A 144,179-nucleotide genomic window follows, 5' to 3' on the forward strand; every position below is an offset into this window, starting at 1 on the left:
TGTTTTTTTGCACGTATATTTTTTGCAGGGTGCAGCTGGGCCCGAATTGTTCTGTACACTGTGGCCTCTGTTCGCACGGGATGCATTTTTAGCACTGGGCAGCCCGCCATATGGCGTCATTAATAGGCTGTAGCCAGACGCTTTGTATTCCTTGTGTGAACACGCCACATACAGAGTATTTTATCTTAGTGCATTGGTGTACCACACGGCCAAACCCTTATTGAAGGCTGGCTGTTTCATTAGGTATTGCACCTGTGCACTTGCTATTTTGTTTGGGTCCGCTGCACCCTGCTTGTGCATTTGTATTGAGGCCTATTTAGACAGGTAAGCATCTTTGCCTGTTTTTTGGTGTTTTTTCTTGAATGTGTCCTTTTTTGGTGTTTTTCATGTTAGAGTAGGACTGGCAATACGTAAGGACCCTTGGCGTGGGTTGCCAGCTTCCATATTATGGCCCTAATATCAACTAAGACCTTACATATATTTATATGTTTTTTTGCACGTATATTTTTTGCAGGGTGCAGCTGGGCCCGAATTGTTCTGTACACTGTGGCCTCTGTTCGCACGGGATGCATTTTTAGCACTGGGCAGCCCGCCATATGGCGTCATTAATAGGCTGTAGCCAGACGCTTTGTATTCCTTGTGTGAACACGCCACATACAGAGTATTTTATCTTAGTGCATTGGTGTACCACACGGCCAAACCCTTATTGAAGGCTGGCTGTTTCATTAGGTATTGCACCTGTGCACTTGCTATTTTGTTTGGGTCCGCTGCACCCTGCTTGTGCATTTGTATTGAGGCCTATTTAGACAGGTAAGCATCTTTGCCTGTTTTTTGGTGTTTTTTCTTGAATGTGTCCTTTTTTGGTGTTTTTCATGTTAGAGTAGGACTGGCAATACGTAAGGACCCTTGGCGTGGGTTGCCAGCTTCCATATTATGGCCCTAATATCAACTAAGACCTTACATATATTTATATGTTTTTTTGCACGTATATTTTTTGCAGGGTGCAGCTGGGCCCGAATTGTTCTGTACACTGTGGCCTCTGTTCGCACGGGATGCATTTTTAGCACTGGGCAGCCCGCCATATGGCGTCATTAATAGGCTGTAGCCAGACGCTTTGTATTCCTTGTGTGAACACGCCACATACAGAGTATTTTATCTTAGTGCATTGGTGTACCACACGGCCAAACCCTTATTGAAGGCTGGCTGTTTCATTAGGTATTGCACCTGTGCACTTGCTATTTTGTTTGGGTCCGCTGCACCCTGCTTGTGCATTTGTATTGAGGCCTATTTAGACAGGTAAGCATCTTTGCCTGTTTTTTGGTGTTTTTTCTTGAATGTGTCCTTTTTTGGTGTTTTTCATGTTAGAGGTGACTCTTGGTCTTCCTTTTCTGGGGCTGTCCTCATGTGAGCCAGTTTCTTTGTAGCGCTTGATGGTTTTTGCCACTGCACTTGGGGACACTTTCAAAGTTTTCCCAATTTTTTGGACTGACTGACCTTCATTTCTTAAAGTATTGATGGCCACTCGTTTTTCTTTACTTAGCCGCTTTTTTCTTGCCATAATACAAATTCTAACAGTCTATTCAGTAGGACTATCAGCTGTGTATTCACCAGACTTCTGCACAAAAAAACTGATGGTCCCAACCCCATTTTCAAGGCAAGAAATCCCACTTATTAAACCTGACAGGGCACACTTGTGAAGTGAAAACCATTCCCGGTGACTACCTCTTGAAGCTCATCAAGAGAATGCCAAGAGTGTGCAAAGCAGTCATCAAAGCAAAAGGTGGCTACTTTGAAGAACCTAGAATATAAGACATAATTCAGTTTTTTCACACTTTTTTGTTAAGTATATAATTCCACAAGTGTTAATTCATAGTTTTGATGTCTTCAGTGTGAATGTACAATTTTTATACTCATGAAAATACTGAAAAATCTTTAAATGAGGTGTGTCCAAACTTTTGGTCTGTACTGTACGTCGATCACACTTATCCTCAAAAGGCCCATCCTTGACACATCCTCTGATACATCGCCCCATATAATTTTTCCCCTATGCTTCCAAACTACTGGAACAACACGTCCATTTTGAACAGTCCTACCACCTCTCCTCTTGCTCCCTCTTTGACCGCTTACAATCTGACTTCAGAATGCATTATTTCATTGAAACTGCCCTGACTAAAGTCACCAATGACCTACTAACTGCCAAACGAAAACGACGTGAGTTTGTCCTCTTCCTTCTCCTGGACCTGGCATCTGTCTTTGACACAGTGGACCATTCCCTCTTACTACAGAATTTCTGATCTTTTGACATTACAGACCTGGTCTTTTGTTGGATCTCCTCGCACTTAACAGACAGGACATTCAGAGTCTCCCACTCACACACCACCTCCTCATATCGTCCCCTATATGTCGGTGTCCACCAAGGTTCAGTTGTAGGACCGGGAACTATGCTTACAGGGCACATGCATGTGCTCCCTCCCTCTTAAACGGGCTGCCCGCATCATCCTAAGGTATTTCCAACCTATAGCTGGGCGACACCTTCTATTTAAGGCTTCTCCTCCAATATGGAGGTGCCTGAGCTACGTTGCTAGTTTGCCTCGCATGTTTGCTAATTGTCAGATTCTCCAAGTCTGTCTGTTTGCTTGTTTACACAGTACCCATCTGCTCTTACCTGCCTGTGACCACCTGCTATTACCTGTCTGTGCTCTCCTGTCCATCAGCCAGTCCAGATCGCACCTGCCAGTTTCCATCTGTCTAACACCCAGCCCAGCCTGCACCTGCCAGGGCTTTGCTGTTCCTCAGCCGGTCCCATCTGCACCCATGGTTCCAGAGTACCTAGAGTTCCTGTCTGCATTTTTCATCCATTCTTCGTGCTGTAGCAGCTTACTCACTGTAGGGGTAAGCCATGGAGTAGCACCTGGTGCCACCTCTTTATACCTCCTTGGGTAACAGTTTTTGCCTGCTGCCACTTTTCCGAGTAGTGATTTGGTAGGCCACCTAGTTACACCCCTTCCAGACTTTCAGAAGAATACAGAGACAGTGATTCCACCACTTTTCCCCTTATAGTCTCCATCTGCTGGGTTGGCTGTAATGGAAGAGGTGTCGATCCCCACTATACTAATTCTACTTTATTGCAATTCATGCCACTTTGTTGGAGGCTGCCTCTAATTTTTTTAAATGTGTAGACTCCTGGTTGGATCTTCTTCATGCGTGTTGCCTGTAGCCGTAGGCCTCCAAGACCGTCAAGCCTCTACTTCCTATGAGTCAACTACCCGCCGTGTTACTATCCTTAGATTTTTATGACAATACTAGTCTAGGAAATTTATGATACTTGTGCCCCCTGTGGCTGAGTATGAAAGCAGGTTAAGCTGTTGCATGTGGTATCAGGGCTCCCAGCACAGGAGGCCTACACCGATTCTTCACCCACCTCGTCTTACTGTTACATTCATTTGAAAGCTGTAAATTCTGTTCCGATACCTCATTCATTACTGATTGCTGCAGTGCCATGCTACAATTAGTGCTGTAGGTGAATTGAGGCCACTTTCCTGGTGTCTGCCCCTCATTTGATGTGTTTTGGCAGCATATGGAGCCGTTATAAGGTGTTGTGCATGTGTTTGTTTTTGCCCCCCCCCCATTGATATGAATGGCAATCGGCTATGCTCGGTGAATATTCAATGAATTAATCAGGCAATATTGCAAATTTGTCGATCCGAACCGAACATTGAAATATTCACACATCTCTACTCAATAATGTACAAGTCCATTTCAAAAGCAGTAGATCTTTTCAAAAAGTTCAGATTCTCTCTAGTGAGTGAAGGGAGTTCACAGTCCAACTAGTATGTCCAGGAAAGATGTCCAAATTGGAATAGTTCAATGTTATCCATTATGATGGATAATGGCTTATTCACCGATGTAAATATCATCCTTGAAGGCTCTCTGGGGCTCTAGATAATTTGGTATAGCCACATCATAGATGAAAGAATTGGATTGACAACTGTGGATAACTTGTTTTCCGAAGTGGATATTGTCCCTTTTTCCCCTGATATGGATAAAGATACCAGACAATGGAATGATCATCTCACAGATGGAACATATCAGATTGATAAGGAAGGTATGGATTTAAACAGACAATAATACACCATAATATACAAAAAAGTTAAAATCGAAGTAAAATTGGACCCTCTCCCATTAAAAACTTCCACATCCTAACATACATGTCCAAAATAAAAAAAGGAATCACAAGAAAGCCCCAAAACCAAATCTTTCATTAAATCCCAGGGGTGATAAGGTGCCTAAATGATAAATCTACATATTTTTTATTGTTCCCTTGTTCCATTGGTGCCAAAGTTGCACGCATGCGCCGTTGTCATCATGCTGGACGGTCCTGCTCCTGGCACTCGATGGTAGAGGTGACTTCTGCCCGGCTTAGGCCGGGTGGAATGCATGCATTCCATCACAGCCAGAAGTGGGAGGTCTCTCCAATTGAGCACACCCCGTAAGAAGAAGCCGCAAAATGCTTGTTAAGGTGGGACACAGCAGCCCTGACTCACAACCCAGGTATATATTCATGCTATATGCAATTCATCCATGTGGTTTGAGCTGTAGTCCAGAACTGACTATGATTTCAGGTGATAATTGATTTTGTTTACATTTCTGCACTTTCTGCACAATAAGGGCCAATTCACCGCATAGGTCCTTACAATGGTATTTAGAATGACATGCCCAAACTTTCAATCTTTAGGCGTGCACCACCCCCTGGGATCAAGAGTGGTGCACCGCTGAATAAAAGAAGATGGGAACAACCCTTTAAGTCATGTGTGTTGGGCCTGTAGAAGGACAAAAGGAGTGCTTGAAGTAGTTGGCCACTTTATCTTCATTTTGTGACATCTACTAATATTCAAGTAATACAGATTGCATAATGCTCCTATCCACCAGACAGCTGCTGGTAGAGGAGCATGTGACCAGCTTTCTCATGTGAAGTATTTTCATTTGGAGGATGCCAATGAACTGGTTTGGTCACATACGCCTCCAACAACTGGAATTTGGAGAACAGGAGAGCAGTTCTGGCTATGAGGAAGCCTTCACTAACAAAAAGCAGGAGAACGATGCACTAGGTTACCAGGAATGTGCAGAGTCAGAGAGGAAAGGCAAAGCTAGCACACTGTCGCCCCTTTAGTCTCAGGATCAGTGTGGGTCCCAGAGACTGTACCGCTATCCCCTATCCATAGCTACTTACCAAGAGTGGGGCTCTAGATTCCATGAACTGGGATCTGTGGAGCTCCATCTTGAATTGAGCTAAGGTGCACATGTTCTAACTTTGCTTTATTCATTGCCTATATAACTCATGGAGAAAGCCAAGCACAGAGCTTGCTTATTTTAGGATCCAAACTCTTGTTCCCGGGATTGCTTGGGGTTCCATCAGTCTTACCCCTGACAATAAGTAAGTCATTACCAATCCTATGGATAACTTTTAATTTTAGGCATACCCTTTAAGAAATGGTATATCTAAATGATGATGTCATAGCTTACTGCAGAATGCCCCTCTACATTTCCATTTAAGGTCCTCACCTATCAAAGGTTTCTAAGAGTTCATATACTTTTAAACGTTTTAAGTTCATCCTGCATATAAAATGAAATATTTCTGCCCCATGTTTGCAAAAGTTTTAGCTAATTACCATACGAAACTGAGTGGGCTAACTTTTTCTATGAGACTAATGTCTTGCTCTTGGCATACTATCTATAGCACTATCCTAATTGTTGAGATGAGAAAGTGCTGTAAATATTTGTGACGTGATTCAATTCACCCACGCGTTTCGTTAAACTGATGTCCCTAGGGAGGTATGTGGTAGGTGGACATCCAGACAGTTGTGACTGGTTAGAGAAGTCACATCATTCTGTGTTCTATATAAGTCAACAGAGGAGACACTTCACCGGTCTGATACTTGGGAGGAGACAGAAGGTAGAAGGTTAACAATGACTTTACACATTGTATTCTTAGTACTGACATGTGGTAGGTTTCTACTTTTACTTTTCCGTGACTTTCATATAGCAAATGTCTTCTATATTATTATACTCATTTTCTCTTTGATCTAACTGAGGTTATGGATGTTCGTCTAGTTCTGTCAGCATGTTTGTCTGAAAAAGAATGCTAAGCTATATAACTTGGACTGATATCTTTGCATGACTAGGGTTCAACTTTTGATATATCCAGTGGCATCCATGGAAGGGTGGGTTTAACATTTGAAGAAAAGAGTGGCTGTCTAGGCACTTTGGATAATAATTTAAGATAACACAGGTTTATCTCTGGTTTTGGAATTTTCTAAAATAGGTGGCAAATATACAGTATATTTAGCAAATGACATGTGAATACTTTAATTATGGTTAATTATGGTTAATTATGGTTATGTGGTAGACCCTGCTTTTTCTGCATCTTATAAAAGTTGCAGAACTACTACTGACATGACTCAATGTGGACCAAACAGATTTATAGATTAAACAGAGTAACATGTAAGAGCATGTTTAGGAAATCCCCTTGTGACACAATATCACACACGATGTAGTAGAGGTGGTTCATATTAACTTTCCTCTGTTTATCGATAGTTCCCGCTTATATTTATAACTATTTTGCAGGATTTATAATTATTTAACCTCTTCCCGACCTGTGACACAGCGTATGCGTCATGAAAGTCGGTGCCAATCCGACCTGTGACGCATATGCTGTGTCACAGAAAGATCGCGTCCCTGCAGATCGGGTGAAAGGGTTAACTCCCATTTCACCCGATCTGCAGGGACAGGGGGAGTGGTAGTTTAGCCCAGGGGGGGTGGCTTCACCCCCCCGTGGCTACGATCGCTCTGATTGGCTGTTGAAAGTGAAACTGCCAATCAGAGCGATTTGTAATATTTCACCCATTATAACGGGTGAAATATTACAATCCAGCCATGGCCGATGCTGCAATATCATCGGCCATGGCTGGAAATACTAGTGTGCCCCCACCCCACCCCACCGATCGCCCCCCCAGCCCCCCGATCTGGCCGGTACACTGCTCCGGCTCCCCTCCATCCAGTGCTCCGCTCCCCCCCGTGCTCTTGTCCGCTCCCCCCGTGCTCCAATCACCCCCCCGTGCTCCAATCACCCCCCCTGCATTCAGATCCACCCCCCGTGCTCCGTTCCACCCCCCCATGCTCCGTTCCAGCCCCCCCGTGCTCCGTTCCACGCCCCCCATGCTCCGTTCCACGCCTGCCGCGCTCCGATTCCCCCCCCCGTGCTCCGATCCCCCCCCCGTGGTCCCCCCCACCCCATCATACTTACCTATCCAGCCGGGGTCCCGTCCGTCTTCTCCCTGGGCGCCGCCATCTTCCAAAATGGCGGGCGCATGCGCAGTGCGCCCGCCGAATCTGCCGGCCGGCAGATTCGTTCCAAAGTGCATTTTGATCACTGAGATAGATTATATCTCAGTGATCAAAATAAAAAAAATAATACATGACCCCCCCCTTTGTCACCCCCATAGGTAGGGACAATAAAAAAATAAAGAACATTTTTTTTTCCCACTAATGTTAGAATAGGGTTAGGGTTAGGGGTAGGGTTAGGGTTAGGGGTAGGGGTAGGGTTAGGGTTAGGGTTAGGGCTAGGGTTAGGGTTAGGGGTAGGGCTAGGGTTAGGGCTAGGGTTAGGGTTAGGGCTAGGGTTAGGGCTAGGGTTAGGGCTAGGGTTAGGGGTAGGGTTAGGGTTAGTTCTAGGGTTAGGACTAGGGTTAGGGCTAGGGGTAGGGTTAGGGGTAGGGCTAGGGTTAGGGCTAGGGTTAGGGTTAGGGCTAGGGTTAGGGCTAGGGTTAGGGCTAGGGTTAGGGGTAGGGCTAGGGTTAGGGGTAGGGTTAGGGCTAGGGTTAGGGTTTCGGTATGTGCACACGTATTCTGGTCCTCTGCGGATTTTTCCGCTGCGGATTTGATAAATCCGCAGTGCTAAACCGCTGCGGATTTATGGCGGATTTACCGCGTTTTTTTCTGCGCATTTCACTGCGGTTTTACAATTGCGATTTTCTATTTGAGCAGTTGTAAAACCGCTGCGGAATCCGCACAAAGAAGTGACATGCTGCGGAATGTAAACCGCTGCGTTTCCGTGCAGTTTTTCCGCAGCATGTGTACAGCGATTTTTGTTTCCCGTAGGTTTACATTGAACTGTAAACTCATGGGAAACTGCTGCGGATCTGCAGCGTTTTCCGCAGCGTGTGCACATACCTTTACAATTAGGCTATGTTCACACGGTGCGGATTTGGCTGCGGATTTGCCGCTGCGGATTCGCAGCAGTGTTCCATCAGGTTTACAGTACCATGTAAACATATGAAAAACCAAATCCGCTGTGCCCATGGTGCAGAAAATACCGCGCGGAAACGCTGCGTTGTATTTTCCGCAGCATGTCAATTCTTTGTGCGGATTCCGCCGCTTTTTACACCTGTTCCTCAATAGGAATCCGCAGGTGAAATCCGCACAAAAACCACTGGAAATCCGCGGAAAATCCGCAGGTAAAACGCAGTGCCTTTTACCCGCGGATTTTTCAAAAATGGTGCGGAAATATCTCACACGAATCCACAACGTGGGCACATAGCCTTAGGGTTAGGGTTGGAATTAGGGTTGTGGTTAGGGTTGTGATTAGGGTTATGGCTACAGTTGGGATTAGGGTTAGGGGTGTGGGGGGGTTAGTGTTGGAGGTAGAATTGAGGGGTTACCACTGTTTAGGCACATCAGGGGGTCTCCAAACGCAACATGGCGCCACCATTGATTCCAGCCAATCTCGTAATCAAAAAGTCAAATGGTGCTCCCTCACTTCCGAGCCCTGAAGTGTGCCCAAACAGTGGTTTACCCCCACATATGGGGTATCAGTATACTCAGGATAAACTGCGCAACAATTACTGGGGTCCAATTTCTCCTGTTACCCTTGTGAATCTAAAAAAATGCTTGCTAAAACATCATTTTTGAGGAAAGAAAACTGATTTTTTATTTTCACGGCTCTGCGTTGTAAACGTCTGTGAAGCACTTGGGGGTTCAAAGTGCTCACCACATATCTAGATAAGTTCCTTGGGGGGTCTAGTTTCTAAAATGGGGTCACTTGTGGGGGGTTTCTACTGTTTAGGCACACCAGGGGCTCTGCAAAGGCAATGTGACGCCCGCAGACCATTCCATCAAAGTCTGCATTTCAAAAGTCACTACTTCCCTTCTGAGCCCCGACGTGTGCCCAAACAGTGGTTTACCCCCACACATGGGGTATCAGCGTACTCAGGAGAAACTGGACAACAACTATTGGGGTCCAATTTCTCCTGTTACCCTTGGGAAAATAAAAAATTCTGGGCTAAATAATTATTTTTGAGGAAAGAAAACGTATTTATTATTTTCACGGCTCTGCATTATAAACTTCTATGAAGCACTTGGGGGTTCAAAGTGCTCACCACACATCTAGATAAGTTCCTTTGGGGGTCTAGTTTCCAAAATGGGGTCACTTGTGGGGGGTTTCTACTGTTAAGCCACATCAGGGGCTCTGCAAACGCAACGTGACGCCCACAGAGCATTCCATCAAAGTCTGCATTTCAAAACGTCACTACTTCACTTCCGAACCCCGGCATGTGCCCAAACAGTGATTTACCCCCACATATGGGGTATCAGCGTACTCAGGAGAAACTGGACAACAACTTTTGGGGTCAAATTTCTCCTGTTACCCTTGGGAAAATAAAAAATTGCAGGTTAAAAGATCATTTTTGAGAAAATAATTTTTTTTTTTATTTTCATGGCTCTGCGTTATAAACTTCTGTGAAGCACTTGGGGTTCAAAGTCCTCACCACACATCTAGATTAGTTCCTTTGGGGGTCTAGTTTCCAAAATTGGGTCATTTCTGGGGGATCTCCAATGTTTAGGCACACAGGGGCTCTCCAAACGTGACATGGTGTCCGCTAATGATTCGAGCTAATTTTCCATTTAAAAAGCCAAATGGCATGCCATCCCTTCCGAGCCCTGCCGTGCGCCCAAACAGTGGTTTACCCCCACATATGGGGTATCAGCGTACTCAGGACAAACTGGACAACAATACTTGGGGTCCAATTTCTCCTATTATCCTTGGCAAAATAGGAAATTCCAGGCTAAAAAATCATTTTTGAGGAAAGAAAAATTATTTTTTATTTTCATGGCTCTGCGTTATAAACTTCTGTGAAGCACCTGGGGGTTTAAAGTGCTCAATGTGCATCTAGATAAGTTCCTTGGGGGGTCTAGTTTCCAAAATGGGGTCACTTGTGGGGGAGCTCCAATGTTTAGGCACACAGGGGCTCTCCAAACGCGACATGGTGTCCGCTAACAATTGGAGCTAATTTTCCATTCAAAAAGTCAAATGGCGCGCCTTCCCTTCCGAGCCCTGCCGAGTGCCCAAACAGTGGTTTACCCCCACATATGAGGTATTGGCGTACTCGGGAGAAATTGCCCAACAAATTTTATGATCCATTTTATCCTACTGCCCATGTGAAAATGAAAAAATTGAGGCGAAAAATTTTTTTTGTGAAAAAAAAGTACTTTTTCATTTTTACAGATCAATTTGTGAAGCATCTGAGGGTTTAAAGTGCTCACTAGGCATCTAAATAAGTTCCTTGGGGAGTCTAGTTTCCAAAATGGGGTCACTTGTGGGGGAGTGCCAATGTTTAGGCACACAGGAGCTATCCAAACGCGACATGGTGTCCGCTAACGATGGAAATAATTTTTCATTCAAAAAGTCAAATGGCGCTCCTTCCCTTCCGAGCCTTACCATGTGCCCAAACAGTGGTTTACCCCCACATGTGAGGTATTGGTGTACTCAGGAGAAATTGCCCAACACATTTTAGGATCCATTTTATCCTGTTGCCCATGTGAAAATGAAAAAATTGAGGCTAAAAGAATTTTTTTGTGAAAAAAAAGTACTTTTTCATTTTTACGGATCAATTTGTGAAGCACCTGGGGGTTCAAAGTGCTCACTATGCATCTAGATAAGTTCCTTGGGGCGTCTAGTTTCCAAAATGGGGTCACTTGTGGGGGAGCTCCAATTTTTAGGCACACGGGTGCTCTCCAAACGTGACATGGTGTCCGCTAAAGAGTGGAGCCAATTTTTGATTCAAAATGTCAAATGGCGCTCCTTCCCTTCCAAGCCCTGCCGTGCGCCCAAACAGTGGTTTACCCCCACATATGAGGTATCAGCGTACTCAGGATAAATTGGACAACAACTTTCGTGGTTCAGTTTCTCCTTTTACCATTGGGAAAATAAAAAAATTGTTGCTAAAAGATAATTTTTGTGACTAAAAAGTTAAATGTTCATTTTTTCCTTCCTTGTTGCTTCTGCTGCTGTGAAGCACCTGAAGGGTTAATAAACTTCTTGAATGTGGTTTTGAGTACCTTGAGGGGTGCAGTTTTTAGAATGGTGTCACTTTTGGGTATTTTCAGCCATATAGACCCCTCAAACTGACTTCAAATGTGAGGTGGTCCCTAAAAAAAATGGTTTTGTAAATTTCGTTGTAAAAATGACAAATCGCTGATCAAATTTTAACCCTTATAACTTCCTAACAAAAAAAAATTTTGTTTCCAAAATTGTGCTGATGTAAAGTAAATATGTGGGAAATGTTATTTATTAACTATTTTGTTTCACATATCTCTCTGGTTTAACAGAATAACAATTCAAAATGTGAAAATTGCGAAATCTTCAAAATTTTCGCCAAATTTCCATTTTTATCACAAATAAACGCAGAATTTATTGACCTAAATTTACCACTAACATGAAGCCCAATATGTCACGAAAAAACATTCTCAGAACCGCTAGGATCCGTTGAAGCGTTCCTGAGTTATTACCTCATAAAGGGACACTGGTCAGAATTGCAAAAAACGGCAAGATCTTTAAGGTCAAAATAGGCTGGGTCATGAAGGGGTTAAAGGCATAATATTGTCAACATGTTTAGCCTATTTCAAATAACTACAGGTGCATCTCCCAAAATTAGAATTTCATCAAAAAGTTAATTTATTTCAGTTCTTCAATATAAAAAGTGAAACTAATATATTATATAGAGTCGTTACAAACTGAGTGATCTATTTCAAGTGTTTATTTCTGTTAATGTTGATGATTATGCCTTACAGCCAAAGAAAACCCAAAAGTAGGGTTGAGCGACTTTTGTTTTTATAGGATCGGGTCGGATTTCACGAAACCCGACTTTTTCAAAAGTTGGGTCAAGTGAAATCGGCCGATCCTATAGAAAAGTCGGGGTCGGGGTCGGCCGAAACACGAAACCCAATGCAGTGCATTGGGTTTCTAATGGTTCCCAGGGTCTGAAGGAGAGGAAACTCTCCTTCAGGCCCTGCGATCCATATTATTGTGTAAAATAAAGAATAAAAATAAAAAAATATTGCTATACTCAACCTCGGACGCGCCTTGGTTGTAACCGGGAGCCTTCCTTCCTAAGAATCAGCGCTTGAAGGACCTTTCTATGACGTCGCGGCTTGTGATTGGTCGCGTGAGCGGTCACATGGGCGTCACGCGACCAATCACAAGCCGCGACGTCATCGAAAGGTCCTTCAAGCGCTGATTCTTAGGAAGGAAGGCTGCCGGTTAGAACCAGGTCGTGTCCAAGGGTGAGTATATTCCTAATAGGTATATACTCACCCTCGGACGCGCCCTGGTTCTAACCCGCAGCCTTCCTTCCTAAGAATCAGCGCTTGAAGGACCTTTCGATGACGTCGCGGCTTGTGATTGGTCGCGTGACGCCCATGTGACCGCTCACGCGACCAATCACAAGCCGCGACGTCATAGAAAGGTCCTTCAAGCGCTGATTCTTAGGAAGGAAGGCTCCCGGTTACAACCAGGGCGCGTCCGAGGGTGAGTATAGCAATATTTTTTATTTTTATTCTTTATTTTACACTTAAATCTGAATTCCGATACCGATTCCCGATATCTTAAACATATCGGGAATCGGTATCAGAATTCCGATTCCAGATTCAGAAGATCGCCGACCTCATGGCCGACCCCACACAGGGGTCGGGTCGGGTTTCATGAAACCCGAATTGCCAAAAGTCGGCGACTTCTGAATCTGGCCGACCCGTTTCGCTCAACCCTACCCAAAAGTCAAAAAGTCATTATCTCAGTAAGTTAGAATACTTTATAACACCAGCTTGAATAAATTATTTTAAAATCCGAAATGTTGGTCTACTGAAATGTATGTTCAGTAAATGCACTCAGTACTTGGTCAGGGCTCCTTTTGCATCAATTACTGCATCAATGCGGCGTAGCATGGAGGCGATCAGCCTGTGGCACTGCTGGGGTGTTATGGAAGCTCAGGTTGCTTTGATAGCAGCCTTTAGCTCATCTGCATTGTTGTGTCTGGTGTTTCTCATCTTCCTCTTGACAATACCACATAGATTCTCCTAGGGGGTTAAGTTAGGTGAGTTTGCTGGCCAATCAAGCACAGTGATGCTGTTGTTTTTAAATCAGGTTCCAAGTCCTGCTGGAGAATGAAATTTCCATCTCCAAAAAGCTTGTCAGCAGAGGGATACAAGAAGTGCTTTAAAATTTCCTGATAGATGGCTGCGCTGACTTTGGTCTTGATAAAACACAGTGGACCTACATCAGCAGATGACATGGCTCCCCAAACCATCACTGATTGTGGAAACTTCACACTAGACCTTGGAAATCAAGGTCCCATACTCTGGAGGAAGAGTGGAGAGGCAGACAATCCAAGCTGCTTGAGGTCTAGTGTGAAGTTTCCACAATGCCAAGTATTGAGTGCATTTACTGTGAACATACATTTTGTTAGGAGTCGAGTTCCTGCCGCTGCACAGGGGGAATCTCGAACCATGTCTGCTGCGGTCTCCCATTCTGCATCGGCCGCAGTGGAGCCTGCTCAGTGGAGACGTCGGTCCCAGCGTCTCATTGAATCTGATACTGTGCAAATGGTTACTACTGCCTCTCCAGGCTCTGCTATTGTACTCTGTACTGGTCTGCGGCGAGCAGGCTTTTCTGGGACTAAGTCCTGCTTTGCACACACTGTGCATGCTGCAGCTATGAAAGGTTCTCATGACCGCACGGCCATGCGCTAGTATCAAATATGTACGAGCTCAGCGCCAGTGTGGTCATGTGTGTGGTCAGGGACCCGGCTGAAATAAGCCCCTAGAATGCTGGCACCTCTGGCGAGGAGTTTTTGTGTGTATGCAGTCAGGGACCCGGCTGAAATAAGCCCCTAGAATGCTGGCACCTCCGGCGAGGAGTTTCTTATGAGTGAATCCAGGGCTGGCTAATAGCCATTAGAATTCCGGCTCCACCAGAGAGGAGCAGCATGTTTGGTTTGGATTGCATGACCACTGTCGGCTCTACTCAGTAGCTGTGTCCCCTGTGAGCTAAACAGGGCACAGCGTTCTCTTTACTACGGGCTCTGTGAAGTAGCAGAGTTCGTTTATACTAATTTACTTCACCACCTTAGGCTACTTTCACACTAGTGTCGGTACGGGGCCGTCGCCATGCGTTGGCCCGACGTACCGACGCAAACTGCGAAAATAATGAACGGGGGCAGCAGATGCAGTTTTACAACGAATCCACTGCCCCATTGTAAGGTCCGGGGAGGAGGGGGCGGAGTTCCGGCCGCAGATGCACGGTTGGAAATGGTGGACTCGATGCACAAAAAAACGTTACATGTAAATTTTTTGTGCCGACGGTGTGCCAAAACACGACACATCCATCGCACGAAGGATGCGACGTGTGGCCATACGTCGCAATGCATCGCTAATGCAAGTCTATGGAGAAAAAACACATCCTGCAAGCACATTTGCAAGATGTGTTTTTTCTCCAAAACGACGCATTGCGACGTACAGCAAACAACGCTAGTGTGAAAGTAGCCTTACTTAGCAGCAGGTTCTTTCCTGCACGGTGGATCCCGGGTTGTGAATGCACCTATCTCACCTAATAAATATATTCGGTGCGTTCCGCCAACCCTAAGACATTTCAGGAGGCCAACATTTCAGATTTTAAAGTCTTCTTTTCAAGCTGGTGTTATAAAGTATTCTAATTTACTGAGATAATGATTTTGGGTTTTCATTGGCTGTAAACCATAATCATTAGCATTAACAGAAATAAACACTTGCAATAGATCACTCTGTTTGTAATGACTCTATATAATATATGAGTTTCAGTTTTTGTATTGAAGAACTGAAATAAATTAAGTTTTTCGTGATATTCTAATTTTGTGAGATGCACCTGTATATATTGGAATACATAAGAATAGGTTCTCATTTTTTCCCTTCAATTCCGTTATGTTATTTTACTTCTACAAGGTATTATTACCTGCTTGCTTCCTGAAGATAATCATCAGTGGAAATTCCCCTTGAAGCATTCTGAACTTAGGCTGGTTTCACATTTGCATTCAGGAGGGCTGCGGATGGCTGCGTACTTCCAAATTTTGCATTTCCGTGGGGTTGCCGCACATGTCAAATAGCCGCATGCAGATGCATCCGCATACAACGCATGTCCCTGCGTATCCAATGTGAAAGATAGGTACGCAGGGAAACACAGGACACATAAAGAAGTAGGCACAGCATAGGGGGAGCGTCGGGGAGTAAGAAGGTAGGAAGTACGCAGCCGTCCGCAGCCCTCCTGAACGCAAATGTGAACCTAGCCCATACCTCCCAACTTTTGAAGCTGGGAAAGAAGGACGAAGTTGCGCGCCGCGGCAAATTTTAGGTCACGCCTCTGACCACACCCATTCACTAGTCCCACCCATATCCACGTCTCAACCACACCCATTTAGCACTGCTGATCACACTGTTCATAAAGAATAATTATAAACAAAAAATTATGGCCACACAGTGCTCCATACTGTATAATGGTCACACAGTGCTCCATACTGTATAATGGCCCCACAATGCTCCATACTGTATAACGACCCCACATGATGCTCAATACTGTATAATGGCCACACATGATGCTCAATACTGTATAATGACCCCACATGATGCTCAATACTGTATAATGGCCCCACATGATGCTCAATCCTGTATAATGACCCCACATGATGCTCAATACTGTATAATGACCCCACATGATGCTCAATACTGTATAATGGCCCCACATGATGCTCAATACTGTATAATCACCGCATATGATGCTCCATACTGTATAATGGCTGCACATGATGCTCCATACTGTATAATGGCCCCACATGATGCTCAATACTGTATAATGACCCCACATGATGCTCAATACTGTATAATGACCTCACATGATGCTCAATACTGTATAATGGCCCCACATGATGCTCAATACTGTATAATGGCCACACATGATGCTCAATACTGTATAATGACCCCACATGATGCTCAATACTGTATAATGACCCCACATGATGCTCAATACTGTATAATGACCCCACATGATGCTCAATACTGTATAATGGCCTCACATGATGCTCCATACTGTATAATGGCCCCACATGATGCTCCATACTGTATAATGGCCCCACATGATGCTCAATACTGTATAATGGCCGCACATGATGCTCCATACTGTATAATGACCGCACATTATGCTCCATACTGTATATTGGCCGCACATGATACTTCATACCTTATAATGGCTACACACGTGGCTGCGCTCCGTACACTTTGCACACACGGCTCCGCTCCGTTCACACGGCTCCACTCCATACACCTCATACACACACGGCTCCGCTCCGTACACATGCAGCTTCGCTCCATACACCTCATACACGGCTCCGCTCCATACACCTCATACACACACGGCTCCGCTCCATACATCTCGTACACACGGCACTACTCCGTACACCTCATACACAAACCGCTGCGCTCCATACACATTGCACAAGCTGCTCCGCTCCGTATACCTTGCACACACACAGCTCCACTGCGTACACCTCATACACATACGGCTCCTCTCCATACATCTCGTACACACAAGGCACTACTCTGTACACATCGTACACACACGGCTCCACTCTATACACATTGCACACGCTGCTCCGCACACCTTGTACACACATGGCTCTGCTCCGCACACCTCGTACACACGTGGCTCTGCTCTGTACACCTCGTACACACGTAGCTCCACTCCATACACCTTTCACACTCTGCTCTCATCCGCACACCTCTTACACACGATTCCGCTCCATACACCTTTCACACGCTGCTCCGCTCCGTACACCTCGTACACACGCGGCTGTGCTCCGTACATCTCGTACACACGCGGCTGTGCTCCGTACACCTAGTACACACGCGGCTGTGCTCCGTACACCTCGTACACATGCGGCTGTGCTCCGTACACCTCGTACACACGGCTCCGCTCCGTACACCTCGTACACATGCGGCTGTGCTCCGTACACCTCGTACACACAGCTCCGTACACCTCTTACACACGACTCCGCTCCGTATACCTCGTACACACGACTACGCTCCGTATACCTCGTACACACGCGGCTGTGCTCCGTACACCTCGTACACACGCGGCTGTGCTCCGTACACCTCGTACACACGCGGCTGTGCTCCGTACACCTCACACGCGGCTGTGCTCCGTACACCTCGTACACACGGCTCCGCTCCGTACACCTCGTACACACGACTCCGCTCCGTACACCTCGTACACACACGGCTCCGCTCCATACACCTCGTACACACGGCTCCGTACACCTCTTACACACGACTACGCTCCGTACACCTCGTACACATGCGGCTGTGCTCCATACACCTCGTACACACGGCTCCGTACACCTCTTACACACGACTCCGCTCCCCGTACACCTTTCACATGCTGCTCCGCTCCGTACACCTCGTACACACGCGGCTGTGCTCCGTACACCTCGTACACACGACTCCACTCCGTACACCTTTCACACGCTGCTCCGCTCCGTACACCTCGTACACACGTGGCTGCGCTCCGTACACCTCGTACACACGCGGCTGTGCTCCGTACACCTCGTACACACGCGGCTGTGCTCCGTACACCTCGTACACACGCGGATGTGCTCCGCTCCGTACACCTCGTACACACGCTGCTCCGCTTCGTACACCTCGTACACCCGCGGCTGCGCTCCGTACACCTCATGCACACGGCTCCGTACACCTCTTACACACATGGCTCCGCTCCGTACACGTCTTACACACACGACTCCGCTCCATACACCTCGTACACACGCGGCTGCGCTCCGTACACCTCGTACACACGGCTCCGTACACATCTTACACACATGACTCCGCTCCATACACCTTTCACACGCTGCCCTGATCCATACACCTCGTACACACATGGCTCTGCTACATCCACACTGTAAACACCTCCTGACCTCACACATAAGCTTACCCTCCTCCGGCGCCATGGCAACCAGCAAAGTCCTGTACACGGATGTCCTCCTCCCGATCATGTGACCCCGTGACTCCTCCCATCCTGTGACCTCATCACAGGTCCTGTGCACAGAGCAGCCATTATGTGGTGTGCTGCTGTGCGGGCCGGGTGCAGGGACTCGGAGCTCTCAGCTGACTGGGTGATATACACACCTCCTAACCAGTGCGGGACAATTAATGTCCCGCCCGGGATCGCGGGGCTGACTGTCAAAATCAGGACAGTCCCGCTGGATCTAGGACGGTTGGGAGGTATGCTAGCCTTAAAGAGCTATCACTTTCTCAAAAACTATTGAGATAAATCATTATAAAAATCCATGAACTCACCTGATTCTGCCACTCTGCTACAGAGATATGCACATTTGTTTCTTCTGGAAAGCAGCATGTGATTTCTCCACATGCAGACCAACTGGGCATTTCTTAAAAGTTGTCTCTTTGGGAATGTGCTTTGGCCCCTCCCTCCTAGAAGCTGCCATTTACAGCTTGGAAGTTGATGTAGTGAAAGGGTGGGACGGGGCGGTAGTCATGGCAGAGGACTTCTGCTCCATCACACCCTGACTTCCCCTCACATACACTCCATGACTCCCAGTCAGCATACCTGCTTTTCCTTTAGTAAGTGTACCTGTGTCTCCAGGTCTAACTCCTTCAGAGTCTCCTCTTTTCTGCAGGGGACTCTCTTCAGTCAATTTCCCACAAACAGAGACACAGTCCGATTGAACGCCTGAACAATAAACTTTACTAAAGACAGGTACATAACGGTTCTCTTCAGCATTTACAGCAGGCTTTACATTAAACAGTTTCCTTGCTGTCCCTGTCTCCTCTCTGATCTTGTCAGCATTTATATCTGGCTTCGTTTTACACAGCTACTTATCTTTCTCTGCCTTTCCTTCATCTTTACTAAGCTCGCTTCCGGAACGGACCATGCCTATTGGTCCTCCAGCATCCTCTGTGCCCAGTCTTACTTTAGTAGGGATTCCTCTAAACTATTTCACCCTGGTCCCGAGTACATCCATCCACTTAGCAAGCCGCCACATTCTGAGTGACCTGTCCTACTGCTTAATTCTTTCCTCCCTGCCAGCCACAGTCCCCCTTATATTGCGCTGTCAGTGCCTCTTTCAATGCTTTCCTTCTTTCTCTGCTGGCATTCCTGGCCTGACTGGACTTTGGACATCTGCAGAGCTGACTGCCCTGACAGGGCGTTTCCGCCCAACTGATTCAAATTTTCAGCGTTTCTGAACCCTAACTGTCACTAGCTCCTCCCACATTAACCATCTATTTGCTGAAACTCTAACCCCACCTAGTGGATAAATTAGGGACACTTACAAAGACATTACAAGCAATTACAAGTAATATTTATGGACAGCTCCTTGTGTCCCTTACAGTAGTATGCTGAGCTGTGATTCAAAGCACCTGGGAGGTAGGAGAGAAAATGAATGTCACCAGAGAAGGCACTGAAGAAACGCCCAGTTGGTCTGCAAGCAGAGATTTCACACGATGCACTTCAGAAGAAAGACGTGAATATCTCTGCAATGGAGTGAAGCAGCACAAAATGGAAAAGAGTGGCAGAATCACTGGAGCTCTGGGATCTTTACAAGATATTTAACTCATTTTTTTTTTACCAAGTTATAGGTTCTCTTTAAGACAAGCAGTGCAATCACAAATTCTGTGCAGATAGCTCTGTTCTTCTCTATGCTTCTCCTGTCTACTATCTTCCTGTTGTCTTATTGTAGGCAGTAAAATTGATTTTTCATTCAGCCATCAAGCCTCTCCTTGCTTGTCATAGTGAGGTGATTGCATTCAATCTTGTACTGTAGGCTGCAAGATACGTAACCTCTTGATGTCAGAAACAGTGAGAACAGAGAGCGCTAAACTGACGCTGCATAGAGCAAGTCCATATTTGATAGGGTTTGGAGAAAAGTGACAGTTAGAAATAGGTTACCCAGGTTGGGAGAGAGGTAGAGTTGGTGGTGCTATGCTGATGATAGTAAGGAGGATTACTAGAAAAGCAGGGCAATCAGAATACCATTTAGTGTAGATGTTGCATGTTTATGCTCATTATTATTATTTATTATAGCGTAATTTATTCCATGGCGCTTTACATGTGAGGAGGGGTATACATAATAAAAATAAATACAATAATTTTGAACAATACAAGTCACAACTGGTACGGGAGAAGAGAGGACCCTGCCCGCGCTCATGAGTCTTGATTTGGAAATAGCATGCCACCGTATTAAAAATTTTGGTAGCTGATCCTGTAGGTGCAATTTATGGAGAGAGGGTCATGAATGGCACTCCTATTCAATTCACTGGTTTTAAAATAAACTAGAAAGCAGTACCATGAACAGAATCCCTGTGGTGTGAATGAAGGCTCAGTTATTAAGCTAGTGTGGGTAAAAGAACCATCCAACACCGGAAACTGGCAGTAAATATATTTTCTCTGAAAGTGGGGAATGTGTTAAAATTTATTTACCAAAACTTACCCATGAAATCCCCCACAGCTCTTGCTTTCAGGCAGTTGATGTTGTCCTTTCAAAATAAGTGACCGCTACCTTCATTTCGCCAAGGCAAGTATAGTAATTGTATAAAATAATCATGTGAATAATGAAAAATGAATGAATATTGGCTAGTTTAATATTTTAAGGCATTCCCTGCCCTTTGAAAAAATATTTCTGGAATAACCAGGTATGAACATTAATTTTCCCATATTACATAGTCAATCATATGTACGACATTCAAATCATGGATTATGTCAGATTTTATTGCTATATGAATACACATGACAAAAAAGAACACTACCAACACTCAAAAACATATACTGTACATCCTAAAGTAAATATATCTGTTTAGATAATGGTATCCCTTTAATATAACAACGTAATGTTCCTTTTCTTTCAAGCTGTAATGGCTGTATTTAGTGAGGATCCTGCAGGCACCTTATCCCCAACGGCCAAAAGAAGAAATTCAACACCAGGTATTTTATAAATATTTTTTTTTCAATTATAACTCTGAAATAACAGAGCTTGCAATAATGAGGAAATACAGTGGCTTGCAAAAGTATTCAACCCCCTGAATAAAAAAATAATAAATAAATAATCTTTATTTTTATATAGCGCTAACATATTCCGCAGCGCTTTACAGGTTGCACACATTATCATCGCTGTCCCCGTTGAGGCTCACAATCTAAATTCCCTATCAGTATGTCTTTGTAAGTTGGTTAAGTGAAGTGAGAAAAATATAGGCATAAATACAATTTATGGGATCAAATAACTTAAAATTGGCTTGTGCATATGTATTCACCCGCTTTGCTATGAAGTCTCTAAAAATTTCTGGTACAAGAAATTACCTTCATAAATCAAATGCTTAGTCAAAGGAAGTCCACCTGTATGCAATCTAAGAGTCACATGGTCATTCAGTATACACACACCTTTTCTGAAATTCCACAGAGGCTGCAGCACCATTACGCAAGAGGCATCATTAATAGTGATGAGTGAGTGTACTCGTTGTTCGGGTTTTCCCCGAGCACGCTTGGGTGGTCTCCGAGTATTTATGACTGCTCGGAGATTTAGTTTTCCTTGCAGCAGCTGAATGATTTGCAACTACTAGACAATTTGATTACATGTGGGAATTCCCTAGCAACCAGGCAACCCCCACATGTACTCAGCCTGGCTACTAGCTCTAAATCATTCAGCTGATATGATGAAAACTTAATGTCCGAACACTAACAAATACTCGGAGGTCACCCGAGCGTGCTCGGGAAAACCAGAGCAACGAGTACACTCGCTCATCACTAATCACTAACCAAACAACACCATCCAAAATCCATTACTTATCCTATAGTTGCATGGTAAATAAAGACACAGCCAGAATAAAGACCTTTATTAGAAATAAGACTAAACACAGTTTTCCATTTTATTTAAAAATAACAAACAAAGTTATACACATCTAACGCCTATTCCACCAAAGCCCTCGTTCTCCTGTAATAAAACTAAAATTAAAAAAAATATATACGATACCTGTCTGTCATTCTGTCCCACGCCGTAATCCATGTCTGGAGGATTAATAGTTTTCAACCTGGACAGTGCCAAGACCGTCCAGGCTGAGAACCACTGGGGAATTAACTACTGCGAGCGGAGCCTCAGTCACCGGTGGAGAGGTCATCCAGGTTACGTCCGATCACTGAGGCTGCGTTCCCAGCCTGGTAGAACTGCTGTGACCTCAGTGAGATCGCCGCTAGCACTATGGGAAAAAGTTGAGTTCACCACAGTTCAAGCACAGTGGATTCACAGCTGATCACTGTGAGAATTTCTGACCATGATCTGGGGTGAATTCACTTAGCTTGAACTTCAGTGACCTCATCACTAACTTTTTCCCACCGTGCTGAGGTCACGGCAGTTCAGCCCTGCTGGGATCACATCCTCAGTAACCGAAGGTAACCTCAATGATGTCACCGCTAGTCACTGAGGCTGTGCTTGCAGCAGCTCATTCACCAGTGGTTCTCAGCTTGGATGGTTGCATCTTGGTACCAACCAGGTTGAAAACTATTAATCCCTCAGACATGGATTACGGCATGAGACAGAACGACGGCCAGGTATAGTATATTGTTTTTTTTATTTTAATTTGATTACAGGAGAACAAGGGCTTCAGTGCAATTAGGTGAGGTCATAAGTATGGTTTAATTAAGATTTTTTAAGGAGTCTGTGTCTTTCTTTCAATGAAAGGACATTTTTCTGGGTGTCTGTGTTTTTATACAATGTGTCTATGTAGTTAGTAATGGGGGCATCTTATCGATGGCTCTCCATTGCTAACCTCTGGGCTTGAATTCACTTGACAAGTGACAACACAAAGGTGACATTAACCCCCCCAACTATCACCCCACTTGCCACCACTACAAGGCAAGTGGTAAGAGCGAGGCTAAGTGTCAGAATTGCGTCATTTTTTAGCGTCCCCCATTTTAATAGCCAGAAAAGGCTAAGTATACAGCTGCGAGCTGATATTAATAGCCTGGGAAGCTCCATGGGTATTACCCCCTTCCCAGGCCCCCAGCCATCGGCTTTCCCTCTGCTAGTTATGAAAATTATGCAGAAGCACACTCCATTTTTTTTCAGAAAAATAATCTTTTATTATATACATGTATAGTAATTTGCACACACTGTACTAATTGTATTTGTCACTGACATCTGTATATCTACCTATTCTATTTGTATTTACTGAATGTAATTCATCTCTTCTATCTTATTGGCACCTGTTGTGATTTTACACTACCACGGCTGCTGAATTGCTGGCTTTTCTTCTATCTATCTATCTATCTATCTATCTATCTATCTATCTATCTATCTATCTATCTATCTATCTATGTAATTGTAGGAAGTGTGATATTGATCCCTTAATATTTTTATTCAATGTAATACTGCTACATTATTTTGTGTATTATCACTACTGTATTTTTTTGGTACTGCTACACTAATAATGTGTATTATCATTAATGATCTGATTGCTAATATGTTTTATACATTTACTGTATGTTAGGGAAAGTTAGCACCCCGGGCCGGTCACTAGTTGAAGGTATAGTGCTAAGGGGAGTAGTACTTCAAACTGATCTCTAGATGGGGGCATTGCAGGGTTAGCCTTATAGCTTAGAAGTAGTTAGGATAGGAAAAAGTTACCGTAGGAGTGGCACAGTGGGATCAGTTAGAGAGCTCTTCCCGGTTTGAGTCAGTTGGGGCAATGGCACCCATGTAGCTGTCTTCAGATACTTACCTGTCCGGCCGGCGCACTCCAGACGGTGTCCCTTGCTGTTTTCCGCCCGGGTTTTCGGACTCGCGGCGCTTCAGCGGCTCACGCATGCGCAGATGCGCTTCTTCCGCCGCTAGAGTTTCTGGGAGGTTGTGACCCGGTGGCTCCGCCCCAACATGGCAGCATCCAGGTATTTCAGTCCGGCGCCTACTCAGGTAAGACGCCTGTCTATCTATTGCGGTCGTGCTAGCATTCTTGCTGGTGCTTTCCCTCGCACCTAGGCTCCCTGTCTCTGTTTTCTCTGCTTTGACTCAGCCGTGCCTATTCTGTTTCTCAGTCGTTCCTGTCCTGTGTCTCTCCCTTGTTTGTTCCTGTGTCGCAGCTGTGCCTGCCCAATGTCTAGTCTTGGCTGTCACCTCTGCCCATTCCTGCCAGTCGTTTCTATTTTTATTTTTCCTTTTTTGCAGCTTCTTGCTGCTGTCGTCTCTGGCCCTCCTGGTTCCACCTGTCTTCAATATTCCTCTGTTCCCGGTTGTTATCCGTTTTCCGGCAGTTGTGGTTTCATCCCCCTTGGGCCTGTTCCAAACACTGTTCCAAACACTCCCTGTATAGGGGGGTAGATCCATCTGGTCTGCTTGTCCTTGGGGGCTCTGAAGCTGTGACTCAGAGGGTCCACTTTTGGGTTTTTCCCCCTGAACTCTAACAGCATACACAGGCCATGGATCCCACTGGAGCCTCGGCTGCCCAGAAGGAACTTGTTTTCTTGCGGGAGAATCAGATCCGTATGATGTCCTTTATGAAATCCACGTCTGCTCCTGCCCCGGTCTTGGCCCCTAACCCTCCTTCCCATCTGGCCAAACCACCTCGGTTTAATGGAGATCCCAAATTGTGTCGGGGTTTTCTTAATCAATGCCGTCTTCATTTTGAACTCTTGCCTCTGCAATACCCTACTGATCGGGCCAAGGTGGCCTTCATAATTTCTCCTTCTTGGAAGGAGATGCTTTAGCATGGGTAAACCCTCTTTGGGAGCGTAATGACCCCATGGTCTCTCAACTGACTTCTTTTTTGGAGACTTTTCGTCGAGTTTTCGACGAACCGGGTCGCCTGGCCTCTACTACAGAGTCTTTGTTTAATCTACACCAAGGGTCTTTAACCGTTGGTCAGAATGCTATTCAGTTCTGGACCTTATCTTCTGATTTGGCTTGGAATAATGAAGCTTTGGTGGGGCGGGGGCTATCCAGACGTATAAAAGGATGAATTAGCCAGTCACGATACTCCAACCATTTTGGAAGATTTGATTGCTTTGGCCACTCATATTGACCTTCGCTTTCAGGAGCGAGCCTGTGAGAGAAGGTTTCCTCGTCCTCCTCCGTCTTCTCGCAGACCACCCAGTCCACATCTCAGGACGTCCACTTCTGTATCAGCACCAGAGCCGATGCAAGTTGATTGCCTTAACCCCTTAGTGACAGAGCCAATTTGGTACTTAATGACCAGGCCAATTTTTGCAATTCTGACCACTGTCACTTTATGAGGTTATAACTCTGGAACGCTTCAACGGATCCCGCTGATTCTGAGATTGTTTTTTCGTGACATATTGTACTTCATGTTAGTGGTAACATTTCTTCGATATTACTTGCGATTATTTATGAAAAAAACGGAAATATGGCGAAAATTTTTAAAATTTTGCAATTTTCAAACTTTGTATTTTTATGCCCTTAAATCAGAGAGATATGTCATAAAAAATAGTTAATAAATAACATTTCCCACATGTCTACTTTACATCAGCACAATTTTGGAAACAAAATTTTTTTTTGTTAGGGAGTTATAAGGGTTAAGAGTTGACCAGCAATTTCTCATTTTTACAACACCATTTTTTTTTAGGGACCACATCACATTTGAAGTCATTTTGAGGGGTCTATATGATAGAAAATAATGAAGTGTGACACCATTCTAAAAACTACACCCCTCAAGGTTCTCAAAACCACATTCAAGAAGTTTATTAACCCTTTACGTGCTTCACAGGAACTGAAACAATGTGGAAGGAAAAAATGAACACTTAACTTTTTTTTGCAAACATCTTAATTCAGAACCATTTTTTTTATTTTCACAAGTGTAAAAACAGAAATGTAACCATAAATTTTGTTATGCAATTTCTCCTGAATACGCCAATACCCTATATGTGGGGGTAAACCACTGTTAGGGCGCACCGCAGAACTTAGAAGTGAAGGAGCGCCGTTTGACTTTTTCAATGCAGAATTGGCTGGAATTGAGATCGGACACCATGTCACATTTAGAGAGCCCCTGATGTACCTAAACAGTGGAAACTCCCCACAAGTGACACCATTTTGGAAACTAGACCCCTTAAGGAACTTATCTAGATGTGTGGTGAGCACTTTGAACCCCCAAGTGCTTCACAGAAGTTTATAACGTAGAGCCGTGAAAATAAAAAATCGCTTTTGTTTACACAAAAATGATCTTTTTGCCCACAAATTCTTATTTTCACAAGGGTAACAGGAGAAATTAGACCACAAAAGTTGTTGTGCAATTTCTCCTGAGTACGCTGATACCCAATATGTGGGGGTAAACAACTGTTAGGGCGCACCGCAGAGCTTGGAAGAGAAGGAGTGCCGCTTTACTTTTTCAATGTAGAATTGGCTGGAATTGAGATCGGACGCCATGTCGCGTTTGGAGAGCCCCTGATGTGCCTAAACAGTAGAAATCCCCCACAAGTGACCCCATTTTGGAAACTAGACCCCCCATGGAACTTATCTAGATGTGTGGTGAGAACCTTGAATGCCCAAGTGCTTCACAGAAGTTTATAATGCAGAGTCGTGAAAATAAAAAATATTTTTTTTTCCACAAAAAAGATATTGTAGCCCCCAAGTTTTTATTTTCACAAGGGTAACAGGAGAAATTGGACTGCAATAGTTGTTGTCCAATTTATCCCGAGTACGCTGATGTGCCATATGTGGCGGTAAACCACTGTTTGGGCGCACGGCAGAGCTCGGAAGGGAAGGAGCGCCTTTTTGGAATGCAGACTTTGATAGAATGGTCTGTGGGCATTATGTTGCGATTGCAGAGCCCCTGATGTACCTAAACTGTAGTAACCCCCCACAAGTGACCCCATTTTGGAAACTAGACCCCCCAAGGAACTTATCTAGATGTGTGGTGAGAACTTTGAATGCCCAAGTGCTTCACAGAAGTTTAGAATGCAGAGTCGTGAAAATAAAAAATATTTTTTTTTTCACAAAAAAGATTTTGTAGCCCCCAAGTTTTTATTTTCACAAGGGTAACAAGAGAAATTTGACCCCAGAAGTTGTTGTCCAATTTATCCCGAGTACGCTGATGCCCCATATGTGGGGGTAACCCACTGTTTGGGCGCACGGCAGAGCTCAGAAGGGAGGGAGCACCATTTGACTTTTTGAGCGCAAAATTGGCTGTCGTGTTTGGAGACCCCCTGATGTACCTAAACAGTGGAAACCCCCCAATTCTAGCTCCAACCCTAACCCCAACACACCCCTAACCCTAATCCCAACCTCATCCATAATCCTAATCACTAACCCTAACCATAATCACAACTCTTACCCCAAAACAACCCTAATGTCAACCCTAACCATAACCCTAATCAAAACCCTAAATCCAACACACCCCTAATCCTAATCTCAACCCTAACCTCAAACCTAACCCTAATCCCAATACACCCCTAATCACAACCCTAACCTTAACCCTAATCCCAAACCTAACCCTAATCCCAAGCGTAACCCTAATGCCAACCCTAACCCTAATACGAACCCTAATCCAAACCCTAACCCTAATCCCAGCTCCAACCCTAACTTTAGCCGCAACCCTAGCCCTAACTTTAGCCCCAACCCTAACCCTAGCCCTAAGGCTACTTTCACACTTGCGTCGTTTGGCATTCCGTCGCAATCCGTCGTTTTGGACAAGAAACGGATCCTGCAAATGTGCCCGCAGGATGCGTTTTTTGCCCATAGACTTGTATTGCCGACGGATCGTGACGGATGGCCACACGTCGCGTCCGTCGTGCACTGGATCAGTTGTGTTTTGGCGGAGCGTCGGCACAAAAAAACGTTCAATGAAACGTTTTTTTGTACGTCGCATCCGCCATTTCTGACCGCGCATGCGTGGCCGTAACTCCGCCCCCTCCTCCCCAGGACATAGATTGGGCAGCGGATGTGTTGAAAAACTACAGCTGCTGCCCACGTTGTGCACAATTTTCACAACGTGCGTCGGTATGTCGGGCCGACGCATTGCGACGGCCCCGTACCGACGTAAGTGTGAAAGAAGCCTAACCCTAAGTTTAGCCCCAACCCTAACCCTAAATTTAGCCCCAACCCTAACCCTAAATTTAGCCCCAACCCTAGCCCTACCCCTAACCTAACCCTACCCCTAACCTAACCCTACCCCTAACTCTACCCCTAACCTAACCCTAACCTAACCCTAACCCTACCCCTAACCCTACCCCTACCCCTAACCCTAACCTAACCCTACCCCTAACCCTACCCCTAACCCTAACCCTAACCCTACCCCTAACCTAACCCTACCCCTAACCCTAACCTAACCCTAACCTAACCCTACCCCTACCCCTAACCCTAACCCTAACCCTAACCCTACCCCTAATTTTAGCCCCAACTGCTGTTCTCCTGCCGGCCGGCAGATGGAGACAGATGGCGGGCGCACTGGGCATGCGTCCGCCATGTTCTGCTGCCGGCGGCCAGGAGGAGCAGCAAGAGGATCCAGGGACCTAGGTGAGTATGCTAGGGTCCCCGAATCCCCCTATTTCTCTGTCCTCTGATGTGCGATCACATCAGAGGACAGAGAATTACACTTTACTTTTTTTTTTTTTTTTTTTGCGGTCGCCGGTAAACAGTTAATTACCGGCGATCGCAAAACAGGGGTCGGTAATACCGACCCCGATCGTGCTCTTTGGGGTCTCGGCTACCCCCGGCAGCCGAGACCCCAAAGATTCTCCCGGTGCCGGCCGGCGGGCGCACTGCGCATGCGCCCGCCATTTTGAAGATGGCGGCGCCCACCGGGAGACACGAGGAGCATCGGGGGAGCTAGGTGAGTATTGGGGGGCCACCTGGGACCCCTTTTCTCTGTCCTCCGATGTGCGATCACATCGGAGGACAGAGAAATTAAAAAGAGATCGCTTTTTTTTTTTTTTTTTTTTTTGCGATCGCCGGTAAACGGTTAATTACCGGCAATCGCAAATGCGGGGTGGGTTAAAAACCCCCCGAATCATGTTCTCCTCGGCCTCGGCAGCCGAGACCCCGGAGAAAATCGGCCTTTGGGGGGCGCTATGGACTTTTTCCACAGCGCTGTTAATTAACGGCGCTGTGGTTTAAGTACCCTTAGCGGCCGCCGTTAAAAGGCGTATCGGCGGTCGCTAAGGGGTTAAAATGAACAACGTCGCAAGGAGAGACGCACCCAAGGTCTTTGTTTCTACTGTGGGAGTGCTTTTTTGAGCCTGTCCAGATCGTCCGGAAAACTCCTCCGCCTAGGTCAGGTAAGATAGTCCTCCCTAGGTGCTTGTGATACCTCTCTACCCCTCACTCTGTCTATCTTGTTGCATGTACTGTAGATGGTAAATGTTTTTCTTTAGAGGCCTATGTAGACTCAGGCGCTGCAGGGAATTTTATTAGGTTAGAGGAGGTCATTACATTTTCCATCCCTGTTAGGACTTTAGAAAATCCCCTCTTTCTCGTTTCTGTGAACGGCAAGCCCCTGCAAGAGACCATAACCCAGGTTACGCAGCTGGTAGAGCTTCAGGTAGGGGCCCTGCATAAGGAGAAAATGGTGTTTTATGTTTTAGCCAGTATCTTTCATCCAATTCTTCTTGGTCTTCCGTGGTTGCGGACCCACGAGCCCACCTTAGATTAGCATAATGGTAATCTGCGTTGGGGAGATTCCTGTTGGGTTCGGTGTCTGCTGCCGGTGCGTCCTGTTGGTGTCCCTTGTTCCCTCTCTATCCCTTCCGGGTTGCCCTCAGATTATAGCTCCTATTCGGATGTCTTCAACAAGAAGGAGGCTGAGAATCCTCATCCACATCGACCCTGCGACTGCCCTATTGATCTCGTTCCTGGTACCACTCCTCCTAGAGGAAGAATCTATCCTCTCTCTCCTGCAGAGACTCAAGCCATGTCAGAGTATGTCCAGGAGAATCTCACCAAAGGCTTCATTCAAAAATCTTCTTCTCCTGCCGGGGCGGGCTTCTTTTTCGTGAAGAAAAAGGATGGCACTCTTCGCCCATGCATTGATTACAGAGGCCTAAACAACATTACAGTGAAGAACAAATACCCATTGCCACTTATTCCTGAACTCTTTGACCGCCTGAGGGGAGCACAAATATTTACCTTGATCTTCGAGGAGCCTATAACCTGGTCCGAATTCGCGCAGGGGATGAGTGGAAGACGGTCACTATGAGTATTTAGTTATGCCATTTGGCCTCTGCAATGCTCCTGCGGTATTCCAAGAATTTGTAAATTATGTCTTCTGAGATTGCCTCTATTCCAGTGTCATGGTCTATCTAGACGACATCATCGTCTTCTCTCCTGATTTACCTACTCACCGACGTGACGTTCGTCAAGTTTTACAAGACTAAGGGAGAATCATCTTTTCGCTAAGATTGGGAAGTGTGTTTTTGAGCAGTCTTCCATACCCTACCTTGGTTATATCGTCTCAAAGGATGGCCAGAAGGTGTCTTCCATTCTAAATTGGCCACGTCCTCTAGGAGTGAAGGCTATCCAGCGTTTTCTTCGCTTTGCCAATTATTATAGGCAATTTATCCCTCATTTCTCCTCATTAACTAGACCAATTTCTGCTCTAGTTCGCAAGGGTGTTGACCCTAATCACTGGCCCCCGGAGGCTGAGGTCACTTTCCAAACCCTGAAACAAGAATTTGTTACAGCCCCGGTGCTCCATCGACCGGATGCCAATAGACCATTTATCCTCGAGGTTGATGCAACTTCTATTGGAGCTGAAGCAGTTCTTTTACAAAGGTCTAACTCTGGTCGTTTAGTCTCCTTTGGTTTTTTCTCTAAAGCATTTTCTTCTTCAGAACACAATTATTCCATTGGGGACAAGGAACTGTTGGCCATTAAACTGGCTTTGGAGGAGTGGCGTTATCTTTTCGAAGGGGCCATTCATCCCTTCATCATTTTCACGGCTCACAAGAATTTGGCCTACGTTCAGTCCACCCAAAGACTAAACCCGCGGCAAGCCAGATGGTCATTGTTCTTTGGACGTTTTGACTTCAAGCTCCACTTTTGACCTGATAATAAGAACATCAAAGCCGATGCCCTATCAAGGTCTTTTCAACCACTGGATGAAGAGGAGAGACCGGCGCATATTGTTGATCCAGCTAGGATCATTTCAGCGGCTCCCTTGAACGTGATCACTCCTCCTCATGGAAAAACCTTTGTGTCAAATCGTGACAAGGTGAAATTCTTGCATTGGGGTCATTCCTCCAGGTTTGCCGGACACATTGGGGGCAAGAAGACTCTCTCCCTTATATGTCACCACCGTCACTTCACCAAGATATCTTTGATTTCATCGCTTCCTGTTCTTCTTGGGCAGCACAGTGGCGCAGTGGTTAGCACTGCAGCCTTGCAGCACTGGGGTCCTGGGTTCTAATCCCACCCAGGACAACATCTGCAAAGAGTTTGTATGTTCTCTCCATGTTTGTGTGGGTTTCCTCCGGGCACTCCGGTCTCCTCCAAAGACATACTGATAAAGAATGTAGATTGTGAGCCCCATCAGGGACAGTGATGATAATGTGTGCAAAACTGTAAAGCGCTGCGGAATATGTTAGCACTATATAAAAATAAAGATTATTATTATTATTATTCTTGCGCCAGAAACAAAGTTCCTCGGCAACTACCTTCGGGACTCCTGCATCCGCTCCCTGTGCCTTCTGTTCCTTGGAGCCATATTGCTATGGACTTTGTAACCGATTTACCTCGATTATCGAATTGCACCATTATCTTGGTAGTTGTGGATAGATTTTCCAAGATGGCCCACTTCATTTCCTTGCCTGGATTGCCTTCTGCCCCTGAGTTGGCGAAGATCTTTTTACACCAAGTCTTCCGACTTCACATATTTCCACAGCATATCGTGTCTGACCAAGAAGTCCAATTTACCTCCCGTTTCTGGAGGGCTCTTTGCGGATTAATGAAAGTGGCTCTGGATTTCTCCTCCGCCTATCATCTTTAGTCCAACAGTCAGGTAGAACGTGTAAATCAAGTTCTCATGTCTTACCTTTGGCATTTCTCCAATGCTCACCAGAATGACTGGGTTTCTCTCCTCCCATGGGCAGAGTTCACCTACAACAATCACCCTAGTGAATCCTCATCTAAGTCTCCTTTTTTGTGGTCTTTGGGCAACATCCCGGCATTCCACTTCCTATTTCTCTGACCGCAGATGTACCTGCGGCGGAATCTCTGTCCTTGGAGTTTTTTAAAATTTGGCAAGAGACTAAAGGGGCTCTTGAGAGGGCTAGTAGCAGAATGAAAAGGTACGCTGACAAATGGCATCTGGACACTTCTCCGTACCGCCCGGGTGATAAAGTCTGACTCTCCTCATGCTACATCAGACTTAAAATTCCCTCTCAGAAGCTAGGTCCACGCTACATTGGTCCCTTCGAGATTTCTAGTCTCATCAATGACGTAGCATACATGTTGAAGTTGCCTGCTTCATTGCGTATTCCCAATGCTTTTCATCTGTCGCTCCTCAAACTTTGCAGTCTTCAATCACTTTCATTCTTCTCCATCTCACTCTCCTTAACCACATACTTCTGATGGTATATTTGAGGTTAAGGATATTCTAGCCAGAAAGACGGTTAGGGGGAGGACTTTATTTTTGATTGACTGGAAAGGATTCCATCCTGAGGAAAGATCATGGGAACCCCTAGAGAACATCGATGCTCCTCATATCTTGAGGAGGTTCCTCTCCAGCATTAAAAGGGGATGGAGTAAGAGAGGGGGTACAGTCACATCTTCAGATACTTACCTGTCCGGCCGGTGCCCTGTCACGTCTTCAGATACTTACCTGTCCGGCTGGCGCGCTCCCGACGGTGTCCTTCGCTGTTTTCCGCCCAGATTTTCGGGCTTGTGGCTCGTGCATGTGCAGATGCGCTTCTTCCGCCACCAGGGTTTCTGGGAGGTTGTGACCAAGTGGCTCCACCCCAACATGGCGGCACCCATCGGGAATTTCAGACCGGCGTTTACTCAGGTAAGACTCCGGTGCATCTATTGCGGTCACGCTGGCATTCTTGCTGGCGCTTTCCCTCGTACCTAGGCTCCCTGTCTCTGTTTCTCTGCTTTGACTCAGTCATGCCTTTTCTGTTTCTCAGTCGTTCCTGTCCTGTGTATCTGCCTTTTTTGTCCCTGTGTCCCAGCTGTGCCTGCCCAGTGTCTAGTCTTGTCTGTCACCTCCGCCCATACCTGCCAGTCATTTCTATTTTTATTTTTCCTTTTTTGCAGCATCTTGTCGCTGTTGTCTCTAGCCCTCATAGTTCCACCTGTCTTCCATATTCCTCTGTTTCCGGTTATTCTCCGTTTTCCTATCCACCCCGTCCATACCCCGGTTTCTTCTCTTCTTTGTCCAGCCCTTGGTCACCCCTTTGGCTCTGGCAGTTATGGTTTCATCCCCCTTGGGCCTGTTCCAAACACTCCCTGTATAGGGGGTGGATCCCTCTGGTCCGCTCATCCTCAGGGGCTCTGAGGCCGCGACCCAGAGGGTCCACTTTTGGGGTTTTCCCCCTGAACTCTAACATCTTGCCCAGGGAGACACTGTGCCACGTAACGTTGCAGAAGAGTGGGCCCAGCATTTAGCATCCAGGGGGCTAGATTACAGAATAAAGTACAGCAGCAGCAGAGCTAGCCCACGCAGAGTGACCGGGGCTGTAGCACTGAGGAAGAAGGCAAAGCAGAACGGGAGCAAGTAATCCAACATGTGGCAGATTTTTGCATGGGCCACTATTCTTAGGACTGGGGCAAAACGGATCACCAATCCGAATGTACCCTATTCATGTCGAATTTATGTTTAGCGATTGTTTTCCAAACATATTCACTCATCACTATTGAGAACTACAAGTCAGGGTTGAGTTATAAAAACACAAAAAAAAATCTCTGATGATCCCTGGGAAAACCATCAAATTCATTATCATCAAATAGAAGAGAATGGAGTATCTTTGCATACAATAAACCATACATTTCATAGAGGTGGCCTCTATGGAAACGTTTAGACAAAAAAGCCTTTAGTTACACACAAAAATTGTAAGACTAATTTATAGTTTGTCAAAAGACATGTGGGAGACTCCCCAAATATGAAGAGGAATGTAAACAGGATGGCTGGTGCCAAAGCAACAAGGCTCATCACCCCAAGAACATTATCCCTACAGTGAAATATGGTGGTGGCAGCATCATGCTGCGGGGCTATTTTTCAGCAGCAGGGACAGGGAAAATGGGCCGAGTAGAAGGGAAGGTGGTTGGTGCAAAATACAGAGATATTCTTGAGCAAAAACTGTTTCAGTATGTCAGTGATTTGAGACTTGGACGGAGGTTCACCTTCCAACAATGACACAAAGCATACTGCTGGAGCAACACACTTGTGGTTAAAGGGGAAACCTGTAATTGTTATTGAGTGACCTAGTCAAAGCCCAGATCTTAACCCAATTGAGAATCTGTTTTCAGTCTTGAAGATTGCTGTGATAGGAAACCGTCTAACTTGAAGGAGCTGGAGCAGTTTTACCCTGAGGAATGGACAAAAATCCCAATGGCAAGTGGTGGAATGCTCATAGAGACTTACCTAAAGCTACTTGCAGTTGTAATTGCCGCAAAAGAGGGCTTTACAAAGTACTGACTTTGGGGGGTGAATAGTTATGCACACTGAAGTTTTCAGTTATGTTGTCCTATTAGTTGCTTGCTTCACAATAAAAAGAAAAACAAATGTTCACAGTTGTAGGCATGTCCTTTAGATAAACTGATGCAAACCTTAAAAAACAGTGAAATTCCAGGTTGTGAGGTAGCAAAATATGGAAAATGCCAAGGGGGAGGAGGGTTAATACTTTAGCAAACCACTGTATAGTTCTAATAATGTTGCTTGAATTTTAACAAAATGATCAATTGATCTGATTTTCACTCAACATGAAATCCCTCTATTCACATCACTGTATACCGCTACAAGTAGTATATGATGTCCACTGTTTTGCTGTCAAAGTAAACAGATTTGTTGAAATGCAAAAAGTGATTAATTTAGTGTTACTTTCTTTTACCTATGGTATCCTATCATGTAATGATTTAACCCCTTCCCAAAGTGGTCAATTTTCATTTTTGGGCTTTAGTTTTCTTCTTTGCCCTTTTCCAAGAGCCATAATATTTTTTTATTTCTTGTCAACATGGCCGTATGAAGACTTGTTTTTTCCTCGACAACTTATATTTTAGAATCACACCATTCATTTTACCATACAATGTTCAGGAAAAAACTGCAGTAAAATGGTGAAAAAAATAAATTCCGCCATTGCTTTTTTGTTTTGTTTTTGCAACATTCATTGTGCAGTAAAAATAAGGCATCATCTATGAGGCGTACAGGTATGACTAGTTTGAGCTGTCTACAACTTGTATGCCCATATTAATAGCTCAAATCGCTCAAATCAGGTGACAGATTCCCTTTAACTTGTCTGCTGCTGGACTTAAAACCTGGCTAAATGTCATTTGTGCTTACAGTATGTCGAAATAGGTTAGGTATGTTGGGATTTTGTGCTTTTAATGACCCTTTAGTCTATAAATCAAGTCACACCTGAACATACCTGAATGCACTGCTCCTTTTCTTTAACCTGTTGTTATCTTATTAGAATGGAAAGACAATGTGCTATATGATGCCGAGTGCCCTGAAGATCTTGCCAGCTTCTGTATTAATGGTCACTGTATTATTCTTGAATCTCTTGGAGAGCCATTATGCAGGTATTGTACATCATATACTACATAATGCCTTGTAATAGTAATAGAATTCTCAATGTGTCAGTAAACCATATAACAGTAATTTAATATTGGTATTTTTTTAAAAGAGAGTTGCACAGTTCTACAGCAGAATAATCCTAGCAACTGTGGTGGGGGTCAATGTATGAAAGGGGCCCAAGATCATCTTCTCTTTCACCTCTTAATTGGTGCCATCACATAGTTAACTAATAATGAGGAGGAAAGCTGAGGGACACCCTTCCTTTCTGCAAAGAATTGAGGCAACATTACACCTTCCTTTGTTGAGGTGGTAAAGAGGGTACGTCCCATTTATTTGTTTTTTTCTATTCTTGGGGCCTCTATCTGTAGGCCTTTGAAGAAATAGAATTTATTGAATAATGTACTGGGAGAATGCACCCAGATGGGTCATTTTGCCGTTTAACCCCTTTCTGACATCAAGACGTAATAATCCGTCCATGTGCCCTGGGCCTATCTGAACAGGGACGGATTATTACGTTCGCGAGATCGCCAGTGAACATGGGGGATGTGCGGGTGATCGACGCCAGGTGTCAGCTGATTCTGACAGATGACACAAGGGACTAAGTGCCAGGAGTGGTCACAGACCGCTCCCGACTGCCTTTGGATCGGAGACCCCGCAGTGTGACACAAAAAATAAGCTGCTATACAGCTCCATCAGCAGAAAAATATAAAAAGTTATAGCTCTCAGAATAAAGCGATGAAAAAATAATTTTTTCTGTAAAATAGATTTTATTGTACAAAAGCACCTAAACATAAAAAAACTATATTAATGAAGTATCGCTCTGATCGCACTGACCTGAAGAATAAAACTGCCTTATCATTTTTGTCACACATGGAACGGTATCACCCCCTCTCCCCCCCCAAAGAAATTCCTGAATTCCTGGTTTTGTTCATTTTGCCACCCAAAAAACAGAATAGAAAAAATAAAAAAAATGTCATGTGCCCAAGAATGGTACCAATAAAAACGTCAACTCATCCCGCAAAAAACAAGACCTCACTTGACTCTGTGGGCCAAAATATGGAAAAATTATAGCTCTCAAAATTTAGCGATGCAAAAACTATTTTTTTGCAATAAAAAGCGTCTTTTAATGTGTGACAGCAGTCAGACCTAAAAACTTGATATAAATATGGTATCACTGCAATCGCACTGACCCGAAGAGTAAAGTCGCCTAATCACTTATGCTGCACGAGGAACGGCGTAAAAAATAAATAAAACCAATTCTTCACATGCTGTTGATTTTTTCATTCTGCCTCCCAAAGATGGCAGTAACGGCTTGGTGCACAATTATCCTGCGCTCTGTGCTGAGCGCTTACGCAGAGGTAATAATAAACAATAAGAAAACAGCTGACTGCACGACCGATACTGCTGACTGTGAATGCTTCAGGCCAATTAACCACAGCTGGCCCGCAGATCTCGGGTGCTTCTGCCAGAAAAATAACTGTCGTAGACACGTGAGTAGAGAAAATGGCAGCACTCACCGATCTTCTATGCAGGTTCCTTTATTAAGACAATATCTTCACGGCACGGGGGTGTACATACATAGAAATGTGGCAGCTAAACGACGGCCGTTTCATGCCCACCTGGCGCTTCAACGGGTTCAATGAGTGAACCGACGTGACGCCTGAAGTAGTGAGTACACACGGTGCTCCTCCCTCCAGCCCCACTCCGCCCACCCACGGTACAAAACTTATTAAAACCAATTAAAAACAATACTGGTGAGTATAAACATAAGCGCTAATCTATACGGATATCAGATCCCCTAATGTTATGCGGCACAGCGGACAAGCCGAATCTGCTATCTTAATCTTGTTGTTCCAGACGAAACGGTGCCCACTAAAAGCAACTAAGCTACTGCAGCTCCCCATCTACATCACAGAGATTGAGTGGAATATAGCAATTATCCCCTCCAATTTCTTATTCTGGTTACTGGGTTCCCCCAAGCTCATCATAGCTAACCTCCCACAATGACTTTATACTGCTGCTAGCATGCATAATGTGAATGATGGACTAAGTGTCATAGAGAGTACTCATGTCCTGATCACAAAAATATAGACATGTTGATTTTGTCGTTGAGAACTGCGGGGCCCATGGCTCCTGTCTGCATGATCCATATTGCTTCTCGTCTTAACAATTCGTTGTGATGGTCGCCCCCTCTTTTTGGCAACTTAACCTGTTCTATGCCAGCAAACATCATTACCCCAGCATTCCCACCATGTATTTCTCGTATGTGACAGATGAGTCTGGGAACTCCCTTCCCTGTTGTTACGGATCTATAATGTTCCCTAAAGCGTATATACAAACACCTGATGGTTTTGCCTATGTAGTACTGCCCACACGGGCACCATACAACATAGACCACATGCTTGGTTAGACATGTTATGAATTGCATCACTTTATGTTCGACCGGTCCGATGTGTAGAATTCTGTCTGTGGTGTGATGTCTACAATATGCGCAATGTCCGCACCGGTAATTCCCCATAGGGGTATTACGTTCCAGCCAACTACTGGTCCTGTTATCTATAATGCGATTTTGTACCAGAGGTACAAACCAGAGGTTTCCATGTAAATCTCTGAAATACATGAATCAGATGGAACCTCTGGCGGAAGATTCCCTGTAATGAGGCAGATGGAGGCAATGTGGACTCCATAGGACCTGTGATCCGGTGGTGTCCGTCTTTTTAGGATTGCATAAAAGTGCTGTCAGCCACAGTTTTGTGCACTTCTGAAAAGAAGAACGCAGCTGAAAAGAGGCCAGACGAAGCCCAGAGTAGCTCTGCTGCCTCATTAGAGTGAATGGATCCCTCAAGGGTTTAATCTGAATCACGTCACTTGGAGATTTAGATCAAAATCACAAGGTACGTGCTCAGCATAGAGCGCTGGATAAAAGTGATCCCAAACGTTATGTGAAATGTTCCCAATAAAAGCTTCAACTCAATTCATTAAAAAAGCAGGCATTCACTCATGTCCGTCATCTGTTAACAGAAATATAAGGAGCTTCCACGTTACTAGTAGCACAAAGGCTCTGAAAAAGCAAAATGGCTCCTCACCCGCCAAAAGAAATTCGGCAAATTCTGCGCTCCCAAATGCAAATGCCCCCTCCCTTCTTATCCACGCAGTGTTCCTAATCCACATATTGCGTCAACATTTGGCATTTGTGAAACGATGAGAGCCCACCTAATTCCTAATAGGTATATACTCACCCTCGGACGCGCCCTGGTTCTAACCCGCAGCCTTCCTTCCTAAGAATCAGCGCTTGAAGGACCTTTCGATGACGTCGCGGCTTGTGATTGGTCGCGTGACGCCCATGTGACCGCTCACGCGACCAATCACAAGCCATGACGTCATTGAAAGGTCCTTCAGGCGCTCATTCTTAGGAAGGTTACAACCAGGGCGCGTCCGAGGGTGAGTATAGCAATATTTTTTATTTTTATTCTTTATTTTACACTTAAATCTGAATTCCGATACCGATTCCCGATATCTTAAACATATCGGGAATCGGTATCGGAATTCCGATTCCAGATTCAGAAGATCGCCGACCTCATGGCCGACCCCACACAGGGGTCGGGTGCCAAAAGTCGGCGACTTCTGAATCTGGCCGACCCGTTTCGCTCAACCCTAGTAAAAATGTAATGTATTCTTTCTTCACCACTCAGTGGAATAAAACTCTATGAGGCACATGTGGAGTCAATATGATCACTGCACCCCTAGATGAATTCATTGGGGAGTGTAGTTTGTAAAATGAGTTCACACATAGGGGGTTTCTGTTGTTCTGGCACCTCAGGGGCTCTGCCAATGTGACATGGCACCCTCAAACCATTCCAACAAAATCTGAACTCCAATAGACGGGCATGGCACCAGGAGATGGAACAGGATCCTTGATGCAAACAACTGGCTAAGACGATGGTGCAGACAACAAGGATTCGGATTCCTGGACCACGGTGTGAATTACTTGTACGATGGACTCCTCGCCAGAGACGGACTACACCTCAACAAACCTGGGAAACACACATTCACCATAAGACTCGCTACACTCATCAGGAGGGCGTTAAACTAGAAGAAGAGGGGACGGGAAGAAAAACATTAGACTTGAACAAAGAAGATCCAGGAAAACATACTCAGAAGGGAGGTAAGAACATTTCTAAAACAATCCACAGCGAGGAGATTGGAACAAAACAAAATCCTCTAAACTGCATGCTCGCAAACGCCAGAAGCCTGACAAACAAGATGGAAGAACTAGAAGCAGAAATATCTACAGGTAACTTTGACATAGTGGGAATAACCGAGACATGGTTAGATGAAAGCTATGACTGGGCAGTTAACTTACAGGGTTACAGTCTGTTTAGAAAGGATCGTAAAAATCGGAGAGGAGGAGGGGTTTGTCTCTATGTAAAGTCTTGTCTAAAGTCCACTTTAAGGGAGGATATTAGCGAAGGAAATGAGGATGTCGAGTCCATATGGGTCGAAATTCATGGAGGGAAAAATGGTAACAAAATTCTCATTGGGGTCTGTTACAAACCCCCAAATATAACAGAAACCATGGAAAGTCTACTTCTAAAGCAGATAGATGAAGCTGCAACCCATAATGATGTCCTGGTTATGGGGGACTTTAACTACCCGGATATTAACTGGGAAACAGAAACCTGTGAAACCCATAAAGGCAACAGGTTTCTGCTAATAACCAAGAAAAATTATCTTTCACAATTGGTGCAGAATCCAACCAGAGGAGCAGCACTTTTAGACCTAATACTATCTAATAGACCTGACAGAATAACAAATCTGCAGGTGGTTGGGCATCTAGGAAATAGCGACCACAATATTGTACAGTTTCACCTGTCTTTCACTAGGGGGGCTTGTCAGGGAGTCACAAAAACACTGAACTTTAGGAAGGCAAAGTTTGACCAGCTTAGAGATGCCCTTAATCTGGTAGACTGGGACAATATCCTCAGAAATAAGAATACAGATAATAAATGGGAAATGTTTAAGAACATCCTAAATAGGCAGTGTAAGCGGTTTATACCTTGTGGGAATAAAAGGACTAGAAATAGGAAAAACCCAATGTGGCTAAACAAAGAAGTAAGACAGGCAATTAACAGTAAAAAGAAAGCATTTGCACTACTAAAGCAGGATGGCACCATTGAAGCTCTAAAAAACTATAGGGAGAAAAATACTTTATCTAAAAAACTAATTAAAGCTGCCAAAAAGGAAACAGAGAAGCACATTGCTAAGGAGAGTAAAACTAATCCCAAACTGTTCTTCAACTATATCAATAGTAAAAGAATAAAAACTGAAAATGTAGGCCCCTTAAAAAATAGTGAGGAAAGAATGGTTGTAGATGACGAGGAAAAAGCTAACATATTAAACACCTTCTTCTCCACGGTATTCACGGTGGAAAATGAAATGCTAGGTGAAATCCCAAGAAACAATGAAAACCCTATATTAAGGGTCACCAATCTAACCCAAGAAGAGGTGCGAAACCGGCTAAATAAGATTAAAATAGATAAATCTCCGGGTCCGGATGGCATACACCCACGAGTACTAAGAGAACTAAGTAATGTAATAGATAAACCATTATTTCTTATTTTTAGGGACTCTATAGCGACAGGGTCTGTTCCGCAGGATTGGCGCATAGCAAATGTGGTGCCAATATTCAAAAAGGGCTCTAAAAGTGAACCTGGAAATTATAGGCCAGTAAGTCTAACCTCTATTGTTGGTAAAATATTTGAAGGGTTTCTGAGGGATGTTATTCTGGATTATCTCAATGAGAATAACTGTTTAACTCCATATCAGCATGGGTTTATGAGAAATCGCTCCTGTCAAACCAATCTAATCAGTTTTTATGAAGAGGTAAGCTATAGGCTGGACCACGGTGAGTCATTGGACGTGGTATATCTCGATTTTTCCAAAGCGTTTGATACCATGCCGCACAAGAGGTTGGTACACAAAATGAGAATGCTTGGTCTGGGGGAAATTGTGTGTAAATGGGTTAGTAACTGGCTTAGTGATAGAAAGCAGAGGGTGGTTATAAATGGTATAGTCTCTAACTGGGTCGCTGTGACCAGTGGGGTACCGCAGGGGTCAGTATTGGGACCTGTTCTCTTCAACATATTCATTAATGATCTGGTAGAAGGTTTACACAGTAAAATATCGATATTTGCAGATGATACAAAACTATGTAAAGCAGTTAATACAAGAGAAGATAGTATTCTGCTACAGATGGATCTGGATAAGTTGGAAACTTGGGCTGAAAAGGTGGCAGATGAGGTTTAACAATGATAAATGTAAGGTTATACACATGGGAAGAAGGAATCAATGTCACCATTACACACTGAATGGGAAACCACTGGGTAAATCTGACAGGGAGAAGGACTTGGGGATCCTAGTTAATGATAAACTTACCTGGAGCAGCCAGTGCCAGGCAGCAGCTGCCAAGGCAAATAGGATCATGGGGTGCATTAAAAGAGGTCTGGATACACATAATGAGAGCATTATACTGCCTCTGTACAAATCCCTAGTTAGACCGCACATGGAGTACTGTGTCCAGTTTTGGGCACCGGTGCTCAGGAAGGATATAATGGAACTAGAGAGAGTACAAAGGAGGGCTACAAAATTAATAAAGGGGATGGGAGAACTACAATACCCAGATAGATTAGCGAAATTAGGATTATTTAGTCTAGAAAAAAGACGACTGAGGGGCGATCTAATAACCATGTATAAGTATATAAGGGGACAATACAAATATCTCGCTGAGGATCTGTTTATACCAAGGAAGGTGACGGGCACAAGGGGGCATTCTTTGCGTCTGGAGGAGAGAAGGTTTTTCCACCAACATAGAAGAGGATTCTTTACTGTTAGGGCAGTGAGAATCTGGAATTGCTTGCCTGAGGAGGTGGTGATGGCGAACTCAGTCGAGGGGTTCAAGAGAGGCCTGGATGTCTTCCTGGAGCAGAACAATATTGTATCATACAATTAGGTTCTGTAGAAGGACGTAGATCTGGGGATTTATTATGATGGAATATAGGCTGAACTGGATGGACAAATGTCTTTTTTCGGCCTTACTAACTATGTTACTATGTTAATATGGCACCTCTTCCCTTCTAAGCTTTGCACTGTGTTAGGACTGGCGGAATGCACCAGATAATAATTACAGATGGTATAATGTATGTTTGCAGTGCGGGGTCCACCATGCAGCTAAGACACCTGCTGCTTGGTAATGACAGACTATATGGTGGTATAATGTGAGTACACACATGGATTAGCTTCACCCGGTATGAAGGAAGCGAACCCTGTTGCATCACAGGGCTGCGATGCCGCACAGAGAGCGCAAGCAAGGTGACAAAGAACTCTGCCCCAAGACTCAGGGTAAGAGTCCCTCTAGATCTCTTGCACTCGACACCACTACTGTGGTGCCAGGGAATCAATTAAACTAAACATTTACCGCACAGGAGTGCGTGCAGCGCCGCTCTGGCGGACGCCACTAACCACCCTAACCAGGGCCAGTAAAGCGCACTATCTGCACACGGCGCCGCTCTAGTGGTCGCTGCTAACTAGATTAGTATTTTATGCTAATGTGCAGGATAGCACTGTTGGACGCTAGGTAGCTCTATCATTCACGAGCAGGCAACAACACTAGGGATGGGAATGATTCGGAGCTTATTTCCATCGACAGGCATTCATCCACACACACAAGTTAACAAGTTTTACACTAGCACATGGCCGAACCTTTTATAGTCGTAGCGCTCCGGGACCTTCCTGATGGTAGCCGCCTGACCGCCAGGACCTGAGCATGTGACCCCCGAACTCCAATGGGAGATCGTCCCGTGGGCATGCTCAGTGAGGGAATAGCAGGACTTAGTCCCTGAAACATCTGCTTGCGGCTGATCAGTGCTGGCTACAAAGGCAGAGCCTAGAAAGGCAGCAGTACCCAAGCGCACAGTATCAGCTTGAGCCAGACGCTGGGATCGACATCTCTGCTGAGCAGGTTCCACTGCGGCTGGAGGAGAATGTGAGACCACAGTGGATATGGTTCGAGATTCCTCCTATGCAGCGGCGGGAACTCGACACGTAACACACCGTGCCTCAAAAGTAGTATTTCCCCACGTATGGAGCATCGGTGTACTCAGGAGAAAATGCTCAGCAAATTTTATGGTGCAACGTCTCCTGTTTCACTTATGCAAAATACTAAATTTGGGGCTAAAATTTTTTTTTTGTGAGGAAAATGTGATTTTATTATTTTCATGGCTTAACGGTATAAACTTCTGTGAAGCACCTGGGGGATCGAGATGCTCACCATGCATCTAAATACATTCCTTGAGGGGTCTAGTTTCCAAAATGGGGTCACTTGTGGGGGGGGGGGGTTACCACTGTTTTGGTACATCAGGGGATCTCCAAATGGGACATGACATCTGCTAATGATGCCAGGAAATTTTACATTCAAAAAGTCAAATGACCCTTTTCCCTTCAGAGCCCTGCCGTGCGCCCAAACAGTAGTTTTCTCCCTCATATTAGGTATCGGCATAAGCAGGGGAAATTGCACAACAAATTGTATGGTGCAATTTCTCCTTTTGCTCTTATGAAAATACAATATTTTGACCTAAAATATATTTATGGGCAAAATTAGATTTTTATTATTTTTATGGCTCAACGTTATAAACTTCTGTGAAGCACCTGAGGGTTCAGTGTGCACACCACACATCTAGATCTGTTCCCTGTGGGGTCTATTTTCCAAATGGTGCCACTTGCTGGGGATTTTCACTGTTTAGGCACATTAGAGGCTCTCCAAACGTGTCATGGTGTCCACTAATTGTTCCAGCAAAAAAGTGGTTTTCTCCCTCATATGGGGTATTGACAAGCTTAGGAGAAATTACACAACACATTTTGGTGTCCATTATTTCATGTTACCCTTGTCAAAATAAAAAAATTAGATCTGAAGTAAAAAATTTGTGAAAAAAGTTAAATGTTCATTTTTTTTTTCCAAATTCCACAAATTGCTCTGAAGCACCTGAAGGGTTAATAATCTTCTTGAATGTGGTTTTGAGCACCTTGAGTGGGGCAGTTTTTGGAATGGTGTCCCTTTTGGGCATTTTCTATCATATAGACCCCTCAAAGTGACTTCAAATGTGATGTCGTCCCTAAATAAAAATTGTGTTGTAAAAATGAGAAATCGCTGGTCAACTGTTAACCCTTATAACTTCCTAAAAAAAAATTTGGTTCCAAAATTGTGCAGACGTAAAGTAGACATGTGGGAGATGTTACAGTATTTCATAAATATTTTGTGTGAAATATATCTGTGATTTAAGGGCATGAAAATTCAAAGTTGGTAAATTGCGAAATTTTCAAAATTTCCGCGAAATTTCCATTTTTTTCACAAATAGAGGCAAGTCATATCAAATCAATTTTACCACTATCATGAAGTAAAATATGTAATGTCACACAAAAAAATCTTATAATCAACGTGTTCCATTGAAGCATTCCAGAGTTATTACCTCATAAAGGGACAGTGGTCAGAATTGTAAAAATTGGCCAGGTCATTAAGGTGCACACCATCCTTGGGGATAAAGGTGTTAAAGGGGGCATGTCATTTTGTACATGCAAGACTATCTGTGCTCAGCTCAGCATTATTTCAATGGAAGTGCAGTCAATCACTAAATAGGCTCATCCAGTGGACTCCTTAGCATAATAAGAAGACATTTTAATAAATAAAATAAAATTTATACTGAAAGTTTTCCCACAAAACAATCTATCAACTGCTCAGCTCCGATCAAAGACCACATTTAATGCAACAGGTGCCTTTTCAATATACCTAATTTGGACGTGTCCGTGTGTCTGGACGTGTCCGTGGGTCTGTGCAGCTGAACAGTAACTTAGATATCCATAGTTACTACCACTAGCAGCTCACTGCCTGGGTGTAACCATGGATACCTAAGGAGAGGAGCTCTCCCTGGTGTCGAGTTAAGGCATAAGCCTTTTTTGCAACACTCAGGCAACACTGATGTAACCGTGTGAGGCAACATTGCAAAGATGGATCAAATTGAGCGCGCTGCTGCACGTAGAGAAGCGAATCGCATACAGATGCATAACCTGCGTCTTAATGAAACAGAAGACGAACAAAATTGTCGAAGAACTGCTGATGCAGCCCGACAGAGGGCTGCCAGAGCAAGAGAAATGAATGAAGTAACTAAATCACGTAGAGCATCTAATGCTGCACGACAACGAGCAACACACAGTGCACAAAGTGATACACATATTTCACAAAAAAGAGAACAAGATAGAATACATGTCCAAAATGCAAGAGCCACTCGATGATGGCAAGTTACCATTGCCGCTAGAGGACTTCTCAATCAAATTGATGAGACACGTATTGAAGAGCACTATGCTGGCGAACTGACATTTCAATTTAAGTTCTGCCAATCTAAAAATTTCAAAGACAAAATGGCGCAAGACAAAACATTCCCTTCCTGCTGCGAGAGAGGGTGCATCCAATTACGTCCCATTCGTATGGATGATCAATTAGTCAAGTTGCTTAAAGGAGAGCATCACCACTCCAATAACTTTATGGCTAATATAAAGCAATAGAATAGCTCGCTTGCCTTGGCATCAATGGGAGCACAAGTAGCGCCACCTCCTGGGCATGGACCATACTGTTTTCGAATTCATGGACAAATTTACCACAGAACTGTCCCATTGCATCCCGCTGTGGGTAGTACTCCCAAGTTTGCCCAGATTTATATCTTGGACAGTGAAGAAGCATTAAGTACAAGAAGTCAAGCAAATAAAATTGCCTCCCAGCACTGCTATTATCTCTTGGAGAGAAAATTAAAGCAATTAACCCACTTTCAAGAGCCTTCACAATGATGAGGGAATTTGAAATAGAGGAAGAGAAGATTGCTGAATTAGAAAATCGCGATCCACTTGAAATAACAATGTCAATTATAAATGACTACAATGATGACCAGAGGTGCTACAATGCACCAAGGTGCAATGAAGTAGCTATAATTTATCAAAATGCAATGGTTGAACCCCCATTTAATAGGGACATCAGAGTTCACCTCAAAAGTGAAAACCAAACTGTTCAAATCAGCTTTCTTCACAGAAAGTGTGATGCAATGACATATCCACTTCTATTCCCATATGGGGACAGTGGATTCGCCACAGTGTGAAAACATGCGGTAGTCCACCTGTGAGAAGGAGAGAGCTGGAGGGAGAGTGCACACCCCAGAGCTGAGGGGTTAGATTGAGAAAGAAAGAAGGCGGTGTAGCTTGCTTCATGGGTGAGGTACTCTGCTGAGTAGCAGATATTGCTACTAGGCCCAAAAGGATTTCCTGGGCCAGATACTGTTAAAAAAAATAGTACTTAGGTAAACAGGTGGTGTAGCTTGCTTCATGGGTGAAGTACGCTGCTGAGTAGCACCAAATTCTACTAGGTCCAAAAGGATTTCCTGGGCTAGATGTCGTTACAAAATAGTAGTTAGGTAAACAAGCGTTGTAGCTTGCTTCATGGGTGGGGTACTTAGGTAAACAGGCAGTGGGTGGCTGGGCTACTCTGCTGACTAGCAGACACTGAAGCTTTGGAGCAGACCTCTGAATTCCAGGCCATAGTGTGAGTAAACAACTCTGCAGATGACCCATCCACCTGGAATTGACATGACATTGCCATGTAAAACTCAGCAATGGGACTAAATAAAGAGTCTCCATTTTTTCCAAAAATTCGGCCACAGATACCACTTAAGTGGCATCAATTTCGCCAGAGTTTTCTTTAAAACGGTTGGTGAGGTGATTTTCAAAAATCATCAAACTTTTAGTCTCCCCAAGATGACACAAGGGTAAAAAAGGCCTTGCGGATCCAGGATTTCTTCATCTTGATGAAAGTTAGTCTGTCTACATTGTCACTGGACAGCCGCGTGCGCTTATCTGTCAGCACACCACCAGCAGCACTGAACACACGTTTAGAGAGAACGCTGGCTGCGGGGCACGACAAGATCTCCAAGGCGTGAGTGGTGAGCTCAGGCCATTTTTCAAGATTGGAAGCCCAAAATGAGCAAGGGTCCAGTTCCACAGTCATGGCATCGATGTTAACTTGGAGATACTCTTGTACCATCCTCTCTAGGCGTTGGCTGTGCGTCAGACTTCTTGTCTCCTGTGGCCTTGCAAAGGATGGTCTAAAAATTTTTTGAAACGATTGGAAAAAATTGCTATTACCAACAGATACGATGTTACTGTTATGGTTTGAGTGATGACTCGATAGTCCCACGGTTGGCAAGTTAGAACTCAGAGATTCACTACGTGCACCACTGGTGTTTTGTGGAAAAGCAGATGTTAGATTCTGTAACAGTCTCTGCTGATACTCCTGCATGCGTGAATCCCTTTCTATGGCATAAATTATTTAGCCAAATTTACTTTTGTACCGGGGATCTAAGAGTGTGGCAACCCAGTAGTCGGCATTACTTCAGATTCTAACAATCCGAGGGTCATGTTGCAGGTAGTGCAGCAAGAAGGCACTCATGTGTCTTGCGCATCCAGGAGGACCAAGTCCTTGTTCTCTTGGTGGTGGTGAGGTGAGAATCATGCTTCCTTCATCTGCCCTCTCCCCCCAACCTCGCACAACAGAAATTTGATCAAGGTCTCCCTCATCTGATGAGTCTTCCATGCCCAGCGCCAGTTCGTCCTCCACTTCTTCCTCGCCTCCTGCACCTTCCTTAACAGTTTGGCTGCTACCATGCACCCTCAGTAATCCCTCTCCCCCAGCCTCCAATGCCAGCCGCCTTGGTGCTGCCAACCTTCTTGACCTTGGAGATATTATCCCTTCTGCATACGACTCCTCCTGTTCCTCCTCCTTCTCTTGTTCCACCACCTGACTCCGAACACTGTTTAAGGTGTGCTCCAGCATGTAAATCACCGGAATGGTCATGCTGATAATGGCATCGTCAGCACTAAACATCTTCGTTGCTATTTCGAAACTGTGCAGAAGGGTGCATAGGTCCCTGATCAGAGACCACTCCTGCAGCGTGATTTGCCCCACCTCTTGATCTCGTTGGCCCAGGCTATACGTCATAACGTATTGCACCAGGGCTTGTCGTTGCTGCCACAGTCGCTGCAACATGTGCAGAGTTGAATTCCACTGTGTGGGCACATCGCATTTCAGCCGGTGAACTGGGAGGCCCAATGACTTCTGTAGAGATGTAAGTCGTTGAGCTGCGGGAAGCGAATGGCGGAAGTGAGCACACAGCGACCGTGCTCTCTGCAGAAGCCCATGTAGCCCGGGATAGTGGGATAAAAATTGCTGGACATCCAGGTTCAAAACGTGAGCCATACAAGGCACGTGTGTGACATTGCCCCGGCGAAGGGTCGCACCCTGGTTTGCAGCATTGTCGCACACAGCCTTCCCTGGCTGCAGGTTGAGTGGAGACAACCATTGATGGAACTCGGTCTCCAGAGCTGACTACAACTCCTCAGCTGTGTGACTCACATTTCCAAGACATTTCAATGTAAACACTGCCTGATGCCGTTGAGCCCTGGTGACAGCGTAGTGAGGAGATGTGTAGGATTCCTTCTGCGCAGTTACAACGTGGGTGGCATTACCAGACAGGCTTTGGGTGCAGGTGGATGACCGAGAGGAGGTTGAGGAGGCAGAAGCAGTGGAGGAACTTCTAGATACAGAGGATCAACGAGCAACTCGTGGGGACGGCAAGACTTGGACAGCAGCACCTTCTCCTGATGTCGCAGTAGTTACCCAGTGCCCAGTCACCGACATGTAACGCCCCTGTCCATGTCTACTCGTCCAAGTGTCTGTGGTGAAATGCACCCTGTCACACACAGAGTTTCTCAAGGAAGTGGTGATTTTGTGTGAGACATGTTGGTGTAGCGCAGGCACAGCTTTCTTTGAGAACTAGTGGCGACTGGGCATCTGGTACTGGGGCACTGCGACGGACATAAGGTCTCGAAAATCCTCTGTGTCCACCAGGCGTAAAGGCAGCATTTCTGTAGCCAACAGCTTGCAGATTGAGAAATTCAACCTCTTAGCTTTGTCATGGCTAGGAGGAAATGGTCTTTTACTTGTCCACATCTGAGGGACTGAGGGCTGGCTGCCGTGCTTAGACGGAGTTGAGTAGGGTGTCCCTGGCAAACTGCAGGTCTGTGAGGAAGGTGCAGGCGGAGATGTTATGTTGCCTTGATCAAAATGTGGTTTTGATGTCGGAGAGCGCTCAACAACAGCAGGTGTTTCCACTTGCAAATGTCCTGACAACCTGCCAATCACACTGGCTGTTGCGGGTAAAAAGGTGTAAGGTCTGCGTCCAAAACCATGTGCGACTGCTGTCCCCACAGTCACAGAGGATGAAGAGGACATGGATTCACTTGATGGGGCAGACGGTGGTTGACCCGGCCCACTAGGTCGCATTGTAGCACAGTGAGCTTCCCACTGCAACTTATGCCTCATATCCATGTGACGGTTCATGCATGAAGTACTCAAGCTAGTCATTTTTTGTCCTCTACTGAGATTTTGTTGACAAATCTTACAGACAACATGAGTTGGGTCATCTTTTGCAATGTCAAAAAATGCCCAGGCTATGCAAGGCTTAGAGCCCATGTGACCTGAAGAGCCACCACGACTTCTGTGTGTTACCCCATGCTCAGATGGGCGGCTGGAGACTTGGGAGCTGTGAGGAAGCAAGTGCGATTGGGGTGACAACTCTGAGGACTGGAGTAGTTGTGATGTTGAAGTTGACATGGAGGAGAGCCCACTTGAATGAGCACTTGACATCCGTTCAAGCACCTGCTGTTTTTGTGCCTCATCTGGAATTTTTGGCAATGCTTGTAGCGATGGTCGTAAGAAAGGGATCATATCAGATTGTCCACGAAAAGAAGTAGACATTACTTTGTCTGGAAGATGGTCTTTCTTCTGCAGATGTTACTGTTGCTTTACCACCTACCCCAAGGACACAACCATTTTTCCCTTTCCAACACGCCTATTCCCCTTTCCACAGGAGCAGGCCTTTTGTCACTCATTTTAGTGCTTAACTAATTGGCAACTCTGTATCTGTAGTTGTTGGCACAAGAACCGATGGATGAAAACTGAGCAGAACTCAGTGGCCAAACTGTGGTACTAGGCCCAAAACTATTAACTGGGTTAGATGCAATAAAAATTTAGATACACAGGCGTTGTAGTTAGCTTCACAGGCGGGCTACTCTGCTGACGTGCAGACACTGCTCCTAGGCCCAAAACTATTAACGGGATTAGATGCAGTAAAAATAGAGATACACAGGCGGTATAGTTAGTTTCACAGGGGGGCTACTCTGCTGACGTGCAGACACTGCTCCTAGGCCCAAAACTATTAACTGGATTAGAGGCAGTAAAAATTTAGATACACAGGCGGTATAGTTAGTTTCACAGGCGGGCCACTCTGCTGACGTGCAGACACTGCTCCTAGGCCCAAAAATATTAACTGGATTAGATGCAGTAAAAATAGAGATACACAGGAAGTGTAGTTAGTTTCACAGGCGGGCTACTCTGCTGACGTGCAGACACTGCTCCTAGGCCCAAAACTATTAACTGGATTAGATGCAGTAAAAATAGAGATATACAGACGGTGTAGTTAGTTTCACAAGCGGGCTACTCTGCTGAGATGCAGACACTGCTCCTAGGCCCAAAACTATTAACTGGATTAGATGCAGTAAAAATAGAGATATACAGGCGGTGTAGTTAGTTTCACAGGCGGGCTACTCTGCTGACGTGCAGACACTGCTCCTAGGCCCAAAACTATTAACTGGATTAAATGCAGTAAAAACTTGAGATACACAGGAGGTATAGTTAGTTTCGCAGGCGGGCTACTCTGCTGACGTGCAGACACTGCTCCTAGGTCCAAAAATATTAATTGGATTAGATGCAGTAAAAATAGAGATACACAGGCGGTATAGTTAGTTTCACAGGCGGGCTACTCTGCTGAAGTGCAGACACTGCTCTGAGGCCCAAAACTATTAACTGAATTAGATGCGGTAAAAATTTAGATACACAGGCGGTATAGTTAGTTTCACAGGCGGGCTACTCTGCTGACGTGCAGACACTGCTCCTAGGCCCAAAAATATTAACTGGATTAGATGCAGTAAAAATTGAGATACACAGGCGGTGTAGCTGGCTTCAAAGGCGGGCTACTCAGATGACTATCAGACATTCCTACTAGCCCAAAAGGATTGGCTGAGCTAAATTACACCAAATGCTGTGCCAAACACTTGCACAGCACTGGCACAGACCTGCCTGGCAAACAGTGCTATGAACTGCTGTAACCTACCCTGAAAATGGCTGATATTACAACTAGTCCCGACTCCTCCCGACTCCCTAAACCTATCTCTCTGAAAATTTGCTCCAAAAAAACACTTTTAGATGGTATATCGCCCACAGCAGCAGTGGTGCCGTCTAACATTAAGCTGCAGCAGTGAGGAAATGGTGGCGACGGGGCAAATGGCTGGTTCTTATAGGGCAAGGACATGTGACATACACAGCCAATGACACATGCCCTTGCTTGTGTGCATCACATGCACATTGCTGTGTGTGTGTGCACTGCTGATAGGCTGAGAGACTGCACCGCCCCACTGCAAATGCAGGAAAGAAAAAAAAATGGAGAGCTGCATTATTTCAGCACAGATCTATCCCCCGCCCCCCCCCCCCTTCCACTATACACTGAAACAGTCTATTAACAATGATAAACAATTTTAATGTGCAAATCAAGTTAGGCTTTTGTTTTGAACGAACAGTTATCGAACAGAAACTCGAACAGCCAAATTTTAAGCAAATTGTTCAAGTTCGTTGAACGATTCGAACACCGCCCAAAACAGCTCGAATTTGAAATTGGCGAACAGTTCGACTCGAACACCGCTCACCTCTACTCAGGATGAAGTTGAGTACAATGGAGAGTTGTCAAATGTATATGGTCTACCAGAAGGCACAATTGAAATCCCAAATTCTTTTATTGAAGAGGGTGATTTAATTACAGCTATTTTTGGCGACTCAATTGAGATTACCGATGCAACGGTAGAAGCAATTGCCAATAAATCAATCCTTACGCCATTGAATGATGACATTCACGCCTTGAACGACAAAATTCTTAGCCAAGTTCAAGGTGAACAATCAACATATGGTTCCGTTGATACAATTGCGGAAGAGGAGGGTGTGATTCTCACAGATTACCCTGTAGAGTTTCTTAACTCTTTGAATCCCACTGGGATGCCTCCTCATGAACTAAAGCTGAAACCAGGAGCTGTAATTATGCTCCTGCATAATCTTAACAGAAAGCGTGGCCTTTGTAATGGCACAAGGCTTTATGTGAAAAGCTTAAAAGCAAACGTTATTCATGCCGTTGCTTTATATGGAAAAGCAAAGGGTCAGACAGTTCTTATTCCAAGAATTTACCTGATTTCCAAAGAAAAAAACTTGCCAGTCCAGATGCGATGGCGTCAGTTTCCTGTCATGTCGGCTTTTGCAATGACATCAATAAATCTCAGAGACAGTCCTTGGATATTGTAGGAATTTACTTGCCTCTCCCAGTATTTTCACATGGGCAGTTATATGTGGCTTTCTCCAGGGGAAGAAAAAGCCAACAAATAAGGGTTAACATATTTGAGACACAGAAGCAAGGTAAACTTATTTCTAACGTTGACAAATTGTTTACTGTCGACTGTGTGTACAAAGAAGTCTTTTATTAAGCTTTTTAACAATTGTAAGAGCCAAAAAATGTTGTACACAAAAGCGGGACTAACTCCTAGCCGCGGACTGCGGACCAAACATTGGACATGGGCAGAGCCTTGGGGGCAGATCCCAAGTGCGCTCAACCATGTGAAATAGCTAACACTCAGGAACATTGAGGAATAGCGCTATCGGATAGCTCTACCCGTTCATTTCCTTTAGGAATAGGGCTCTGGGCTAGCTCTACCCATTCACTTTCTTCATGGATAGCGCTATCGAATAGCTCTACCCGAACAGTATTAACTACAGAGCTTTCTCATACACAAGGTAGGAGTGGTAGGAGAGGTACATCAGGTATTTATGTTTGCTATTAGTCTGCACATATGCCAGTCTGGTGCGTGGGTACACCCCATTGTGAGATCAGTCTGCTGTGTGGTTACACCCCATTGTGTGATTCGTAATCACAGTGTGTGCCCGAAGGGCGCGCAATCACTCGTTGTATACTATATACAGTATATTAACCCCTTCATGACCAGGGTATTTTTGGTTTTGCCCTTTTGTTTTTCGCTCCTCTTCTTCCCAGAGCCATAACTTTTTAATTTCAATATGGCTATGTGAGGGCTTGTTTTTTGTGGAACGAGTTGTACTTTTGAAAGACACCATTTTAACATATTGTGTCGTATAAAACAGGAAAAAAATTCCAAGTGCTGTGAAATTGCAAAAAAAAAAGTGCAATCGTCCACGGTTGTTTTTTGTTTGTCTTTTTTATCATGTACAATAAATGCTAAACCTGACCTGCCATTATGATTCTCCAGATCATTACGAATTAATAGACACCAAACATCTCTAGATTCTTTTTTATCTAAGTGGTAAAAAAAAGTCCAAACTTTGTTAAAAAAAAATGTTGTGCCATTTCCGAAAAACATCGCGTCTCCATTTTTCGTGATCTTGGGTTGGGTGAGGGCTTATTTTTTGCACGCCAAGCTGTCATCTTTAATGATACTATTTTTGTGCAGATACAATCTTATGATTTCATTTTAATGCAATGTCACAGCGACCACAAAATCGTAATTCTGGCATTTTGACTTTTTTTCTCGCTGTGCTGTTTACCGATCAGGTTAATCCTTATTTTTTATTGATAGATCGGGCAATTCTGAGAGCGGTGATACCAAATATGTGTATGTTTGATTTTTTTATTGTTTTATTATGAATGGGGCAAAAGGGGGGTTTTTTGAACTTTTATATTTTTTAATTTTTTTATATTGTTAACAGCCGCGGGAGGATCGCGATTCCTGCTGCGGCTGTTAGCAACACATGTTAGCTATTCAAAGCTGTTTTATGCCGGTGCATAAAAATCAGACAGCACTCGCAGTGCTGTGCGATTTTTTTCTCACACCCATAGGCTTGCATTTGTGAGTCTTGGACGATATACGGGTACAATCGCACCATGCTGCGATTTTGCACGCACGTTGAATACACCAGAGAAAATAAAGGGTGATGTGAGCTGCTCCATAGATTAACACTGGTCCGAGTGCTATGCGATGTTTTCTTGTATAGCACTCGCCCGTATTCTACGGTAGTGTGACGCCGGCCTTACAGGGAAAATTGACCTCCTGTTTATATACAGAGCTTTGAAGGATTCAGCTAGTCAGTTTTTAATCATGTGATGTCATAGACATAATGGAAAACAGAAGATTTATCTGGGTAGAAGGGCAAAATGAGCAATTGTAAATACACAGTGCTACAGTTAGGGCCAGAAATATTTGGACAGTGACACAAGTTTTGTTATTTTAGCTGTTTACAAAAACATGTTCAGAAATACAATTATATATATAATATGGGCTGAAAGTGCACACTCCCAGCTGCAATATGATAGTTTCCACATCCAAATCGGAGAAAGGGTTTAGGAATCATAGCTCTGTAATGCATAGCGTCCTCTTTTTCAAGGGACCAAAAGTAATTGGACAATGGACTCTAAGGGCTGCAATCAACTCTGAAGGCGTCTCCCTCGTTAACCTGTAATCAATGAAGTAGTTAAAAGGTCAGGGGTGGATTCCAGGTGTGTGGTTTTGCATTTGGAAGCTGTTGCTGTGAGCAGACAACATGCGGTCAAAGGAACTCTCAATTGAGGTGAAGCAGAACATCCTGAGGCTGAAAAAAAAGAAAAAATCCATCAGAGAGATAGCAGACATGCTTGGAGTAGCAAAATCAACAGTTGGGTACATTCTGAGAAAAAAGGAATTGACTGGTGAGCTTGGGAACTCAAAAAGGCCTGGGCGTCCACGGATGACAACAGTGGTGGATGATCGCCGCATACTTAATTTGGTGAAGAAGAACCCGTTCACAACATCAACTGAAGTCCAGAACACTCTCAGTGAAGTAGGTGTATCTGTCTCTAAGTCAACAGTAAAGAGAAGACTCCATGACAGTAAATACAAAGGGTTCACATCTAGATGCAAACCATTCATCAATACCAAAAATAGACAGGCCAGAGTTAAATTTGCAGAAAAACACCTCAAGAAGCCAGCTCAGTTCTGGAAAAGTATTCTATGGACAGATGAGACAAAGATCAACCTGTACCAGAATGATGGGAAGAAAAAAGTTTGGAGAAGAAAGGGAACGGCACATGATCCAAGGCACACCACATCCTCTGTAAAACATGGTGGAGGCAACGTGATGGCATGGGCATGCATGGCTTTCAATGGCACTGGGTCACTTGTGTTTATTGATGACATAAGAGCAGACAAGGGTAGCCGGATGAATTCTGAAGTGTACCGGGATATACTTTCAGCCCAGATTCAGCCAAATGCTGCAAAGTTGATTGGACGGCGCTTCATAGTACAGATGGACAATGACCCCAAGCATACAGCCAAAGCTACCCAGGAGTTCATGAGTCCCAAAAAGTGGAACATTCTGCAATGGCCAGGTCAATCTCCAGATCTAAACCCAATTGAGCATGCATTTCACTTGCTCAAATCCAGACTTATGACAGAAAGACCCACAAACAAGCAAGACCTGAAGGCTGCGGCTGTAAAGGCCTGGCAAAGCATTAAGAAGGAGGAAACCCATCGTTTGGTGATGTCCATGGGTTCCAGACTTAAGGCAGTGATTGCCTCCAAAGGATTTGCAACAAAATATTGAAAATAAAAATATTTTGTTTGGGTTATGTTTATTTGTCCAATTACTTTTGACCTCCTAAAATGTGGAGTGTTTGTAAAGAAATGTGTACAATTCCTACATTTTCTATCAGATATTTTTGTTCAACCCTTCAAATTAAATGTTACAATCTGCACTTGAATTCTGTTGTAGAGGTTTCATTTCAAATCCAATGTGGTGGCATGCAGAGCCCAACTCGCGAAAATTGTGTCACTGTCCAAATATTTCTGGCCCTAACTGTATATTATATGATGACTGCCATATTATAATAGGATACAAATTTTGATGGGAAGAGTTCTTCTTTAACTAGGTTCGAAACACCGAACAGATGCGATCTCCTCTGTTATTCTGTTATTCTTTTTCTATGTTAGTTCAATCCCTTGTTTTGGTTGGTTTTGGTTTACAAGTAATGATGCACATTGACAAAAATACTTCCTATGAAATTTGTGTGTACAGGTCCTTCTCAAAAAATTAGCATATAGTGTTAAATTTCATTATTTACCATAATGTAATGATTACAATTAAACTTTCATATATTATAGATTCATTATCCACCAACTGAAATTTGTCAGGTCTTTTATTGTTTTAATACTGATGATTTTGGCATACAACTCCTGATAACCCAAAAAACCTGTCTCAATAAATTAGCATATCAAGAAAAGGTTCTCTAAACGACCTATTACCCTAATCTTCTGAATCAACTAATTAACTCTAAACACATGCAAAAGATACCTGAGGCTTTTATAAACTCCCTGCCTGGTTCATTACTCAAAACCCCCATCATGGGTAAGACTAGCGACCTGACAGATGTCAAGAAGGCCATCATTGACACCCTCAAGCAAGAGGGTAAGACCCAGAAAGAAATTTCTCAACAAATAGGCTGTTCCCAGAGTGCTGTATCAAGGCACCTCAATGGTAAGTCTGTTGGAAGGAAACAATGTGGCAGAAAACGCTGTACAACGAGAAGAGGAGACTGGACCCTGAGGAAGATTGTGGAGAAGGACCATTTCAGACCTTGGGGAACCTGAGGAAGCAGTGGACTGAGTCTGGTGTGGAAACATCCAGAGCCACCGTGCACAGGCGTGTGCAGGAAATGGGCTACAGGTGCCGCATTCCCCAGGTAAAGCCACTTTTGAACCATAAACAGCGGCAGAGGCGCCTGACCTGGGCTACAGAGAAGCAGCACTGGACTGTTGCTAAGTGGTCCCAAGTACTTTTTTCTGATGAAAGCAAATTTTGCATGTCATTCGGAAATCAAGGTGCCAGAGTCTGGAGGAAGACTGGGGAGAAGGAAATGCCAAAATGCCTGAAGTCCAGTGTCAAGTACCCACAGTCAGTGATGGTGTGGGGTGCCATGTCAGCTGCTGGTGTTGGTCCACTGTGTTTCATCAAGGGCAGGGTCAATGCAGCTAGCTATCAGGAGATTTTGGAGCACTTCATGCTTCCATCGGCTGAAATGCTTTATGGAGATGAAGATTTCATTTTTCAGCACGACCTGGCACCTGCTCACAGTGCCAAAACCACTGGTAAATGGTTTACTGACCATGGTATTACTGTGCTCAATTGGCCTGCCAACTCTCCTGACCTGAACCCCATAGAGAATCTGTGGGATGTTGTGAAGAGAAAGTTGAGAGACGCAAGACCCAACACTCTGGATGAGCTTAAGGCCGCTATGGAAGCATCCTGGGCCTCCATAACATCTCAGCAGTGTCACAGGCTGATTGCCTCCATGCCACGCCGCATTGAAGCAGTCATTTCTGCCAAAGGATTCCCGACCAAGTATTGAGTGCATAACTGAACATTATTATTTGTTGGTTTTTTTGTTTGTTATTAAAAAACACTTTTATTTGATTGGATGGGTGAAATATGCTAATTTATTGAGACAGGTTTTTTGGGTTATCAGGAGTTGTATGCCAAAATCATCAGTATTAAAACAATAAAAGACCTGACAAATTTCAGTTGGTGGATAATGAATCTATAATATATGAAGGTTTAATTGTAATCATTACATTATGGTAAATAATGAAATTTAACACTATATGCTAATTTTTTGAGAAGGACCTGTATTTGAGGTTTATTTTAAAAAAATGGATTAAAACCAATGAAGAACCAAGAAACAACTAAGTAAATCCAGCTGGAGCAAAACCAGTCTAAAGCATGTGCTTTGCTTAATGTCAATGTCACATGAGTATAGACATAGTTGAAATTCCATTTTCATTAATATGTGGGTGGATTGTAATGTAAAAGCTGTGACATACATACCATGTGACAAGAAAAACTAACAATGAATGTCACCATCCTTTGGAATATAGTTAATGTACAGTAGGTAGTAGAGCCAAATTTGCTAGAGTTAGTAGATCTTAATTTTATTGCTTGGCTCAACTTATCAGAACATTTTATAAAGCTACAGTAGTGCTAGAAAGTTATAGAATCCTTCACAATTTTTCATACTTTTTCATATTTCTGCACAAATTTGACCTAAAACTACATCATATTTTCACACAAGTTTTAAAAGAAGATAACCAAAACCAAGTCAAACAAATGGGTCAAAAATATTAGACCTTTTAATTTTTTTTGTCTGTGAGTTTACAAAGTATGTGAATCTTTAAGATTATTATCAAATATTTTGAAGGTGAAATTTGAGTCTGATGTTTTTAACCAACGTGATAACAATCAGGTATGAGTGGGAAAACTGCATTATTTAAAGCACAAAAATCTATCAAAGTCTATCAACACATTTGTGGATATGTACTATATCATGAAGAGGAAAACAAGGAGTCAGCTCATCCATTCTGAAATCCGGAGCTTGGAGACCGGCAGTGCCGCAGGATGATTAATCAAAACCAGGGATCAAGGATTTTCTTAAAAACATCAATTTTCTTTGATGGTTGATGGTTGATGGTTGATGGTTATAGCATAGAAGTCATGCAATGACTGAAGACCTTTCTGTCTGAAATGCACCTGTCCTAGTAAATTCTTCATTTGGGTTGTGACTTCTATGCTATAACCTGATTTTTATACTTGTCAAATAAAGGTGATGCTTTTAAAAAGATCCTTGATGATGAAATCCTTTTTTCAATGTACTGTATCATGGTGCAGGCAAAAGAGATGTCTAAGGACCACAAAGGCAAATCATGCTTTAAAAAGTTACAAAACCATCTCCAACTAGTTTGGACTCCGATAATCCACAATCAGATATATTTTGTACAAAAGGAAGAAATTCAAGACCATTATTACATTACCCCAGGAGTGGACGACCAACAAAGCTGAAAGGTGTATAATTGAACTCAAAGTCACAAAGGAACCAAAGGTAATGTCTAAGTAACTGAAGGCCTCTCTCTCATGTTACTTTTCATGACTGAGTCCATCATCATAAGGCCACTAATCAACAATGGTGTGCATGGCAGGATTGTAAGAAGAAGCCACTGCTCATCAAAAAGATTTCTATTGCCCATCTGTAGTTTGCTAAAGATAACTTGGACAAGTCAGAAGGCTATTGGAACAATTTTTTGTTGACAGATGAGACTAAAAACTTTTTGGTTCAAATACGAAGCATTATGCTTGAAGAAAGGAAAATACTGAATTATAGCATAAAACCTGATTCCATTTGTAGAACACAGTAGTGATAATGTTATGGTTTAGTTCTGTTTTGCCACATCTGGGCCAGGTCTGCTTGCCATAATTGTTGTAACAATGAATTCTGATTTATTTTGAAAATTATAAAGGAAAATGTCAGGACATCTGTCCATGAGCCGAATCTCAAGAGAGTGTGGGTCATGAAGTAATACAATGACCCAAAGCAAACAAGTCGTTTTACAAAAGAATGGCTAAAAAAGAATAGGGTTTAAGTTTTGAAATGGCCAAGTCATAGACCCGACCTTAATGGTATAGGAATGTTGTGGTATGACCTGAAGCAAGTGTAAGATGGACATATTGCCCACTTTTCCCCCTCGATCAAGTGTATTGTTATATCATGTAGTGTGAACTGTGTGATGCATTAATGGTGTTAGTGACGTGTGTTGTTTGATAGTATGGAAAGTAAGAGTTAATGGTTGGGACTAGCCCTGAGTGGGAGGGGCTAAGCTGAAGGGACAGAGACCGTTTCCTGTCAGGAAGTTAGAAAGGGCCCAGAGTGCGTAGAAAAAGGACCCAAGGTCTTATGTGAGAAGTTCCGCATGACATGAGTGTCCCTAATGAGTGGAGGAGATAGAGACAGAGGATAGTGAAAGCCTAGCTGAGAGAGAGAGAGAGAAGTGAAATAAAGAACAGAGTGTTCGATCGGAAATAGGTCCTGGGTCAGGATGCCAAGCAGTATGGCCCAGAGTTTATAACTCATAGAGGTCATGGGTCTAGATGGGACAGAGTACGTAAGATGAAGAGAGTGCCTCGAGTGGGAGTTTAGAGCATCAGAAACAGAGCAGATAAGTAGGAGCCACACTGGCAATATAGTTCCCTAGAGAGGAAAAAGATGCAAAACCGTGGTTTGAGAACAGGACTCATGCTAACTGCTCTGTAGAACGGAGCTGGATTATAGTGAAGTAGAAAGGAATGTTGAAGACAGAAAATGAAACTATGTGTGAAAAGTTCATCAAGTTATGAACCTTCTATCTCCTGTTTATAATGCCCCCCAAGTTATCATTGAATAAAAAGTTTATTTTTGAGTAGTGGTCTCCCTCATTGAACTGTCAAACACTTTGTCCTGGCCAAACAAAGTCATCGGTTGCATGCGGCCTGCAAAAGTGTAGCGCCCCCAAAAGCACAAGTCAACACAACCAGCTAGGACCACCAACTTCATGTAACGTGCCACACAATTACATGAACAGTTCATTGGAGAAAACTCACCAACACAACTGAGTTGAAGTTGTTTTGTAGTGAGGAATTGGCTAAAAGTCATCCAAGCCAATGTGCAGTATTAAGAAAAATATTACTGGAATTGTTTACATGCAGTTAATGCAGCACAAGAGAGTTACCCAGATACTGAAACCAAAAATTCACATGCTTTTGCTCCTCATAAATGTGATATTGGATTATTTTCCTCAATTAAAAAATGATAATATTTTTGACTCATTTACTTTATTTGGTTCTCTTTATCTACTTTTAGGATTTGAGTGAAAATCTAAAATTTATCGGGGCAAATTTTCAAGCATTACTATAGTTTTTCTTGCAAGGATTTATCACAAAGTACGAACACACTGAATAAAAAATGTCATTTATTGTGTGTCCAGATATAGAAATACACAAATAAAATTAGTGATGCTGTAACGTCCTGCTTCTATCTCACTACATACAGAATGCCCAAGGGCACACTCACACAGTTTGCTGCAGCTCTAATATGGTGTATATATAATATATATATATTATATATAATATAACATATATGGTGTGTCAGTCACATGTCTAAGATAAGGTTTTATCTTGTGGAAGTAAACAATAAAGGCTTTAATTTGCAGGTGTAATTCAGAATTCACAGGAGAAAGATGTGAACAAATTGTTTTGTCAGCAATAAAGATAAAAGAAATGGAAGCAGCACATATTGCCATTGGGATAGGAATAGGGTTGTTAATAAGCGGATTGATTGTCTTTATCTGGTTCTACAAGGAAAAAAGGTATGTTTCAAGCCTCTCTGTTCTATTGTTGCATTGTACATATTTTTATTTTTTTCTCCTTTTTAAGTAAGTTTATGGAATGAAATGAATTTAACTAAAAGATTTAAAAATCTATGCTATTTGTATTAATGATACTAAGGAAACAATCCGTGCATTAACCCTCACTATAGGAATATGACATCTTTAACCTTTTCCTGATGTGTGATGTAATAGAATGCCACTTGTGTGTGTTGTATGGGGCGAGGAAAATCAACCATCAGCACTCAGTTTGAAGGATGCACGCTCCAAAGTCCAAGGATCCAGTCGGACCGAGAAATCACCAAAGAAGAAAAGAGAGCAGCATCCATGCCAGGTGAAGAAATATCCAAAAGAAGCTTTATTCTGCCATAGAAAGTTACAACGTTTCGGCCAACTTTCTATGGCAGAATAAAGCTTCTTTTGGATATTTCTTCACCTGGCATGGATGCTGCTCTCTTTTCTTCTTTGTTGTATGGGGCGGGCTCAGGAGCGGAGTTGCCAGCTGTTTAAACAGCTTCACCAAAGAAGAAATATTTACCCCTTTCCCAAAATTCACCATGTAAGCACAGCGCTGCGGAGACTGCGTTCACACAAATCGCCGTACATGTGCAGCGCTGCAAGTTCAGGTCACTGAACTGAATCGCGCAGTGACTGAATTAAGATGGCTGCTGTCTCTGATAACAGCAATCTATCCCTGCACTTCGTCCTGGGAGACTGTACCGCTCTCCTCTTCGGCGATCGCTGTGATTTGCCGATCAATTCTGACCAGTCAATCATTCCGTTTTAACACTAAATTTTTTAATTAAAAAAAAAAATCTATGTGGCATGCTATGATTGGTTCTCTCTGAAACAGCAGTCAAAATGGATAGGGTGATCATGATGTTATCGCTGTTTGTTAACCCTTTTTCCGCCGATTGGCTGAACAATAGTTACTGACCAATTGACGCCAAAAGGGTTGATTTAAAATAATGATCAAAGCTCTGCACGTCATCTTTTCCTCAGGTCTGGCATGCAGAGTGTTTGTTTAGATAATCTGCATACCTGAGAAAAAGAAAAATCATTAGTGGCCAGTGTGATCCTGCTGCGATCTCCTTGCCTTCTGTGTCTCTTGTGATTCTTTGCTTTGTGCTATTATGACTGTGGCATGATCGGTCTGTGATCACAGCAGCATCAGTTCCCAAATCTCTGTTCCAACTCTTTTACACCAGCATCCTTCTCCGTCAGAGGTACACTTGCAAGCGGCATTGTGTGAAGAAATCAGAAAAGCCTCCCTAAGCCGCTAAGTGGGCAACTGCTGAAAAATGACGAGAACATAGCCCAATGTAGCAGCAACATCCTGGTGTTGACAGATCGTAAGGATATGAGGGATATCCTTATCTTGACCACAATACAACATGACCACAGCATTCCCTGTCACTGTCCGAGGTACCACAACAGAAGTTCCAAAGCCAAATTGCATTCTGGATTATAACAAGTTCATGAGGGGGAAATCTCTCAGATCAGGTCATCAAACAATACAGTGCCATGTGAAGAGCAAAACTATGGTACAAGAAATTGGCTGTGCACATTGTACAGATGGAACTGTACAATGCTTTGTGCGGTTTCGATGTGTAGGCAATATTGGGATCTCCCTTCAGTTTCTGGAAGTAGCCATCAAGGCCCTAATGTTTGATGGATAGCAAGGTGAGGATCCCAGTTCTTTTGCAACTGAAGGAGTATTGTACGAGGGCAACATTTTCCCAGTCAGGTTTCCCAAACTACGAGAAAGAAAAGAACACAAAAATGGTGCCGAGTATGCTCCAAGAGGGGAATATGAAAGGACACAATTTACCAATGTGAAACCTGCCTTGAGAAACTTGGTCTTTGCACTAAGGATTGCTTCAAAGCATACAACAATTTGGTTTTACCCTGTTAACACAACATGATTTTATAGTCTGATGTTTTCTACACAACTTACACATACCACATGTCACACTGTGACGGTCGTCAGTAAGGAAGAGGGGCCTCATACTGTCACTGGAGCTAGGACCCTAACTATCCTTATCCTGGGGGTACTCTTAAAAGTAGAAAGGTCAGAGTCTTCGACATTACTATGCTCTTGAAAAAAGCCCTAATACGTCTTCTCCCCCACCCCATGAGCATGGGACAGAAATAAAAGGTAAACCAGACATCAAGACAAAACATGGATAACAGAAAGCCTCAATCATACAAAAATACTAAGCAACAATAAGAAGGAGGATAGAGACTGGGAGGAATAAACTAAATGGGAAAAGGGAACCAGCAGATATACACGTTCAACACCAAACTACAGAACTTTTCAACTACAACTCCAAACTTCAACTACTTAGCCTTAGCAAACAGCACAGCATCAGCTAAGAGCAAGGAAGCAGAGCTTTTACCAGCAGGACAGAAAGGGTCTGGCCAGGTTTTATAGAAAGAGTTAACAACCAGGACAGAAGCAGCTGAAATGGAGCTGCATGTTTCTGACCAGCATAGGAGAGGTCGTTAACCTCTTCAGCACCAAAGGAAACCAAATTCATTTAATATGGGATCCAAATACACAGGCTAAATGGAAGACCTGTGATTCACAATACGCAGTGATCTTCTACCCCCATTTCTCCCAGGTTGGCGTGTCACACTTGTGACACCACCACGTTATAAATTCATGCACCAGTAAAACCTAAGCATTAGTATCATTACTACAACTATGTCTCTAGAAAAATTGCTTGAGAGGTGTTTTTTTTTTCAAAATGGGGTCACTTGTGGTGGCTTCCACTGTTTAGGCATATCAGGTTCTCTCTAATTGTGACATGGTGCCCGCAGACCATTCCATCACATTCTGTGTTCCAAAACATCACTCCTTCTTTCTGGAGCTTGGCAGTGTGTACAAAAACTAGTTTCCCACCACATACGGGGTATCGGAGAAATTGCACAACACATTTTGGTGTCCTTTTTTTTTAGTTACACTTGTGAAAATATAAAATGTGGGACTAAAGCAGCAAATTTGCGTGAAAAATATTAGAGTTAATCTATGAGAACCTGCCTTGATTTAAGGAGCTCTCTGGGTTCTGTGGTGCTTCTACTGTTTATGTGGAGTTTAGGTTCCTGGTGCTGTATCCTCTGCTGTTTAGAGCTTTGCAGCAGAGGCAGTTGATGAGTATTATTTCCCTTTTATTTGTCTGTCTCGTGTTTGTCACTTCCCCTGTGTTCTTTACTATTTGCAGTGCTAAGGCTAGCTTCCTTGCAGGCCAGTGCACTTGCCAGGGAACACTGAGTTGACAATTAGGGACTAGGCACATGACGGTGGCGGAGGGAAGGACCCGTTTAGGGTGTTAGGGGAGCTTAGGGATAGGCACAGGTTGGATTCAGGAGGCTCCCATCCCTCGCTCCCTGCTGTTAGGGCCTTCCTCTCCCTATTCCATTTTGTTGTTGGTCTATGTTGTGCCTTCTGTTGGACTTCCCCGTGTCCACGCATGACAGGTGTACTTTCCCAAATGGTGTCCTTTGTGGGGGATTTTCCACTGTTTAGGTACATCAATGGCGCTGCAAACATCACATGGTGACCTTAATTGGACCATATGGAGTATCGACAAAAAAAGGGATTTTTTTATTTTCTGGCCTCAATGTTATATAATTTGGTGAAGCACCTGGGGGTTGAAAGTGATCACCATACATCTAGATAAATTCCTTGAGGGGTGTTCTATCCAAAATGGGGTCACTCGTGGGGGGTTCCACTGCTTAGTCACATCAGGGGCTCTGCAAACACAACATGGTGACCGCTATTGGTTAAAGCCAATTTTGAGTTCCAAAAGTCAAATGGTGCTATTTCACTTCTGAGCCCTGCTGTGCACCAAACAATTGAACAATACATTTTGGGGTACATTTTCTCCTGTTACCTTTGTGAAAATAAAATATTGGTTGCTAAAGCAACATTTTTGTGGGAAGAATTTGATTATTTTCATGGCTCAATATTATAATTCGGTGAAGTACCTGAAGATTTTAAGTGCTCACCTCACATCTAGGGGATGTAGTTTGCAAAATGGGGTCACAAGTGGTTGTTTCCACTCTTTAGGCACATCAGGTGCTCTGTAAATACAACATAGCATCCACTTTCGGCTCCAGCCAATTTTGTATTCCAAAAGTCAAATGGTGCTCCTTCCTTTCCAAGCTCTGCCGTGCACCCAAACAGTACATATCCCCCACATATGGGGTATCTGGATAATCAGGAGAAATTGCACAACAAATTTATTGTCCATTTTCTCCACTTACCCTTGTGAATGTTATTTTGAGTGCATTAATGGCTGCAGTTTTTAAAATGGCATTACTATTTAGTATTTTCTGCCATATAGGCCCCTCAAAGTCATTTAAAATGTAATGTGGTTTTGAAAATTTTGTTGGAGAATTGAGAAATTGCTGATGAACCTTTAACCCTCCTTTTAACTTGCTAACAAAGAAAATTATGTTTTAAAAATGAAGCTGCTGTAAAGTCAACATGTGGGAAATGTTATTTATTAACTATTTTGTATTACATAAATGTCTGGTTTAAGGGCATAAAATGTAAAAGTTTAAAAATTGCAAAATCTTCAAAAAATTTTTCCAATATTTTCACAAATAAATGCAAAAAATATTGTTCTAAATTTACGACTAACATGAAGTACAATATGTCACGAAAAAACATTCTCAGAATCAGTGTGGGATCCATTGAAATGTTCCAGAGTTATTACCTCATTAAGTCACACTGGTCAGAATTGCAAAATTTGGCCCAGTCAGGAAAGTGAAAACAGGTTTCTGGGTGATTGAGTTAAAGGGACACTGTCACCTGAATTTTGAGGGAACAATCTTCAGCCATGGAGGCGGGGTTTTTGTGTTTTTGATTCACCCTTTCCTTACCCGCTGGCTGCATGCTGGCTGCAATATTGGATTGAAGTTCATTCTCTGTCCTCCGTAGTACATGCCTGCACAAGACAATCTTGCCTTGTGCAGGTGTGTACTATGGAGGACAGAGAATGAACTTCAATCCAATATTGCAGCCAGCATGCAGCCAGCGGGTAAGGAAAGGGTGAATCAAAAACCCCAAAACCCTGCCTCCATGGCTGAAGATTGTTCACTCCAAATTCAGGTGACAGTGTCCCTTTAAACAATGTATTGGTTAATTTTTGCAAAAAAACTTGCTGAAGGTGTGTACATACATTGTGGTCACTGTCCATTCTTTTGCAGCAAGATTTTCAGATTTATATATTTTAAAATAATTAGAAAGCCATATATCATTCCCTTTACACTTTACAAATACTTGTTACTTTGTGTTGCTATATTACATAAGCCTGTGAGTGTAACATGAAAAATTGTGGAAAAGTTCACTGGGTATGAATACTTTTTTAAGGCACAGTAAATGCATATAGATAAAGAAACAAAAGGGAAATATTCCATCTGAGAAGCCAAGTAAAAGAGGAAGAACAAGGGTGTCAGTTTGCATACATACAAGATACAAGGACCATTTATCAATGGTCAAACCAGATGACAACTTCCGCATTTTGTCTGATAACAGTCAGGTAACTTTTGCCCTTTATTTTTTAATACTTGTAACGACCACTATTCTAACTTGTAAAAAACGACCTTATACTCAAGTATGAAGAACTGCGTCAGGAGCCTAATAAACCTTTAATCTTGACCTTGAGTTAGTTCACTAGTCGGGCACTACATTAGTGTATTACACAAGAAATCCTTTTAATTCCAGCTGCAACGTTAGGCGAAAGGTCATAAACAAAACTGTAGTCTCATCGTCCATTTAATCTTCTACACTTTTCTCTGCGGCCATTAAAGTAACATACTAATTACAGAATGTCTCTGTCCATACAAAGGTTAAAGGGAGATTTACAATAGTACAATACACCATATATTAATCATAAAGCAAATTCTATCATTTCTAGAAAATGGGGGTTACTATCAGTAAGTTACATGACTTGCCCCTCTGTTCTTGGCATAGATTAGAGAGGAAGACTTCAAAATTACATTAGCTCTATGTAGTAATTCATACATGGTAGACATTAGTACCAGGAAAATGTTTTAATGCCTAAACTCAGCTGTGATGAGTTTAGATGTTTTACTTTGCTGAGTGATAATCTGAAATATTTTATACATTTTTTTTTTATTTTATTTTATTGTTTTTTGTTTTGTTTTTTTTGGGGGGGGGGTTATTTATTTTTATTTTTCAAAAATTGAGTTGTCAGAATAAAGCCATTGTGGTGATCAACCCAGATCTGGCATCTTTAAAACCCCTTCCTGCGCAAAGCTTTGTGGAGGAGAGTGATAAGTGTATATTGTACTCTGTAGTGGATGGACAACCAGTGCTATGACTGGTACAGAGTGGAGACATCGGTGTAGCAGTTGGACAGAAAAATGACCTTGGCTGTTGCATTCAGCGTAGATTGGAGAGGAGAAAATTCAGTAAGAGGGAGACTCATTAGTAAAGACTTGCAGTATTTCAGACAAGACTGAATCAGAGCTGTAGCTAGTTTTTGCAGATTCTAAGGTAAGAACAGGTCAGATTCTTGAGATGCTTTTGATGTTCAGGTGACGTGAGCGAGCGAGTGATAGGATATAGAGATTAGAGGAAAGAATGGAGTCAAATATAATGCCAAGACAGGCACATAATGCTTGGCTGTTATGGTAAAACCATCCACAGAATGGTAATATTGGGTTTAGGAAAGTAAGAAGATGGAGGAATCACAAGAAGTTTAGCTTTGGAAAGATTCATATCCAAATAGAAGGACATATTGTTAGAGACAGCAGAAAGACAATCCCTGGTATTTTGTAGTAATGTGTGGGTGATGTCAGGAGAAGATGTGTATAATTGATGGTCATCAGCATATCGATGGCACTTAAAACCAAATTGGTTGATGGTTTGTCCGATAGGAGCGGAGCATTGAGAAGAGAAGGCGTACAACTGAACCGTGAGGTACACCAACAGTAAAGGGAAAAGGAGAGGACGGAAAGCCTATAGAATATACAGTGGAGCAGTCAGAAAGATAGGAGAAGAACCAAGAAAGAGCGGTGTCCTTGATGCCATGCCGATATAGGGGAACATAGTAAGGAGGAGCTGGTGATCCAAGGTGTGAAATGCTGCAAAGAGATCAAGGAGAATCACCAGGAAATAATGATCTATAGATGTAGCTGTTAGTAGATTTTAGAGATTATAGTAACCACTGTTTATGTAGAATTTAAAGAGCAGAAACGAGTTTGTAAAGAGTCAGGAAGAATGTTTCCTGAGAAATAGCATACTGACACTAATATTTCTAAACAGAAAATATAGTGAAAACAATAGCGTCAGGTAAATACTTCCCCAAAAATAATGTGCCCAGATCGTAGCAGTTCACCATACAATATGTGCTTTTCTTGTGCCACAGAAAGTAATAGAAATCTTCTTAGTGCCCCCGTAAGAATGACTCACATACTAACATTGACCTCTTGAAGAAACATTGGTTACAACTGTGTCCCTTACAAAGTAATTTCTATTTATTGCCCTCAAAAAAGTAGTAATGCCCCAAAAGTAATGCCTCCTTTTGTGATCCTAGATAGTAATTGGTTTCCTTCTTATAAAGTAACTAGATGGTGGCCCGATTCTAACGCATCGGGTATTCTAGAATATGTATGTACAGTGGGGCAAAAAAGTATTTAGTCAGTCAGCAATAGTGCAAGTTCCACCACTTAAAAAGATGAGAGGCGTCTGTAATTTACATCATAGGTAGACCTCAACTATGGGAGACAAACTGAGAAAAAAAATTCCAGAAAATCACATTGTCTGTTTTTTTTAACATTTTATTTGCATATTATGGTGGAAAATAAGTATTTGGTCAGAAACAAACAATCAAGATTTCTGGCTCTCACAGACCTGTAACTTCTTCTTTAAGAGTGTCCTCTTTCCTCCACTCATTACCTGTAGTAATGGCACCTGTTTAAACTTGTTATCAGTATAAAAAGACACCTGTGCACACCCTCAAACAGTCTGACTCCAAACTCCACTATGGTGAAGACCAAAGAGCTGTCAAAGGACACCAGAAACAAAATTGTAGCCCTGCACCAGGCTGGGAAGACTGAATCTGCAATAGCCAACCAGCTTGGAGTGAAGAAATCAACAGTGGGAGCAATAATTAGAAAATGGAAGACATACAAGACCACTGATAATCTCCCTCGATCTGGGGCTCCACGCAAAATCCCACCCCGTGGGGTCAGAATGATCACAAGAACGGTGAGCAAAAATCCCAGAACCACGCGGGGGGACCTAGTGAATGAACTGCAGAGAGCTGGGACCAATGTAACAAGGCCTACCATAAGTAACACACTATGCCACCATGGACTCAGATCCTGCAGTGCCAGACGTGTCCCAATGCTTAAGCCAGTACATGTCCGGGCCCGTCTGAAGTTTTCTAGAGAGCATTTGGATGATCCAGAGGAGTTTTGGGAGAATGTCCTATGGTCTGATGAAACCAAACTGGAACTGTTTGGTAGAAACACAACTTGTCGTGTTTGGAGGAAAAATAATACTGAGTTGCATCCATCAAACACCATACCTACTGGAAAGCATGGTGGTGGAAACATCATGCTTTGGGGCTGTTTCTCTGCAAAGGGGCCAGGACGACTGATCCGGGTACATGAAAGAATGAATGGGGCCATGTATCGTGAGATTTTGAGTGCAAACCTCCTTCCATCAGCAAGGGCATTGAAGATGAAACGTGGCTGGGTCTTTCAACATGACAATGATCCAAAGCACACCACCAGGGCAACGAAGGAGTGGCTTCGTAAGAAGCATTTCAAGGTCCTGGAGTGGCCTAGCCAGTCTCCAGATCTCAGCCCTATAGAAAACCTTTGGAGGGAGTTGAAAGTCCGTGTTGCCAAGCGAAAAGCCAAAAACATCACTGCTCTAGAGGAGATCTGCAAGAAGGAATGGGCCAACATACCAACAACAGTGTGTGGCAACCTTGTGAAGACTTACAGAAAACGTTTGACCTCTGTCATTGCCAACAAAGGATATATTACAAAGTATTGAGATGAAATTTTGTTTCTGACCAAATACTTATTTTCCACCATAATATGCAAATAAAATGATAAAAAAACAGACAATGTGATTTTCTGGATTTTTTTTCTCAGTTTGTCTCCCATAGTTGAGGTCTACCTATGATGTAAATTACAGACACCTCTCATCTTTTTAAGTGGTGGAACTTGCACTATTGCTGACTGACTAAATACTTTTTTGCCCCACTGTATATAGCAGCCACAAAGTGTATAGCAGAGGCCACGTAGTATATAGCAAATAATACGTGGCCTGTGCTATATACTATATGGCTGCTATATACATACATACATATTGTAGAATACCCGATGCGTTAATACAGGCCACGCAGTATATAACAGTGGCCACGCAGTATATAACACAGCCCATCAGTATATAACAGAGCCCACATACTATATAACACAATCCACGCAGTATATAGCAGCCACGCAGTATATAACACAGGCGACGTAGTATTTAACACAGGTCACGCATTATATAACACAGGGCACATAGTATATCACACAGCTCACGGAGTATATAACACAGCCCACGTACTATATAACACAGCCCACGCAGTATATATCAGCCACGCAGTATATAACCCCTGGACCCTTTAAAAAAGTAATTATGGATCCTGGTAACCCCATGAAAGATAATAATGACTCAAATGCATTTTCTATAAAGTAATAATGCATCCTTAGTGCTCATTTAAAAAGTAATTATGTTAAAGTAACTAGATGGAGGCCCGATGCTATCGAATAGGGAGGGCGGTAATGTCATGTTGGGGGCAAGCTTTGCAACGTTGAGAATCTCTCCCCCCATGTGCTCACCCACCTATCCACTCTCTCTTTCACCTTGTGCTATTCCCCTGGACAGCTGTCTTTCTCCTTCCTGTGCTGTGTTCTGCCCTCATGTGCTCTCCCATTTGAGCTGTCTCCCCCTGTGCTCTGTCACTCTCACCCCTGTGCATTTTCTCTCTCCCCATCTGCTGTCTTCTCCTCTCATGGCATCTCTTCTTTGACCTGTGTACCCATGTGCTCTCGTTCACGGTCAGACACAGACAATTTTTAAAATGAACTTTCGATTGTGGGGAAAACCCCTTTAATGTGACCGGCTTCCTCTGCCTTTAGGCATGTCGCGCATCTGCCGCCAGGATCAGCTGAATGATTTACTAAATCAGACCGTTCGCCATCTTTGTGCAGATAGTGGCAGTCACATTAAAACTGCGCATGCGCTCCTCCTGTACAAAGATGGCGGTGGTCAGTGAATCATTTGGCTGATTCTGGAGGTGGCGTGTTCGCAACGGTGTTTCGCTGGTGGTACCGCACAAGAGGCTGCGAACGACGTATACAGTGTGTGTGTGTGGTGGGTACGGCGTATACAGTGTGTGTGTGTGTGTGTGTGTGTGTATGTGTGTGTGTGGTGCGACGATGTTCCACTGGTGTTACCGCGCAAGAGACTGGTACCACCCATCACTTGGGTGTCCCAATATGGCGGTCGGTGAACTTCCGCCACTTGGAATTCTGGGATCCGGACACATCTGGATGGAACAGGATGTGAAGACATTACAAGGTAAGTATATATTAAAGATTATGCTCCTGTATTGCTTCCTTTAAAAATAAATAATGTCTCCTTGATTCCCACTTCAGTGACCCATTTTAAAGGTATGTCCCTATAGTGCACTTCTAAAAAGTAATTATGCTCCCTCAGTGAACATTTAAAAAGTAGCAATGTCCCCTAAAGGCTCTCTTAAAAAAGTAATTATGTCCCTTCAATGCCCTGTTTTAAAAGTAATTAAGCCCTCCGAGTGTTGTGAATTCTGTTGTTGGGCTCCCTCCTGTGGTCATGAATGGTACTACGGCTGGTTCTGTCCATGGACTTCCTCTGGTGGGTGTTTCTGAGTTTCCTTCCTCAGGTGACGAGGTTAATTCGTTAGCTGGCTGCTCTATTTAACTCCACTTAGATCTTTGCTCCATGCCACCTGTCAATGTTCCAGTATTGGTCTAGTTCACTCCTGGATCGTTCTTGTGACCTGTCTTCCCAGCAAAAGCTAAGTTCCAGCTTGTATTTCTTGGGTTTGCTATTTTTCTGTCCAGCTCGCTATTCTTATTGTTGTCTTGCTTGCTGGAAGCTCTGGGACGCAGAGGGAGCACCTCCGCACCGTGAGTCAGTGCAGAGGGTCTTTTTTGCGCCCTCTGCGTGGTCTTTTTGTAGGTTTTTGTGCTGACCGCAAAGTAACCTTTCCTATCCTCGGTCTGTTCAGTAAGTCGGGCCTCACTTTGCTAAATCTATTTCATCTCTGTGTTTGTATTTTCATCTTTACTCACAGTCATTATATGTGGGGGGCTGCCTTTTCCTTTGGGGAATTTCTCTGAGGCAAGGTAGGCTTTATTTTTCTATCTTCAGGGCTAGCTAGTTCCTTAGGCTGTGCTGAGTTGCATAGGGAGCATTAGGCGCAATCCACGGCTATTTCTAGTGTGTTTGATAGGATTAGGGATTGCGGTCAGCAGAGTTCCCACGTCCCAGAGCTTGTCATTATTATCAGAAACTATCAGGTCATTCCGTGTGCTCTTAACCACCAGGTCCATTATTGTCCTGACCACCAGGTCATAACAGTACAGGTGGTCCAAAGTACTAATGCATCTCAATAGAGGGATAAGAGAAGTTCTGAGACCATTTTTTTTTCTTTGCAGTGTGTTTTGTCTCTCTCTTCCCCTTTACCTCTGGGTTGTTCAGGACACTGGTGTAAACATGGACATTCAAGGTCTGTCCTCTTGGATGGATAATCTCACTACAAGGGTACAAAACATTCAAGATTTTGTGGTTCAGAATCCGATGTCAGAGCCTAGGATTCCAATTCCTGATTTGTTTTTTGGTGATAGATCTAAGTTCTTGAATTTCAAAAATAATTGTAAATTGTTTCTTGCCTTGAAACCTCGCTCCTCAGGTGACCCTGTTCAACAAGTAAAGATCATTATTTCTTTGTTACGTGGTGACCCTCAAGACTGGGCATTTTCCCTTGCGCCAGGAGATCCGGCATTGCGTGATGTTGATGCATTTTTCCTGGCGCTTGGATTTCTTTATGACGAACCTAATTCAGTGGATCAGGCAGAGAAAATCTTGCTGGCTCTGTGTCAGGGTCAGGATGAAGCGGAGATATATTGTCAGAAGTTTAGAAAGTGGTCTGTGCTCACTCAGTGGAATGAATGTGCCCTGGCAGCAATCTTCAGAAAGGGTCTCTCTGAAGCCCTTAAGGATGTCATGGTGGGGTTTCCCATGCCTGCTGGTCTGAATGAGTCTATGTCCTTGGCCATTCAGATCGATCGACGCTTGCGTGAGGGTAAAGCTGTGCACCATTTGGCGGTACTATCTGAGCATGGGCCTGAGCCTATGCAATGTGATAGGACTTTGACCAGAGCTGAACGGCAAGAACACAGACGTCGGAATGGGCTATGTTTTTACTGTGGTGATTCCACTCATGCTATCTCCGATTGTCCTAAGCGCACTAAGCGGTTCGCTAGGTCTGCCACCATTGGTACGGTACAGTCTAAATTTCTATTGTCTGTTACTCTGATTTGCTCTTTGTCATCCTATTCTGTTATGGCATTTGTGGATTCAGGCGCTGCCCTGAATTTGATGGACTTGGAGTATGCTAGGCGCTGTGGTTTTTTCTTGGAGCCCTTGCAGTATCCTATTCCATTGAGAGGAATTGATGCTACGCCTTTGGCCAAGAATAAGCCTCAGTACTGGACCCAATTGACCATGTGCATGGCTCCTGCACATCAGGAGGATATCCGCTTTCTGGTGTTGCATAATCTGCATGATGTGGTCGTTTTGGGGTTGCCATGGCTACAGGTTCATAATCCAGTATTGGACTGGAAATCTATGTCTGTGTCCAGCTGGGGTTGCCAGGGGGTACATGGTGATGTTCCATTTTTGTCTATTTCGCCTTCTGAAGTTCCAGAGTTTTTGTCGGATTATCGGGATGTATTTGATGAGCCCAAAGCCACTGCCCTACCTCCTCATAGGGATTGCGATTGTGCAATTAATTCCTGGTAGTAAGTTTCCTAAGGGCCGATTGTTCAATTTATCTGTGCCAGAACACCCCGCTATGCGGAGTTATATAAAAGAATCCTTGGAGAAAGGCCATATTCGCCCGTCGTCATCACCGTTAGGAGCAGGGTTCTTTTTTGTGGCCAAGAAGGATGGTTCTTTGAGACCTTGTATTGATTACCGCCTTCTTAATAAAATTACAGTCAAATTTCAGTATCCTTTGCCGTTGCTGTCTGATTTGTTTGCTCGTATTAAAGGGGCTAGTTGGTTCACCAAGATAGATCTTCGAGGGGCGTATAATCTTGTGCGTATTAAACAAGGCGATGAATGGAAAACAGCATTTAATACGCCCAAGGGCCATTTTGAGAACCTGGTTATGCCATTCGGGCTTTCCAATGCTCCATCAGTATTTCAGTCCTTTATGCATGATATCTTCCGAGAGTACCTGGATAAATTCCTGATTGTGTATTTGGATGATATTTTGGTCTTTTCGGATGATTGGGAGTCTCATGTGAAGCAGGTCAGAATGGTGTTCCAGGTCCTTCGTGCGAATTCCTTGTTTGTGAAGGGGTCAAAGTGTCTCTTTGGAGTTCAGAAGGTTTCATTTTTGGGGTTCATTTTTCCCCTTCTACTATCGAGATGGACCCTGTTAAAGTCCAGGCCATTTACGATTGGACTCAGCCGACATCTGTGAAGAGCCTGCAAAAGTTCCTGGGCTTTGCTAATTTTTATCGGCGCTTCATCGCTAATTTTTCTACTGTTGCTAAACCGTTGACTGATTTGACCAAGAAGGGTGCTGATGTGGTCAATTGGTCTTCTGCAGCTGTAGAGGCTTTTCAGGAGTTGAAGCGTCGTTTTTCTTCTGCCCCTGTGTTGTGCCAGCCAGATGTTTCGCTTCCGTTTCAGGTTGAGGTTGATGCTTCTGAGATTGGAGCAGGGGCTGTTTTGTCGCAAAAAGTTCTGATGGCTCGGTGATGAAGCCATGTGCTTTCTTTTCTAGAAAGTTTTCGCCTGCTGAGCGTAACTATGATGTTGGTAATCGTGAGTTGTTGGCCATGAAGTGGGCATTCGAGGAGTGGCGTCATTGGCTGGAAGGAGCCAAGCATCGCGTGGTGGTCTTGACAGATCACAAGAATTTGACTTATCTTGAGTCTGCCAAACGGTTGAATCCGAGACAGGCTCGATGGTCGTTATTTTTCTCCCGTTTTGATTTTGTGGTTTCGTACCTTCCGGGCTCTAAGAATGTGAAGGCTGATGCCCTGTCAAGGTGTTCCTGAGCCAGCGGGTATTCTCAAAGAGGGGGTAATTTTGTCTGCCATCTCCCCTGATTTGCGGCGGGTGCTGCAAAAATTTCAGGCTGATAGACCTGACCGTTGCCCAGCGGAGAAACTGTTTGTCCCTGATAGATGGACTAGTAGAGTTATCTCTGAGATTCATTGTTCAGTGTTGGCTGGGCATCCTTGAATCTTTGGTACCAGAGATTTGGTGGCTAGATCCTTCTGGTGGCCATCTTTGTCACGGGATGTGCGTTCTTTTGTGCAGTCCTGTGGGACTTGTGCTCGGGCTAAGCCCTGCTGTTCTCGTGCCAGTGGGTTGCTTTTGCCCTTGCCGGTCCCGAAGAGGCCCCGGACGCATATTTCTATGGATTTTATTTCGGATTTCCCCGTCTCTCAAAAGATGTCGGTCATTTGGGTGGTTTGTGATCGCTTTTCTAAGATGGTCCATTTGGTACCTTTGTCTAAATTGCCTTCCTCCTCTGATTTGGTGCCATTATTTTTCCAGCATGTGGTTCGTTTACATGGTATCCCGGAGAACATCGTTTCTGACAGAGGTTCCCAGTTTGTTTCGAGGTTTTGGCGATCCTTTTGTGCTAGGATGGGCATTGATTTGTCTTTCTCCTCGGCTTTCCATCCTCAGAAAGGATGGCCAAACCGAACGAACTAATCAAACTTTGGAAACATATCTGAGATGCTTTGTTTCTGCTGATCAGGATGATTGGGTGTCCTTTTTGCCGTTGGCCGAGTTCGCCCTTAATAATCGGGCCAGCTCGGCTACTTTGGTTTCGCCGTTTTTCTGCAATTCTGGTTTCCATCCTCGTTTCTCCTCAGGGCAGGTTGAGTCTTCGGACTGTCCTGGTGTAGATAATGTGGTGGATAGGTTGCAGCAGATTTAGACTCATGTGGTGGACAATTTGACATTGTCCCAGGAGAAGGCTCAACGTTTCGCTAACCGCCGGCGCTGTGTGGGTCCCCGACTTCGTGTTGGGGATTTGGTTTGGTTGTCGTCTCGTTATGTTCCTATGAAGGTTTCCTCTCCTAAGTTTAAGCCTCATTTCATTGGTCCGTATAAGATTTCTGAGGTTATCAATCCTGTGTCATTTCGTTTGGACCTTCCTGCTTCTTTTGCCATCCATAATGTGTTCCATAGGTCGTTATTGCGGAGATACGTGGCACCTGTGGTTCCATCCGTTGATCCTCCTGCCCCGGTGTTGGTTGAGGGGGAGTTGGAGTATGTGGTGGAGAAGATTTTAGATTCTCGTGTTTCGAGACGGAAACTCCAGTACCTGGTCAAGTGGAAGGGTTATGGTCAGGAAGATAATTCCTGGGTTTTTGCCTCTGATGTTCATGCTGCCGATCTGGTTCGTGCCTTTCATTTGGCTCATCCTGGTCGGCCTGGGGGCTCTGGTGAGGGTTCGGTGACCCCTCCTCAAGGGGGGGGTACTGTTGTGAATTCTGTTGTCGCGCTCCCTCCTGTGGTCATGAATGGTACTTCGGCTGGTTCTGTCCATGGACTTCCTCTGGTGACGAGGTTAATTCGTTAGCTGGCTGCTCTATTTAACTCCACTTAGATCTTTGCTCCATGCCACCTGTCAATGTTCCAGTATTGGTCTAGTTCACTCCTGGATCGTTCTTGTGACCTGTCTTCCCAGCAAAAGCTAAGTTCCAGCTTGTATTTCTTGGGTTTGCTATTTTTCTGTCCAGCTCGCTATTATTATTGTTGTCTTGCTTGCTGGAAGCTCTGGGACGCAGAGGGTGCACCTCCGCACCGTGAGTCGGTGCGGAGGGTCTTTTTTGCGCCCTCTGCATGGTCTTTTTGTAGGTTTTTGTGCTGACCGCAAAGTAACCTTTCCTATCCTCGGTCTGTTCAGTAAGTCGGGCCTCACTTTGCTAAATCTATTTCATCTCTGTGTTTGTATTTTCATCTTTACTCACAGTCATTATATGTGGGGGGCTGCCTTTTCCTTTGGGGAATTTCTCTGAGGCAAGGTAGGCTTTATTTTTCTATCTTCATGGCTAGCTAGTTCCTTAGGCTGTGCCGAGTTGCATAGGGAGCGTTAGGCACAATCCACGGCTATTTCTAGTGTGTTTGATAGGATTAGGGATTGCGGTCAGCAGAGTTCCCACGTCTGTTATGATAGGCAATTCAGTATCACAATGGACATAGCGGTCAGAGCACATACAGTGATCTGACAATAACCCAAAATAATAGAACGAGCTCTGAGACGTGGGAACTCGTAATCCTCTCAAAACAACACTAGAGGCAGCCGTGGATTGCGCCTAACTCTGCCTATGCAACTCGGCACAGCCTGAGAAACTAACTAGCCTGAAGATAGAAAATAAGCCTACCTTGCCTCAGAGAAATACCCCAAAGGAAAAGGCAGCCCCCCACATATAATGACTGTGAGTTAAGATGAAAAGACAAACGTAGGGATGAAACAGATTCAGCAAAGTGAGGCCCGACTTTCTTAACAGAGCGAGGATAGGAAAGATAACTTTGTGGTCTACACAAAACCCTAAAGAAAACCACGCAAAGGGGGCAAAAAGACCCTCCGTACCGAACTAACGGCACGGAGGTACACCCTTTGCGTCCCAGAGCTTCCAGCAAAACAATTAGACAAGCTGGACAGAAAAAATAGCAAACAAATAGCAAAGAAGAACTTAGCTATGCAGAGCAGCAGGCCACAGGAATGATCCAGGGAAAAACAAGTCCAACACTGGAACATTGACAGGAAGCATGGATCAAAGCATTAGGTGGAGTTAAGTAGAGAAGCACCTAACGACCTCACCAGATCACCTGAGGGAGGAAACTCAGAAGCCGCAGTACCACTTTCCTCCACAACGGAAGCTCCCAGAGAGAATCAGCCGAAGTACCACTTGTGACCACAGGAGGGAGCTCTGCCACAGAATTCACAACACACATCCCAGAGCTCGTCCTTATTATCAGAAACTATCAAGTCATTCCGTGTGCTCTTAACCACCAGGTCCATTATTGTCCTGACCACCAGGTCATAACATCCGAGTGTGGAACTAACAAAGTAAAATTGCCACTTTTCTACCCCAGAATTTTTTAAAACTTATGTTAGCACTTAGCACAACAACGAAGCCCTCTTCTTTAGTTACCAGCAATATGAAAATGCCACAATACAGTGATCTCATTGGTCCATCTGTACGCGGATGCACTGAGCATGCCCCTAGCCAGGTTAGATGGAGAAAGGTACGGAAGGGAATATAAAGCTTCTTTCATTACCATCAGCTTCAATTGTAGAGGTGCACTGTGGATACTGATACAATAGAAGTGGCGCTCAATGGGGCATTGAGTGGGCCCATTCATGTAAGTGGCCTTAGATCTGCTGCCATCTATGCCCCCTGCTAACCTTACTACTGTCAGACACTTAAATTAAGGCAAGTATGTTAGTAAGTTCTAAATATTTCAATTTCAAACAGATCTAAACATACGGTAATTCTAATGGACAATCACATCAAAGTGAAAAAGACAGAGAAACAGTACAGAACGTGAGGAGCTGCCTGGTATAGAATGAAGGAGACCCATCCTCTTCACTTAGGTGATTGGCACAAGTTGAACTTGATGAACCTAGGTTTTTTTTCAACCTATGTAACTATGTAACTATGTAAGTGCAGTTATTATTGCCCTACAGTCTATAAAAAAGTGTTGGGGGATACTTTGAAAATGTGGGTCATCTGTTCAGTAGCTTCTTTGAAATCTAACTTTATCATTTTTCACTAATTGGAAGTTTTTGTTTCTTTTAGATGCAAAAAGTCAGCCCCCAAACATCATAGATGTAATGCAGAGGAAACACTACAACGTGTCAACATTTTGGACTGATTTGCTTTACAGCGGAAAGAACAAAAAAGAGCAAATAAAACAAGCAATGGAGAAACTGGCAATTCAGAGACATAATTTCACCAAGCAGAACTCAAACTGTTCATCAAACATGGCATACGCTTATTGCAGAAAATGTCAAAACGTTGCTTGTTTCAGTTTCTAAAAACTCTGAACCTAGATCGGACCGTTTTGAAATGAAAAATTGCTCTTAACTTTAACCCACCTCAGTGTTAGATGTCACGGCCTAATAAGGTTTAGGATGTGACTAGACAACACTAGTTTTCCATGAGACAGTCATGCAGGGCTTCAGCTATCTCATCCAGCTCTCTCCCTACCACAAGTATGGACTTAGCAGCGGACAGTGAGGAGGTGAGCCCAGGTGAGTCGCCCCTATACTTCCTTGGATGCCACTGACAAAAGCTGCTGTGGCCTCTAAGCAGTTTAACAGAGGGAGTTTATGATATGCTCATGCCACGGGGCGGCCTGTAGGGGGGTCTTCATATGGTGCTCTGATTAGGTATTCATAATGAAGACTGCTGACAGCTCACTGATCCCTCAGTGAATATAGAATATAATAAAATTGGCACTCAACTTAGGTATCTTTGATGCAAAATATTTTTTAATGCAATCCAGAAGCAGTACAATCCTCTGAGGGACACATCCCACTAAGTTGAGTGCCAAGTTTATTATATTCTATATTCACTGGTTTGGGACCCTACTTCAGCACATTAATCACATTAAGCAGGCAGGCGTCAGCGGTGGCACATGCATTGCAGTATGATCGCATCTATAATGTGCATTAAATAATTTTATTTGGAGATATACATTTATTGTGAAAAGAAAAATCTTTCTCAAAATGGCGCCGGCCGTGCCAGCGCAGTAGCATCTATTGGCGATCTGAGAAATACTACTGTGCAGGCGCCATTTTGCTGGAGGAAAGAAATTTGTCTCTACCAAGATGGTATCGGCGGCTCCTGCACAGTAGGAGCTATCAGATCGTCAATAGATGCTACTGCACAGACACGTCCGGTGCCATTTTGATAAAGTTTCCTAAATAAAATAATTTAATACACATTATAGATGTGATCATGCTGCAGCACAGACACCGCCGCCGGCTCCTGCCTGCTGAATATGATTTTTTTTCAATACATATTATACTCATTATATAAAATAGGGGGCAGGTCAGTGAGGGATCAGTGCCCTGTCAGAAGCCATACAGGTGAATATCTATGCAGAGCACCACATGAAGACCCTCCACAGGCCGTCCGTGGCACGAGCATATCATTAACTGAAAACTGAAAATAAAGATTAAACAACAGCCACAAGATGGATTTCATCAACCAAGGTATCATTGTAATCAGTATAACAGCGCCGACCTGACACTGTGTGTAGGTTACTGTGCACAATCCTGCTGACGGGCACTTTAATGTATAGAACTCATTGGAATGTCTTTTGTGGTTGTAAAGACCCAAACTGCTATCTTCTGTGCTTTGTATAATGTTTATTGTTTTCCATTAAAAAGATACTATGCAAAAAAATAAAAATCAAACAATATATTATATGTACACCAAGGTGTTGCAAAAAAAAACCTCATCAAGCGAAACAATGCAAGTCCTCACAGAGCTTTGTTGAAATGGAAATAAATTTACTAGCTTTGGAATGCATTTTTGGTTAAAAAGACCAAAGACAGGCTGATCCTTAAGAGGATGGCAATAAACAAAACAAGAGCACCCACCAGACAATTGCAAAACAATTAGATTATTCCTCAAACTGGATTCATTATAATAGAGACACTTACTATTAATAATCCAGTACAATATCCATAAAACCACAGAGAACTCCACACAAAAAAGTCAGATAGCAAGCAGCAACAAAAATCTAAATTGCGCTGGGCTCAATCCGTATGCTGTTAAATGCAGTTTCACCCTCAAGATGGGGTCATTAGTGATATAGCCATCTAAGCTATCACATAGGGTGGCTCCCTCTGTCACTCCATTGGCCCCAATGAGGTTGCCATGGCAGCCAGAAGCCTCTTAACGGCCCATTTGTGCTTTTATTCGTTCTTCTATTAACCCCTTCATGACCCCGGCTTTTTTCAGTTTTGCGTTTTCGTTTTTCGCTCCCCTCCTTCCCAGAGCCGTAACTTTTTTTATTTTTCCGTCAATATGGCCATGTGAGGGCTTATTATTTGTGGGACTAGTTGTACTTTTGAACGACATAATTGGTTTTAGCATGTCGTGTACTACAAAATGGTAAAAAAAATTCCTAGTGCGGTGAAATTGCAATTCCGACACTTGTTTTTTGTTTGGCTTTTTTACTAGGTTCACTAAATGCTAACACTGACCTGCTATTATGATTATCCAGGTCATTACGAGTTCATAAACACCAAACATGTCTAGGTTCATTTTTAGTAAAAAAATGTCCAAACTTTGCTAAAAAAATAATAAAAATTGCGCAATTTTCTGATACCCATAGCGTCCCCATTTTTTGTGATCTGGGGTTGGGTGAGAGCTTATTTTTTGTGTGCCGAGCTGACGTTTCTAATGATACCACTTTTGTGCAGATACGTTCTTTTGATCGCCCGTTATTGCATTTTAATGCAATGTCGCCCGGACCAAAAAAAGTAACTCTGGCGTTTTGAATTTTTTTCTCGCTACACCGTTTAGCGATCAGGTTAATCCTTTTTTTTATTGATAGTTCGGGTGATTCTGAACTCGGCGATACCAAATATGTGTAGGTTTGATTTTTTTTATTGTTTTATTTTGAATGGGGCGAAAGGGGGGTGATTTAAACTTATATATTTTTTATTTTTTTCATATTTTTTAAAACATTTTTTTTGTACTTTTGCCATGCTTCAATAGCCTTCATGGGAGACTAGAAGCTGGCACAACTTGATGAGCTCTGCTACATAGAGGCGTTGCTCAGATCGCCCTTATGTAGCTGAATTACAGACTTGCTATGAGCACCGACCACAGGGTGGCGCTCACAGGAAGTCGGCATCAACAACCATAGAGGTCTGCAATAGACCTCTGGTTGTCATGCCGACGCATCACTGACCCCTGATCACGTGACGTGGGTCAGCGATTCACTCATTTCCGGCCCGATGGCCGGAAGCGCTAGCTAAATGTCGCTGACAGTGTCCGAGGTCAGAAAGGGGTTAAGCCCTACCACAGGAAGAGCTTAAAGAGAATCTGTTAGCTGTTACGAACCTCTCTAGGTTCTGCTCCTTTCACCTCTTGCTTCATTCCGCTGCACCTGTACTTCAGGTCCTGAGTTTCTATTTCCTGCGTGCCTTTACTGCCTGCTGCACCAAAACCTGGGCCCCATGTGCCCACCCAGACCTGGGGCTTGGAGGATCCACCTCACCATGTAACCTGAAACATCAGCAAATTGTTGCTATGTAATCTGAGAGCAGCAGGATGTAGGGACTGAGAGCTTGATTACAATGATGTGTCAGTTACTAAACTGTGAGCTGCTGTTTCAATAACATCATTGTTTTATCAACAGGAGATTATCACTACAGGACTAGATGTCATGTGTCTCCTAGTCAACCTGATCTGTGTAACCTCGCCCTCATCACTGGTTAGGAGATTTCTGTAAATGTAAAGTGTTCACATAAAGCCACCAATCAGTGGTGTGGGCGGGGTTATACAATGCTCCGCATTCTGAGCACTCCTGGATCTGCAGCAGTGATTCTCTCAAAATGACAGCATGCAGCCCAGCAAGTGACACATTGCTCGAATCAGGGAGTCAGCCCCTAGGGTGCATCATGCTGCTCCCAGATTACATAGCAAATACCTGCTGACAGATTTCCATAACCCCTTAGTGACAGAGCCAAATTTTAAAAATCTGACCAGTGTCACTTTTTGTGGTAATAACTCTGGAACGATTCAACAAATTTCAGTGATTTTGAGATTGTTTTTTCATGGCACATTATACTTAACCCCTTTCTGACATTAGACGTACTATCCCGTCGAGGTGGGGTGGGCCCGTATGACCACCAACGGGATAGTACATCATAGCGATCGGCCGAACTCACTGGGGGAGCGCGGCCGATCGCGGCCGGGTGTCAGCTGCCTATCGCAGCTGACATCCGGCACAATGTGCCAGGAGCGGTCACGGACCGCCCCCGGCACATTAACCCCCGGCACACCGCGATCAAATATGATCGTGGTGTGCCGGCGGTATAGGGAAGCATCTTGCAGGGAGGGGGCTCCCTGTGGGCTTCCCTGAGACCCCCGCAGCAACGCGATGTGATCGCATTGCTGCGAGGGTCTCTTACCTTCTCCTTGCAGGCCCGGATCCAAGATGGCCACGGCATCCGGGTCCTGCAGGGAGGGAGGTGGCTTCACAGCGCCTGCTCAGAGCAGGCACTGTGAGGCCGGTTTCACACGTCAGTGGCTCCGGTACGTGAGGTGACACTGACTCACGTAGACACATTAAAATCAATGTGTCTCTGCACATGTCAGCGTGTTTTCACGGACCGTGTGTCCGTTTGAAAAACACGGAGAGATGTCAGTGTTTGTGGGAACGCACGGATCACACGGACCCATTAAAGTCAATGGGTCCGTGTAAAACACGTACCGCATACGGATGCCGTCCGTGTGCAGTCCGTGTGCCGTGCAGGAGACAGCGCTACTGTAAGCGCTGTCCCCCCCCGCGTGCGGTGCTGAAGCCGGAATTCATCCCTTCTTCCCAGCAGCGTTCGCTGGAGAAAAGGAATGAATAATCTTTTTTTTCTTTTCTTTTCCCTTAAAAATATAGTTTGTGCGTCCCCTCCCGCCTCCCATCCCCTGTGCGCCCCCCCGCTTGCCAGGAAATACTCACCAACACCCAGCTCCATCGATGTCTCCTCTCCACGGCTTCAGCCTGTGCTGTGTGAGCGGTCACGTGGTCCCGCTCATTACAGTGAGGAATATGCGCATATGCTGAGAGGAGACATCGCTGGAGCTGGGTGTCAGTGACTATTTCCTGGCAAGTGGGGGGGGGGGGCGCACAGGGGATGGGAGGCGGGAGGGGACGCACAAACTTTATTTTTAAGGAAAAAAAAAAAAGATTATTCATTCCTTCTCTCCAGCGAACGCAGCTGGGAAGAAGGGATGAATTCCGGCTTCAGCACCGCATGCAGGGGACAGCGCTTAACTGTAGCGCTGTCTCCTGCACGGTCTGTGTGGTCCTCAGTCGGCACACGGGCGGCACACGGCTGCCGCACGTGTGCCACACTGATGTGGTACGTAAGCACACGGACACACGGACACGGATAATTCCGGTACCAATTTTTCCGGTACCGGAATTATCTGGACGTGTGGGACAGGCCTGAAGCCTGCAGCTGTGCATGTCAGATCGCTGATCTGACACATTGCACAGCAAAGTGTCAGATCAGCGATCTTACACTATAACATGATGCCCCCCCGGGGCAATGTTATAGTGTAAAAAAAAATATATTCACATGTGTAAAAAAAATTAAAAACAATTCCCCCCAAAATTCCCCCCCCCAAAAAAAAATATTGTTCCTATAAATACAATTCTTTATCTAAATTAAAAAAACAATAAAAGTACACATATTTAGTATCGCCACGTCCGTAACGACCACACCTATAAAACTGTCCTGCTAGTTAACCCCTTCAGTGAACGCGGTAAAAAAAATTAAAAAAAACGAGGCCAAAAACAACGCTTTATTATCATACCGCCAAACAAAAAGTGGAATAACACGCGATAAAAAGACCGAAATAATTAACCATGGAACCGCTGAAAACGTCATCTTGTCCCGCAAGAAATGAGCCACCATACAGCATCATCAGCGAAAAAATAAAAAAGTTATAGTCCTCAGAATAAAGCGATGCAAAAATAAATTTTTTTTCTATAAAATAGTTTTTATCGTATAAAAGCGCCAAAATATAAAAATGATATAAATGAGGTATCGTTGTAATTGTACTGACCTGAAGAATAAAACTGCTTTATCCATTTTACCAAACACGGAATGAATAGCTGGTTTTTGGTCATTCTGCCTCACAAAAATCGGAATAAAAAGCGATAAAAAATTGTCACGTGCCCGAAAATGTTACCAATAAAAACGTCAACTCGTCCTGCAAAAAACAAGACCTCACATGACTCTGTGGACCCAAATATGGAAAAATTATAGCTCTCAAAATGTGGTAACGCAAAAAATATGTTTTGCAATAAAAGGCGTCTTTCAGTGTGTGACGGCTGCCAATCATAAAAATCCACTAAATAACCCGCTATAAAAGTAAATCAAACCCCCTTCATCACCCCCTTAGTTAGGGAAAAATTTTAAAAAATGTATTTATTTCCATTTTCCCATTAGGGTTAGGGCTAGGGTTAGGGCTAGGGTTAGGGTTAGGGTTAGGGTTAGGGCTAAGGTTAGGGTTAGGGTTGGGTTGGGGCTAGGGTTAAGGCTACAGTTAGGGTTGAGGCTAAAGTTAGGGTTAGGGTCGGGGCTAGGGTTACGGTTGGGGCTAAAGTTAGGGTTAGGGTTTGGATTACATGTACGGTTGGGAATAGGGTTGGGATAAGGGTTAGGGGTGTGTTTAGGGTTAACATTGAGATTAGGGTTAGGGGTGTGTTTGGATTAGGGTTTCAGTTATAATTGGGGGGTTTCCACTGTTTCGGCACATCAGGGGCTCTTCAAACGCGACATGGCGTCCTATCTCAATTCCAGCTAATTCTGCATTGAAAAAGTAAAACAGTGCTCCTTCCCTTCCGAGCTCTCCCGTGTGCCCACACAGGGGTTTACCCCAACATATGGGGTATCAGGGTACTCAGGACACATTGGACAACAACTTTTGGGGTCCAATTTTTCCTGTTACCCTTGGGAAAATACAAAACTGGGGGCTAAATATATTTTTTGTGGAAAAAAAAGATTTTTTATTTTCACGGCTCTGCGTTATAAACTGTAGTGAAACACTTGGGGGCTCAAAGTTCTCACAACACATCTAGATAAGTTCCTTGGGGAGGTCTAGTTTCCAATATGGGGTCACTTGTGGGGGGTTTCTACTGTTTAGGTACATTAGGGGCTCTGCAAACGCAATGTGACGCCTGCAGACCATTCCATCTAAGTCTGCATTCCAAATGGCGCTCCTTCCCTTCCGAGCTCTCCCATGCTCCCAAACGGTGGTCCCCCCAACATATGGGGTATCAGTGTACTCAGGACAAATTGTACAACAACTTTTGGGGTCCTATTTCTCCTGTTACCCTTGGGAAAATACAAAACTGGGGGCTAAAAATAATTTTTGTGGGAAAAAAAAGATTTTTTTATTTTAACAGCTCTGCGTTATAAACTGTAGTGAAACACTTGGGGGTTCAAAACTCTCACAACACACCTAGATGAGTTCCTTAGGGGGTCTACTTTCCAAAATGGTGTCACTTGTGGGGGGTTTCAATGTTTAGGCACATCAGTGGCTCTCTGAACGCAACATGGAGTCCCATCTCAATTCCAGTCAATTTTGCATTGAAAAGTCAAATGGCGCTCCTTCCCTTCCGAGCTCTGCCATGCGCCCAAACAGTGGTTTACCCCCACATATAGGGTATCAGCGTACTCAGGACAAATTGTACAACAAGTTTTGGGGTCCAATTTCTTCTCTTACCCATGGGAAAATGAAAAATTGGGGACGAAAAAATCATTTTTGTGAAAAAATATGATTTTTTATTTTTACGGCTCTGCATTATAAACTTCTGTGAAGCACTTGGTGGGTCAAAGTGCTCACCACACATCTAGATAAGTTCCTTAGGGGGTCTACTTTCCAAAATAGTGTCACTCGTGGAGGGTTTCAATGTTTAGGCACATCAGGGGCTCTTCAAACGCAACATGGCGTCCCATCTCAATTCCAGTCAATTTTGCATTGAAAAGTCAAATGGCGCTCCTTCCTATCCGAGCTCTGCCATGCACCCAAACAGTGGTTTACCCCCACATGTGGGGTATCAGCGTACTCAGGACAAATTGTTCAACAACCTTTGTCGTCCATTTTCTCCTGTTACCCTTGGTAAAATAAAACAAAATGGAGCTGAATTAAATTTTTTGTGAAAAAAAGTTAAATGTTCATTTTTATTTAAACATTCTAAAAATTCCTGTGAAACACCTGAAGGATTAATAAACTTCTTGAATGTGGTTTTGAGCACCTTGTGGGGTGCAGTTTTTAGAATGGTGTCACACTTGGTTATTTTTTATCATGTAGACCCCTCAAAATGACTTCAAATGAGATGTGGTCCCTAAAAAAAATGGTGTTGTAAAAATGAGAAATTGCTGGTCAAATTTTAACCCTTATAACTCCCTAACAAAAAAAAATTTTGGTTCCAAAATTGTGCTGATGTAAAGTAGACATGTGGGAAATGTTACTTATTAAGTATTTTGTGTGACATATCTCTGTGATTTAATTGCATAAAAATTCAAAGTTGGAAAATTGCGAAATTTTCAAAATTTTTGCCAAATTTCAATTTTTTTCATAAATAAACACAGGTAATATCAAAGAAATGTTACAACTATCATGAAGTACAATATGTCACGATAAAACAATGTCAGAATCACTGGGATCGGTTGAAGCGTTCCAGAGTTATAACCTCATAAAGTGACAGTGGTCAGAATTGTAAAAATTGGCCTAGTCATTAACGTGCAAACCACCCTTGGGGGTAAAGGGGTTAATGGTAATGGTAAATTTAAGTTGATATGTTTTGTGCTTATTTATAAAAAATATTAGAAATTTGACAAAAATGTAAAAAAATTTGCAATTTTCAAAATTTTAATGATTATCCCTTCAATCCAGATAGTCGCACCACAGCAAACCATTAATAAACAACATTCCTCTCATGTCTGGTTTACATCAGCACCATTTGTAAAATGTTCTTTTATTTTGTTAACATTTTAGGAGGTTTAAAAATGTAGCAGCAATTTGAAGTGACTTTAGGGGTCCTATATATTGGAAACCCCCCAAAACTGATACCATTTTAATAACAGCACTCCCCCCCCCCTCCCCCGACATATTGAAAACTTCTGGGTAGTTTATTAACCCTTCAGGTGCTTTTCAGGAATTAATACAAAGTGGCATGACAGCAATGAAAAAGTGTATTTTTACCACCTAAATGTCGCTGACTCTTGAACAGGTTACTACAGTTGGAGGACTTTAAGGCTATGTGCACACAATGCAGATTTAGTGCAGATTTAGTGCAGAACTGCAGCAGATTTTTCTGCAGCAGAAACGCTGCAGAACTGCACTGTGATTTACAGTACAATGTAAATCAATGTGAAAAAAAAAAAGCTGTGCAGATGGTGCAGAAAAATCAGCGCAGAAACGCTGCAGATTTCAAAGAAGTGCTTGTCACGTCTTTTGTGCAGTTCTGCAGCGTTTCTGCACCCCTCCATTATAAAAATCCAATTTTGTGCAGTTCTGCAGCGTTTCTGCACCCCTCCATTATAAAAATCCACAGTGGTAAAATCTGCACAAAAACGCATAAAAAACGCATAAAAAAAGCACTTGCGGATTCTGCCAGGAGATGCAGATTTAGTGCAGAAAATTCTGCACCACATTTCCTACGTGTGCACATAGCCTAAGGCCGCTATTTGCTTGTGAATTGCCATTGCAAACATCAGGACCACACAAACATGATCTCAGGGTGCCGGTGGGGATAAAGAGGGAGAAGCCACACTCCCTTAGGCCTGTCCCACATGTCCAGATAATTCCTATTTTTCCGGTACCGGAATTATCCATGTCCGTGTGTCCGTGTGCTCACGTGGCACATCAGTGTGGCACATGTGCGGCATCCGTGTGCCGCCCGTGTGCCGACTGGGTACCACACGCACCGTGCAGGAGACAGCGCTACAGTTAAGCACTGTCCCCTGCATCTGGTGCTGAAGCCGCCATTCATTTCTTCTCTCCAGCAGTGTTCGCTTGAGAAAAGATATGAAAAATCTTTTTTTTTTTTTGGTGTTTAAAAAAAAGATCCCTGTCCCCAACCCCCTCCTGTTATGATACGGTGGTTTAGGAGCAACATGGAACGAGCTCTGAAGGAAGTGGTAACTGTACTGACCGCAGTCCCTAAGCTCAACACAACACTAGAAGTAGCCGTGGGGTGCTCCTAACTCTCCCTAGGCACCTCGTCACCTCCTAAGAGCTAACTACCCCTAAAGATAGAAGCAGGAAAACTATCTTGCCTCAGAGAAAATCCCCAAAGGATAGATTAGCCCCCCACAAATAATGACTGTGAGTGGAGAGGGAAAAGACATACACAGAATGAAACCAGGATGAGCACAGGAGGCCAGTCTAACTTGATAGATAGGACAGGATGGAATACTGTGCGGTCAGTATAAAACACTACAAAAATCCACGCAGAGTTTACTAAAAATCTCCACACCTGACTAAAGGTGTGGAGGGTAAATCTGCTTCCCAGAGCTTCCAGCAAGACAGAATTATTTCATACTGATAACGCTGGACAAACATAGAAGCACAGAACGGATAAGTCCACAAACTGTGAACAGAAAAGAACAAGCAAAAACTTAGCTTTGCTGAACTGGTCAGGATAACAGGGAACTCCAAAGAGATGTGAATCCAACCAGGAACCATTTACAAGTGGCACTGGCTGAAGGACAGAGCCAGGCATAAATAGCCGAGCAGAAAAGACGATCAGTGGAAGCAGCTGAAGACAGCTAACTCCAAGGAGCAGCCATACCACTAGAAACCACAAGAGGGAGCCCAAGAGCAGAACTCACAAAAGTGCCACTTACAACCACCGGAGGGAGCCCAAGAGCGGAATTCACAACACCCTCCCTCCCCCTGTGCGCCCCCCAGCTGTTAATAAAATACTTACCCGGCTCCTTCGCTGCTTCCTCTCCTCGCCGCAGCTTCTCCTGTATGAGCGGTCACATGGTACCGCTCATTACAGTGATGAATATGCGGCTCCACCCCTATGGGAGGTGGAGCCGCATATTCATCACTGAAATGGGCGGCACCACGTGACTGCTCATACAGGAGAAGCTGCGGTGAGGAGAGGAAGCAGCGAGGGAGCCGGGTAAGTATTCTATTAACAGCGGGGGGGGGGGGGGGGGGCGCACAGGGGGTGGGAGGGGGTTGGGGACAGGAATCTTTTTTTTAAACACCAAAAAAAAAAAAAAAAAAAAAAAGATTTTTCATATCTTCTCTCCAGCGAACGCTGCTGGAGAGAAGAAATGAATGTCGGCTTCAGCACCACGCTGGGGGGACAGCGCTTACTGTAGCGCTGTCTCCTGCACAGCACACGGACTGCACACGGACAGCATCCGTGTGCGGTACGTGTTTTACACGGACCCATTGACTTTAATGGGTCCGTGTAATACGTGCGCTCCCACGAACACTGACATGTCTCCGTGTTTTTGAAACGGACACACGGTCCGTGAAAACACGCTGATGTGCAGAGACACATTGATTTTAATGTGTCTACGTGAGTCAGTGTCTCCGGTACGTGAGGAAACTGTCACCTCACGTACCGGAGCCACTGACGTGTGAAACCGGCCTTAAACATTATTGACAGCAGCATTCAAGGGGTTAAACCGATATGGACGTGACAGCACTGACCGTGGCTGATGCAGCAAGTTGTCAGCTATAGTGGACAGCCGACAGCTGCTGGATTGTCACCTATGCTATTCTCTTATGTCTCAGGTCAGTTAAAAGACGTCTCGGCGGTCATTAAGGGGTTAAACAGGAGAACGGTGACAGCACAGCACATTACATTGCTATACCAAAGTCTTGCAGTATATTAAATCAGTGATCAAGGAACCTCATGATGAAATGAGGAAACCTTCTAGTGGTATAAAAAGCGATGCAACAGCATTCTGCATATAATGAATACATGACATCTACTATTACATAAAAAATGAGGTAGTGTAAGGTGATCTCATCGGATCAAATCTAACTTTATTAACCCCTCCATGACAGATGAGGTTTAACAATGATAAATGTAAGGTTATACACATGGGAAGAAAGAATCAATATCACCATTACACACTGAATGGGAAACCACTGGGTAAATCTGACAGGGAGAAGGACTTGGGGATCCTAGTTAATGATAAACTTACCTGGAGCAGCCAGTGCCAGGCAGCAGCTGCCAAGGCAAACAGGATCATGGGGTGCATTAAAAGAGGTCTGGATACACATGATGAGAGCATTATACTGCCTCTGTACAAATCCCTAGTTAGACCGCACATGGAGTACTGTGTCCAGTTTTGGGCACCGGTGCTCAGGAAGGATATAATGGAACTAGAGAGAGTACAAAGGAGGGCAACAAAATTAATAAAGGGGATGGGAGAACTACAATACCCAGATAGATTAGCGAAATTAGGATTATTTAGTCTAGAAAAAAGATGACTGAGGGGCGATCTAATAACCATGTATAAGTATATAAGGGGACAATACAAATATCTCGCTGAGGATCTGTTTATACCAAGGAAGGTGACGGGCACAAGGGGGCATTCTTTGCGTCTGGAGGAGAGAAGGTTTTTCCACCAACATAGAAGAGGATTCTTTATTGTTAGGGCAGTGAGAATCTGGAATTGCTTGCCTGAGGAGGTGGTGATGGCGAACTCAGTCGAGGGGTTCAAGAGAGGCCTGGATGTCTTCCTGGAGCAGAACAATATTGTATCATACAATTATTAGGTTCTGTAGAAGGACGTAAATCTGGGGATTTATTATGATGGAATATAGGCTGAACTGGATGGACAAATGTCTTTTTTCGGCCTTACTAACTATGTTACTATGTTACTATGTTACTATGACCTTTGGCGTACATTTACCCCAAAGGTCATGCCCCTGACTTTAATGTAGGCTCAGCTTGCGGCCCATGTCTGTCCCACACATGATGTGCCTTTAATAGCCACCGGTAGGATGGTGCTCCGCTTGCGGCTGTTAACCAGTGAAATCCTGATGCCAATCACTCACAGGTAGATTTAATAAGCACCAGACAGAAGCGCGTCATTCATCTCGCCTCGCAATCAAGTGACGGGCTCGTCGATGGGTTGACATGGCAGCTGGGGGTCATTCCTGTCATTATGATCCATTTGTGAACGCCATAGGAGATCATTATTTCTAAAGCCCTGCTATGTATAGCAGGCGATCAGACGATCACAACTTCAAGTCCCTAAGAGGACTATTTTAATGCTGTAAAATGTGAGAAAAAAAGTTTTAAAACATATGATAAAAAACACAAAAGTTCAAAACACACCCCTTTTCCAACATTGAAAATAAAACCATGAAAAAATACACACATTTGGTGTCACTGCATTCAGAAATGTCCTACCTATCAAAACATAACATAAATTAATCAGATCGGTAAATGGCGTAGCGAGAAAATAAAATACGCCAGAATTATGGTTTTTTTGCCGCCGCAACATTGAAATAAAATTCAATAAGAGGCGATCAAAACATTGTATCTATCCCAAAATGGTAATAAAAAAATCACCTTAGTGTGCAAAAATAAACCCTCACGCAGACCCAATTCTGAAAAATGGAAACGTTACAGGTTTGAGAAAATGGCAAAAAAAATGTCTTACAAATTTCTGTTTTTTTTTCATCACTTAAATAAATAAAAACACTATACGATTTTGATCTATGTACTCATACTGACCTAGTGAATCATATTTGCAGGTCAGTCAGTTTTATCATATAGTGAACATGGTAAATAAAAAGCAAATTGCCTCTTCAGAGAGGAAGAGGACTTGAACTCTATAGCGCCACCTGTTGGAAGCACTATCGATCCTTTACAGAGCCTTGCAATGTAACGTAGGATAAAAGCCAAACCAGAATCTCAATTTGCAGACACGGTGTTTTGGGGTATTGCCCATCGTCAGTGCAAAGTAGGAAAACTGATTTGGCTAGGTGAGAGGCTCTGGACTAAGGTCTAAGGGGTAATGTTTTTCCTTATGGAGAGTGAAATACAGGCTCTGGCATGCCAATGTAAGGAAGTTTATTCGCTGTGCATCTTACAAATGCGCCTTTTCTGGGGTGACTGGGTGCAGATGTTTTTAGCCGGGGGGGGCAATAACCATGGTCCCTCTCTAGGCTATTAATATCTGCCCTCAGTCACTGGCTTTCCCACTCTGGCGGAGAAAATTGCGCGGGAGCCCATGCTAGTTTTTTCTGTGATTTAACCCTTTAATTTAACACCTAGAGCTCCCAAATTTTGCACACAGACACTACTAACATTAGGAATATGTAAAAAATAAGGGATATGAAATGGTTTAATGTATGTAAACCATGTCTCATATCCTGTCAGGTTTGAGAAAGAGATAGCAAAAGCCGGCAAACGAATTGGCGGCTTTTCTGCTAACTAACTCTGTATGAAATATATATGCGGCATCCCAGGGTCCTGGTCATCACAGTGGTATTGCTTTCCTCTCGGGGAGAGTGATGCTACGTTTGGAGGCAAAGAAGGATAACTGTATCCAGGTATCACAAACATGCAACACATTTCACACTCCAGACCACCAGGGGGAGCTTCTGCTCCTATTTATTAGGTCACTCCCCATATATATATATATATAACTGGTAGTCTGTAGGGAAAGTTAGTTAGTTCCAGACAGTAGTCTGAGGTGGACAGAGGGTCCAAGGAGCTGTGCATTCCCTCAGAGCTGCAGCTCCCAGAAAGAGACATTGAAGGCAGAACTGTATTGCAGCGAGCGTGAAGGAAGTCAGAGCAAAGGAGAGGATACCAGAAGGGGACAAGCCCTGCACAGGCTGCCTCCTTCTGAGGCGCAGAATCCCGGTAGCCAGAACACCAAGGGAGTAAGGATCTTTATGCTTTACTTCAGAGACCGGCAGGACAGCTAATTGCAGGTTACCTGTCCGCACCTATACCCATGAGGCACGGTGGCACCCCTTAGAGGCCGGGGCGTGCTAGAGTCCCTATAAACAACCTCAAGCCACCAAACGGGTTTTGTCCTATCTGACTACGGGGGACAGAGAGAGAAACACCACATCTGTGAGACCCTTATGTGAAGCCATAGGAAGTAAGGGACTACACCACTATAGCGCAAGGGAAGGCCATTGATTTCCACCTGGACAAGGGGACTCTGGACTGGCCTCCAAATCGTCCGGACTCTGCCTGCCCTGTGATCTGGTGCTCTGGACTGTGAATGCTGAAGTCTTCAGGAAAGGTAAAGAGACTGCAACCTTGTGTCCTCGTTCTTCTCTGCGCCTCTCACCATCCACCATCTACACACCGGGAAGCCCTGGGGATATACTTCACCTGTGGGAAGGTATACCATCTAGCTGCCATAACATCACCCCAGCGGACCCCTTAAAGCAGCGTCGGTCACCCTGACCGAATACCACAGGTGGCGTCACGAACATAAACTCTATCCCTTTAAAGACATTTCCCCTTTAACACGGATGTCCCAGGGCCATGGACCAGGTCAGCCACCGTGACATCCCCATGTGAACCGCAGGACCAGGTACCGAGTACCCCACGGCCCTTGGGGGGGCGATCCATATATATATATATATATATATATATATATGTGTGTCAATGACATATATATATATATATATACCTATTCTATGTGTAGACATTTATTTGAGCTATTCTATTCTAACCTGTCAGTGTGATTTGCTGTACACCGCACTGAATTGCTGGCTTTTCTATAGAACGCCGGGCGCATTTCTCGCAAGTCACACGCATGGTCCGTGTGTAATCGGTATTTTTCTCACTCACCTAGACTTTCATTGGTGGATCTTTTGCGCAATACGCTGAAAAACGCAGCATGCTGTGATTTCCTCAGCCCGTAAAATACGGCCGAGAAATATACGCCAGATAGGAGCTGCCCCATAGAGAAACATTGGCCCTTGTGCAATGCGTTGTTTTTGCCCCTCTGAAACGTCCGTATTCCTCTCTAGTGTGACCCCGGCCTAAGGCCTCCTTCACGAGTCCTGGTGATTACTGTACTGGAAAAATCAGTAGTGATGAGATCCATGGTCTGTATACATGTGTCAATGTGCCATACGTGTGTACGTGTGCTGTCTGTATGTCCATGTGACATCCATGTGTTCTTGTGCTGCCAATCTGACACGTATGGAATGAAATGCAGCATAGAAATTAAAGAGTGTTATGTATTAAAGATGTTGAAAGATAGAGATAGATAGAGATGAGAAACATGATAGATACATAATTCGTAGATATTAGATAGATAGATAGATAGATAGATAGATAGATAGATAGATAGATAGATAGATAGATAGATAGATAGATAGATATGGAGCGCCCCCAGACACAGGGCCACGGGTTCTCGATACCGGGCCCCTCAGTCTCTGTATTGGGGTCGTCACGGTGGTTAGACCCGGTCCGTGACCCTGCTAAGGGGCGCCCAATGAAAGGTGATGGTGTGATGCGTGGTGCGAGGCGCGATGAATAACGAGGACACAGGGTTGCAGTCTCTTTACCTCTTTACTGAAGGCTTTGGGATCCGCAATCCAGAGCACTGCTAACAGGGCTGGCTGAGACCGGCCGGTCTGAAGGCACATCCAGAGTTTCCTTTGCAGGTGGAAATCATTGCCTACCCACTAGCGCCTGTGTGTTGTAGTCCTTCCCTGCTGAGCACCACGGGATGGTCCTCACAACTGTTGTGTCTGTGTTCGTTCGTTCTTTCTCTTTCTCTCTCTCTTCGTCCCCCAAATGACATGGTTAGGAAGCACCCGTATGACAGGTAGGCCTGGAGTTATTCTGGTACCCTAGATATGCCCCTCTCCCACAGTTGCCTCCCTTGTCTGCTTAGGTGATTTAGGTGAGACAGCCAACCTATAATTAACTGTCCTGCCGTGTTGAAGTAATGCGTAAAGTCTCTTACTTTCTCGGTGCTCCGGCCACCGCTATGCGCCTCAGAAGGATGTTGCCTCGGTCTCACGGCACGACTCCTACTAGCTCTATCTAATTTACACTGTGATCCCGCTTCTCACTTCTCCACAATCAACTTCACTTCGTGTCCTTTCTTAGAATACCGCCACAAGGTAGTGCAGGTGCGGCTCCGTAACGATCTGTTCTCTTTCTAGACCGCTGTCAGGATCCCACCCCTGACAGGTCCTCTCCCGAACTCTCCCGGGCTCTTTCTGTCTAACTTCCTGTCCAACCCCCAGTTTTACCAGAGTGTGAAGAGTGGCCTACTAGATAGGACCACTCCCCCTGGTGGCCGGAGTGTGAAGTGTCATGTGTGTTTGTGATACCTGATCAGAACTCCTTCAGTGCCATCAGACGTACCATCACTCCCCTTAGCGGCAGAGTGTCATACTGCAACGACTAGATCTCTGGGGCGCTGCACTCCCCCCCGGTTAAATCCAGTACTCCTGGACTGGGAAGAAGAACAACAATACATGTTAACATAAAACATATATAATTTGTGAAACATTATGAACAAATTAACATAACAGTACTTACCTTTATGGGAGGGGAAGACGCTTGAACATTGCAAAAGTTTGGTCACACACAGTTCATGACTCTCAGTTCAGTTGGGTGCCACATTAAAGCAGCAGGGACCCCGGGTAAACAAAGGGGCCCCTGTGAAGTTTTTGGAGCAATTCACTGTCCATTACTCCGTTGTCCATTTTTAAACTTGTAACAAAGATATTTACACAAATAGCACTTATCATTAGTATCTCCAAGCTTTGTAGTGAAGGGGAGTCTGATTCTGGGTGCTACGTGTGGACCTCCGCAGTGCAGGGGCTGTTATAGGCCTAACAGGGCCCGCTAAGTTTGCTATCGCTGGTGTAGTGCACTGTCTTCTAGCTACACTCCTAGTGAGTCTGGGCAGTACTGGCACGTTGGAGTTCTCAAAACCGCTACTACTACCGATGGGCATGGCAGATTCACCATTAGCGGAGGGAAGACTTGCCGATTCAGCAGTTGGCATGGCATCTTCTGGTGAGGTCTGTTGTGATGGCGGATTGGGTTGACCTGGCTCCACATCTAGTTCTGGCGGGGTCAGTTGACGAAACATCAGGACACGTACCACGATAGCCTGATTTATTTGCGTCCAAGACTGGGGAAAGTCACCAAGAACAGTGTGTATCATCTTTTCTCCTTCTGCGGCCGGAGTCGTCCCAGGGTCGGCTTCCCCAACTCTCAGTTTATCAAGGCATATCTTAAGGTGGTCCCTGGATATTGCAGTTGGGGTTTCCCCTCCATTTTTGCTGATGAGACAGACCTTTGTATTGTCGAAATCAGATGGCAGAATGGTATATGGTTCCGCTTCCCATTGGTCATCCAGCTTGTGTAGCCTCCTCTTCCGTTTGAGTACTTGCTCTCCAGGGGACAAGAGAGCCGCAGGGGCATGCTGGTTGTAGTCCCTTTCTTGTTTCTGTCTGGCTTTGGCAAGGCTTTTTTCCACACATTCCTGCACTTTGCGGTACTTTTGCTGCCTCTCTGTATCCCAATCCGCATCGGGCGAGATATCTTCGGGGGTCAGGACCCCCATGTCCAGGTCTACAGGTAGCTTACTAGACCTCCCTCGCATCAGGTATGCTGGGGTGCAATTGGTGGAATTCACTGGGATGTGGTTGTACATATCCACCAGGTCTGGCAACTTTGTGGGCCACAAGTTCCGTTCCTCCACAGGTAAGGTCTTCAGCAAGTCGATCACTACCTGGTTCATCTTCTCACACATCCCGCTGGTTTGTGGATGGTACGGCGTGGTTCTGATCTTCTTACACCCGTACAGATCACAGAACTCCTGGAACACCTCCGCCTCAAATGCTGGCCCCTGATCGGTTAGTACCTTCTCCGGGTACCCATGGGGTCTACAGAAGTACTGGTGGAAGGTTTTGGCAGCTGTCCTAGCCGTTAGATCCTTGACCGGCACGACAACCAGGAATCTGGAGTAGTGGTCCACGATGGTGAGAGCATAGGTATAGCCTGACCGGCTGGGCGTTAACTTCACGTGGTCTAACGCAACCAACTCGAGCGGTCGTTTGGTGACGATGGGTTGCAAGGGCGCCCGTTTGGCTGTCACAATCCTTCCTGCGTAGGCTACAGGGGCCACACTCTCGACACCACTTCTCATGGCCTTCTTCATGCCAATCCAGTAGAACCTCCCACGGAGTAGCCTCTCCAGCTTCTTCCATCCGAAGTGTCCCGTCCCATCGTGGTATGCCCCCAGGACCATGGGCACATCTTGTCTTGGGACCACGATCTGCCACACCAATTCATGAGTGCGTGGGTCGATGTTCCTCCGGCACAGCCTTCCATCGTGAATAAACAGCTTGCTCCTCTCCTTCCACAGCTGTGATGTCTCTGGTGGATCATCCGGGCTGGGATGCAAACCTGCCTGTGTCAGGAGCTCTTTCACCCGACGGACCGCAGGGTCACCATCCTGGTTCTCTGCCCACCCATGATGGGGCAGGGGGTTCAACGGGGCGCCCTGTTTACTCTTGCGCCTATTCTCCACCTGATGAGAACACTGAGTCGCCTTGGGGCGATGGAAAGCGGGCAGTTCCACCTCTTCAAATGCTTCTGGGTCTTCCTCCGTTTCAGGCAAGTGAAGCATGCGTGACAATGCATCGGCATTCGCATTCTAGTTCCCTGCCCGGTATTTGATGGTGAAGTCATAGTTAGACAACCGGGCCATCCACCGCTGCTCCAGGGCACCGAGTTTTGCTGTGTCCAAGTGCGTTAATGGGTTATTATCCGTGAAGACAGTGAATTTCACGGAGGCCAGGTAGTGCTTGAACCTCTCTGTCACGGCCCAAACGACGACGTGGAACTCCAGCTTAAAGGAACTGTAGTTGTCAGGGTGCGTTTCAGTGGGGCAAAGTTTCCTGCTGGCATAAGCGATTACTCTCTGCTTACCCTTCTGGACTTGGGATAGCACGGCTCCCAGTCCCACATTGCTGACATCCGTATACAATACAAATGGCTGGTCGTATTCAGGGTAGGCCAGCACCTCTTCTCCAGTCAGCGCCGATTTTAAGCAGGTGAACGATCCTTCCAGTTCGTCATTCCAGTCGAATGGGGCATTTTTGCCCTTGGGTTTCTTGGACTGGCCCACCAACAGGTCTTGCAATGGCACGGCCTTCTTGGTGAAGTCCTTGATAAACCTCCAGTAGTAACCCACCAACCCGAGGAATTGCCGGACTTCATGGAGGTTACCGGGCTGCGGCCAGTCCTTGATCACCGTGACTTTTTGTCAGGGTCTGGGGCCACTCCTTCAGCACTCACCACATGGCCCAGGTACTGCACTTTGGGTTTTAGCAGATGGCATTTGGACGGTTTCACCTTTAAGCCAAAATTGGACAGAGCTTCAAACACCTCGGCCAGGTGCTTCAAGTGGTCTTCATAGGTCTTGGAGAAGACAATGACATCGTCCAGATATAGCAACACGGTTTCAAAGTTCTTATGCCCCAGACAGCACTCCATCATCCTCTGGAACGTTCCAGGAGCGTTACACAATCCGAAAGGCATGTAGTTGAACTCGCAGAGGCCCATCGGTGTCATGAAGGCTGTCTTTTCCTTGTCTGCCTCCGCCATGGGAACCTGCCAGTACCCACTGGTAAGATCTAAGGTAGAAAAGTAGTTAGCGGACTTTAAGGCAGCCAAGGACTCCTCTATCCTGGGCAGGGGATATGCATCCTTATGTGTAATGCGGTTTAGTTGCCTATAATCCACACACATCCTCATGGTGCCATCTTTCTTCTTAACGGGAACTAATGGGGCTGCCCAGGGGCTACAGCTGTCCCTCACTACCCCAGCCTCTTTCATCTCTCGCAACATGTCTTTGGCGCACTGATAATGAGCTGGGGGCACAGGACGGTACCTCTCTTTTATGGGCGGGTGATCTCCTGCGGAGATGTGATGTTGAATCCCTTTTACCTGCCCGAAATCTAGAGGGTGCTTGCTGAATACCCGCTCATACTCATGAACCACCCTGTAGGCCCCCTGTTTCTGGTGAGACGGGGTAAAGTCAATGCCCATGTGCAATTCCCGGCACCACTCTTTTGACTGTCCTGCAGAGCCATTGTCCTCCACCGGTTCGGACGGAACCAAGGGCCCAGGTGTCTGTATTACATTATTACTAACAGTGAACAGCTTGGCAAGTGTGGCGTATTTGGTCAAGTGGAATTCTTCATCCCCACAGTTAAGGACGCGTACTGGCACCCTCCCTTGGCGGACGTCGACCATCCCTCTGGCTGTCAGGAGAGTAGGCCTGTTATCTGAATACACCGGCTCTACCAGGGCCTGATAATTTTTTACCCCTAAGGCCTATGGCTGCCCGACACCATATTAACATTTCACACCTGGGGGGTATCGCAATGGGGTTTGAATCACTCACTGTGACCCAGCCAATTTCACCACCTGTCAACTCCACCTGCTGTCTCTGCATCAGAGCTCTGATCTCTTTCTGCAAGGCACGCTGTTCGCTGTAACCAGCTGTTTCGGCTACCTGCTGCAACAAGACAATAACTTCTGCAAGACAATTTTCTATAACATTAGTACCGATAGTCATCATGGGGTTACATTCACGTCGATCAATATCAACAATAACAATGCCCTTGGCCTCCAATTCTACCCGCCCCACTTTGATGGTGACCTCCTTATACCCCACTTGTGGCAGTGGCTAACCATTACTAGCTATGATGGTGAAATCGTCATTGGGGCCACGGGTAATGTCGGTGTCCTCCCAATAGCGTTTATAGAGGATGTAGGGCATAGTCATCACCTGGGAACCGGTGTCCAACAGAGCTTTCATGGGGATACCGTCGATCACGATGGGGAGAACTGGTCACCCTCCGACGTATTTGGCTCTCCAATGTTGCGGGCCTGATCGTCCTATTCCTGGGGGTTGGCCCTTTTGCCCCAGGGGTTGCTCATTTAAAGGACAATACCTTGCAAGATGGCCCACTTGGTGGCAGCGGCAGCAAATCGGTCGTCCATCCCGATGAAAGCGATCGTCGTCTCAGCCTCTGGTCGACGGGATCCTCCTCTGTCGCTGCCATGGGACATCCTCCGGTCTGGAAGCCAGCTGGATCTTCTCCTTGGTGGCCTCCTGTAGGGACTGGACGGTCCAGGCTAGGGCAGCAACGCTCTTGGTCAGCTCTTGCATCTGGAGGCGTAGTCCTGCAGGGGAGTCGTCATCCAGAGTCTGGGCATCGGCCTCAGCAGAGATGGGTGTATCTGGCGCCACCTCCTGGTGGTACGTGAGGACTTGATGCCTGGGGAGTACAGTACGGCTGGGCTGTCGCTCTGGGAGTGCTTGGATGGCTTTATCTTTGAATTGCGCAAAGGTCAGGTCTGGGTTCTGCATGGCTAAGAAATATAACTGAGCCCTTTGGTTACTGCACAGGAGCCCCTCGATGAACCGCTCTTTCAGGAGTTTATCTTCATCTCGCATACTGCTGGGGTCACTATGCTTGATGGCCCGCAGTGCCTCCTGAAGATTGAGGGCATAGTCCCGTAAGCTATCCTGCGGCCTCTGCTTGCACCCATAGAATGTCAATTTAATTTCCGTAGTGGTGCGGGTGTCAAAGGTGGTTTTTAGCTTTGCAAGGACCTGCTGTGCAGTTTTCTTATCCGCGGCTGGCCAGGACTTTGCTTCTCTCAAAGCCGCGCCAAAGAGCTGTCCAGTTATCATATGAACCTTCTCAGGCTCTGTCAGGGGATAAAACTCGAGCAGGCTGCAAATCCCCTCTTTAAAGTCAGTGAACGTGTGGGCTTCTCCGGAGTATCGCGGGAGCCAGGTGGCTCCTGGTAGGTACGGCATGGAGAAGGGCATTATGGCTGTTGTGGTTGCAGCAGTGTCCAGCTGGCCGATGGGAGCGGCAGGCCCCGTGGCTTCCGGCGGTGGTACCAGGCCCGCGGCTGCATCTACTACGGGGTCTGGAAGTGCCCCCGCGGCTGTGGCCACCGCTTCTCCTGGATCTGACATGGCCTTTCCTCCTTCCTGCTAACCCCCCCGGGGTCGGAGTTCCACTTCCGTAATCAGCACTTCACCGCGCCTTTTCGTTCCGCGCTCTTTTCGGCCGGCTCCGCCCACGAAACAATGGCTCCTCCCCTCGCGCCCCACTCGGCGTGGCAATGGCGGATTTTGGCGGCAATTAGCAATACACAGTCTTTGCAAGGGATCACAGTTCAAGTACAATTCAACACAGTTCCAAGGCACACATGACCTGATTCTTTCAGGCTTAAGTAGATCCTGTTCGTGATGCCAAGTTGGAGCACCCCCAGACATAGGGCCACGGGTTCTCGATACCGGGCCCCTCAGTCTCTGTATTGGGGTCGTCACGGTGGCTAGACCCGGTCCGTGACCCTGCTAATGGGCGCCCAATGAAAGGTGATGGTGTGATGCGTGGTGCGAGGCGCGATGAATAACGAGGACACAGGGTTGCAGTCTCTTTACCTCTTTACTGAAGGCTTTGGGATCCGCAATCCAGAGCACTGCTAACAGGGCTGGCTGAGACCGGCCGGTCCGAAGGCACATCCGGAGTTTCCTTTGCAGGTGGAAATCAGTGCCTACCCACTAGCGCCTGTGTGTTGTAGTCCTTCCCTGCTAAGCACCACGGGACAGTCCTCACAACTGTTGTGTCTGTGTTCTTTCATCCTTTCTCTCTCTCTTCGTCCTCCAAATGATATGGTTAGGAAGCACCCGTATGACAGGTAGGCCTGGAGTTATTCTGGGACCCTAGAGATGCCCCTCTCCCACAGTTGCCTCCCTTGTCTGCTGAGGTGATTTAGGTGAGACAGCCAACCTATAATTAACTGTCCTGCCGTGTTGAAGTAATGCGTAAAGTCTCTTACTTTCTCGGTGCTCCGGCCACCGCTATGCGCCTCAGAAGGATGTTGCCTCGGTCTCACAGCATGACTCCTACTGGCTCTATCTCCTTTACACTGTGATCACGCTTCTCACTTCTCCACAATCAACTTCGCTTTGTGTCCTTTCTTAGAATACCGCTGCAAGGTAGTGCAGGTGCGGCTCTGTAACGATCTGTTCTCTTTCTAGACCGCTGTCAGGATCCCACCCCTGACAGGTCCTCTCCCGAACTCTCCCGGGCTCTTTCTGTCTAACTTCCTGTCCAACCTCCAGTTTTACCAGAGTGTGAAGAGTGGCCTACTAGATAGGACCAATCCCCCTGGTGGCCAGAGTGTGAAGTGTCATGTGTGTTTGTGATACCTGGTCAGAACTCCTTCAGTGCCATCAGACGTACCATCACTCCCCTTAGCGGCAGAGTGTCATACTGCAACGACCAGATCTCTGGGGCGCTGTAGATAGATAGATAGATAGATAGATAGATAGATAGATGATAGATAGATAGATAGATAGATAGATAGATAGATAGATAGATAGATAGATAGATATGGGATAGATAGATAGATAGATAGATAGATAGATAGATAGATAGATAGATATTAGATAGATAGAGATAGATAGATAGATAGATAGATAGATAGATAGATAGATAGATAGATAGATAGATAGATAGATATGGGAGGGATAGATAGATAGATAGATAGATAGATAGATAGATAGATATTAGATAGATAGAGATAGATATGGGATAGATAGATATGGGATAGATAGATAGATAGATAGATAGATAGATAGATAGATAAGGTTATCCATTAATTTATAGATGTGACAAGATATAACTAAAACAAATATGAATGGCCTATAATATGCTATTTTTAATGTGTTATATGTTTTCAAGATAAACTTGACATGTGAGGTAATTGTTAACATTTAGCATATAGCATAGGAATTTTGCTGTAAGCTGTAGATCTTTTACAAGTACTAAAAAAAACATAAAACTGCAAAGGTTGAAATCTAATATATTACAGTCTATGTAGTGAGAAGCCTTGTAGTGGACACTTTAATGAACAAATAAGACCAAAGCCGCAGAGCTCTGATACAGTGGAACGTGAGGCTGGGATTCACACACGCCCAACTATAAAGGGCAGATGAGCTTCTCTGTTTTCTCGGATTCTCTGGGTGCAATGTGGTGGCATTTGCATCTCCAAGATTTCGTTTTTGCAGATGTTTATGTATCTCTGTATGGTTTTTTAAATAATAATAATAATAATCTTTATTTATATAACGCCAACATATTCCGCAGCGCTTTACAGTTTAACAGTTTCAAACACAAAAGTCATAAGTAACAACGTTAACAAAACGTTAACAATACAATAATTAAAGCAAAATAAGACGACCCTGCTCGTGAGAGCTTACAATCTACAATGAGGTGGGGGAGATGCAAAGTACAGGTGTGTATTTACAATGATGTATTTACAATCATGGTCCAGCCATCTTCAGGGGTTTAAATGTATGTGGTCTGTTACGGAAAGTCTTTCCTTTAGATAAGTAAAATGATTTTTGGAATTAAGGTTTGAGACCCCCACAATATGTTGTGTTGGGTTGATGACCAGCACTGGTTCATGCTCCTTATGTGACCCATCATTTTATCATACACTCCATATATTCTACAATAGTATAGTATAGTGGGTTTAAAAACATTTAAGTTCTACAAGTGGCTTTTTAGGTAGTTTGAGCGTTGATATGTTTTACATTAACCATAAAACATCTAGTATATTATATAGAAACCAGGGATTCAAGCTTCAGGAGGCTAATTTGCATATTCCAGGTACCTTCTGGGAGAAGCGAAGTCTCCCTAAGCTAGAAGATCGTTGGGTACAGCCGGGACCAGCTGCTTCGAAAGCATCACCAAACCAGGGATTCAAGCTTCAGGAGGCTAATTTGCATATTCCAGGTGCCTTCTGGGAGAAGCGAAGTCTCCCTAAGCTAGAAGATCGTTGGGTACAGCCGGGACCAGCTGCTTCGAAAGCATCACCAAACCGCGCGCCGTACGGCGCGCGAATTTTTGCCTGTAGGACATTATTGCAAGAGAGCTTGGCTGAGTAGATTACACAAGAAGGAAAACACACAGCAAGTCAGCAGGATCTAGGAGCAACATGGCAGATGTGACAACCTACATGGTGAGCTGCAGCATGTGCTACATGTTCACAGATCGACCAGAAGAAGAATCCAATTTCACCTGTCAGAAGTGTAGACTAGTGGCCCTTTTAGAAGAAAAGGTGCGGGGTCTGGAAGAAAGAATAGCAACTTTGAAACTCATCAAAGAGAATGAAGACTTTCTAGACAGAACAGAAGCATCTCTACTGGTCACAGAAGGTGCAAAAAGTGTCAGAGAACCTCCAAAAGCAGATGAGTGGAAGCATGTGACCAAAAGAAGCAAGAAGACCATGGAGAAATCACCAACCACACAACTGAAGAACCGATATCAAATCTTTGTAGAGGATGAAGATGGCACACCTAAGAATGAAGCAATACCAGCAAGCAAAAAAGAAAAGGGCACACAGCAACAAGTGACAGCAAAAAGTACAGCCAAGAAGCAACGAAGAGTGGTGGTGGTGGGAGACTCACTACTGAGAGGCACAGAAGCAGCCATCTGCAGACCGGACATAACTGCAAGAGAAGTATGCTGCCTTCCAGGTGCGATGATCAAGGATGTGACCGATAGGATACCAAAGCTCTTCAGCTCCAAGGACGTCCACCCATTTCTTCTGATACATGTTGGCACCAATGACACGGCAAGGAAGGACCTACCGACAATCTGCAAGGACTTTGAAGAGTTGGGGAAGAAAGTAAAGGAACTGGATGCACAGGTAGTTTTTTCTTCTATCCTTCCAGTAGACGGGCATGGCACCAGGAGATGGAACAGGATCCTTGACGCAAACAACTGGCTAAGACGATGGTGCAGACAACAAGGATTTGGATTCCTGGACCACGGTGTGAATTACTGGTATGATGGACTCCTCGCCAGAGACGGACTACACCTCAACAAACCTGGGAAACACACATTCGCCAGAAGACTCGCTACACTCATCAGGAGGGCGTTAAACTAGAAGAAGAGGGGACGGGAAGAAAAACATTAGACTCGAACAAAGACGACCCAGGAAAACATACTCAGAAGGGAGGTAAGAACATTTCTAAAACAATCCACAGTGAGGAGATTGGAACAAAACAAAATCCTCTGAACTGCATGCTCGCAAACGCCAGAAGCCTGACAAACAAGATGGAAGAACTAGAAGCAGAAATATCTACAGGTAACTTTGACATAGTGGGAATAACCGAGACATGGTTAGATGAAAGCTATGACTGGGCAGTTAACTTACAGGGTTACAGTCTGTTTAGAAAGGATCGTAAAAATCGGAGAGGAGGAGGGGTTTGTCTCTATGTAAAGTCTTGTCTAAAGTCCACTTTAAGGGAGGATATTAGCGAAGGGAATGAGGATGTCGAGTCCATATGGGTTGAAATTCATGGAGGGAAAAATGGTAACAAAATTCTCATTGGGGTCTGTTACAAACCCCCAAATATAACAGAAAGCATGGAAAGTCTACTTCTAAAGCAGATAGATGAAGCTGCAACCCATAATGAGGTCCTGGTTATGGGGGACTTTAACTACCCGGATATTAACTGGGAAACAGAAACCTGTGAAACCCATAAAGGCAACAGGTTTCTGCTAATAACCAAGAAAAATTATCTTTCACAATTGGTGCAGAATCCAACCAGAGGAGCAGCACTTTTAGACCTAATACTATCTAATAGACCTGACAGAATAACAAATCTGCAGGTGGTTGGGCATTTAGGAAATAGCGACCACAATATTGTGCAGTTTCACCTGTCTTTCACTAGGGGGACTTGTCAGGGAGTCACAAAAACATTGAACTTTAGGAAGGCAAAGTTTGACCAGCTTAGAGATGCCCTTAATCTGGTAGACTGGGACAATATCCTCAGAAATGAGAATACAGATAATAAATGGGAAATGTTTAAGAGCATCCTAAATAGGCAGTGTAAGCGGTTTATACCTTGTGGGAATAAAAGGACTAGAAATAGGAAAAACCCATTGTGGCTAAACAAAGAAGTAAGACAGGCAATTAACAGTAAAAAGAAAGCATTTGCACTACTAAAGCAGGATGGCACCATTGAAGCTCTAAAAAACTATAGGGAGAAAAATACTTTATCTAAAAAACTAATTAAAGCTGCCAAAAAGGAAACAGAGAAGCACATTGCTAAGGAGAGTAAAACTAATCCCAAACTGTTCTTCAACTATATCAATAGTAAAAGAATAAAAACTGAAAATGTAGGCCCCTTAAAAAATAGTGAGGAAAGAATGGTTGTAGATGACGAGGAAAAAGCTAACATATTAAACACCTTCTTCTCCACGGTATTCACGGTGGAAAATGAAATGCTAGGTGAAATCCCAAGAAACAATGAAAACCCTATATTAAGGGTCACCAATCTAACCCAAGAAGAGGTGCGAAACCGGCTAAATAAGATTAAAATAGATAAATCTCCGGGTCCGGATGGCATACACCCACGAGTACTAAGAGAACTAAGTAATGTAATGGATAAACCATTATTTCTTATTTTTAGTGACTCTATAGCGACAGGGTCTGTTCCGCAGGACTGGCGCATAGCAAATGTGGTGCCAATATTCAAAAAGGGCTCTAAAAGTGAACCTGGAAATTATAGGCCAGTAAGTCTAACCTCTATTGTTGGTAAAATATTTGAAGGGTTTCTGAGGGATGTTATTCTGGATTATCTCAATGAGAATAACTGTTTAACTCCATATCAGCATGGGTTTATGAGAAATCGCTCCTGTCAAACCAATCTAATCAGTTTTTATGAAGAGGTAAGCTATAGGCTGGACCACGGTGAGTCATTGGACGTGGTATATCTCGATTTTTCCAAAGCGTTTGATACCGTGCCGCACAAGAGGTTGGTACACAAAATGAGAATGCTTGGTCTGGGGGAAAATGTGTGTAAATGGGTTAGTAACTGGCTTAGTGATAGAAAGCAGAGGGTGGTTATAAATGGTATAGTCTCTAACTGGGTCGCTGTGACCAGTGGGGTACCGCAGGGGTCAGTATTGGGACCTGTTCTCTTCAACATATTCATTAATGATCTGGTAGAAGGTTTACACAGTAAAATATCGATATTTGCAGATGATACAAAACTATGTAAAGCAGTTAATACAAGAGAAGATAGTATTCTGCTACAGATGGATCTGGATAAGTTGGAAACTTGGGCTGAAAGGTGGCAGATGAGGTTTAACAATGATAAATGTAAGGTTATACACATGGGAAGAGGGAATCAATATCACCATTACACACTGAACGGGAAACCACTGGGTAAATCTGACAGGGAGAAGGACTTGGGGATCCTAGTTAATGATAAACTTACCTGGAGCAGCCAGTGCCAGGCAGCAGCTGCCAAGGCAAACAGGATCATGGGGTGCATTAAAAGAGGTCTGGATACACATGATGAGAGCATTATACTGCCTCTGTACAAATCCCTAGTTAGACCGCACATGGAGTACTGTGTCCAGTTTTGGGCACCGGTGCTCAGGAAGGATATAATGGAACTAGAGAGAGTACAAAGGAGGGCAACAAAATTAATAAAGGGGATGGGAGAACTAAAATACCCAGATAGATTAGCGAAATTAGGATTATTTAGTCTAGAAAAAAGACGACTGAGGGGCGATCTAATAACCATGTATAAGTATATAAGGGGACAATACAAATATCTCGCTGAGGATCTGTTTATACCAAGGAAGGTGACGGGCACAAGGGGGCATTCTTTGCGTCTGGAGGAGAGAAGGTTTTTCCACCAACATAGAAGAGGATTCTTTACTGTTAGGGCAGTGAGAATCTGGAATTGCTTGCCTGAGGAGGTGGTGATGGCGAACTCAGTCGAGGGGTTCAAGAGAGGCCTGGATGTCTTCCTGGAGCAGAACAATATTGTATCATACAATTATTAGGTTCTGTAGAAGGACGTAGATCTGGGTACTTATTATAATGGAATATAGGCTGAACTGGATGGACAAATGTCTTTTTTCGGCCTTACTAACTATGTTACTATGTTACTATGTATATTAGATTGTGACATGAAAATAAATAATTTTAAGTTTTTGAATATAGTGGTTTGGCTCTAGCATATAGTAGAGGGGGATGTAACATGCCCATCAAGCATTAGAGTAGTGTGATGACAGGATAGTACTCAAACTCTAGAGAAAAGATAAAATCACCTTGACAAAATTCTGCTCGAAGTGCATTAGAGGGTTTTGTTGCATTTACGCTGCACACAGCGTATTGGGAAGGAGTGTTCATGGAAAAAAGAAGAAGTTGGGGGGAAAACAAAAAACTGTTTGAACCACAAAGGGTTAACAAAAAATTGGAGGTTATTCAGTTTGGAAAAATGACAGCTTTGAGGTGATCTAACTGGTACATCAATGGACAGGATGGAGATCATTCTTATGATCTTTTTACACTTATGCCTGCCATGGTGACAAGGGGTCTTCCTCTAGGTCAGGGGTGGGAAACCTCAGGCCCCAGGGCCATTTACGGCCCTCGATGACATTTTATTAGGCCTCCCGAGCAGATTCACATGGACCGCATTCTTGGGCAGAGAGCTGTATTTTGATTGCCACCAGCTCATTAATTTCTTCTTGCTCTGTTAGCACACACACACAGTGTTCACTACTGAACATTGAAGGGCATGCAATGAAAGATTACGTCCTGACACCAGTGCCAGAGTCAGGATGTACTTTGTGGGCAGAGTTTGTGCAGCCCCTGTAGGATGGTATAAATATCCATATGGCCCTTGGCAGAAAAGACATTCCCTACCCCTGCTCTAGGTCAAGAGGAATGTTTCATCATCATCATCATCATCATCATCATCACTGATGGTGATTCTTTACTGTATGAACAGTCAGTATTTGGAACTCTCCGTTAAAAGAGAGGTTCAAGAAGGGCTTGGATAGCTTTAGTGAAAAATATATTACAGGCTATGGTTATTACATTCTGTGATGGGATGTGGATCCAGGGAACGAGTCTAATTACAGTATGTGGACTCAAGAAGGAATTTTTCCCCTCACGTGGGACAACTAGCATCTGCCTCAAGGTGTTTTTGACTTCCCCTGGATGAAGCTGTTATCAACAATATCAAGTGTGCAACTTTATGTGATTTTAACCAGGGTAATACCCAGCCAAAAGAAAAATACAAATTCCTATGTAACACTTCTCCCTCTTTACCAGAAATAGTGCTCTCTTGGTTCTGTCTGGCAGCCCAGCAAATAAAATGTGAAGCCCAAGAACTTTGATTTGGACTCCATTGAAGAGCTACAGCACACCATTTTTCCCTCCAAGTTGTATGTGCCAATCCACCTCATTCTCTCACAAAGCTGAAGGCAAGCTGAAAAAAGCATTTTGAGCTAAAACCATGGAAGTTAGATGAGTCAATTTGTTTAACCCCTTTCCAACATAGGGCATACTAGTACATCCTATGCTGTGTGCAGGTGTATGGAGTGGACTCAAGAGCTGAGCCCGCTCTGTAACTGGCAGGTGCTGGCTGTATTTTACAGTCAGCATTTGCCAAAAACAGAAGCAACCAGAACAAGAACAGAACACTGCGGTTTAAAGAGCTTTTCCACTATTGGACAACCCTTCTTTATAGCTTCACTGCACATCAAAAACAAAAATATTTTGTGCTTATTTGCTGGATCTACTCAGAGTAATGTCATGTGACCACCGATGGACACAGCACTAGCAAAGCAGGAGTCACGCTGGCACTAAGGTATGAAGTGTTTTTGTTTTTGTTTTATGATGTGCAGTGAAGTTATTAAGAAGTAGTAGAGCAGTGGACAACCACTATAACCATCTAAACGCCTTTGTAAATCTAACAGCATGTAAATGGCCTGACTACATGATGCAGTTGTTTAGCCACCAGTCAGCTTCCCTGAAACAAGTTCACAGAGAGCCGATGGGTTGCATTGGCAACTGGTGGTTTGCATTGGCAGCGGTGGCCTGCAAAATGCCAACATCTCTGTGCTCCTATGATGATAAGCCTGTGGTTGGGTTTTATAATAGATCAGTTATATTATTCTACACTGCCATACTGATATATATCATATAGAACAAGCTTCAAATCCTCTAGGAGGATTAATAAATACAGGAAAAATAAGAAAAATTATGTTTTAAAATATATCTACTATATAAAGCTGAATGTGTGTGTGTGTGTGTGTGTGTGTATGTGTGTATGTCCGGGATTGGCATCTGCACCGTCGCAGCTACAGCCACAAAATTTTGCACAGTCACACGTCTGGACCCCGAGAGCGTCATAGGCTATATTGTGAGGCGAAATTTTAACCCCGCGCGTTCTAATTCTCCAAACAATTTTGCCCCTATCTACATAATGGGGAAAAAAGTGAAAGGAAAAGTGTTGGAAGCGTCGCAGCTACAGCAACAAAATTTTGCACAGTCACACGTCTGAACCCTGAGAGCGTCATAGGCTACGTTGTGAGGTGAAATTTTAAACCCGCGCTTTCCAATTCACCAAACAATTTTGCCCCTATCTACATAATGGGGAAAAAAGTGAAAGGAAAAGTGTTGGAGGCGTCGCAGCTACAGAAACAAAATTTTGCACAGTCACACGTCTGGACCCTGAGAGCGTCATAGGCTATGTTGTGAGGTGAAATTTTAACTCCGCGCTTTCCAATTCACCAAACTATTTTTCCCCTATCTACATAATGGGGAAAAGTGAAAGGAAAAGTGTTGGAGGCAAATTGACAGCTGCCAGATGTGAACAAGGGGGACTTAAAGAGTGAGAGCGATGGCGCCAAAGAGTATATACCGTACAGTTGCTAAGGTGGGACCCCGACATGGGATACTCACCACACACGGGGATATGAAAACACACACAAAATGCCCCACACACTACCACGTGCTTGAACACATATACCACCCTCAGCACACATTTCACCACACATACACCAACCTCGCCACATAAAAGTCGAAACACAAAAGTCGCCGCTCAAAACTCACCACGCGCAAAACTCGCCACATGCAAAAAATAGGCTCACGCAAAACTCGCCACAAGTGCAAAATTCACCTCATGGAAAACTCGCCACACGCAAAACTTGCACATGCGGAAAAATTGCCACATGCACAAAATTTGCAACACATGCAAAAGTTGCCTCACACAAAACTTGCACATACTCAAAAGGCACCAGACATAAAACTCACCACGCGCAAAACTCGCCATGCGCAAAACTTGCTGCACACAACTTGCTACACTAACCTGTCACATGCAACTCGACACACAAAAAGTTGTTACACGCATGTTGCCACACAAAACTCATCTCACAAAAGTCGCTACATGCATGTCGCCACACAAAACTCAACACACACAACTTGACAAACGAAACTCGCCCTAAAACACACACAAGTCTGGTATTAGCCTTCAAAAATAAAAATCTGATTAATAAGCAGACAAACTACAAGAGCAACAAATGTACCATATAGGAAATACGGCAGCTGTCAGTCACATGACCTGTCTATTATGTGTATGTGTGAGCTAATATATACTGCCAGGAGGAGGGCTTCCTGTTGGCTGGGGATTTATCAGGCTGCCAATTTATCTTACAAATACTGAGGTAAAAATACTGAGCAAATAACGTGTTAACGAGGTCTAATACAGGAGATCACACAGGTATATACTATATACAGGAGAGATGGCACACAGGTATATACTATATAAAGGAGGAGATGACATACAGGTACATACTATATACATGAGGAGATGACACACAGGTATATACTATATACAGGAGCAGATTACCTACAGGTATATACTATATACAGGAGGAGATGACATACAGGTATATGCTATATGTAGAAGATGACATACAGGTATATACTATATACAAGAGGAGATGACACACAGATATATACTATATACAGGGGAGATGACACACAGGTATATACTATATACAGGAGGAGATGACATACAGGTATATACTATATATAGAAGGAGATGACATACAGGTATATACTATATATAGGAGATGACATACAAGTGTATACTATATATAAGGGAGATGACAAACATGTATATACTGAGGTGAAAATGAGAGGTGTGAGGTGAAAATGAAAAGGTGTGAGTGCAAAATGAGAGGAGTGAGGGAAAATAGTGTAGTGATCGGAAAATGACAGATGTGAGGTCGAAATGACAAGTGTTAGGCGGGAATGAGAGGAGTGAGGGAGAAAATGAGAGGTGTGAGGGAGAAAATGAGAGATGTGAGGGGGAAAATTAAAGATGTGATTGGGAAAATGAGAGGCGTGATGGGAAAATAAGAGAAGTGACGTACTATAACTAACCACAGATATTTACTATGCCCAGGCAACGCCGGGCTCTTCAGCTAGCATATATATATACATTTTTTTTAATCACTCCCCTTTTTCTACTCCAGAATCATTAATATTGCCATGTATCTAAATCTCTGATCTATCAGCATTTTAAAAAGATCTAAATTGTACAGTAATTGCCCAAAAGAAAAAAAAACTGAAAAACAGCAACTTTTTATAAACTTCTATATTGTTTTAAGCACTAAAAACAATAAAAACAAACGTATAGGTTAACCCCTTCATGACCATGGGATTTTTCGTTTTTCCGTGTTCGTTTTTCACTCCCCTCCTTCCCAGAGCCATAACTTTTTTATTTTTCCGTCAATTTGGCCATGTGAGGGCTTATTTTTTGCAAGACGAGTTGTACTTTTGAAGGACATCATTGGTTTTAGCATGTCGTGTACTAGAAAACGGGAAACAAATTCCAAGTGCGGTGAAATTGCAAAAAAAGTGCAATCCCACACTTGTTTTTTGTTTGGCTTTTTTGCTAGGTTCACTAAATGCTAAAACTGACTTGCCATTATGATTCTCCAGGTCAGTACGAGTTCATAGACACCTAACATGACTAGGTTATTTTTTATATAAGTGGTGAAAAAAAATTCCAAACTTTGCTAAAAAAAATAAAAAAAAAATTGTGCCATTTTTCGATACTCGTAGCGTCTCCATTTTTCGTGATCTGGGGTCGGTTGAGGGCTTATTTTTTGCGTGCCGAGATGAAGTTTTTAATGATAGCATTTTGGTGCAGATACGTTCTTTTGATCGCCCGTTATTGCATTTTAATTCAATGTTGCGGCGACCTAAAAAACGTAATTCTGGCGTTTCAAATTTTTTTCTAGCTACGCCGTTTAGCGATCAGGTTTATGCTTTTTTTATTTGATAGATCAGGCGATTCTGAGCGCGGCGATACCAAATATGTGTAGATTTGATTTTTTTTTATTGATTTATTTTGATTGGGGCAAAAGGGGGGTGATTTAAACTTTGATATTTTTTTTATTTTTTTCACATTTTTTTTTACTTTTTTTTTTTACTTTTGCCATGCTTCAATAGCCTCCATGGGAGGCTAGAAGCAGGCACAACTCGATCGCCTCTGCTACATAGCAGCGATCTGCTGATCGCTGCCATGTAGCAGAAATGGAGGTGTGCTGTGAGCGCCGACCACAGGGTGGCGCTCACAGCCACCGGTGATCAGTAACCATAGAGGTCTCTAGGACCTCTATGGTTACCATCCTGACGCATCGCCGACCCCCGATCATGTGACGGGGGTCAGCGATGCCGTCATTTCCGGCCACCCGGCCGGATGCGGTAGTTAAATGCCGCTGTCTGCGTTTGACAGCGGCATTTAACTAGTTAATAGGTGCGGGCAGATCGCGATTCTGCCCGCGCCTATTACGGGCACATGTCAGCTGTTCAAAACAGCTGACATGTCCCGGCTTTGATGCGGGCTCACCGCGGAGCCCTGCATCAAAGCAGGGGATCTGACCTCGGACGTACTATCCCGTCCGAGGTCAGAAAGGGGTTAATCAATAAACATATTCATAGTGACCACTAGAAGAAAAATTTTACCTTCGGACCTATGGAGCACAGGAGCAAAAGAGAAGACCTGTTTTGGGAAAATAATTGAAGATACCTTCTCCAGGTCCATCTTCAATTCGGTGCCCTGGATGATTCGTTTTTGAGGCAGTTAAGATCCCAAAAGCAGGTCAATGGAACCGTTGTACAGTCTGTGCAGAGGCAATGTCTCAGCTTCCTTCCCAATGAAGACATCAGCACACAACCAAAAAGTGGATGGCAGACCCAGCGGAGAAAGATGGCATCACCATAGCCGGACTGGATGTACAGGGGCATAACACCTCTCATGACAAGTACATTCCCAACGAAGCACCTCACGGGATCTCCAGTCTAGAATGAGTTCCTGATTATGTAGCCATGGACGACCCATGAGAAGTAAGTGCAACAGACTAGGCAGCACCAAAAAAGCGATCTTCTCAATATGCAGCATTCCTACCCAAAGGTCCATCTGCTCGGTAACAACCTGACTTTGGATGGGACCTTTTGCTCGATGGGGACACCATCAAAGGATTCTGAAGGCATCAGACAGGAATCTGATACCTATTCACCATGGCTTGTTGCAAGAAATTTCCTGCTGAACCGAAGTCTAGGTAGGCCATCTCAATTAACCGGGCCCCTCCACATGATGTGGATATGTTCAAAGTCAATAGTGGAGAGGAATTACTCTCACCTAGGGTAGCCTCTCCGACAGACCCTAAGCTTTGGAGTTTTTCTGACTTCTCAGGACAAGAACAGATGAAATGTTCCATGCTACTACAGTAGTAGCACAATCCCTTGGCACGACAGTGTTCTTGTTGCTGCTCAGCCAGCTTAACATGGTCGACTTGCATAGGGTTCAGAGAAAATAGGTGTCTCAGAAGGCTGGGCATTGAGCAGTCTCTGGTAGGAGGAAGCCAGATGTGATGGTTTCCTCTCACTCATCACCTCTCTGGACCATTCCTGGAACCTGATGTTGATTCAAATTGCCAGGGAAATCAGGTCATCTAGGGTAGCAGTAATGTCTCGAAAAGCCAGTTCATCCTTAATCCTTCCAGATAAGCCCTCAGAGAAGGTCGGCTACCAGAGTCTCATCATTCCAGCCAAGTTCGTAAGACAGGGTGCAGAATTGGACATCATACTGGCTAACAGTCAGATCACCTTGACGCAGTCTGAAAACTAAAGATGCAGCAGAAGACACATGAACCAGCTCATGGAAGACCTTATGAAATGCCCCCAGGAAGGCCTGCCAATCCATGGTCACATGATCCTCTCCCACAAGAGGTTGAGCAATGCTAGGGACCTCTGGCTAGGTGGGACATCAGGAATCCCTCTGTAGTCTGATCAGATGAAAATTGATGAGCCAACATTTCATAGTGCAGCATGTACTGCTTAAAAAACCCATGGCACTGCTTGAGGTCCCCATTGTAATGTGTCAAATCAGATAGATGAGGACCATCTCCAAATGCAGACTGAGTACTTATTGCCGAGACCACTGCAACTTGGACTGGAGAAGATGAAGAAACTGAAGTCAGAGTATCTAAACAGGTATTCATTGTCCGCAGATAGGATAGAATTTTATCTTGTTGATCTCATTGATGGGTCTTCTCTTGGTACAATACCAAGAGCAAAGGAGTATTTGGATCAGCGTGGTCTATGGCCTGTAAAAACTGTCACGCTCTGCGCCATAGGGCCAAGCTTACCCTAGAGGGGCCAGATATCTGGTTTTTCACTAGACATGGTGGAGTTAGGCTTGATCTGCATGTAGCCACCAGGTACCACTTCAAATGCAGTCTCCGAAACTGCGGCAGTTGACCCCAAGGATCAGGAACGCAATCACAGACATGGACTTGGAGTCACTGGCAAGAAAGGATTCAGAACCAAAGGTAGGCTAGAAGTCAGAACCTGTTCAAACAACATGGATACTGTGTCACAAGACAGGACGGACACTGGTACTGTTTCAACAAAGTGGATGCTGGAACACTAGATAGGACTGACACTGATTCTGGTTTCGGTACTGCCAGAGCAGGTTCAGGTTCAGGTACCGCTGGAGCGGCTTCAGGTCTAGGTACCGACAGAGCGGTTACAGGTTCAGCTACCACCGGAGCGGATTCTGTTTCAGGTGTAACGGGGGCCAGGGTGTTAGTCATGACGAGAGCCTTCTGCTGTTCTGGGACACCCTGACACTCTGCTATAGAAACATTAGGTTCCTTTTGCTGTGTGCTGTGTTTGCAATGTACTTCACCATCTGTGGGTCAGAAGTCTCCTCAGCGTGAAAAGTCACGATTCTTTTCAGCAGCACACAAATATTATCAAATTCCAGATTCATTTTAAATAACATTTTACTCAACTCATTCAGCTTCATTACAGATGCCGTCCAACAGTCTTCACCTGTCACGGATGCTCCTTCTGCTAAGCTGCTCCTCTCCTTTCCAATCAACGTGTAATCTGGCACCAGGGTATCCATTCCCGCAGTTTTCTGGGTTACCAGTCTAGCTGGTCTCTGGGGCTCCCCTTCCACTTTCCCCATCTTGGGCGAAATTACAGGATCCTGCTGCCCATCCTTATCGGACCGTAAGTCCCGGATGTCACGGGAGTCACCCAAAGGCATAATCGCTGATTCCCTTCAACTGCCCAGATCCACACATGTTCCGAAGACAGACATGTCACACTTCTCAAACTTCAATTCGTCTTCCTCAGAATCTCACTCTCAAGTCTCTAGCTTCTAGAATAGCTCCCTTAACTCCTCCCACCAGCTAGCTTTCCATTGGCTAACTCTTTCTATCTTATCTGACATCTAAATCTGAATCTAACTCTATAGTGCCTATAGATTGCCTATAAATCTGAATCTAACTCTATAGTGCCTATAGATTGCCTATAAATCTGAATCTAACTCTATAGTGCCTATAGTGACTGTCCCAAATCCTTCATGAACCTTACTGAACACTAAACCTAACTGTATCACTACATATCCCTACCTCTATCCCTCACTCACACCTAGAGACATATAAACATTACTTGCACATTGTATAAACACAAGTACATTGGGCAACACACTAGAATAGAATCAAATGCTACCACATTACACGGTACACATATTAAAGCATTTAAACCGTACCCAGTTTTATTTGACAGGTATGCACAGGAATGCAGGGCCCAAACCAGCCACCTGTGCACCCCCTACACAGGTATCGTCGGAGCAATTTCTGGTTAAGGTACCGCTGGAGCTGTTTCAGGTTCAGGTATCACCGGAGAGATTTCAGATTCAGAAAATATGGGTAAGGACGGTTTCCCACTTGCGTTCCCCTGATGTGTGGCGGGCTGCGGACTTCCTCTGTGAAGCCCCGCCCTCAGCCGCACCTCCGCTGTTATCTCCGCCTACATCTGTATGCGGCCCGCATGCGACCTGCATACCTATATTTAACATTAGGTACGCAGGTCGTGCGGCTGTATGCGGATGGTGCCGCATGCGTCGTTTTGACGATGCGGCAAAAAAAAATGCTACATGGCTGTGTCTCCGCTGGTCACTGCATCGTCAAAATGACGCATGCGGCACCATCCGCATACAACCACACGACCTGCGTACCTAATGTTAAATATAGGTGCGCAGGTCGCATGCGGGGAGGTGCGGCCGAGGGCGGGGCTTCACGGAGGAAGTCCGCAGCCCACCGCACATCAGGGGAACGCAAGTGGGAAACCGGCCTAACAGGAATAGGGGCTGAATTAGGCAAAATGGTTCAAGGTACAGGATCAGATAGGACTAGGGTAGCCTCTCCGACAGACCCTAAGCTTTGGAGTTGAGCAAAACGGATCGTTCATTTTCAAAAGTCGCCGACTTTTGGCACAGTCGGGTTTCACGAAACCCGACCCCTGTGTGGGGTCGGCCATGCGGTACGCGACTTTCGCGCCAAAGTCGCATTTCTATGACGCTAAAAGCGCCATTTCTCAGCCAATGAAGGTGGACGCAGAGTGTGGGCAGCGTGATGACATAGGTCCTGGTCCCCACCATCTTAGAGAAGGGCATTGCAGTGATTGGCTTGCTGTCTGCGGCGTCACAGGGGCTATAAAGAGGCGTTCCCGCCGACCGCCATCTTACTGCTGCTGATCTGAGCATAGGGAGAGGTTGCTGCCGCTTCGTCAGAAGCAGGGATAGCGTTAGGCAGGGTCCAATAACCACCAAACCGCTTGTGCTGTAGCGATTTCCACTGTCCAACACCACCTTTTGTTTGCAGGGACAGTGGAAGCTACATTTTTTTTCCTCAGCGCTGTAGCTCATTGGGCTGCCCTAGAAGGCTCCCTGATACCTGCATTGCTGTGTGTACGCCGCTGTGCAAACCAACTGCTTTTTTCAAAGCACAAATCCTGTTGTTCCTTCCTTTCTGCACAGCTATCTTTTTTGTTTGTCCACACTTCTGATTTAATTTGTGCAGCAGTCCACTCCTTCTTATTGCTGCCTGCCATACCTGGCTGAGATTACTGCAGGGAGATAGTAATTGTAGGACAGTCCCTTTTTTTTTTTTTTTTTTTAATTCTCCCTAAAAAAATAAGTTGTGGGAGATTAAGATTGGCATTTCTGCTAGAGTGCCATCCCTGTGTGTGCCATCTCTCTCAAATAGCGGGCCATAGAAAGCCCCGTGTTTTTTTTTTTTTAAATTTGGTTTATAAATTCTCCCTGACCAAAAAAAACAGTGGGAGATTAATATTGGCCCTTGTGCTTGTGTGCCAGTCCTGAGTGTGCCATCTCTCTTAAATAGTGGGCCATAGAAAGCCTAGTGTTTTTTTTTTTTTTAAATTTGGTTTCTAAATTCTCCCTGAAAAAATAAAAAACAAACAGTGGGAGATTAATATTGGTCTTTCTGCTTGTGTGCCAGTCCTGAGTGTGCCATCTCTCTTAAATAGTGGCCCATAGAAAGCCTAGTGTTTTTTTTTAAATTTGGTATCTAACTTCTCCCTGAAAAAATAAAAAAAAGTGGGAGATTAATATTGGCCTTTCTGCTTGAGTGCCAGTCCTGAGTGTGCCATCTCTCTTAAATAGTGGGCCATAGAAAGCCTAGAGTTTTTTTTTTTTAAATTTGGTATCTAAAATCTCCCTGAAAAAAAAAACATTGGGAGATTAATATTGGCCTTTCTGCTTGTGTGCCAGTCCTGAGTGTGCCATCTCTCTTAAATAGTGGGCCATAGAAAGCCCCATGTTTTTTTTTTAAATTTGGTTTCTAACTTCTCCCTGAAAAAATAAAAAAAACAGTGGGAGATTAATATTGGCCTTTCTGCTTGTGTGCCAGTCCTGAGTGTGCCATCTCTCTTAAATAGTGGGCCATAGAAAGCCTAGTGTTTTTTTCTTCATTTGGTATCTAAATTCTCCCTGAAAAAAAAAAACAGTGGGAGATTAATATTGGCCTTTCTGCTTGTGTGCCAGTCCTGAGTGTGCCATCTCTCTTAAATAGTGGGCCATAGAAAGCCTAGTGTTTTTTTTTAAAATTTGGTATCTAAATTCTCCCTGAAAAAAAAAAACAGTGGGAGATTAATATTGGCCTTTCTGCTTGTGTGCCAGACCTGAGTGTGCCATCTCTCTGAAATAGTGGGCCATAGAAAGCTCCGTGTTTTTTTTTTTTAATTTAGTTTCTAACTTCTCCCTGAAAAAATAAAAAAAACAGTGGGAGATTAATATTGGCCTTTCTGCTTGTGTGCCAGTCCTGAGTGTGCCATCTCTCTTAAATAGTGGGCCATAGAAAGCCTAGTGTTTTTTTTTTAAATTTGGTATCTAAATTCTCCCTGAAAAAAAAAACAGTGGGAGATTAATATTGGCCTTTCTGCTTGTGTGCCAGTCCTGAGTGTGCCATCTCTCTTATATAGTGGGCCATAGAAAGCCCCGTGTTGTTGTTTTTTTTTAAATTTGGTTTCTAACTTCTCCCTGAAAAAATAAAAAAAACATTGGGAGATTAATATTGGCCTTTCTGCTTGTGTGCCAGTCCTGAGTGTGCCATCTCTCTTAAATAGTGGGCCATAGAAAGCCTAGTGTTTTTTTTTTAAATTTGGTATCTAACTTCTCCCTGAAAAAAATAAAAAAAACAGTGGGAGATTAATATTGGCCTTTCTGCTTGTGTGCCAGTCCTGAGTGTGCCATCTCTCTTAAATAGTGGGCCATAGAAAGCCTAGTGTTTTTTTTTTAAATTTGGTATCTAAATTCACCCTGAAAAAAAAAAACAGTGGGAGATTAATATTGGCCTTTCTGCTTGTGTGCCAGTCCTGAGTGTGCTATCTCTCTTAAATAGTGGGCCATAGAAAGCCCTGTGTTTTTTTGTTTTTTTTAATTTGGTTTCTAACTTCTCCCTGAAAAAATAAAAAAAACAGTGGGAGATTAATATTGGCCTTTCTGCTTGTGTGCCAGTCTTGAGTGTGCCATCTCTCTTAAATAGTGGGCCATAGAAAGCCCCATGTTTTTTTTTTAATTTAGTTTCTAACTTCTCCCTGAAAAAATTAAAAAAAAGTGGGAGATTAATATTGGCCTTTCTGCATGTGTGCCAGTCCTGAGTGTGCCATCTCTCTTAAATAGTGGGCCATAGAAAGCCTAGTGTTTTTTTTTTTAAATTTGGTATCTAAATTCCCCCTGAAAAAAAACAGTGGGAGATTATTATTGGCCTTTCTGCTTGTGTGCCAGTCCTGAGTGTGCCATCTCTCTTAAATAGTGGGCCATAGAAAGCCCTGTGTTTTTTTTTTTTTTAATTTGGTTTCTAACTTCTCCCTGAAAAAATAAAAAAACAGTGGGAGATTAATATTGGCCTTTCTGCTTGTGTGCCAGTCCTGAGTGTGCCATCTCTCTTAGATAGTGGGCCATAGAAAGCCTAGTGTTTTTTTTTTTTATTTGGTATCTAAATTCTCCCTTAAAAAAAAAAAACAGTGGGAGATTAATATTGGCCTTTGTGCTTGAGTGACAGTCCTGCGTGTGTGGCATCTCTCTCATTTGGTGCCACAGAAAACAGAGTGTGTAACATCGTGCCTGATTTTCCTTGCGGTCTCACCCACCTATAAAGGGATATCTAAATCATACAGAAGTTAGAGTTCACCTTGTAAGTTGTTTGACAGTAACAAATACCGTTAGTTTGGTGACGTTTTTAAAACAATGAGGAAGTCTGGTGGAAGAGGTCGTGGCCCTGGGCGTTCATTGCCAGCTGGTAATGATGGTAGTGGTAGTGGAGCATCGGGTGGTCGTGGGAAAAACAATATAGCACCTAAGTCTCGAGCTGTGGAGCCAGGTTCGTCGTCTGGCTACACAAGGCCTCGAACGCTCCCTTTTCTGGGAGTAGGAAAACCGCTTTTAAAGCCGGAGCAGCAAGAGCAAGTTTTGGCTTACCTTGCTGACTCAGCCTCTAGCTCTTTTGCCTCCTCTTCTGAAACTGCTAAATGTAAAAGCAGCGCGTCATTAGTGGATGTTCACGGTCAGGGACAAGTCGCTTCCTTGTCCTCTTCAGCAAAAACAGCAACAGAGAAGGATGCAGCAGGCGACACAACGGGTTACTCCATGGAGCTCTTTACACATACCGTCCCTGGCTTAGAAAGTGAAACAGTTAACAGGCCATGCCCATTACAAGTTGAATCTGACATGGCATGCACTGATGCACAGCCACAGCCAGACTACTATGCTGGTCCTTTGACTCAGACCACAACATTGCCCTCGCAGGGTACTGATCCAGAATCAGACCCTGATGAGACTATGGTGCCCCGTCACGAACGCTATACCACCGACTTACACGGTGACACAGACGAAGTTGCACACGAGCTAGAAGAGGAGGTTATAGATGACCCAGTTGTGGACCCCGATTGGCAGCCATTGGGGGAACAGGTTGCAGGCGGCAGTAGTTCTGAAGCGGAGGAGGAGGGGCCGCAGCAGGCATCAACATCGCAACAGGTTCCATCTGCCGGGCCCGTATCTGGCCCAAAACGCGTGGCAAAGCCAAAACCTGTTGGAGGACAGCGTGGCCATCCGGTTAAAGCTCAGTCTGCAATGCCTGAAAAGGGATCCGATGCTAGAAAGAGTACAGTCTGGCATTTTTTTAAACAACATCCAATTGATCAGCGCAAAGTCATCTGTCAAAAATGTTCAACTACCTTAAGCAGAGGTCAGAATCTGAAAAGTCTAAATACAAGTTGCATGCATAGACATTTAACCACCATGCATTTGCAAGCCTGGACTAACTACCAAACGTCCCTTAAGGTTGTAGCACCCTCGGCCAATGAAGCTAGTCAGCAACGCTACATCCCTTCCGTCACTGTAAGGCCACCATTTTCCGCACCACCTGCAGTATCTGTGCAGGTTTCTTTGCCAGGCCAAAGCAGTCAGGGTCAGGGAATCACCAGTTGCGTAGTAGGAAACACTGCATCTAGGGCACCGGCGGCACAATACCGTCTCCAACCGTCTCTCAGTCTGCCATGTCCACCGGCACCCCCGCTAGTTCCACGATCTCCAGCTCTCCAGTCCAGCTCACTCTACATGAGACTCTGGTTAGAAAAATGAAGTACTTAGCCTCGCATCCGCGTACACAGGGTTTGAACGCCCACATAGCTAGACTAATCTCGTTAGAGATGATGCCCTACCGGTTAGTTGAAAGCGAAGCTTTCAAAGCCCTGATGGACTACGCTGTACCACGCTACGAGCTACCCAGTCGACACTTCTTTTCGAGAAAAGCCATCCCAGCCCTCCACCAGCATGTTAAAAAGTGCATCGTCCATGCGCTCAGGCAATCTGTGAGTACAAATGTGCACCTGACAACAGATGCATGGACCAGTAGGCATGGCCAGGGACGTTGCGTGTCCATCACGGCACACTGGGTGAATGTGGTGGATGCAGTGTCCACAGGGGACAGCAATTTTGGGACAGTTCTGCCTAGCCCACGGTCTAGGAAACAGTTGGCTGTAGCCGTTCGCACCACCTCCTCCTCCTCCTCATCCTCCTGCAGAAGCGAGAGCTCGTCCACAGACCGCAGTCGCCCAACCACTCCATCCGCAGCTGCCACTGTTGCACACCAGTTGTCCCATTATGGGGCAGCTACTGGCAAGCGTCAGCAGGCTGTATTGGCTATGAAGTGTTTGGGCGACAACAGACACACCGCGGAAGTTCTGTCCGAGTTCTTGCAGAAAGAAACGCAGTCGTGGCTGGGCACTGTAGATCTTGAGGCAGGCAAGGTAGTGAGTGATAACAGAAGGAATTTCATGGCTGCCATCTCCCTTTCCCAACTGAAACACATTCCTTGCCTGGCTCACACCTTAAACCTGGTGGTGCAGTGCTTCCTGAAAAGTTATCCGGGGTTATCCGACCTGCTCCTCAAAGTGCGCGGACTTTGCTCGCATATCCGCCATTCGCCCGTACACTCCAGCCGTATGCAGACCTATCAGCGGTCTTTGAACCTTCCCCAGCATCGCCTAATCATAGACATTGCAACAAGGTGGAACTCAACACTGCACATGCTTCAGAGACTGTGCGAACAGAGGCGTGCTGTTATGTATTTGTGGGAGGATACACATACATGGGCAGGCAGTAGGATGGCAGACATAGAGTTGTCAGGTGTGCAGTGGTCGAAGATACAAGACATGTGTCAAGTCCTTCAGTGTTTTGAGGAATACACACGGCTGGTTAGTGCAGACAACGCCATAATAAGCATGAGCATCCCCCTAATGCGTCTGCTGATGCAAAGTTTGACGCACATAAAGGAGCAGGCGTCTGCAGCAGAGGAAGAGGAAAGCCTTGATGACAGTCAGCCATTGTCTGGTCAGGGCAGTGTACAGGACGAGGTAGCGGGCGAACAGGAGGAGGAGGACGAGGAGGATGATGGGGATGAGTATTTTTTGTTTGAGGAAGCTTTTCCGGGGCCACTGGAAATTAATGGCGTGGCAAGGCCGGGTTCTGGTTTTTTGAGGGACACAAGTGACATAGATTTGCCTGAAACAGCCCCTCAACCCAGCACAACCGCAGATTTGACAACTGGAACTTTGGCCCACATGGCGGATTATGCCTTACGTATCCTCAAAAGGGACACACGCATTACTAAAATGATGAACGATGACGATTACTGGTTGGCCTGCCTCCTTGATCCTCGCTATAAAGGCAAATTGCAAAATATTATGCCACATGAGAACTTGGAACTAACATTAGCAATGAAACAATCAACTCTTGTTGACCGTTTGCTTCAGGCATTCCCATCACACAGCGCCCGTGATCGTTCTCACACGAGCTGCAGGGGGCAGCAGACCAGAGGTGTTAGAGGTGCAGAAATCAGAAGTGGCGTTGGACAGAGGGGTTTTCTGACCAGGTTGTGGAGTGATTTTGCTATGACCGCAGACAGGACAGGTACTGCAGCATCAATTCAAAGTGACAGGAGACAACATTTGTCCAGTATGGTTACTAACTATTTTTCATCCCTTATCGATGTTTTCCCTCAACCGTCATTCCCATTTGATTACTGGGCATCCAAATTAGACACCTGGCCAGAATGGGCAGAATATGCATTGCAGGAGCTTGCTTGCCCGGCAGCTAGTGTCCTATCAGAAAGAGTATTCAGTGCTGCAGGTTCAATATTAACCAAAAAAAAGACTCATCTGGCTACCCAAAATGTTGATGATATAACCTTCATTAAAATGAACCACAACTGGATTTCGAATTCTTTTTGCCCCACCTTGCCCGGCTGACACCTAGCTTTCCTATGAAAAGGTCTTGCTTGTGGACTACTCTGACTGACTTTTCCAATCGTGTAATTTGCAGCAGCTGATTGTCCAGCATACGACATGTTTACACCTCCCTAAATGGCCAAACTCCCCCCACGGGGCCGTGGTCTCGCCACTTGGCGCAAGCACCCGTGAGAGTGCCGTTTGTCTGAAGAGGTGGGTGTGCCCGCTTTTGGTCGACGGCACTGCCACTGGGTCCCTCATAGTACAATAAAGTGTCTCTGGCGGTGGTGGTGCGCACCCAATGTCAGACACACTGTTGTAACATGAGGGGCCCTGGGCCTGTACCGCCAGCCACAAGAGAGTTCCCCCCCCAGCTCAAACATTGCTCTACCACTTGCACAATTATCTCTCACAGTTCCACCAATGTTTAGTCTATGCGCTGACATCATTCAATGCCTGGCACTGACAATACCATTGTGTTGACATGTATGATGGTACTTAACATAGTCAGGGGCAGTGTCTTATATTTACACCAGTAAATAATTAGCGCCAAATTACTAGGTCTAAAACTCAGTAGAGGAGCCCACCCCTGTACCTAAGTATTCCACCCTTTTGTGTTTTGGTTTTGTTGTAATGCGAGACATTAACATCTATTTATTTTTTTGGAGTACTAACTGGCAGACACTCATTATAATCGGCCTCCGCTGACAACACCAATGCTGCCTGTGTACCCCTGCAAGAGAATTGCAAGTGCCTACAGCCGAATTTTGTTATGTTAGGCCTACTACGCCTGTCTGCGGTCCCTCCTTCCACTAGTCCTCCAGTGACCTGTCCACTGCTGCCCGTGTACCCCTGGAAGCAATTTTAAAGTGCCTACAGCCAAATTATGTTATGTTAGGCCTACTACGCCTGTCTGCGGTCCCTCCTTCCACTAGTCCTCCAGTGACCTGTCCACTGCTGCCCATGTACCCCTGGAACCAATTTTAAAGTGCCTACAGCCAAATATTGTTATGTTAGGCCTACTACGCCTGTCTGCGGTCCCTCCTTCCACTAGTCCTCCACTGACCAGACCACTGCTGCCCGTGTACCCCTGGAACCAATTTTAAAGTGCCTACAGCCAAATTTTGTTATGTTAGGCCTACTACGCCTGTCTGCGGTCCCTCCTTCCACTAGTCCTCCAGTGATCTGTCCACTGCTGCCCGTGTACCCCTGGAACCAATTTTAAAGTGTCTACAGCCAAATTTTGTTATGTTAGGCCTACTACGCCTGTCTGCGGTCCCTCCTTCCACTAGTCCTCCACTGACCTGACCACTGCTGCCCGTGTACCCCTGGAACCTTTTTTAAACTGCATTGAGGCAATTTTTTTGTTTAAGGCCTACTACCTGTGTCTCTCTGCGCCACTCAATACAGCTGTCCTCCTTTTAAAAAAGCTGAGCGTCAATAGTCTGGTTTTCAGCCTATAGGAATTTGACAACTGCATTGGGGCTACTACTTCGCTACGGCCTACTAACGGTGTCTTCCGCTCCAAGGTGTTCCCCAGGTTTCCTCGCCATTGCTTCAATCTTCATGCTCGTCTTAAGTAGCTGTTGAAAACAACACTGTATTAGGCCTACAAGTTGGGTCTGGGGTGTAGAGACGGTGTGTTCCACTCCAAGGTGTTCCCCAGGTTGCCTCTCCATTGCTTCAATCTTCATGCTCTCGTTTAGTAGTTGTTGAAAACAACACTGCATTAGGCCTAATAGTTAGGTCTGGGGTGTAGAGACGGTGTGTTCCACTACAAGGTGTTCCCCAGGTTTCGTCTCCATTGCTTCGATCTTCTGGCTCTCGTTTAGTAGTTGTTGAAAACAACACTGCATTAGGCCTACAAGTTGGGTCTGGGGTGTAGAGAGATGGTGTCTTCCACTCCAAGGTGTTCCCCAGGTTTCCTCTCCATTGCTTCGATCTTCTGGCTCTTCTTAAGTAGTTGTTGAAAACAACACTGCATTCGGCCTACAAGTTGGGTCTGGGCTGTAGAGACGGTGTGTTCCACTCCAAGGTGTTCCCCAGGTTGCCTCTCCGTTGCTTCAATCTTAAAGCTCTCGTTTAGTAGTTGTTGAAAACAACACTGCATTAGGCCTGCAAGTTTGGTCAGGGTTGTAGAGACGGTGTCTTCCGCTCCAAGGTGTTCCCCAGGTTTCCTCTCCATAGCTTCAATCTTAAAGCTCTTGTTTAGTAGTTGTTGAAAACAACACTGCATTAGGCCTACAAGTTGGGTCTGGGTTGTAGAGACGGTGTCTTCCACTCCAAGGTGTTCCCCAGGTTTCCTCTCCATAGCTTCGAGCTTCTACCTCTCATTTAGTAGTTGTTGAAAACAACACTGCATTAGGCCTACAAGTTGGGTCTGGGTTGTAGAGACGGTGTCTTCAACTCCAAGGTGTTCTCCAGGTTTCCTCTCCATTGCTTCAATCTTAAAGCTCTCGTTTAGTAGTTGTTGAAAACAACACTGCATTAGGCCTACACGTTGGGTCTGGGTTGTAGAGACGGTGTCTTTCGCTCCAAGGTGTTCTCCAGGTTTCCTCTCCATTGCTTCAATCTTAAAGCTCTCATTTAGTAGTTGTTGAAACAACACTGCATTAGGCCTACAAGTTGGGTCTGGGTTGTAGAGACGGTGTCTTCCACTCCAAGGTGTTCCCCAGGTTTCCTCTCCATAGCTTCGAGCTTCTAGCTCTCGTTTAGTAGTTGTTGAAAACAACACTGCATTAGGCCTACAAGTTGGGTCTGGGTTGTAGAGACGGTGTCTTCCACTCCAAGGTGTTCTCCAGGTTTCCTCTCCATTGCTTCAATCTTAAAGCTCTCGTTTAGTAGTTGTTGAAAACAACACTGCATTAGGCCTACAAGTTGGGTCTGGGTTGTAGAGACGGTGTCTTCCACTCCAAGGTGTTCCCCAGGTTTCCTCTCCATAGCTTCGAGCTTCTAGCTCTCATTTAGTAGTTGTTGAAAACAACACTGCATTAGGCCTACAAGTTGGGTCTGGGTTGTAGAGACGGTGTCTTCCACTCCAAGGTGTTCTCCAGGTTTCCTCTCCATTGCTTCAATCTTAAAGCTCTCGTTTAGTAGTTGTTGAAAACAACACTGCATTAGGCCTACAAGTTGGGTCTGGGTTGTAGAGACGGTGTCTTCCGCTCCAAGGTGTTCTCCAGGTTTCCTCTCCATTGCTTCAATCTTAAAGCTCTCGTTTAGTAGTTGTTGAAAACAACACTGCATTAGGCCTACAAGTTGGGTCTGGGTTGTAGAGACGGTGTCTTCCACTCCAAGGTGTTCCCCAGGTTTCCTCTCCATAGCTTCGAGCTTCTAGCTCTCGTTTAGTAGTTGTTGAAAACAACACTGCATTAGGCCTACAAATTGAGTCTGGGTTGTAGAGACGGTGTCTTCCACTCCAAGGTGTTCTCCAGATTTCCTCTCCATTGCTTCAATCTAAAAGCTCTCGTTTAGTAGTTGTTGAAAACAACACTGCATTAGGCCTACACGTTGGGTCTGGGTTGTAGAGACGGTGTCTTCTGCTCCAAGGTGTTCTCCAGGTTTCCTCTCCATTGCTTCAATCTTAAAGCTCTCGTTTAGTAGTTGTTGAAAACAACACTGCATTAGGCCTACACGTTGGGTCTGGGTTGTAGAGACGGTGTCTTCCACTCCAAGGTGTTCCCCAGGTTTCCTCTCCATTGCTTCAATCTTAAAGCTCTCGTTTAGTAGTTGTTGAAAACAACACTGCATTAGGCCTACACGTTGGGTCTGGGTCGTAGAGACGGTGTCTGCCGCTCCAAGGTGTTCTCCAGGTTGCCACATAATCGAAGCTGCATAGAGCCTATTTTGTAATTTTACGCCTACAAAGTCTTTCTGCGGTCCCTCCTTCCAATTGTCCTCCACTGAGCACACCAATGCAGACCGTGTACCCATGTAACATAGTAACATAGTAACATAGTTAGTAAGGCCGAAAAAAGACATTTGTCCATCCAGTTCAGCCTATATTCCATCATAATAAATCCCCAGATCTACGTCCTTCTACAGAACCTAATAATTGTATGATACAATATTGTTCTGCTCCAGGAAGACATCCAGGCCTCTCTTGAACCCCTCGACTGAGTTCGCCATCACCACCTCCTCAGGCAAGCAATTCCAGATTCTCACTGCCCTAACAGTAAAGAATCCTCTTCTATGTTGGTGGAAAAACCTTCTCTCCTGCAGACGCAAAGAATGCCCCCTTGTGCCCGTCACCTTCCTTGGTATAAACAGATCCTCAGTGAGATATTTGTATTGTCCCCTTACATAGTAACATAGTAACATAGTTAGTAAGGCCGAAAAAAGACATTTGTCCATCCAGTTCAGCCTATATTCCATTATAATAAATACCCAGATCTACGTCCTTCTACAGAACCTAATAATTGTATGATACAATATTGTTCTGCTCCAGGAAGACATCCAGGCCTCTCTTGAACCCCTCGACTGAGTTCGCCATCACCACCTCCTCAGGCAAGCAATTCCAGATTCTCACTGCCCTAACAGTAAAGAATCCTCTTCTATGTTGGTGGAAAAACCTTCTCTCCTCCAGACGCAAAGAATGCCCCCTTGTGCCCGTCACCTTCCTTGGTATAAGCAGATCCTCAGCGAGATATTTGTATTGTCCCCTTATATACTTATACATGGTTATTAGATCGCCCCTCAGTCATCTTTTTTCTAGACTAAATAATCCTAATTTCGCTAATCTATCTGGGTATTGTAGTTCTCCCATCCCCTTTATTAATTTTGTTGCCCTCCTTTGTACTCTCTCTAGTTCCATTATATCCTTCCTGAGCACCGGTGCCCAAAACTGGACACAGTACTCCATGTGCGGTCTAACTAGGGATTTGTACAGAGGCAGTATAATGCTCTCATCATGTGTATCCAGACCTCTTTTAATGCACCCCATGATCCTGTTTGCCTTGGCAGCTGCTGCCTGGCACTGGCTGCTCCAGGTAAGTTTATCATTAACTAGGATCCCCAAGTCCTTCTCCCTGTCAGATTTACCCAGTGGTTTCCCGTTCAGTGTGTAATGGTGATATTGATTCCCTCTTCCCATGTGTATAACCTTACATTGATCATTGTTAAACCTCATCTGCCACCTTTCAGCCCAAGTTTCCAACTTATCCAGATCCATCTGTAGCAGAATACTATCTTCTCTTGTATTAACTGCTTTACATAGTTTTGTATCATCTGCAAATATCGATATTTTACTGTGTAAAATACTTATGTAACCTTATATACTCATGTAACCTTTTTTAAACCTGCGTCGAGCCAACTTTGTGGTTTAAGGCCTACTTGTAGTGTCTGCCTGCGCCACTCAATACAGCTGTCCTCTTTACAAAAAATGACCTACAATTATCTGGTTTTCAGCCTATCGGAATTTTAAAACTGCAGTGGGCCTACTAGTTGGGTTGGGGCCTTCTATCGGTGTCTGCCGCTCCTTGCTATTCTCCTCCAGTGAACAAAGCTCTGCCGCCTGTTTACTACTGTTGCCAATTTTGAACTGCATTTAGACTACTTACTGATTTGGGCCTACTCTCTGTGTCAGCCTCTCATTCCAGTTGTCCTCCAATGAACAAAGCAATGCCCCCTGGTTAGTCCTGTTACCAATTTTGAACTGCATTTAGCCCACTTTATTCTTTTGGCCCATATCTGTTTCCCCCTCATCCTGCCCATTGCCCAGCCAGTGATAGATGAGTCTGCTGGTACATTGACCCATAACGCAACATTCCCCATGCACGCTACACTGCAAGATTGTGACCCTGCTGAAAGTCAGGTTCCCCTTCCCGCATACCATACCACCTTACACGGGGACAAAGAGGAAGGTGCAGATGAAGGTGCAAGTTCCTTCATCTGGTGGGGGGAGGAATACTCGTTGGCGACGTCACTGGCACAGGGCCCCTCATAGTACGCAAAAGTGTTGCTGCCGGTGGGAGGCGCCCCCGCCGTGCAAACACACCGCTGTACTTTGAGGGGCCCTGTGCCAGTGCCAATGCCAACGAGTGGGCCCCCCCTGCTTGCTCAGGATCACAGCACTTGCAAAGTTGAAATACTTACCTCTCCCTGCTCCACTGCCGTGACGTGGTCCAGATTTACTGGGCCCACTAATTACTTGAACCAGCCCTACCCCCCACAACTTTAGCCAAATGACCCCCAATTTCAAATGCCTTACAATTATTATAAGCTAAATTAAGATTGACAAGCTTCAGGAACAAGAATGGATGTTTTTGCCATTAAAATGGGCTCTGTACATGTTTTCCTGGCCTCTACTCACTGCCGACTATGCTCCCCCATTGACTTGCATTGGGTTTCGTGTTTCGGTCGATCCCCGACTTTTCGCGATAATCGGCCGATTCCACTCGACTCGACTTTCGCGAAACCCGACTCGACTCTAAAAAGGTCAAGGTCGCTCAACCCTAGATAGGACAGTTCAGGGTACAGAATAAGACAGGATGTTTCAAGGTACAGAATCAGACAGGATGGTTCAGGATTCAGCATCAGGTTCAGGCAGGATGAATACCACAATAGATTCAGGTTCTGGGTTCAGGAAGAATGGATTCAACAATAGTTTCAGGTTAAGACTGGGACAGGTTCAGGAATAGGTTCAGGTTCAGACTAGGACAGGCTTAGGAAAGGAATAGGTTCAGGGACCTGACAACAAACTAGTGAGAACAAATTCAAACTGAACACTAAAGAGGGCATTGTACAGGCACCTCCCTACAGCGGAGGGTGCTGTAAGTAATAGATGCCTCCCAGCTATTGGTTGGGGGCTAATTTAGAGTTTGCACGCTACCCCATTAAGAATTGAGGAGCACATGCACACTAAAAAGCAAGCAGTAGGACAGGGAGACACCGCTGAGTGGCTGCGGTGATGAGTATGTCGGCATCCCTGCCAGAAAGAGGGAGACTGCTCATGCAGGGACACCGGCATTGGGGTTACAACCAGCACAGCCACAGAAAACTTGGACACATTCAGAATGGCTTACTCCTTCCTCATCAGTTACCAGTCAGGGTAATAACTTTTGCCCATGACAGCTGAATCCCACGCAATGAACTCTATACAGCCAAATTAGTAGTTCTTAATAGTGGCCTAAAACCCTTTACAGGCAGTCATGGGCCCTTCTGTTAAGCACCAATGAACCATCAAGTTGAAGTTTCTAATGTAGTATTTATCTTCACTTAAAATACATTAATTACAAAATGTTTTCATCATCATATACCTAATTACACAAGCTGCATGCTAAACCTTGGCATATTAACTTTCACATAAAATACTGTAGAAATGACCTGCCAAAATTACTGCCTAACTAGTTTCCTTCAGTCTCTGTGACAACCTGCTTAAAATTCCTTTATGATGTAAAAAACGCTCGAGGCTGAAAAGACAAGGAAGTATTACTTTGCCCACAATCGGATATGATGAAGAAATAGGGAAAATACTACTACTTTCTAAATAAGAAAAATGTTAATGCAGGAGAATTGCAAAGCATTACACGAGTGATCAAAGTTTGCAAGTTCATGTCCCTGACTAAATATTTGGAAAGAATGCCTTTTTCTCCATAAAAAGATACTTTCTTTGCAAAAAAATAAAAATAAAACAAAAGTACACATAATCGGTATTGTGATATACAATAGATGCATGAATCACAAAATTGCACCAATGAGAATTCAAAGACTCTTACAAAAGTGCCCTCTACAGTTGTGGCCAAAAGTATTGACACCCCTGCAATTCTGTCACATAATACTCAGTTTCTTCCTGAAAATGATTGCAAACACAAATTCTTTGTTATTATTATCTTCATTTAATTTGTCTTAAATGAAAAAAACACAAAAATAATTGTCCTAGAGCCAAATTGGATATCATCGCACACCAAACATAAAAAAGGGGGTGGACAAAAGTATTGGCACTGTTCGAAAAATCATGTGATGCTTCTCAAATTTGTGTAATTAACAGCACCTGTAACTTACCTGTGGCACCTAACAGGTGTTGGCAATAACTAAATCACACTTGCAGCCAGTTGACATGGATTAAAGTTGACTCAACCTCTGTCCTGTGTACCACATTGAACATGGAGAAAAGAAAGAAGACCAAAGAACTGTCTGAGGACTTGAAAAACCAAATTGTGAGGAAGCATGAGCAATCTCAAGGCTACAAGTCCATCTCCAAAGACCTGAATGTTCCTTTGTCTACCGTGCGCAGTGTCATCAAGAAGTTTAAAGCCCATGGCACAGTGGCTATCCTCCCTAGATGTGGACGGAAAAGAAAAATTGACAAGAGATTTCAACTCAAGATTGTAGGCGGATGTTGGATAAAGGACTAATATCCAAACAAGTTCAAGCTGCCCTGCAGTCCGAGGGTACAACATTGTCAACCCGTACTATCCGTCGGCGTCTGAATGAAAAGGGACTGTATGGTAGGAGACCCAGGAAGACCCCACTTCTTACCACGAGACATAAAAAAGCCAGGCTGGAGTTTGCCAAAACATACCTGAAAAAGCCTGCAATGTTTTGGAAGAATGTTCTTTGGTCAGATGAGACAAAAGTAGAGCTTTTTGGGCAAAGGCATCAACATAGAGTTTACAGGAGAAAAAATGAGGCATTCAAAGAAAAGAACACAGTCCCTCCCTGGCGGAGGTTCCCTGATGTTTTGGGGTTGCTTTGCTGCCTCTGGCACTGGACTGCGTGACCGTGTGCATGGCGCTATGAAGTCTGAAGACTACCAACAAATTTTGCAGCATAATGTAGGGCCCAGTGTGAGAAAGCTGGGTCTCCCTCAGGGGTCATGGGTCTTCCAGCAGGACAATGACCCAAAACACACTTCAAAAGCACTAGAAAATGGTTTGAGAGAAAGCACTGGAGACTTCTAAGGTGGCCAGCAATGAGTCCAGACCTGAATCCCATAGAACACCTGAGGAGAGATCTAAAAATGTCAGTTTGGAGAAGGCACCCTTCAAATATCAGGGACCTGGAGCAGTTTGCCAAAGAAGAATGGTCTAAGATTCCAGCAGAGCATTGTAAGAAACTCATTGATAGTTACCGGAAGTGGTTGGTCGCAGTTATTTTGGCTAAAGGTTGTGCAACCAAGTATTAGGCTGAGGCTGCCAATACTTTTGTCTGGCCCATTTTTGGAGTTTTGTGTGAAATGATCAATGTTTTGCTTTTTGCTTCATTCTCTTTTGTGTTTTTTCATTTAAGACAAATTAAATGAAGATAATAATACCAAAGAATTTGTGATTGCAATCATTTTCAGGAAGAAACTGAGTATTATCTGACAGAATTGCAGAGGTGTCAATACTTACAACTGTAAGTGTTTACCATTGTTCAGTCAGCTAGAAATTAGGGGAAAGTTTGAAAACTTTCTGAACGAAAAACAGTTTTTGTCGGACATAGCAACAAATCACAGCACAGCTTTCATTTTTTTTATTTTGCCTGTTGGAAAACAAAGCTATGCCGTGATTGATTTTTTATAGGCATCAAAGACAGTTTTCAGAAATCCTTCCCAAAGTGGATGTACCTTCCAACCATATCGGTGGTGCAATCGGAGGTCACAGTCAATGCTCACTGTGAGCTTGCTGTAATCACTCCCTGACACTTTGATTGACAGCCTGCTCTGCACACACACATTGTAGCCTGTCAATCAAAGTGCCGGAAATTGATTACACAGGATAGGGAGCGGCTACTGTGGCCTATAAGATTAGAAGCAAGTGATCACAGGGAGGATTTAAGTTCACTGGAAGTAAATTTCATTTCTGGACCTGACAGGTTCCCTTTAAACCTTCTCCTCAGTCTTTCAATTGTGTCATTGTGGCCTTTTATTCCTTGTCAACTGGAAAACTGAAGAAAATAACAAGTGAATAATTTGTTCTTTGGAAATTCATTTCGAGTGACTAGTGAAACCTCGGCACGGTATCAGTGGCTATTTTATTTGAGATATCCAGGAAGTCATATTTTTGTATTATCCTGTATAAATGGCTGTTTATGGTAATCTGTTGCATCTAAAGTCCATTATAAACATTCGCAGCTGCAGTGAAGTACTATAGGCCCAGGAGATTGCATAAGAGACAAGAGCATTTCCGGAACACAATCATGTTTACATTCCATTGTCATGCTTATTAAATACAAATCAATAACATCCTGACTTTGCAATAATTTTGGGGTGAACATACATGCCAAGAAATTCGCATGACCAGTTTATGAGGCAATATGAACTGGTAAAGCAGAGAATGGTCACACTTCTGAGGTTTGGAATTTGGGTTATTGCATCACTAAGTGAAATATTACAGAAATATGTAATCTGAAATGATGAGTGATTTCAGTGAAAGTTAGTAGAGAGAAAAAACAATCAAGGTCTCCGTAATAAAATGTTATCTGATGTCTTCCCTATTGAAGAAAATGAATGACACCTCTTTTACCCCTGGATTATTAAACTGCATTTAGATTATTTGTGAATTGGATTTTGTTTTTATACCGCATATTACTTATGCTTTTTGTAGCAATATTATATGGACCGTATATGACTTAATTTGACTTATTTTTGGCAATCTTATGTGGGCTATTGTTGACACTGAGAGTCTGTATAAGTTAAATTGCACCTACCAGAATACCAGAATGGGCCATAGGAAGGTGGTGATTCTATGGCAGGTTCATGTTCAGTGTAAGTGTAATATAAGAAGATTGGCAGGTCTGGTAATTTAGAATTTCATCTAAGTCTGTGGAAAGCCATCATACTGTGTGTTTGTTGAAGGGGGGGTGGCTGGCTGTCAAAGGCCATCATACTTTAATGGGGAGCTGTCGTAACCATCATACTGTGTGAAGAAACTGTAAAGGCCATCATACTGTGTGACAGTCTGTGGGTTCACCATACTGTGTTGAAGTCATCATATTGTGTGGAGGTCTGTGAGGGCATCATAATGTGTGGGGGATCATGCTGTCTGTGGTCTGTTAGAACATCCTACTGTGGGGAAGACTGGGTGAATTTTACTGTGGGAGTGGCTGTGAGGGCATCATACTATGTGGAGATCATCATATTGTGTTGTGGTCTGTGGAGGCATCATATTGTGGGGGGATCATACTGTGTGTGGTTCTGTGGTAACATCCTACTGTGTGGAAGTCTGGGAGCATCTTACTGTGGAGTGGACTGTGAGGACATGATATTGTAATAGTCTTGACTATGGGGGCCTCATAACATGTGTGGAAGAACTGTTGGGACATCTTACTATGTGGAGGGCACTGTTGAGGCATCATACTTTGTTGGGGGTACAGAGTGGACATAATACTGTTTTTAGGGCACTGTGGTAGCATCATACTATAATGTATGTGGGGGCCATCATACTGTATGGGGTATGGAGACAACATACTTTGTGGTGAACACTGTGGGATGCTTCATATTATGTGGGGCTATCATATTGTATGGTAATATGGGAACATTATGCAGCGCCCCAGAGATCTGGTCGTAGCAGTATGACACTCTGCCGCTAAGGGGAGTGATGGTACGTCTGATGGCACTAAGGAGTTCTGACCAGGTATCACAAACACACATGACACTTCACACTCCGGCCACCAGGGGGAGTGGTTCTATCTAGTAGGCCACTCTTCACACTCGGGTAAAACTGGGGGTTGGACAGGAAGTTAGACAGAAAGAGCCCGGGAGAGTTCGGGAGAGGACCTGTCAGGGGTGGGATCCTGATAGCGGTCTAGAAAGAGAACAGATCGTTACGGAGCCGCACCTGCACTACCTTGCGGCGGTATTCTAAGAAAGGACACGAAGCGAACTTGATTGTGGAGAAGTGAGAAGCGGGATCACAGTGTAAAGGAGATAGAGCCAGTAGGAGTCGTGCCGTGAGACCGAGGCAACATCCTTCTGAGGCGCATAGCGGTGGCCGGAGCACAGAGAAAGTAAGAGACTTTACGCATTACTTCAACACAGCAGGACAGTTAATTATAGGTTGGCTGTCTCACCTAAATCACCTAAGCAGACAAGGAAGGCAACTGTGGGAGAGGGGCGTCTCTAGGGTCCCAGAATAACTCCAGGCCTACCCGTCATACGGGTGCATCCTAACCATATCATTTGGGGGAGGAAGAGAGAGAGAAAGAACAACGAACACAGACACAACAGTTGTGAGGACTATCCCGTGGTGCTCAGCAGGGAAGGACTACAATACACAGGCACTAGTGGGTAGGCACTGATTTCCACCTGAAAAGAAAACTCTGGATGCGCCTTCGGACCGGCCGGTCTCAGCCAGCCCTGTTAGCAGTGCTGTGGATTGCGGATCCCAAAGCCTTCAGAAAAGAGGTAAAGAGACTGCAACCCTGTGTCCTTGTTATTCATCGCGCCTCGCACCATGCATCACACCATCACCTTTCATTGGGCGCCCCTTAGCAGGGTCACGGACCGGGTCTAGCCACTGTGACGACCCCAATACAGAGACAGAGGGGCCCGGTATCGAGAACCCGTGGCCCTGTGTCTGGGGGCACTCCAACTATACTGTGTGTGGGGAGACCGCGGGGTTCATCATACTGTGTGGGAGGACTGTGAGTCCATCAAACAGTGTGGGGAACTGTGGAGGACATTATAATGTGAACTGTGGAGATCTATCATACTGAGTGGGTGGACTGTGGAGTCCATCAAACATAGTATGAATGCCCCAAAAGTCCCCATACAATGTGGAGACTGAGTAGAGATTTGGGGAGTATTGTACATTGAAGGGGGGTTTGTGGAGTATTACACAGTGTGGGGAGATGTTGCAGCATTATACTGTGTGGGGGAAACTATGGGGCATAATGCAGTGTGCGGAGCTGGGGTGAACCAACATACTGTGTGGGAACAGGGGCCATCATACTAGTGTGGGTGGTCAATCTGTGTTAGTATCATACTGTGTTTGGGCTGTGAAACATCTTACTGTGGGGGAGGAAATGAAGGCAATTTTCTATGTGTGGGGAGACTGTGTCTCATCATAGAGTGCAGGGGTTGTGGTGCATTACATAGTGTGGGATTTGTGGTAGGCATTATACTATGGGTGGTAGGCATCATTACTGTATGGGTGGGGCTATGGAGACCATTGCACTGTATGGGAGAGCCTGTGGGGACCATTCTACTTGCTGGTGGCTGTGGAGGGCATTATAATGTGTTTGGCGTACAGTGGGGACTTTATACTGTTTTGGGGCACTTTGGCAGCATCGTGTTGTGTTGTGCCCACTGTTGGAGCACCATACTTTGCTAGGGTCACTGTGGGGTCATAATACTGTACATGTTGAAAGTAGTGTATTGGAATATACAAAATACAGCAATTCTGGCGTTTTCCATTTTTAAACACCATTCACTATTCAATTTAATTGACATATTAACTTTATTTTGCAGATTGATATGATAATGACAATACCTAACATATTTTTATGCTTTACACCTTTTAAATAAAAAAAAAAAAAAACATTTTGGGACTCACAGTGTTTCTAATTTTCAATAAACGGTTGTGTTAGGGCTTATTTTTTGGCAAGAGAAGCTGTACTTTTCACTAGTTCCATTTTTGGACATGGTTTTTTGATTAATTTTTATTTAGTTTTTGTGAGAATGGATGAGAAAAAACTAGCAATTCTGGTTTGTTTTTTTAAATTCTTTTTCTATGGCGTTCACCATAAAAAAATCATAGTACAGTTTTATAGTAGATTTTATATCATTACAGTGATACCCAATTTATATAATTTTTTTACATCTTACTTTTGCACAAGAAAATCCTTTTTCATGTTCTGAGAATCATAATTTTTTTTTATTTATTAATTTACAGGACTATTTGAGGGTTTTGTTTATTCTGTAAAAAGCTTTACTGCTTATTGGCACTATGTTGTGATACGCAACATTTTTTTATCACTTTTTATTTCATTTATGTGAGGCAGGATCAATAAAAAATGGTAATGTTTCACAGCTTTTTGGGTGTTTTTTGTGTGTTGACAGTGCAGAATGAAAATAATGTCTTATAGTATGTGACATTTCACCTGTAGTAATGCCAGATATGTGTTTTTAAGATACATTTATTTTTTTTCTACATTAATCTAGGAAAACTGGGATTTTGGGGAGAATGATTTTACTCTTTTTTTTTAAATACTCAAAAAAATGTTTTATATTTTTTTCCAATAATTATTATTCCCATAAGGAGAAAAGGACATGTAATCCTATGATTACATTGGTAATGCACTACAGTACTGATGTAATGCAGCGCATTACCTCATCCTGTCAGTATAAGATTGACAGGTGGTCTATTAGAACCCACGCCTGTCAGGCTGCAGTGTCTAGCAGTACCTGAAGGCCATTGCCAGGGCTCTGGCTGCCAAATCAAACATCTGGCAATGTGCTGCAGGGGTACTGATGGACTGACAGAAGGAGAGCTCTCCCTCTGTCAAACTCCTGATGTGCTGCTATCACTATTAACTGTGGTATTTGAGCGGTTAAACTGCTAGTATCAGAAAAAACACCAAATCTAGCAGTTCCAGCAGGAGCCGAGCTGTATACAGTTAGGTCCATATATATTTGGACAGAGACAACATTTTTCTAATTTTGGTTATAGACATTACCACAATGAATTTTAAACAAAACAATTCAGATGCAGTTGAAGTTCAGACTTTCAGCTTTCATTTGAGGGTATCCACATTAATATTGGATGAAGGGTTTAGGAGTTTCAGCTCCTTAACATGTGCCACCCTGTTTTTTAATTGACCAAAAGTAATTGGACAATTGACTCCAAGGCTATTTCATGGACAGGTGTGGGCAATCCCTTCGTTATGTCATTCTCAATTAAGCAGATAAAAGGCCTGGAGTTGATTTGAGTTGTCGTGCTTGCATTTGGAAGGTTTTGCTGTGAAGTAAACATGCGGTCAAAGGAGCTCTCCATGCAGGTGAAACAAGCCATCCTCAAGCTGTGAAAACAGAAAAAACCCATCCGAGAAATTGCTACAATATTAGGAGTGGCAAAATCTACAGTTTGGTACATCCTGAGAAAGAAAGAAAGCACTGGTGAACTCATCAATGCAAAAAGACCTGGGCGCCCACGGAAGACAACAGTGGTGGATGATCGCAGAATAATCTCCAAGGTGAAGAGAAACCCCTTCACAACGGCCAACCAAGTGAACAACACTCTACAGGAGGTCGGCGTATCAATATCCAAATCTACCATAAAGAGAAGACTGCATGAAAGTAACTACAGAGGGTTCACTGCACGGAGCAAGCCACTCATAAGCATCAAGAATGAAAAGGCTAGACTGGACTTTGCTAAAAAACATCTAAAAAAGCCAGCACAGTTCTGGAAGAACATTCTATGAATAGATGAAACCAAGATCAACCTCTACCAGAATGATGGAAAGAGAAAAGTATGGCGAAGGCGTGGTCCAGCTCATGATCCAAAGCATACCACATCATCTGTAAAACATGGCAGAAGCAGTGTGATGGCTTGGGCATGCATGGCAGCCAGTGGCACTGGGTCACTAGTGTTTATTGATGATGTGACACAGGACAGAAGCAGCCGAATGAATTCTGAGGTATTCAGAGCCGCCATACTGTGCGCTCAGATCCAGCCAAATGCAGCAAAACTGATTGGTCGTTGTTTCATACTACAGATGGACAATGACCCAAAACATAAAGCCAAAGCAACCCAGGAGTTTATTAAAGCAAAGAAGTGGAATATTCTTGAATGGCCGAGTCAGTCACCTGATCTCAACCCAATTGAGCAGCATTTCACTTGTTAAAGACTAAACTTCAGACAGAAAGGCCCACAAACAAACAACAACTGAAAACCACCACAATGAAGGCCTGGCAGAGCATCAAATAGGAGGAAACACAGTGTTTGGTGATGTCCATGAGTTCAAGACTTCAGGCAGTCATTGCCAACAAGGGGTTTTCAACCAAGTACTAAAAATGAACATTTTATTTAAAATTATTGAATCTGTCCAATTACTTTTGGTCCCTTTAAAAACAGGGTGGCACATGTTAAGGAGCTGAAACTCCTAAACCCTTCATCCAATTTTAATGTGGATGCCCTCAAATGAAGGCTGAAAGTCTGAACTTCAACTGCATCTGAATTGTTTTGTTTAAAATTCATTGTGGTAATGTCTATAACGAAAATTAGTAAAATGTTGTCTCTGTCCAAATATATATGGACCTAACTGTATATATATATATATATATATATATATATATATATATATATATATATATATCAGTTGGTCTCCTGCTGATATTCCCACTCATATAGTAGCTGTACTATGAAATCAGCGTAACGATTGTATCCGTCATGGAGCACAAGGTGATATGTACTCATGACTGCTATATACTGTACGTCAAAGATTCATGTAAGGATATTTCATACATAAAATCCTGCATTGTTTTCTCCCACTTAGGGCTTAGGTAAGGCCTACGAATATTCCGTCTCGTCTCAAAACCTTTCATCTTGCATCTTTCACTTTCCTGCCATCTTTCCTTTCCCGCACGTCTACTCTTGAAACTTCCCGCTTTCCCCTAGATTTTCCTCCCAAGGTTGAATGCAGTTTGTCTGCTGACCAGCTGGGGGAAGCTTTGCACCTTACAGATTTTTTGGTTTTCTCTAGTGTATACAAATGTACAGGTATGGATATTAAATTTGTTATTAATATCCGTCCCACAGCGATAATTATTTCATCCGTCAAAGTAATACTCATTATTATCAAGCAGCACATCTGCTTCTATTGTTACTGCTGAAATATCCTATAGGAAACCATTTAGAAAAGATAAAGCCCATTTACAAATACATTCTGGTTTACATATTTAACATATTTAATAGGATTTAGATTTTTTTTACACTTGGCTCTTGTTTAGAAGTAGCAGAAACAAAAGCCTCTCTTATAGCACTTTTTACTATGACAATAGGCAAGCTAAGCTCCTTTGGTGCTATTTCTGCACATGCAGATGGAAGTT

At 44.3% G+C, this 144,179-nt stretch overlaps 1 protein-coding gene across 2 annotated transcripts; it reads left to right on the top strand.

Annotated features, from left to right (window-relative positions):
• The first annotated feature begins 5,879 nt into the window (after positions 1-5,879).
• Positions 5,880-83,060, top strand: EPGN (epithelial mitogen). Of its 2 annotated transcripts, XM_069743480.1 has the most exons (5): positions 5,880-6,004; positions 21,272-21,346; positions 35,981-36,089; positions 62,401-62,556; positions 80,725-83,060. In XM_069743480.1, exons 1-5 carry the CDS (start codon positions 5,968-5,970, stop codon positions 80,798-80,800), a joined length of 453 nt encoding a protein of 150 aa, XP_069599581.1. In that variant the 5' UTR covers positions 5,880-5,967; the 3' UTR covers positions 80,801-83,060. The 2 variants fall into 2 exon arrangements, with proteins under 2 accessions (XP_069599581.1, XP_069599588.1); XM_069743487.1 differs by lacking the exon at positions 62,401-62,556.
• The last annotated feature ends 61,119 nt before the right edge of the window (positions 83,061-144,179 follow it).

Source organism: Ranitomeya imitator, chromosome 1, assembly GCF_032444005.1.
Source record: "Ranitomeya imitator isolate aRanImi1 chromosome 1, aRanImi1.pri, whole genome shotgun sequence".
NCBI lineage: Eukaryota > Metazoa > Chordata > Amphibia > Anura > Dendrobatidae > Ranitomeya > Ranitomeya imitator.

Bases quoted from the DNA above. Each gene is read 5' to 3' on its own strand.
- EPGN (XM_069743480.1), top strand. From the start codon at position 5,968: ATGACTTTACACATTGTATTCTTAGTACTGACATGTG. The intron at 36,090-62,400 runs GTATTGTACATC...TTTAATTTGCAG, and splicing joins CTTGGAGAGCCATTATGCAG to GTGTAATTCAGAATTCACAG. The intron at 62,557-80,724 runs GTATGTTTCAAG...TGTTTCTTTTAG, and splicing joins TGGTTCTACAAGGAAAAAAG to ATGCAAAAAGTCAGCCCCCA.